Source organism: Glandiceps talaboti, chromosome 12, assembly GCF_964340395.1.
Source record: "Glandiceps talaboti chromosome 12, keGlaTala1.1, whole genome shotgun sequence".
In the NCBI taxonomy this organism is placed as follows: domain Eukaryota; kingdom Metazoa; phylum Hemichordata; class Enteropneusta; family Spengelidae; genus Glandiceps; species Glandiceps talaboti.
Window position 1 is genome coordinate 70,491 of NC_135560.1, and position 144,179 is coordinate 214,669.

General features: G+C 36.5%; 1 protein-coding gene across 2 annotated transcripts; it reads right to left on the reverse strand.

Moving 5' to 3' along the window:
• Nucleotides 1-4,253: 4,253 nt before the first annotated feature.
• Nucleotides 4,254-120,813, reverse strand: LOC144443360 (GPI ethanolamine phosphate transferase, stabilizing subunit-like). Of its 2 annotated transcripts, XM_078132825.1 has the most exons (7): nucleotides 120,551-120,813; nucleotides 87,922-88,052; nucleotides 78,933-79,049; nucleotides 44,594-44,702; nucleotides 15,527-18,332; nucleotides 5,166-5,218; nucleotides 4,254-4,446 (listed from the first exon to the last, which is right to left on the reverse strand). In XM_078132825.1, the coding sequence occupies exons 1-5, from the start codon at nucleotides 120,809-120,811 to the stop codon at nucleotides 18,207-18,209; spliced, it is 744 nt and encodes a 247-aa protein (XP_077988951.1). In that variant the 5' UTR covers nucleotides 120,812-120,813; the 3' UTR covers nucleotides 4,254-4,446; nucleotides 5,166-5,218; nucleotides 15,527-18,206. The 2 variants fall into 2 exon arrangements, with proteins under 2 accessions (XP_077988951.1, XP_077988950.1); XM_078132824.1 differs by lacking the exon at nucleotides 5,166-5,218.
• Nucleotides 120,814-144,179: the final 23,366 nt, after the last annotated feature.

Here is a 144,179-nt window from a genome sequence, read left to right on the forward strand (position 1 = left end):
CTTACGGACCAGCTCTGATGACACAGGTGAGAATTCGCTGAGTCTCTTGGTAATAGGTGCACGGGAGTTGACAGTGTTCACTGTTGGTACTACTAATTCATCAAGGTCCTCTCTAAGACTGTTGATTTTACTGTCGAAGTAGTTAGCAAATTTGTTTGCCAGTTTTTCAGGGCAATCGGAAGCTGGTAATGTATTGTCATCTTCTGGAGTCAGCATCTTGTCAATAATCTTGAAAAGTTTTTTCTGATCACAGTTAGCAATTCTGTCCGAGTGGTAAGTAGATTTAGCACTCTCAATCATATGATGGTATGCCTTACATTCTTCTTTGAAGATCTGTTTGTCAATCTCAAGTCCAGATGACATCCATTTCCTTTCAAGTTGTCTCTTCTTTTGTTTGGCGGCATGAATTACATCAGAGTACCAAGGTGCATGTGGTCTTAAAGTGATGGTGCGAGTCTTCTCTGGGGCATGGTGATTAATATATTGGTGCAAGGTTGTGTTGTATTGATTTATGATAATAGTCAGATCAGAAGTGTGGCTTGTGACAAGAGGTGATGCTTGGATGTCTTTGCGCATTTCTGCCATGTTGATGCTCTTGTAACAAATTTGGTGGGGGGTCTCTACCTCTTCTGTTCAGGTAACCCTCCTTCAATGTTACTCTCTCTCTCTCCACTCTGTACACGGGATCGACTTGGACTTTTAGGGAATTAGCTCAGACTACACACAATGTTCATGGTTAACCTGGATCATTTGGAAGTGGCCACGGAACAGATCGAAGCTCCTGACCTCAGACCGTCTCTTCCAAAGACTGAATCCATCATTTTATTATTCCATCAAATTCTTATAAACATAAAATATACAATACTCAAATGATTGGGTGATAAAGTAATCAGCACCATAAATGACTAAAACGGAAGTATTGCCGTCGCCTTAATTCAATGCAAATGATATTGGCAAATATGAAAACTAGCCAAACAATGTGATCACGTCATTGTTCTTTCAACTGTCTGTAATTAGTCATTATTTGACACTGTTGATCTTATAATAACTTAATGTTGTCATTTTCAGAAGAATACTATTCGCGAAATGCAAACATTTGTTCTAAGTATTAATTCATGACAGCTGAGAGTTCACGGTGACCTCGCAAAACATCAAAACTTAGCGAATATCAAAAAGTTTTATTCTGTCATCCGTAACACTATCACCTTTTCCCAAAGTGTGGCGTCCCCGCCACACATTAAAATATTAAAAATAATCGCCATTCATAAATGAAACACTTTCTATGGTTTTGTAAATCGACAGAAAAGGAGAAAAGTACAAGCAATTAAAGAAATTAAACTTGGAATATTATGGATGTGTGCTCATTTCTTGAACAGCAGTGTGATTTCGAGACAGGCAGTTTTCTTTCAAAGATTGGAATTGCAGCGATTATCTTTTTCAACATTGACGATAATGCGAGAGGTTATTCAAGAAGTACCTTTAGAGTCCTCTGTCATACTATACAGCGTCTGGCCAGACTATACAATCACTCACACAGCCGTTCCTATCTTTTACCCAGATAAAAAAGAAACCCTTTTGAATTTTGACTTGTAAAATCTATCATACAGGTACTCTTCAATGACAACTCAAAAATCGTGAAATAGATTATATTTTCATTAAACAAGTGATGTCATTCTTTTTTGTGAAAAAACAACAACTTTACGTCGTGTACGATTGAAAAAAAGTTGGACTAGCAGTTATCATACGGGTTTTTAGCATGTGAGGCATTTCAGAAATTCTTGTGGAATTTGAAAGGAATTTTTGCATAGACAATAATACAGCTCATTTCGGTCGGATCTCTGTTTTGCACTCAAATTTGAAAATCAAATATTTATCTTGTACTGCAGATTCAATAAAATACTATATTAACATGGCTCCTTCCTTTACTGTAGGACCTTTAAATCACACAGTCCGACTCAACGTGTGAGCAACGCATTTCTGTAGCGTTTTCGGCTCACAATAACTCAGAGTCAATAAGACTTCGGAGTTTCCAATACTCCATACTTCAAGAAATATTCTTATTAAAACTAAAATTTCTCCAAAAAATCATCATTAGTATTCTTTCTGCTTGTGCGCGACTGTTGAGGTGTAAAACAGCATCACTGAAATGGTTGTGATAAGAAAATAGATTTCAAGAAAATTCTCATCGTCAAGCTAAATCGAGCATACAATTATTATTTCTTACACATTTCTCTGTACACACAGTAAAAAAAATGCTGATCATGAATAGAAATGAATTCGAGGAATAAAATAATGTCAATCTTTAGCAAAAATCTACTACCGTATGATTAATGAGTTGTTTGTCCTTCAAAAGTCTTAAATATGTATTTCACATGCGAACTGCTTCGGTCTGCATCAGCGTCCGATACGCGATATCTCCAATCGCATGGCAGCTGTTCGGTCCCCGTTGAAGGTTTCACTGCTACGTTTGTCAAAGTCTCTATCGCTGTCTGTTTATTCACAATTCCACGTTTTGAAACACAATCTCTCCTTCTGAGATGTCTTTAGTCCATCACTGCAATATTTTACGAGTTCTAGTTCGAGTTGAATTCCAACCATTGCAACATAATCATTAAAGTTTCCTTTCGAAAAGTTATCGAGTCATCGATTTCTCACTCACCCAGCGGCGTTGTTTTTTCTTCTTCTCAAAGGTTGTCAATTATTTTTTATAAGTTATAACTTTAAATTTGTCTCATTACACGCACAATGGTCCTTCTAGTCCAAGGCCGGCTTTTCCACCAATCTAACAAATTTGGGGGTGACCTCTTCTGTTAAGGTAACCCCCCTCCATGTTACTCTCTCTCTCCACTCTGTACACGGGATCGACTTGGACTTTTAGGGAATTAGCTCAGACTACACACAATGTTCATGGTTAACCTGGATCATTTGGAAGTGGCCACGGAACAGATCGAAGCTCCTGACCTCAGACCGTCTCTTCCAAAGACTGAATCCATCATTTTATTATTCCATCAAATTCTTATAAACATAAAATATACAATACTCAAATGATTGGGTGATAAAGTAATCAGCACCATAAATGACTAAAACGGAAGTATTGCCGTCGCCTTAATTCAATGCAAATGATATTGGCAAATATGAAAACTAGCCAAACAATGTGATCACGTCATTGTTCTTTCAACTGTCTGTAATTAGTCATTATTTGACACTGTTGATCTTATAATAACTTAATGTTGTCATTTTCAGAAGAATACTATTCGCGAAATGCAAACATTTGTTCTAAGTATTAATTCATGACAGCTGAGAGTTCACGGTGACCTCGCAAAACATCAAAACTTAGCGAATATCAAAAAGTTGTATTCTGTCATCCGTAACACTCTTGAAATTACGATAACAAACTTTGCGCCTTGTTGACTTTACACGAGGTACAGCAAGATTACAACTCACAGCATCGTGATCAGATGGAAGACCTCTGTGAATAGTGGTACTTGAGACGAGGTTATCTGTTTGGCGTGAGATGATCAAATCAAGAGTGTACCCACAACGATGTGTGGTTTCCGGAGTATGTTGTTGAAGGTTGGAGGATTCAAGTAGCTCAAGGAAGTGTGATGCCTCACGATTTTTTACATCATCTATGTGAAAGTTAAAGTCACCCGCAATAAGTAGGTAGCCAGGAGCAGTTGTTAATGTTTCAATCAGGGAGGAGAATTGGCTAAGGAACATTGATGTTGTCAACTTGTTCTTCATTGATGGGGGTGGGCGGTATAGTGTGATCAGGCGTACTGTGGTAGACTTTGAGCTAATTGTAAGATCAGTATGTTCAAATGAGTTATACTGAGTTGACGATTTATTAACTTTGACACTGAATCGCTTTCGTAATAGGACACCAACTCCACCACCTTTACTTTTGCGAGGTACGTGATATAAATTATGATCAGGTAGAGTACTTCTGAGTTCAGAGATGGCGTGATTATCGCCAGAGTTACCAGTTAGCCAGGTCTCTCCAAGAAACAGCTCTGAACGGACGGATGGACGGACGTCTGCATGGACAGACGGAACCCAATCCATAAGTCCCCGTCCTGGACTTCATCCGGAGGGGACTAATGAGCTAGTATAGATGAAATGTTGATGAAAAGTAGGGTGTAGATGAATGTAGACGAAATGTAGATGAAATGCATTTCTCAAACAAGGCCTGAAGGGCATACGCAGACAAACAAACACACAAAAACACTATACATACATTTACTTGCATCAAAGTTTATTCATGTTTTAATTTGGCCAGGTTGAATGATTGTACATCAGAATGTAAGTACTTTGATTTCCTGAGAAGGATGAAACTTTGAATAAGATAAAAGACTTTTCTTATGCTGTTGATGACAGTCCTCTTGGTCTATATGGCACTAAGGGCATGGTTGATCTGTTCGATCATTTTCCCTTTTCATTGCAAACCTGAAAGAGAGAAAAATAAAAGTGGCTTGTCAGACTACAAAATACACAATCATTGATAGGTGACCATATTGACACGTAGTTCAATATTTTACAGCTCTGTACATACTTTCCAACCAGTATTAAACATGACAAACCGACTACTAATGACATGTCAGGATTAATTGCAAAGTTTGTTTAACTCATCAACCATTTCGTGAAATCCTAGTAAGACCAATGTCACAGCAGGGCTGCCACTTCCAGGTATAACGTGGTCTTCATAGTTGAGCTCATTTTGATCTCAAGTCTGATGATGAACATTTGAAACACACTGGCATAAACATAAATGTTATACATATCAATGATATCTTGACTTGAGAAATGTGGCAATTGATAGATAAGAGAATGTATAACTCTATGATCTTGCCCCATATCTCATATTGTATAGAGATATGGGGCAATACATACAATACATTTCTCAAGCCTATCTTAAACCTTCAAAAGAAAGTTATTCGCTTTATAACTTTTTCAAATATTGATGCTCCCCCCTCCCCTCTTTTTCAGCAACTAGGAATTCTAAATGTCCACCAGCAATACAAATTTAATACTTCTTTATTTATTTTTTATTTGAGGGCCGGTCACTTCCCGCAAACAGTTAACGACTATTTCAACACACCACCAAATACGTATCACACTCGGAATACAACGAGAGATAACTTTTACATTCCAAAAGTAAATCTTACTTTGACGCAACACAATTTCCAGTATGCAGCTGCAAAACATTGGAACTCCTTACCTGAAGAATTGAAAAAAATACAATCCAGGACTACTTTTAAATCTCAGTTAAAACAGTATTTGTTACAAAATTAATTCAGCTTTTTCTACCTTACATTGCATTTAATGCCATTTGTTATATTTTTTTTTTGATGAGAACGCGTTTTGTTTTGTTTGTTTTTTGTTTGTTTTTGTTTTAATTTCAAATTTGTTTTTGTTTTTGCTTTGATTATTTTGTTTAATCAATTGTAGTATGGGCCACAAACTTGACTAGTTTGTTTCAAACTATTTTTGTGGTCCAGCCATAAACTCTGTATTCATCCATCAGTTTATGTGTAATATTTATTCCACTGTCTTTTTTACTTTCTCTCTTGTTATGTTGATATGATTTTGAGTTTGTGGCAAATAAAATACTATACAATACAATGATTTAATTACAGAATCATGCTGTACATATCAATGATAGATTGACTTGAAATGTGGCAATAGATACGAGATGATTTAAGGTAGGGGTCAAATTCAAACTTTTGGCACAGACTGAAACTCGTGCTCTTGTCAACATTCGAATGCAAAACAAACCTGTAAGTGTTTTGAAGTGACATGAAGTGCTAGATGGCTTTCGAGCACTGTACGCACTCTTGGAGATTTAGGGTGAAGGTAATCTCGCATATATGAGTTTCAGAAGTCCTTGCGAAGCTTTGCTACCATGCATAACTTTAAGAGGAACTGTTTTATAAATTTTCGTCTTGATGAAATGTGTCATCAACCACACTCCCTAGGCTATATTCCCTTTCTGGAAACATGGCCCACAAATCATTCACACCTTTCATCTCTACAGAGGAAGTTATACTGTCACGAATATAATCTTAATATCGGTGAAAGGTTTTGTCAGTGTGGGTTTTAGATGCGAGAAGGTGACATATACTGACCACTATAAAATCATCTTTGGCATTTGATAATTTTCCACACTGTACATGTAGTCTAGACACTACAATGGCAAAAAAATTGCAACAAAAACATTATTCAATGTACTTCAACAATCAACTCTCAGGTACCATAGAAGCAAAACATAAATTTATAAGACTATGCAAAGTGTTTCAAAAACTTTCCTAGCACACTGAAGATATTTTGTGAAGCTAATTTGCCATTTTATTAGTTGAAACATCATTTAGCATTTTATATGTTTTCCGTTGCTACTTTCTTAGTAATCAGTGGCCACATCATGTCGGTGGAGAAACTTCAGTCCCTGAACTCCAGTAAGGGAGCAGTCAGTTTCTTCGGCCTGGGAGGGGGGGGGGACGACCGGTGGATTGGGAGTCACCCTGTTTTTTGAAATTGGCAGGGGGGGGGGGGTCATGCTGTTTTCAAAATTGTGGAAAGGGGGGGGGGTCATTGTGTTTTGGATTGTGATAGAAGAAAAAAATCCTTTTTCTACAATGGCATATAGCAAGTTGTCTGAAATGTGGTACATGTAAATATTTGTTTTTCTCCCTATTTCTTACATGAATTCTTACTTATTAGTTCAAGCATAACTATAAATATACATATACATGTATTACCTAGCTACCACACTAGTTACAGAACATGTCATGTAAATGAGTGGCTGTTTCACAATCAGTGCTTCACTTATATTGCACTTTGGGGCAAAAGTGAACTTGAAGGTTTCGTAATGGTAATCTTCAAAGATGGTTTATAAAAGAATTTAATCTAAAAAGTTCCCTACTCGTCACTATGAACTTGTCAGAAGGGATTAATACACTTTCTATTTGGACACTACATGTTATTGACACTACAAATCACCACATCTCATCAGATTCCAGTTTCTATTATACACTAGGTATGACCACCTAAAGTTCTCTAACATACCGGTGACTTTACTTACTATACATGCAATATTAATGCCACTATACCAATGTTACGGGGCCATTTTTATGTGACATGGGAAACTCATTTAAAACTTACATTTACGTTAGCTATTCAAAGCTTGGAAATATTACCTCAAAGGCTATGAATAACCTAAACATTGCCTTAATAGAAGCAACAAACTGCAGATCTGCCAGGGGAAAACGCCCAAGGACTCCCTCACCCGCAGAGGTCACTCAAGCATTCAACCAACACTCATGCACCACCAACCTTTTTACAGTGATAATGGTATTAAACTTTTCTTAAATATTTTCACCCAATTCTAATTTGAGATGATAGTCTTTTAAAGATGTGAAATGTTTGCCAAGGTAGTCTAAAATTGCCTTAAACTCCAAATCTCCCCTACCAATGATACTACCAGTAGATGTGCTGACCTTTACTACATGTAAATAATGATGCCATTTAACTTTTTAAGAACATATTTCAACCCAGTGTGAGTTATAAAGAATAGTTTCTGATACTTGATGTGCTGTCTTGTAAAGCATGGATTAAGTTATTGCTTGAAAGGGTCTGAATAGCCTAAAATTTGGCTTTAAGAGTAAAAATCCTCCAGGGCTTCTAGAGGGAGACCCCTTTGGATCCCCCACATGAGGTGGACATATCCCAGTTTCAAGCCCTTCCCGTCTAACTGTCAAGATGCTATCAAAGTATATTTCAAAAATATTTCAACCCTGTGTAGTTGCTTTTTACATGTTGGTGCTGTCTTTCTTGTAAAGCTTGGAAATCATTGTCTGAAAGGGTCTGAATAGTCTCAAAATTGACTTTTCAGGATAAAAAACCTCCAGGACTTCTAGGGGGAGACCCCCTAGGAACCCCCCCCCCCCACTACATGAGGTGTACACATCCTAGTCTCAAGCTCTTCCCCCTACCTCTTACTCAAGTTACTGTCAAGATGCTATCAAACTTAATATTTCAAATATATTTTTTTCTTTTTACATGTTGGTGCTGTCTTGTATAAAGCTTGGAAATTATTGTCTGAAAGGGCCTGAATAGTCTCAAAATTGACTTTTCAGAGTAAAAAACCTACAGGGAGACCCCCAAGGACCCCCCATAAGAGATATACATATTCCCTGCTCAAGCTTTCCAATATCTTTCACTGTCAAGATGATATTAAACTCCTTTTGGAATATATTTACCTTGTGCAGTCAATAATTACAATTATGATAGTGCTAACCCAGGATCTTATAAAGTAGATGCAAGACAGTCAAGCAGTCCACACTGAGCCATGATAAAAAAATACCTGTCATGTGAATATTATATATATATATATAGTCAGTGACTTTTTGTCGGCCCAATTTAAGAATCCACCCCCCCCCCCCAGCTGAAGAAACTGACCGGTCCCTAAAATTGATCATGCAACCCCAATAACATCGTCATTTACCGGCCTTAAAAAAACACCAGAACAAACTGATAGCAGTACTGTTTTGTGAAAGGCGTCCAAAACACCTGTTCTCGGCATTCTGCTCTCCCACGATGGTGTTTGGTTTGGCTAGGGGTATGGCCCTACTTGCATACGGCAGGACTATGAGTTTCCGACATATGTATTCATTCCCAATAGAACCCCTGGACATTATACATCCCTGTATCAGTATAGTAACGTTCTGCCAATTTAAAATTAATGAATTTATAGTTTGTTTTTCAGTAGATCTATTCAACCAAAAATAGAATTATTTTTCATCTGTCTCGCCGACTATACTAGTACTCTGCTAGTACTTTAGTCACACTGACTGGATTGAGATGAATGTTTACATATATACTATAGTAAAGCATACAGTTCAAATTGCAACAAATTATACAAGTTGTATAAAAACTATTTACATTGTCTCGCCATAAAAGAAGTATCCATGGTAACATTATAGTCCATGGGCCAGAGGGGGTACCGTGCACCCCCCCACAAATCTCCAATATAGGTATTTTTTTGTTCATTGGAGTCTACTAAATGAGAAACAAAATGTTAACAGTGAAAATTTTGGGATGCACTACCTGTTTGGCCTCGATTTCAAATTACATGTGCGTCACAGAATGGCGTCGAAAGGTTGAGGGTAGGGGTAACACATTGTCTTCCATACGACATATGCAAGCACGGACTGTATTATCCAATATATATTTGGAAAGCTTAGAAAATTTCCTTTCTAATGATATAATGTTTGCCATACATATGCCAAGAAATAAAAATTTTGGAGGCTTTAAGTTGCCGATTTTTGAAAAATCGAAATTTTTTCTGCAAAATTACATAAAAACTTTCCATTCTTTTTTTTAAATAACATGATCTGATACCCATAAAGGGTGTTTGTTTATTCAGTTGAATGAGCTGAACAAGAAAAAGTAGGTTAACATTGAATATTTTTGGGTTATTAATGATTTTCTCCCATTGAAACCAATATAAGCTATTATTTTGAAATACCGACGGTAGGGGTAGGGGTAAATTATCTTCTTCTGTGCTTTTTATTCAGCATCTTAGGAGCATACTAAGACATTTTTCTGGTTGCTAGAGCATATATCTTTACAGAAAATATACTTTCTCTTAATAAATAGCTTGTAATGTTGATTTTCAGTCTAAAAATATCAGATTTCAGGAAAATATCCAAAAATTGTAGAAAGTGAACAGGTTAGCGGTAAGTATGTGCTTAGTACACAACACCTACATATGTAATCAATACAGTAGTATGATTTTGCAGTTGCTAGAATATGTTTAATAAAAAATTAAATGTGTTTAATTTGAATATCTAGCACATTATGCAAAAATTAATGCCAAAAATATATGGAGACTTTAAATCACCGATTTAAAAAATCAATAATTTTTCCGAAAAATGACATATAAACTTTCCATTCTTTTTTTTACATAACATGATCTGATACACATAAGGGGTGGGTTTTTTATTCAGTTGAATGAGCTGAATAAGAAAAAGTAGGTTAATATTATATATTTTGATGGTTATTAATGATTTCCCCCATTAAAACCAATACTATACACTATTATTTTGAAATACCGACAGTAGGGGGTAGGGGTAAACTATCGTCTTCTGTGCATTTTATTCAGCATCTTAGGAGCATACTAATACATTTTACTGATTGCCAGAACATATGTCTTTACAGGAAATATACTTTATTTGAATAAGTAACTTCTAATGTTGACATACATACCAAAGATATCATATATAAGGAAAATATCCTAAGATTGCTGAAGGTAAATGGGGAAGGGGTAAGATGTCTTGCTACGTGCTTAGTACACAACACCTACATATGTAATCAATACAATAACATAGTTTTGGGATTGTTAGAATATATTTCTTAACAAAAAAAATGAGTTTACCTTGAATATCTAGCAAATTATGTGAAAATAAATGTCAAAAAATATCTTGAAGCTTTAAATTCACAATTTTTGAAAATCGACAATTTACCGGAAAATGACATACATTTCCATTCCTTGTTAAATGACATGATCTGATACATATAAAGGATTTGTTTATTAATTTGAATAAGCTTAACAAAAAAAAGGTTAAAATTGAAAATTGTAAGGGTTATTAATGATTTCCCCTCATTACAACTAAGACTATATGCTATTATTTTGAAATACTGACAGTAGGGGTAGGGGTAAACTATTTTCTTCTGTGCTTTTTATTCAGCATCTTAGGAGCATACTAATATATTTTTTCTGATTGCCAGAACATATGTCTTTACAGGAATTATACTTTCTTTGAATAAACACAAAGGGAGATGGCAAAGGTTAAAGATTGCGTATAACACCTGATCTATTTCGAGTTTTTAGTTTTATTTTCAAATGTGATAAATTTTACATTATAATTATTTAGTTTTCGCTATCCCTTTTGAAAACATACACTTTACATGTGAAAAACTGCAGAACAATAATTGCTATCCAAGCTTTTAAAGAAATATATTTAACAAAAGTTCAAATTTTCTGCCCATCATTCAGATGTTACTTATTTTAATGATAAGTCCTAAAACTATTAAAGTGCAAGCAACATTCAGACTCGTTACTTGAAAAAATACAGGAATTACATGTATGATGTTTAACTTGTTAGTCATAAAATGCACGTACAGTGTAAAGCTGACATACCTTTGTGAGCCTAGGGTTTTCTCTCTTTTTTTAACCTTGGTATGGTAACTATATTTGATGGTCTAAAATTGATGCAATGACAAGCAAGGATGGTGTACTTTTGTGCATTTGGTGAGAAATTTGAAAGCAGCCAGGTACAGATGCCATTTTAAGCGATAACTGTCTTTTATGGTAACAACAAATAACACGTTTAAAGCAAAAATAAGTCAATTAAGTGGCATATTCCTCTGACTACTATAGTCTACCGCAATGTACCCTTGTTATGTTATACAATGCTAGTTATTTCACATATCATCTATGGACTGGAAGTACGGGAAGCACATACCAAACTTATTTGAATGAACTTTTTACAAAATAAAAGTGTTAAGTGCATAATTATATTAAGTGACTGTTAGGTGTTTTCATTCTTGATGTACCTAACAAGAACACATCTCACATATTTTATGATTTGTTTTCATCCTAGAGAACTAAATTAGTATCAGGAATGATCTATGTATTCCAATAGGACAGGACAATTAACATTATATTTGCAGGATCAAAACTTTAGAATATTCAATTCAACTCAGTTCAATCCAATTCAATTCAATATAACTTAATGTATGTTAATTTCCCATTTTGGGGGTAAATAAAGTGGAAACAGACATAGCTATATAAAGAAAGTAAGTAAAATCAGAATGTAAAATCTATAAAACATCACACACCACAAACAGTATCTTAAAACATCATTTAAAAGCCGCACTGTGGTTGGAATAAAGGAATGTTTGCATTGATACTGATACACTTGTCCAGTTAGTTTCATTACCAGTAGACAACCCATCACATTCTTTCTTTCCTTTCATATATGAAAATTAGGTACTCATGATGTTTTGAAAGCCCACATATCATATACTAGTATTTGATATGTTTACAAGGGTTGAACTTGATTGCTTGATAGTGAACTACCTCGAATCCCCTTTTCATAGTATCATGTACTCATTTATCATTAGTACACTGTATCTTGTATATATTAATACAAGTAACACTGAAGTAAAGCACTTTGTCTATGTGCTACACTCGTTTATAGCATTCACATCAAGTGTAAAAGTATACTGTTTCAATTGGTTTATTTACAAGCCTTATAGCATGTGGCCTTTGTAATGTGATCAATTAGCAAATGGAACAGTATACTTTTACACTTGATATAAACGATTGTGGTACGTACAGAAAATGCTTTATTTTGGGGTTATGGGTTATATATAAACGTTGAGATAAACGAATAATATAACAGATTTTATGATGAAGATCTGTAACATGTTATCAAATGGAGATGACCAAGCAGACGTTATCTTCTGTGGTCAAGTTATGTATATTTTTGGGACTTTCAAAGCCATGTTTAAACAACTGGACGATAGCTAAAACAACAAAACAATTCTCTGTTACTGTCAGTGATAACCAGCAGTTTTTCTTAAATAGGACATATTTGGTATGTATGTCAACATTACAAGCTACTTATTTAAGGAAAGTATATTTCATGTAAAAACATGTGTTCTAGCAATCAGAAAAATGTATTAGTATGCTCCTAAGATGCTGAATAAAAAGCATAGAAGAAGATAATTTACCCCTACCCCCTACCGTCGGTATTTCAAAATAATAGCTTATATTGGTTTCAATGGGAGAAAATCATTAATAACCCACAAATATTCAATGTTAACCTACTTTTTCTTGTTCAGCTCATTCAACTGAATAAGCAAACACCCTTTATGGGTATCAGATCATGTTATTTAAAAAAGAATGGAAAGTTTTTATGTAATTTTGCGGAAAAAATTTCGATTTTTCAAAAATCGGCAACTTAAAGCCTCCAAAATTTTTATTTCTTGGCATATGTATGGCAAACATTATATCATTAGAAAGGAAATTTTCTAAGCTTTCCAAATATATATTGGATAATACAGCCCGTGCTTGCATGTGTCGTATGGAAGACAATGTGTTACCCCTACCCTCAACCTTTCGACGCCATTCTGTGACGCACATGTAATTTGAAATCGAGGCCAAACAGGTAGTGCATCCCAAAATTTTCACTGTTAACATTTTGTTTCTCATTTAGTAGACTCCAATGAACAAAAAAATACTTATGTTGGAGATTTGTGGGGGGGGGGGGGGGTGCACGGTAACCCCCTCTGGCCCATGGACTATTACTATAAAGGTTTCAATGAGGGATTCTACATGTATTTTTGTACCCAAAATCAATAAATACATCTTGTAGCATACATTGTAGCTTTTGGTTCATCACAGTGCAGCACCACATACGCAGAGCTAGAGTACCTTGTTAGGGTCAACAGCTAATGATAGTATTATTTATAGTTCAATTTGATGAGTTATTTCCTATTTTTCAGTGACCACTCCACAATAAACACTAGCAATTTCCTTACATGAAATCAACATTTAACTGTTTCAACAAGGGAGAGATAAGGTGCAAGATCAATATATATTTCAATGTTGGATGAAAATCTAAATTCATAAGCTGTCTTGCTCTCATCCTACAGAAACGATTTTACTTTAAAATGAGTATGGTTGTATCCCCAAACATGCAATTATTGCTTTTAAAACATTTCCCCAAATTGAGAAATGGAAGAATTTTCACTATAGCATATCACTAAAATAGTGTCAACAAAAGAAGTGTTTTTCCTCACTCCATACCGGCTTTGTATTCATAGCATTACTACATACTGATTTGACATTGGATGGACATTTTCAATTTTGACCAATTAAGTTAGAGGGAGATGGTGGGTGGTGGTTCACTAAAAGTTTTTAGCTGTTTATCCTACATTGAACTATTGACCTAGCCCCTAATGTGTTGATTCATCACACATAATTGTGTACTCACAACCATCCCTTGGTGCCTATGTGTCCCAATATTATGGATTTTAACATGATTTTTGTTCAAAAAATGTTGAAATTTGGATGGGGTGGGGGTCATAATTTTAAATATTATGACCACTTTGGCTTTTGGAGAAGTAAATAAACTCTGCACATCAATAGTTTGGTTGATTTAACATATATGTGTACTGATAGAAATATACCTCAAAGTGGTGTCTGTGTGTCACAATATTGTATAATTTCATGTGATTTTTAGCCAAAATTTTGAAATTTTTGATGGGGTGGGGGTCACAATTGTGAATATTATGAGCACTTTGGCATTTAGAGAAAGAAATAAACTCCATATATATGATTAGTTCAGTTGATTTAGCATACATATGTACTGATAGATACATGTATATCCCTTGGTGCCTGTGTGTTCCAATATTGTACAATTTCATGCGATTTTTGTTCCAAAATGTTGAAATTTTGATGGGGTTGGAGGTCACATTTTTTACTGGCATTTTCAAGTTAGCATAACACAGAATGATTTTTGTTCTGTAATTATGAAGGGGCAATGGTGCATTATACATAGGTGCAAAGATAAACAAGCTCATTTTATTTTTTGTCAAACTTCAACAAAATTTCATAAGATATTTCTGTCGAAAATGTCAAAATTTAGATGGGGTGTGGGTTGACAGTTTCAGTTTTAGAATATAAATAGACATGGTGACCCCATATATTTTTGTCATTGATAAGTAGCTGGAATAATACAATGTAGACATACAGCGTATAAAAAATCTATCACAGACTTTGATCCTTTTTTGCAATTTTCTTATGTTTTTCTTAAAAAATAGTAAAGCAGCTGGAGATAAAATAACATAATATTTTATGAAATAATGAATATAAATTCAAAAAAATATGTCTGGACCTACTTACTATACATTGCACTTTAAATACATAAGTTCGTTTGGTGTTCTTGGGATAATCTTTTAACTGTCAAAAATCAAGTTGTAGTTAATTGTTGTAAATCTACTTATTTTAACCCCAAAATACATAATTATGTACATACAAGAAATGGTCATTAACCTGAAAACAAAGGTGGTGACATAGTATTTTCTCTTCTTATTTTTACATATTCAGATATCAATGTGTAAGTATGCAAAGTATAAAAAAAATCTATCGATTTTTTTTTAATTTGACACCTTAACACATTATTTTATTTCTGCTGTGAAATCTGAAAGACGACAATAATAATGTCTCTTTACTGATTTTATCCGAACCTTTTGGTCCATCGAACTTCATTGGAAAGTGTGGCAAAGCAATTATTCGTTAAATTCATTTGGGCAGGGCATTTATCTATTCAAGCTTTATATCAATTGGTATATTTGGTGCCCTCTGTAGATAGAAGTGGTAGAGGGATATCTGTACATATGAAACATTGTTGACTGTGCAGTTTATCAACATTAAATGTTCAAACGGGGACATACTCACTCGCTCTGCTGTTCCAATCATCAGTCTGTTCCATTTAAGACTATAACATTGAATTAGCCAGCCAACTAGTTTCTTCTCAAATCGTCTCTTCTACAGGGTACCGTGCCGACTGGGACTGTTGAGTAGAACTCACAACAAAACGTTCATATCCGGTACAGCGAAAGCCAAGCTAATCACTTGGTTGATTTTATTACAAGACCAATCTCCATCTTGGTTCCTTTCTTAGATGGGCTAAAAACACAACTTACATACATTTCAAAGTTTACACAAATCTCTATTCTTAGAGTATGACATATTCTTAAGTTTTATGAAAGACATAATCTGAGATTCAATATCCAATCACCTTATCTAGATTAGTAATAAATATTCATATCTGAAAGACCATTAAATAGTTGTGTAATATTATAATTATACTTTTTCAAAACAATGAAGTCATCTGATGAAGTTCTAAAATTAACACATCATGTCATCTTAAAACTTGTTGACAATTCAACCGTATCTTAGGTATTCCGAAATAGCGATGTTGAGATGTCGAAGACCTATGTTGTTACAGGTCTCTTTCCTTCATTGTAGCAAGGTTGACAAGTACGTAGAACAACTTTGTAAGGATGTGAATACTCATCATCCTAATGGATGTCTATCTATAGCCATGAACTATTGTATGATTTTATCAGGAGTACTAAAACATTCGTCCTATTAAACAAAGTAACAAACATCCTGAGCCTATGGTATGTGAAGCTGTGATAATTTCATTTATTGTACATGCGCAATGAATAAAGAATGTTTTCCAAGGTCATGCATGTCATGGGTCATGAAACGCATTACCATTACGGAGTCGGCCATTTCCCCAATGATACAACTGATTTAAAGCTAAAAACTGGTCAAAAAATAGTTCTTTTGAGAAATGGAATATGCCTTTTACCAATTTTAAGCATAATTTTGAAAATGATAGAAATATTCTGAGCTATTACATTGCAGCAAAATGTACGGACCAGCCTGAAGAATTGGCGGCCCGGGCATTAATTTCGAGCCCAGTACCCTCCAACTTCAACGACTTCAGCCATGAAAGGCACATGCTACTCCGACGTGACTAGGGTTGGGGGGTAGACGCCATGAGAAACGTTTGATGTTTGTTTGAACCTTACAATCGTGCTGTAATATGTTGCTAAGATGAACTAAGGGGTCGGTCGGAAATAAAAAAAAAATTTCTGCAAATTAGGGTTGGTCGGGAGATGAGAAACAGAAAAATAAATAGGGCTGCCCTTAGCCATAAAACGACCTTAGACTAATGATTTTATGACATAAAATAAAACAATAACATTCCGCATAAGCTACGTTTACAAAAATACCGCCAATGGCGTTGTAGCACAACTGTACAGTTTTCAAAAATGTTTATCCATATGCTAGTCGGACGTCCATGCTAACAATAGGTGTTCATTTGCTGAATGACTATCCATCCAGTTGCCTATCCAACCATGTTGCTATCTTTGCAATATACGTGATCATTTGGCTGTTGCTATGGGTATGGTCACGTTGTCAGATACATTTGTATACATTTGTGTATGTTTACTCAATTGTCTATTAATCCCTGTTGTTATCTTCGCAATATATGTGATCATTTGGGCTGTTGCTGTGGGCGTGGTCTTGTTGCTAGGCATATTTACATACATTTTTTGACTGTTTATTCAATTGTCTATTAATCCCTGTTATCTTTGTAAAATATGCGACCGTTTGGCTGTTGCTATGGGCGTGGTCATGTTGCTAGGGTATTTGCATACATATTTTGAAAGTTTACTCACTTGCCTACCAGATGGTGTTGTTATTTGACCAAAATATACTGCCATTTCGGTTGTTGGTAAGGGCGTGGTCATGGTTGCTAGGGCCAATTTTGTCAAAATGTTTTGAAGAAAATCTGCAGAATAACACTTTCGGAAACATCTCACCAAGTTTCGGACTCATTGACCAAGTATTTTTTGAGATAAGTTTTTGACCAAAAATGAACATTTTTACACCTAATTTGCATATCACTCATGGAATCATTGTATGCTTAATATTTCTTTGTCCATACATCCCTAGATGCATTCCCATTACATTTCAGCCCAATCTGCTCAGTAGTTTTGGAATTATAGATTTGTAACCAAAAAGACACATTTTTAGCCCTAATTTGCATATTACTGATGGAATCATCATGTCATGAACAAATCTTACTTTACACCCCTTAAGAATGTTCCCACCAAATTTTGCACCAATCTGCCCAGTAGTTTCTGAGTTTAAGTTTTTTGACCAAAAATCACATTTTTTGACCCAAATCACACACCTGTGATGCGATCATTTTGATTTGAACAATTTTCCAACTAGACACCCACGGTAATGGACCCACCAAATATCATGACAATCGGTTCAGTGGTTTTTGACTTTGACACACACACACACACACACAGACAGACAGATGCTGGGCGATCCCTATAGCACTACTGAACCTCAGTTCAGTTGTGCTAAAAATTATTTGACCCAAAAAGCACATAATCTGCTGATAATTTCCTGGATCACAATTTACCCCTTTTTGGATAATAGGTGTAACCTTTGAGATATTTGAGTGTTTATGCAATATTGTCAAAATAGAATACATTACATAAAGTATTTAAAGATAGTATTTAATTAATTAAGTAGAAACATGAAATTAAATCTGTTTTGTTTTCCTTCCTCTTCTCATTTCACTCCTGTTGCAAAGTAGATACACAGATGAAAGGAAAAGTAGTGTACAATATCCAACAGTCGCTCCAATCACACATGAAATAGGCCACTCCTGTTGAAAGATATAGGAAATATAGGTTAATTAGAGGTTCCTCTAATTCAAAGCCTTAGCACGGAGTGAAATTATCCCACAATATGCAAATGAGATCATGAATATTAATATAAACAGGTATATCAACAGGCGAGTCTAACTGCCCGGTGTCATCCTTTTGGTCACACCGAGGAAAGTAGAACTATGCAGGCAACAGTAAGCACGGCAGCTACTTCAGGCAGGACAACGCCAGTGGCAACTACGACCGATACCTTCGTAAGAGGGCATGGTGGACCAACGGCTACTACTCAGCCAACTGCAAGTACCAGTGGTATGAATATTCCTCTAGGGGATGGCCAGGGGTCTGACTCTGCACATGGACAGGTATGTTTTGGTCCATTTTTCCGGTTACAAGTAATTTGTATAGTGGTCGGTGTGTGCCCATTTAAAGTGTTTTTGTGCTTCTGTGTGGTTCGTTTGCATTTGTGTGGAAATATGACAGTGTTGCGCAGTGTGTGAACTTAAGGGAAAATGACTACTGGTCATAAGGACCGACATGTAGCAAATGCTGCTGGTCCTTAAGGAAAACTGCTGGTCCATACTCAATGCAGTTCACGTTCACGACCTGAATCTACATCAACCCCCCCACCCCCCACTTAGAGATCAAATAATTTTGAACTTGAATATGATACAACATATCTTTAGATATACTAAAGTAAAAGAGTACAACGAATTGTTTACTATCCACTATTATTTCACCAATCTGTTCTTACAATTGAAAATTTCCACTCACAGAGTCAAAAAATACAACTTGGAAGTAAACTTGGAAGTAAATTTTGGATTCACAACCAAATACTTTTTTACTCTGTGAGTAGAGATTTTCATTTGTAACTATGAACCCAGAGACTATAAATATTCATTCTCGCATAATCTGTTCCTATAGACTATAGTGGCCTGAGACTGAATGTATTCATTCCACCATAGAAATACAGATCCATAGATTGTAGATAATATGGGTGAATGAATCAATAAATCTACATTATCTGCAATCTCTAAGAGCTCACAGTCCTCTCCTTCCTCTCTGTGCTATTCACTAAATTCTGAATCACACAATCCAAAGTCAGATTCATCGTCTGTGTCAACAGCTAATGTAGCTTCCCCATCCTTAGCGAACTTAGACCACAAATTCATCATAGCAGAAAGTTTTATCGCATAACTATCCCTCTTGAAAACTGTGTATTCCCTTTATTTCAATTTCCATCCACACAGTGACACAGGGCGGCTGCGTCTTCCTTCAGTCTTTACAAATACGCACTGAAGCCCACCCCGGCCCATGAAGCAATACCCGCATACCCTACCCGTGCATTGAGTATCGTCTCTGACTGTTTGTGTAAGAAATCTGACCATGATGAAAAGAACTATGGCTAATCGTGTCTTACAGTGCGAGTTTTTTTGACGTTGGAAAGTGATATGGTAACTGTACTGTAATGTGTCATCCACTATGTACCCGTGTTTGGCATGATGCAGTATTTTTCCAGATACAACAAAGGCAACAAAAATGCAACATTTCTAAGTTTATACGTTGATTACAACATACAGGACATACATTATCATATGCATCAAATTGAAAGCAATCAGACTACGCATTTTGTTTTTTACATTTTTATCTTACTGAAGATATCGTACGAAGTGTACCTGCCTTCTTTATTAGTTAAACCGCCATAGAGTAGTTTATATGTTTTTCGTCAGTTTGTTTGGTCATGGCCACACACATGGGGAACTCCGGTAAATCGATCGGGAAACCCGCTAACATTTACCGGCTTCAATACCAGCCTTTAAAAAACAGTGTCTGTTTCATCTTCTTCTTCGGAAGCTCATTGCCGCCTTCTAAATATCGCCACATACTTCATAAATACAACGTGGAACTGTCTCAAACACGTTAAAAGTTTCATACACTTCGAACAGTAAACTTTACAACAGTGATTACTATATGGCGGAAAATAGACGCATGCACTGAATGTGTAAAATGAGTCTGAATGTCTAAGACGTTCGGATTAGTCAAGACACGAATAATTAGAGAAATTCAGCCAATCATGTGTTTGCTAACATAATTTCATAAAGTAAATGCTGTATGCTACGTCATATCTAGACATGATATCAACATTGACAACACATAGCGAGCTAGCTCTGTGTCGCTTGACTTGAACGAGATGTCGAGAGTAAAATAGGTAACACAAGATCAGATTCATGGAGGTGAAATTGGATCTATCTTTGAATAAATGTTATTATTTACTCCAAATTTCAATCGGTCATAAGGACCGATAAGTTGTTATAATTATGAAAAACTGTCGGTCCGAACGGAAATCTGTTGGTCTCGGGCCGAAGGACCGGCGTTAATTTCGCACGCTGGTGTTGCGCATTTCAAGCAATTGATATCAAGCACGCCTGTTGTCGGGTGGTTAGTTTCTGGTATTTACATGTTGTACTCTGAAACCACCTGGTGTGGTATGTTTAGAATATCTATTATGTGCATACTATGGGACACATGTAGAAGCGTGCATGATAGAGATTCTCGCATGTTTGTGCATTATAGTGGGTTTGCAGTCAAATTGTAGAAATTCCCCTGTTCCGGAGAAGAAAAAAGCTAGAATGTGTGGCTATATCTGAAAGCCAAAAAGTTTGACGTTTGCAGTGCTGGCGAGCACACAGTTTATGAAGACAGCGGTAAAATGTGAGGGCACCTGTGTAGAAAAAGGTGATTGGAGTACTGGAGTAAAGCATATGTTTGGTGATACACTGGTAAGAGTGCCAATAGAAGAGTAACAATCACAGAGTGTCAATCTGGAACACCGGGTTTATGAATGTGCATTTAGGAAATGCGAAATAAGGGCACCTGAGACAAGTTAGAGTGCCAAAAAGGGTATTGTTGGAAGCATTTATAGACCGCTAATGCAAGTGCATATGTACGACAAGAGGTACAAGATATGTACAAGTGAACATTATGCGATATTTGGATATGGAGGGTTAGCTGAGTATGTCGTTGGCAATCAAGTTGTGCCACCTGGTAGTTGTTGAGAGGTGTTAATAAGAACTCATTGTTAATTCCTGATTTGTTTCAGGTGACACAAACGTTGGACGAATTACTCAAAAAAGTAGAGAAGATAGAGAAGACTGCGGGTGCAGCTGGAGTAGAAGATGCACTCCAAAAACTTATGGAAATGGCGCACAGCCCCGCCTCGACATCTCGGTCGCAATTGGTCAACGCTCTTAGAAATTTGGTGGACACAGGGCAACCATGGTAGCCCACCCGAAGTTGCAACGTTTTCGTGCAGTTTTGTCTCAATTTGAGGCCAATGATTTTGGGTCGGATGCAAAAGGAAGAGGAGGAAATTGCCTCCAAAGTGTCAAAAGTCCTTAAGAATAGTAATAGTGATAGTAGCCTACTGGAAATAGATACGCGCCATATTCATTTGGCAATTCCGCCAGTGGCCGCCGTTCTAGAAAGTACTTAAAGTGTTACCAGTGTGGAAAACAGGGACATTTTGCCAGAGAATGTGCTGACAAAAATGAGGACTGATAATGAATTGAGAAATTGTGAGCATTTCAGATATGTATTGGTACGTGATACTAAGAGAATGAAATATGCACGATGTGATGTATTTTCAGTACAGTGGTCTGTTTAAAATGAAAATAAAAGCGCGGTTAAAATTATACAGCTTGAGAGTTTTATATGACGATCTCCCCACCCTATTGACAGGGGTGCCTAACATAGGCCCTTTGCTCAGACCTGCCATTGCAGGATCCTGTCTTGGGGTGTCCCCTAATTTTGGAACATGGAAGTTAAATTTAGCCTCTCATTTTTCCCCCACTTTCAGTTTGAACCACTTGCATGGGAGTTGGAATTCCGAGCAAATTGTAGTATAGCCCAATGTAAGAGTTATGGATGGACAACATTAGGGGGACGCCCCGAGGCAGGATGGCCTGCGTAGTATCCCTGACATCACTTCAATCGTGAAAGGAGATACGTTTGCAATGCCAGATGATTTGATATATAGAAATCCGAAAGAATTTATTGCGGGAGAAGTTCACAAGCACGTATCTTACTGGAACAAGTTGACTGAATGTATTCATGATAGATCTGATATTGTAGACTGGATAAACAATAAAATTAAGATTTCAAAATATTTTGTCCCCTTTGAAGGAGAGTTCAAGGGTATCAAATATGCTCATGAAAAGCCTCCCCCAAGAGTTTTCCAGAACAACCCCACGTGCCAACAACATGGCTCATTTATTGCTGTGACTATTGCTGGTAGAATAAAATCGGGGGCTGTGTCGGTATGGGGTATAGTAGGACATGATCCACCCCCTTACATAGTAATGCCCATTACAGTGGAACCAACGAAACCGAGAATGTGTATTGACATGAGATATTTGAATCTTTGGACACGTAGCATACAGTTTAAGTTAGACAAATTAGTGGAGGTCACTAGGTATTTAGGTAAGGATGACTACCATTTCAAGTGTGATGACAAAAGTGGATATGACCACGTTTTGCTGGATCAAGAGGAACGTACATATGTAGGATTTCAATGGGCAAGGATGTGGTTTGTAAACAACACACTACCATTTGGTTGGAAGTTGTCAGCATATGTATATCATACCATGGGGTACTGTGTAACGAATTACACTAGATCCCTAGGGGTACCTTGTATACAGTATATTGATGACAGGCAAGGAGGGGCTTTAAAGACAACCGAGGATAGTAAAGCTATAAAATGGGATAGCCGACAGAGGGCGCAAGTGGCAGCATACCTGGTATGTAGAATACCAATTCTGTATAGTTACGGTGTAGGTCCTGGGTAAGGAATAACACACCGGGGGAGAATATTTAGTCAGAATGGTTTTTGACAGTAACTGCCATTTTAAAGGCGTCACAAGATTTAGCGCTCACAGTACTATTGTCCAGATGGTTCCAGTCTACTAGTTTTTTTTACAAAGAATGACTGTTTGTATTGAGCAGTTTTACAATTGTCAATTTCAAAGCACTTTGAGTTGTTAGTAACTCTTTGTTCAACAATGTTAGATGAGATACAGTCCGCAAATTTCCTAGCTTTTATAGATCTTTTGGGTCTTACGGCTTTAAGATAGTCCGCTGGTTGAATTGCTGGTACTAGGCCCTCAACCACCCTGTATAGAAAAATTAGCCTGTTTGCTGTGCGTCTATCCTGGAGTGATGTAAGTTCGAGGCTTTCTACCATTTTGGTGACACACCCTTCGTTCCTACTCCTGTAGTTCCCTGTGATGAAACGTGCTGCTCTGCGCTGTACCTGTTCGAGTCGGTCAATGTTTTTATGTAAGTAAGGGTCCCAAACCACTGAACCATATTCTAGCATGGATCTTACTAGTGAGATGTAAGCTGTTTTCTTACATGACTGCGTACAATGACGAAGGTTTCTTCTCAGAAACCCCAATGTCGAGTTTGCTTTGTTTGTGATATTTGCAATATGTGGAGTCCATTTCATGTCCTCTGACAAAGTGAGACCAAGATAAGGATTTTGTGTGACCTGCTGCAATATGTAGTTACTCAGTGTATAGAAATGAGAAGATTTATTTCGAAGAGACATGATGTAGCACTTTTTGGCATTAAAACGCATCCCCCAAGTGGTGGCCCATATTTCCAGTTGATCTAAGTCTCTTTGCAGAGTGAAGTGATCCTGATAGGTCTTGATCTGTCTATACAATAGGCAGTTGTCAGCAAAGAGTCTAACATTTGATTTGACACACTCAGGTAAGTCATTTATGTGGCACAAGAATAGTAACGGCCCAAGTACAGTGCCCTGGGGGACTCCGGAATCAATGGTAACTAGGTCTGAGTATTCCCCTTCCACTACTGCTCTCATGTAACGTTTTGTAAGGAAAGATGTAATCCACGAGTGGATAGATCCATGGATGCCATAGTTGTTTAACTTATAGAGAAGCTTTGTGTGAGGGACCGTGTCGAATGCCTTGGAAAAATCCAATATAGCAATGTCTGTTTGGATGTTCTGGTCGAAAGATTTCATGAAATCATGGAGAGTTACAACTAATTGGGTTTCACAAGAAAAGCCTGACCTAAAACCATGATTTAGTGATGACAGTATGTGGTTTCTTTCCAAGTGTTGAAGAATATGTCGGCAAATTATGTGTTCAAGGAGTTTACTTGTAACGGATGTTAATGAAATCGGCCTGTAGTTTTCTGGTAAGTGTTTATCCCCTTTTTTAAACACTGGGGCAATGTTTGCTGTAAGCCAGTCGTCTGGTAAGGATCCTGAGTCAACTGAAATTTGGAATATTTTTGTTAGTCCTGGTGCGAGTTGTTCATCGCAGTTCGGTAACACGAGATTTGGTATTAAATCTTGACCCGATGCCTTTGATGGATTTATTGTTTTTAATAATTTTTCCACTCCTTTGTTATCAATTGTTAACTGTTCCAATGGTTTTAGTTTCTTTACTTTTCTAATTGTCGACATGGCGTCTGTTGATGAGGACTTTGTAAACACAGATTTGAATTGTTCAATCAGGATATCTGCCTTTCCTTTGCTATCATTTATTAGCTGACCTTTTTGTTTGAGGGGTGCTATTCCAATATTATCCTGGAGTTTGGATTTAACGTACTTCCAAAATGGTTTGGTGTTGTTTTGGTCTAAGCCCTGTTTTATGATACTATTTACATGATCTTTTTCAGCCTTTCTGAATTCTTGTTTACATTGTTTTTGGTAAAATTTGAAGTTTGACCACTTGTTTGTTGTCTTTGCCTGCTTATAAAGCCTGGCCTTTTTCCTTACCATATGTTTCAGTGACTTGTTAAACCAGGGAACCGAATATCTTGGTTTGTGCATTGTTGAGGGGATATGCTGATCTACTGCTGTTGCAATACCAGATTTAAATATATCCCACAATGACTGTACCACAACAGGTGTTGCGTTCTGGTTTATGGCACTGGCAGATGCTTTGTTTAATATCTTATGTGAGAGATCTAACATGTCCTTTTTGATGGCATCCCAGTTTGCTTTGGAATATTGATAACATTTTCTTGGTATAGGTTTGTTGTACATTGGTCTGATGTCAGTGTCTGTAATGATCATGTCGTGGTCAGATATTCCTGGGACATTAGTTGATGATTTGATGACGGAAGGATTGCTCGTAAATACCAGGTCGAGCATATTTGTCTCCCGGGTTGGTGACTCATGAATCTGTGTCAGGTGGTGTTCTGAAGCAATGTCAATTATTGATTTTTTGTAGAGAATTGTTTACTACTAGAGTTTCTTCTTCTAATAATAATAATAATAATATTTATTTCTTTAAAAACGCTTTACATGTAAAACAAAACATCTCAAAGCGCTTCACACAACTTTGTAAAAAGAATTAAAAAACCATCAATAAAATACATTCACTCAATAAAAAGGTGTGTCTTAAGATTTGATTTAAAAACATCAATATTTACGCTAAGACGGAGTGAAACTGGTAGCCGATTCCAGAAACGCGGAGCACACACCGAAAAAGCCCTGTCTCCATAAAAAACCGTGTTGGCAATTGGCTGGTGAAGTGTATGAGCACCTTCGGTAGAGGAACGAAGGGTACGACCAGAAGAACGGATTTCTAACAGTTCTCTGAGATAAACAGGGGACATGTTACTTAAAACCTTGTATGTTAAACATAGAATTTTGAACTTTATCCGTTTTTGTATGGGCAGCCAATGTAAATTATGAAGTACTGGTGTAATATGGTCTGTTCTGGGTGTTTTCATGACTAGGCATGCAGCAGCATTCTGAATTGACTGGAGCTTATGGATTTGATAATCTGGCAGGCCATAAAGTAGAGAATTACAGTAGTCAAGTCGAGATGTAATGAACGCATGCACTAATTTTTCTGTGGACCATTGATCTAAAAGATTACGGATTTTTCCTATTTTCCAAAGAGCAAAGGACGCTGACTTATACTAGCAATGTGAGATGTCATTGTCATTGATGCATCAAGTGTGACACCAAGGTCTCGAACAATCGAAGAAGAATGAACTATGGCACTCCCAACTTGTATGTCGCACTCCCATGGCCTGTCCCCATTTCCAAACTTCGAGGAGAATTTTATTACCTCTGTCTTGCCATCATTAAGTGCAAGCATGTTGTTATCCATCCACTGACGAATTTCGTAAATACATCCCTCAATTTGTTCACTTGGGACACAACCACCGGGGCACATGACAAACAGTTGGGAGTCATCACTGTCTTTATCAGTAGGATTGTCAACATGAATGTTAAAGTCACCAGCGGTAATAAGCTTCCCCTGTGAGCAAATTACATTCTCCAAGAGGGAGAAGAATTCGCGTAGAAAGTCATTAATACTCCCCTTTGGTGGCCGATAGATGACGAGAAGACGAACAACAGATGATTGAATGTTAATGTCTCCATCAATGACTTCGAACGATTTAAACGACAGTGTCTTATTCGGTTTGAATTTTAAATTTGATTTGGTGATAACAGCAGTGCCTCCTCCCTTTTGTTTTGCGCGTGGAACTTGGTATATGTTGTAACCGCTTAAGGATGATGATAACCGCGCTGTAATGTTGTCGCTAGATTCTTTAAACCACGTTTCAGTTACCATAAATACATCAGTTTTATTCTGAATGATAGAATCGGACATAGACTGTAACTTCCCATTCATGGATCTAGCATTCCATAAGGTAAACTGAACATTACGAGCTTTTAATAATGCAGATTCTCTGTGGAGAGTTACTAGATTCGACGTTTTGAGTGGTGCTGACTTTGAAGGGAGAGGTTTTTAGCCTACTCCATGACTGGTTTGTTGGACTGCTAGTATGAAGTGGACTGAATGCTGACTGTGTGAAGACAGAATCCATAGATGAGTCAATATGTTTGATGTGTTTAATTCATAACTGCGAAAGGTGAAACTATCGACGTTGATACTGTCACATTTGCAGCATAGCCACTGAACGTTCGATCGATGTAGAAGTTCATAGTCATGGGAACATAGTTCTATACATGATCTATGATGCTATATGTTGCATTCGTCACAACAAGCTCCTTCGCAGGACCAGGTAACTGGACGGTCGCATAGACCACATGGGTAAATAGCAGGAGTTTTGCCCCTTGCGCCTGGGTTTGAATGAATGTCTCCGCTTAGTAGCAATATCAATGTTAAAAGTTTCATCTTACCGCGTCCATTTAACGATGGTTGGAATGGCTTATGGTATGGGGATTTGGACAGCTTGGTGGATATAAATGTTCCGGCAATGAATGAGACGTCATTTGGAACACAAGTGTTGTGTATGTAAACACATATCAACACTGCAAGACATGTCAGAAGTACAGGTGAACGGCCTTGGTTCAACATGGCTGCCCACATGCATGTACATGTAGATGACGACGAATCAGAACAGGGTAGGGTGACTGTTTCGGACTGTGTGCAGCAAAGTTTGGTTATAAGTTCATAGTTTTGTTAACATCTCCAGAGGGAGGTGATGGTTCAACTTTCTGGGGTGGTCAACAAGTGTAATACTCAATTTTTAACAGGAAATTCTGTAATTTACGCTCTTCCTCCTTCCGGGTGTTGAAAATACGTGTTGGCGGTTGCTCGTGCGCCCTCTCACCATCCAATTGAGGCAGGTTATTTTATATCTCTTGAGAAAAATGTGTTGTACCCAGTACAATCATTGGTTACGCTAGGGTTGTTAGTGGATTCAAAAACACAGTCCTTCGCTATACCAGAAAATAAGAAAATAAGATTTCTAGATTTGATAGAAAGTACATTATCAGAGAGGATGGTAGTTTTGCCGGTACTGCAGAAAATTATGGGCTAATGTATCTCTTTAATTTTGGCAATACCATGCGCGAGATTATATATTAGACAGATGGCAAATGCGTGTGGAATAGCCAAAAAATGACGGCAGATCGCTGATCCCGATTAGAGGGCAACTCCGACAAGAAATAGAGCAATGGAAGGCTATCATAGAACAAGCAGGAAAATTCAAGAGGCCAACAGAGAGCCACTTAACCCTTTACTTCCTGTACAGCTTAGAGGGTATAAGACCCCCTAGTGCCTGGATTTTTTTAGAAAAACAATGCCAATATGCATTGATAAATGTTAAATTGCTCTAATTTCGTTTCTATGGTAACTAGTTCACAGTGTAAGGTAAGTATGTTACAAATCATCAACATTTTATAACAATGTATCAACATTTGAAATTTGCTACTTTTATGCAAATTTTATGCAAATTATCAGCTATAGGCATACCTGCTTACCTCTGTCCCTACTATTCTTTACTGATTTACTCTAATTTACTCACCACTAGTATCTTTATTTCATTCCCCTTATATGACTTACTATTCTGACTAGGTTTTTTTTCTTTTTCTAGCTAGTTCCCTTCCAGCACAAGCAGGATCATCATAAGAATAGTCCTTCATGTAGTGATAACGATGAAAGCATGGGACAGGACACATCCTAACTTTGCACACTGAACAAATGTACTTCGTGTCTTTTCTCTGTTTGTGTACTTGGCACTTCGATGAAGTGTCTAAAATCCCTGGTGCATGTTGCAATTTATGATCAAATCTGGCATCCTCACTTTGAGTAATGCTCTTCCGACCTGGCCTTTTCACAAAAGAACGACCAGCAATAAGCTGTTCACATAGTTGCCCTCTGAACTGACGAAGGGTTGGTGGCTTATTGGGTTGGCTTTCTTGTTTAAAATGTAAGCATTGACAATGCATACTTCTAAGATGTACCAAAAGATCTGCAGGTACAAAGTCAGCCCCTTCATATGCCGTTTGTAGGTGGACAAGCGTTGGTCAGCTAGATCAACGCCCCCCATGTACTTGTTGTATCTTTCAACAACTACTGGGCATTGAACTAGCTGACATTCCCATGTGCCACGGACCTTGGCAGCTCTGATGATAGGTGTACTGTCATCACTTATAGGTAAGGTAGTTAGAGTATTCACTACCCTAGAATCTCTCCAAGCTGTTGCAGTTAGTCTGCCTTTCTGCCAGTGTACAAACTCTCCATGAGTAAGACGCTTAACTACTGTCCTAGTGGGTTTCATTTCTGTGGGTAGTCCCTGTCTGTTTGGCCTAACAGTTCCACAAGCTAGTATTTTTTTACCTTGAAGCTTGGTAAACAGTGCTGGACTTGTATAGTAATTATCACAGTACACTTTGTGTCCTTTGTTGTAATATGGATGGGTTAGATTCATGACTACACTTTCTGTTACAGAGCCCTCACTAACTTGTAGTTCTTTCCCTTGGTAAACTTTCAAGTTCAACACATACCCGGAAGTTGACTCTGCTAGGTTGAATACCTTTATTCCCCACTTAGTAGGTTTGTTTTTGATGTATTGTTTGAATCCCAGCCGACCTTTAAATTTAATCATACTTTCATCCAAGGCTAGCTGTCTCTCCGGAGAATACATAGTTCTAAATCTCAGCAATATTCTGTCAACTACAGGTCGTATTTTACCAAGCCGGTCATACATAGGGTCATTCCGGTCTGTCACTAAGGCCAAAAAAAAATCTGGTTCTGGTCAGGGTAAACTTTCTAAAGTGGTGCAACGACGCGCGTTTATTTTTTTCCTAATTTTTTTTTTTTTTTTTTTTTTTTTTGCAAATTAGTAAATACACATTTTTGACACTTTACATGCTCTCGGAAGATGTCATACAACTCTGGAAGTTGGCACTGTTGTATGGCAAGTTTTGTACGATGCGGATCAATCATCCATCAGGGCATCACTAGTCACATTTACAAATTTATCTTATCGCCCAGTGATTTGCAGTTATAATCCCATCCAAGATAACAAGCCATTGAGAATGACATAGTCCCTGCTATGATTGGGTTTTAAGGAATTAGCACTACTCTGATCACGCAACAACACTTGTGAACCTAAATCAAACAGACTTAGATATGTTGTGTCTGCTTGTCGGACATGGAACATGCCTACAACAATAAAGGATTGGTCGGGTATGGGGGATCATATCAATATGAAAATGGATATGCAAATGTATGTCATAGAACACTGTCCTAATACCAACTCTGAATGAGATCTGTTCAAGCATGTCTGAGTTATGGCTTTGGACATGGAAAATTTGCAAACAAAATGGCTGCCAGGCAGCCATATTGGATCGTATCACAATGAAAATGGATATGCACATGTATGTCATAGAACACTGTCCTAATACCAACTTTGAATGAGATCTGTTCAAGCATGTCTGAGTTATGGCTTTGGACATGGAAAATTTGCAAACAAAATGGCTGCCAGGCAGCCATATTGGATCGTATCACAATGAAAATGGATATGCACATGTATGTCATAGAACACTGTCCTAATACCAACTTTGAATGAGATCTGTTCAAGCATGTCTAAGTTATGGCTTTGGACATGAAAATTCACAAACAAAATGGCTGCCAGGCGGCCATATTGGATCGTATCATGACAACAATGAATATGCACATATATGCCATAGAACACTGTCCTAATACCAACTCTGAATGAGATTTGTTCAAGCATGTCTGAGTTATGGCTTTAGACAGGGAAAATTCACAAACAAAATGGCTGCTAGGTGGCCATATTGGATCGTATCATAAAACAAATTGACGTGCATATGTATGCCATAGCATGTTGCCCCTGTACCAAGTTTGAAAAAAAATCGGTACAGGCATCTCCAAGAAACGGCTGCGGACGGACGGACGGACGGACGGACGGACGGACGGACGCACGGACGGACAGACGGAACCCAATCCATAAGTCCCCGTTCCGGACTTCGTCCGCGGGGACTAATAATGAGTCTTGCCTTGCAACCACTGTATAATGTCATTGTGCAACTTGTAACGTTAAATAACGAGAAATAGGTCTGTCCAACGGACGTAGAGGAGGCAGTGTTTTCTTTCGTGCACCGTCCATCATCAGTCTGATACGCAGTCTGTATACGCTACGATGTTCGACACGTCTTTCCATCTCATCGCAGATGGAAAGACGTGTCGAACATCGTAGCGCATACATCCAGAGCTAACTGGTTATGCTACAGGAAAATCTTTGTATTCAGAAGGCAGAACGAAACGATCACCAGAACTAAGAACACCTCGAAAGTCAGCTGAATTGATATCAACATTTCGGTATGCAACAGTACTAGAAGAAAAGGGTACCCGTTACCAAATAGAAGTGCGCCATCACACGAGTTAAATTTTTCCGCTAGCCTTGCATACAGTGTTGATCGACGGGGAATTGTAAATAAGGAACGGGATCGGGAAAGCAAAAATTATCGAAAAAAAAGGATCGACGTGGGGGTATTCAGGGCACGCGCGCGCTGACCAGAACCAGACATATTTTTTTTTTTGGCCTAATGTTTCGTTGTTGACAAAATGCAAATAACGAATTATCTGGCAATACAGTAGACGGGGCATGTGTCTTCCGAAAGCTGGAGTTTGTCAGTTAACCAGTTTTGAGACCAATATTCCCGAAATGACCCTTTCTTATCAACTAACCCCATCGAGAGAGTAAGCCCAAGAAATACTTCGAACTGATCGGTAGTTATATCAACCCATTCAGACCTTCTGTTTTCAAGGTCACTACGTTTCTGACTAGCGTAACGGTTGGTTTCGGTTACGATGTCGCTAATCAACTCTGGGGTGAATAAACATTCGAACACTTCTCTAGCTGATTTACCTGACAAATCTTCCTTTATTTCGGGAGTTTCAGTGAAATCAAAGTTACCCTGTTCATCAAATTCATGAGATCATTCAACGTCGCTGTCATTTCCGCTACTAGAACTGTCGAGGTCAGAGTTCGTGTCACTATCTTGACTGTTTATATTTCCGAGTTCTAAGTCCGATCCTATTTTGTTGTCGCTATCCCTATGTAATCATAGCCTGGCTAAAGGAATATCATCCTCTATATCTGACTCTGTAAAACCTTCAAAATCTGACTCTGAATCTGATGGTGAGAGAAAAATGTCTGCTACTCTATTCCATGATCTAAGTTCGTCGTCGTCAGCTGACGCCATTTTAAAAGTTCCGGGGTGAAAATTTACATCAAAGTTCAAAACACCCGCTCAAGCTTCCATGTTTGGCGGTAGATCACCGATAAATTACATATCATTATAAAGCTGACGTCAATCCCTAGCTAATTGAATTGATTATACCCCCCCCCCCCCTATAAGAGAAAACGACGCCAATTCACGTGTCAAAGGTTATGTAGGGTTAGGGACCTTATAAATACTACGTATACATATACGGTCTCTGTGGGAAGTGATCGAGCGTACGGATAAAGACGCCCTCGGGCGGCAAAGGGTTAAGGTGATTCAAAATGCTCACATTCACTATTGCTATTTTGCTAGACGACATGTTTGTGAAATGTATACTGGTTTTAAAACTTTATAAAAGCATCTGCAAACGCCTTAAAATGACCATTTTTCAGTCAGTTCCCTTCGGATTTACTTTGAGAGTTTTCGGGTATTTCCGGTCCCACCTAGGCCACAGGATTTTGTGACATCATAGAGAGACATCGTAGCACGTAGCCTATGATGAGCGTAGTCAACAGGTGAATAAAACTCAACAGCATTGTGAAAAAATACATTGCCGGTGGTTGTAATAGACATCAGTAAACAAAAACTACAGTCTCCATGTCTTATTAACCAACATTTACTGATATTTACTCACACTTTCTGACTAATTGTCAGTGTCTGTGAGCATTTTGAATCACCTTTAAATTTGATGATGTACACTGACTCCAGTAATTATAGATGGGGAGCAGTGGCGCACATTGATGGTGAAAAAGTTGTTATCGGGGCGATGTGGGAGGAAGGTGTGAAAGATGTACCAATAGTCAGAAAGGAGGCAGAAGCAGTATATAGGGCACTTATTGCCATTAAAGACCACATCGATAATAAGCATATCGATGTGTTTGTAGATGCACTGCCTGTAATACAAGCATGGCGAAAGGGTTCCCCCGGGGCAAGAGCTTATGGCCTTAACGATATTCTGAAGAAAGTGTTCAATTTCGATTTTGAGCATAATGTACGGCTTACAATGACTCATGTGGCTTCAGCTGACAATGAAGCCGACTCACCATCACAGGATACTTCACTCTCAAATGTGATGCTGTCCAACAGTCCTAGGCATTGGGTGGAAAGTAAGTTTGGCCCACATCAGGTGGATGCAATGGCAGATTGTTCAAATAAAAAGCTGCCCTGATACATAGCTCAGTTTTATCTGAATAAATGTGAAGGCGTGAACTTCTTTCAACATGACTTTAGTAGGGCTGATAAAATATATGTGTATCCGCCATTCAGTTTAGTACTCTCGGTCTTGAAGCATGTCATTGATCAAAGCTTCAATGCAACAGTGATTGTGCCGAGAGACCGTTTTCTGACATCGTATTGACCACTAGTCAGTCGGAGAGCTGTGAACATAGTGAAGATAGCTAGTAAAGGGGAAGTTGGAATCATTCAAGCCCCTTCCAGTAAAGGCTACATAGACCACCCCTTACCGAGTGACTTATATGTCGTCACCTTTGACGGGAGATCATAGAAATAGCGCCACCTAGAGTTTATTATAGACGGAGTGCAAATAAAGTGAGTAAGCAGTAGCTATGTTTAACAATAGAAGCAGTAGCTATGTAAAGAAGCAAGAGAGAGGGCAACATACAACATAGTTGTATTTGGGATGATAATGTATATAGTAATAATTAAAATTCGTGAATAAATAAAGTGGAAAATATCATAGTTGTATTTTGTTGGCAGTGGTTTTATGAATGTTGAGAGGTTAAATTGATTTTTTATCTTTCGGGCAGATTTGTTGGATTTGTGGGGCAAAAAATGACGACCAAGCCAAATCATGTAAACTGTGCGCATCAAAGATGTTGACCTCAAGGGTGGAAGCCGACAGTCAAATCAATGTTGAAAGCATCGATCACAGAATACATGAGTTACTCGGGGAAAAATCAGCGTATGAGAAACAAAAGGATCAACTCATTCAGCAATTCGAGGATTTTCTAGGAAAATTACCGACACCTAAAGCAGTAGTTGCGGCAGCTCCGGAAGATGCAGTAAGGTTTTTGGTTTTCAAAGATAAAGATGCCAAGACACAGGTACACCATCATAATTGTGTATATCTAGGACGGGTCAGGCCAGATGCCCTGTGATTGTCCAAAATGACTGAGAGTTTGTACAGCCAAAAATATGGTATCAAAATTATCAGCTTATTTTCAAGCAATATGTTTAGGAACTCAGTTGCGTGTAGCAAACCCAGCCTGTTCGATCATGGTCCAGCGATACATCAAAAAGATATCTGAAGAGCAAGCTAAAGCATGTCACGGTTAAGCAGGCAAAGCCATTGTTCTTGCGTAAAATGATAGTTGTATTTGACCACATTCTGGCGTCAACCTCATCACCAAGCATATGTATACGCAAGAGATTTAGCTTTCTTAAAAATGCTATTCTTCTCAGGCGATCGGGCAGGGGATCTCGGGCAGGTAAAGTCATGGGAAATCCTCTATTTTCCTGATAATTCAGGGTTGATTTTTAAACACACATTTGGCAAGACCTTAAGAGGTGCAAACACAAATATGTTTGCCATTAAGAGGTGTTGAGACGTACGCCTATGCCCAGTCAATACTTTGGAACAGTATATCGAATGAGCTAGGAAGATAGGTGTAAATTTAAGCACAGGATATCTATTTCGACCAACAACACCAACGGGAAATGTCGAGAACAAGCCAATGTCTTCGCAAGTAATATATCAGCGATTAAAGGCATACCTTCAGGCTGTTAATCTGGACAATGGCGAGACGCCACACAGTTTAAGGAGTGCTTGCACAATTACTATGTCATTAGTAGGAGTTAACATTGAAGAAGTCATAAGACATGTAGGCTGGAAAGCAGAGAAAACAGCAAACCATTATACGAAGCTATCTGTAGTGTCATCCATTAGCCACCCCGAAAACAGGATTGAAGAAATGCTCAAGAGTATACAACAGAAAACTTCGTATGAGAATATGGAGAAACTCACAGGGTTCACGGTTGCTTTCCAGTAAAGCTATCAAACAGTAGAGAGAAATATTACATGTCCGACTATAAATAATGCCACTGATGTGATAGTACGAAAAGAATGTTTACTTATAAATGTTGAGTGTACAGCGGAAAATAGCATAATCAGTGGGTATGTGAAAAAGTTAGTGATTAGAATAAAGCTTGTAAATATAAAAATACCGCCAATGGCGTTGTAGCACAACTGTACAGTTTCTAAAAATGTTTATCCATATGCTAGTCCATGCTAACAATAAGTGGTCATTTGTTGAATGACTACCCAGTTGCCTATCCAACCATGTTGCTATCTTTACGATATATGCTATCATTTGGCTGTTGCTATGGGCATGGTCATGTTGTTAGATATATTTGCATACATTTTTGCATGTTTTTGTTCACTTGTGTATGAATTCCTGATATCATCTTTTCAATATACGTGATTATTTGGCTGTTGTTATGGGCATGGTCTTGTTGCTAGGCATATTTACATACATTTTTTGAATGTTTATTCAATTGTCTATTAATCCCCGTTGTTATCGTTGCAATATATGTGATCATTTGGCTGTTACTATGGGCATGGTCTTGTTGCTAGGTGCATTTGCATACATTTTTTGAATGTTTATTCATTTGTCTTTCTATTCCTGTTATCTTTGCAATATACATGATTATTTGGCTGTTACTATGGGCGTGGTGTTGTTGCTAGGCAAATTTACATACTTTTTATGAATGTTTATTCAATTGTCTATTAATCCCTGTTGTTATCTTTGTGAAATACACAACCACTTGGCTGTTGCTATGGGCGTGGTCATGGTTGCTAGGGTATTTACATACATTTTTTAAATGTTTACCCATTTGCCTACCAGATGATGTTTCCATTTGACCAAAAGATATACTGCCATTTGGTCGTTGCTAAGGGCGTGGTCATGGTCGCTAGGGCCAATTTTGTCAAAATGTTTTTAAGAAAATCTGCAGAATTACACTTTCAGAAACATCTCACCAAGTTTCATACTCGGTGACAAAATACTTTTTGAGATATAAGTTTTTGATCAAAAATGAACATTTTTACACCTAATTTGCATATCAATCATGGACTCATTGTATGCTTAATATTTCTTCATCCATACATCCTTAGATACATTCTCATTAAATTTCAGCCCCATTTGCTCAGTACTTTTGGAATTATAGATTTTTAACCAAAAAGACACATTTTTAGCCCTAATTTGCATATCACCGATGGAATCACCATGTCATGAACAAATCTTACTTTACACCCCCTTAAGAATGTTCCCACTAAATTTCGCACCAATCTGCCCAGTAGTTTCTGAGTGTAAGTTTTTTGACCAAAAATCACATTTTTTGACCCAAATCACACACCTGTGATGGATTATTCTGATTTGAACAATTTCCCAACTAGACACCCAAGGTAATGGACTCACCAAATATCATGGCAATTGGTTCAGCAGTTTTTGACTTTAAGTTGTTTACACACACACACACACACACACACACACACACACACACACAGACAGATAGACAGACGCCGGGTGATCCCTATAGCACTACTGAACAAGTTCAGTTGTGCTAAAAATAATGTGTCACATCTTGTTTTTAGGATGGACTGTGTGGATAAGGAAGGGGGTTTCAAAGATTTTTTAAATTAAGGATAGGGGTTAAAAAGAGAAGGGGATAGAGACATGAAAACATGAAGTAGAGGTGGACAATATTAATATCTCGAGCCCAATCCTTAATACAATAGGTAATATCCTTGAGCAGAGTGATAAGGCTTTAAATATGATATAATAAAATTCAAAGCCTTAGCATGGAGTGAAATTATTCCGCAATATGTAAATGAGATCATGAATATTAATATAAACAGGTATATAAACAGGTGAACCTAATTGCCCGGTGTCATCCTTTTGGTCACAAAGCAGGAAGAAGGAAAGGGCAGGCCATAACTGGGGGTAGATAACGGACAGGGGTAGTAAGTAGGTAATGTACGAATTTTTAAACAGTCCGAGCCCCACTCGCCCACCCAGTGTTGAATCATTTTCGCTCAGGGTTATACCAATATTAATATCTCGAGCCCAATCCTTAATACAATAGGTAATATCCTTGAGCGGAGTGATAAGGCTTTAAATATGATATTATTTGAAGCTTTAACTCCTACATGTACATTAGGTCTAACACCTTACCTAATTTGCATATTACTTATGGAATCATCATATCATGAATACTTAAAGTAAACCCAAACAAAGCTGTAGGCCCAGACCTAATTCCGCCCGTATATTGAAAGTATGTGCCGACCAGTTAGCAAATATTTATAGTGTGGTTTTTAATATGTGCTTTAAAAGTATGTCTGTTCCTTCCATCTGGAAGACGTCCTCCTGTATTGTCCCAGTCCCAAAGAAGAGCACTGTGACGCGCATGAATGACCTACGTCCTGTTGCTCTAACGTCAGCTCTTATAAAGGTGTGCGAACGCATTGTCCTTAAACAAATGAATTCCTTGGTGTCAAATTTCACAGACCCTCTACAGTTTGCATACAGACAAAACCACATCTGTTGGGTAGGAACATAATGCAAATGAATATACCAGCTTTGATGATTACATGGGTTATCGATTATCTCACGAATAGGGCCCAATATGTTAGCTTTCATTCACTGACATCAAATGATATTAATTCAAGTACAGGAGCCCCACAGGGTACAGTGTTAGCACCTTTTCTGTTCACATTATACACAGCCGATCATAGATCTTCAGTGCAAACATGCCCTCTAATAAAATTTGCTGATGACGCTGCCATGATTGGGTTACTAGATGATGATGATGATGATAATGATGATGATGATGACACCAACTACCTTCATCAAATAGATTGCTTTGTTGAATATTGTGACCAAAACCACCTAATATTAAATGTTGCTAAGGCCAAGGAAATGGTAATTGATTTTCGCAAAAGGCGGGGTGATCCCAGCTTAGTCTCGATCAAGGGTGTTGAGGTAGCCAGAGTTGACAATTTTCAGTACTTGGGGCTTGGCTTAGACCGTAAACTAAATTGGCAACACCATATTGATATTCTTTCCAAGAAGCTTAACTCTAGGTTGTACTGTTTAAGAAAGTTGTGGTCTTTTAATGTTAATCAGGATATACTTTCCATTGTTTTATGGAGCTGTCATAATTAGTGTTATAAGTTACTGCATTGTTTGCTGGGGTGGAAATATTACTCAACAAAATAAGAGGTTGGATAAATTGATCAGTAAAGCAGGAAATGTCATTGGAAAGAAACAACTTAAGGCGGATGAAGTCTTACATGAGCAAATGGCAGACAGAGTGTTGCACATAATGAAGCAGGGTTCGTACACTTAAAGCAAAACAAAATTCCAGGACTTTCCAGGGGTTTTTCGTCAGTTTTCCAGGGGTATTCATACTGATTTTGGCCATTTTCCAGGGGTGTTGACACTAAAGTATTGACTAATTAAAAAAAAATTTGCACTGCTACTCCATTTGAAAAAAAAATTGATGCAGGACTGACAGTAGAAAGAAAAAATTGCTGTCACTGACTGGGAAAAAAATTGCTCCCGTACCTACTTCCTCCATACCCCCCCCCCCCCCTCCCCCCGAAATCAAATGGTTCTCCCCTAAGTAGCCGTTTCGTCAAGCTGGTACACTGATCGTGTAAGATTGAGTCGCAGCATTCGTCAGTCTAATTCAGACATATACAGAAAAATAAATAATTTTTTTCTTCAAAATTTTGAATGAAAACGTCATTTACGTTACGAAATTTCGAGCTATGAATAACTGAATACATTCATCGCTTGCGTCTCGATGTTTATGTCCTGATGCCACAGTTGCGAAACATCGCGATTTCTCAACTCAACTTGACCACTGACGAATGTTACTGTACCGAAAACATAAAACAGTTACTGTAGTTTATTCTTTTAGAACATGTAACACAAATACCCATTTATCGACGACATAAAAGTCAAAACCGTACTTCCACAACCCGGAAATTCAACTGCACTTCCCTAGGCCGTAGTATTGCCATGCCATGCCTGAGTTTCTAGTAGTAGTATGTCGTGAGCCGAACTTGTAACAATTTCTAGTCGTGGTTGATGATGCTTTGATACTCGCTACAATGTTACGATAATCTTGTTAACAGACCCACTGTTACCCCTGGCCGGGACTGTTACAATATCATGTCCCTGAAATGGCGACTGGGAGATGGAGTAGCAATATGTAAGATCGAAACAAACACTGCGGTGCCCATTCAACTACGCATAGGCACGGTCTGTGGGGCAAAGTGTCTCGTGGAACGATCGTTTGACTGTCTGGGTCTAATCGGCGTGAATTTTGATTCACCACCGTGGCGAAAGACTTTGAAAATGTTTTCGACATTTTACATTTACGAGATTCAGAATCATATGAATGGGTGGCTCGAGTACAGACATGACGATCGTCAATATTAATTGATCGATTGGTCATGATCATTTTCCAGGGTTTTCCAGGGGTAGGGCACATTTTCCAGGGTTTTCCAGGGTTTTCCAGGGAGGATTTGAAATTCCAGGGTTTTCCAGGACCGTACGAACCCTGTGAAGGATGAAACAAACCCACTGAGAAAGGAAATCAATGTCAGGAGAATTGATAGGAGTGGCAGATTTAGACAGTTAGCTTCTCGTACTCCCCGTTATCATAACTCATTTATACCTCAAGCCATCACACTTCTTAACAAAGCTTTTAATAGAAACTAGTGAATCTATTTTAATGTGTTTTGGTCTGTATTGTTAATGTATTTAATATATTCCTTTTAATTTCTACACATATTGTATTAGATTATATTATTCATAACAACACTGTATGTACATTTTACTGTTTTTTAATAATCTTTTGTAGCATATAACTCAATTACCCTAAAAGGGACTCAATAAAGTTTTATCTTATCTTATCTTGTCTTATTATTAAACTACACACCCAAAGAACATTCCAGCCTAATTTCAGATCGATCTTCCCAGTAGTTTTTGACCAGAAATGACATTTTTTTGAACAAATCACACACCTATGATACAAAGAAGTTGCTTTGAACAATTTCCCAACTACACACCAAAAGTAATGTCCCAACCAAAGGCAATCACTCTGGCGATTTTTGAGTGTAAGTCGTAAACACACACACACACACACACACACGTACACACACACACAGACAGATACAGCACCATGCCTATAGCACCAATGAACCTTATCGGTTCAGTTGTGCTAATAAATTATTTTACCATATTAATAAATTATTGACAATATTGATATATCCTACTTGTACTCACACTGAAACATTCATTGATTTATTCGACTCTATGGGACTGACTCAGCATGTGATTGGTCCAACACATAATAAGGGCCACTCTCTGGAGCCAATCATTACTAGGGCAGCTGGCCCATGTGTTACCAACATTGAATCCAATTCTACTATCTGATCATGCTGCTCTTCCTTTCTCAACTGCATTTACATGAGCATGTCCACTGAAATTCACTTAGTCTTCCAGAAAACATGAGTGAACTTCAACAGACAATTACGTCATTGCTGCAACTGGTACTTTGTGAGCCTGACTGTGCCAGACTGGCCTTGTTGATGAAGTAGCACCAGTGATTGGGAAGTCAACACGCCCCGCACCATAGTCGCATTTAATTGAAAATTGGCACATTGAAATCGACTTCTTGGCACCCACAAAGGCGCATTGTGGCTAACAGTGAAATTTAGACTCTTCAGTGCTGGAGTGCCGATTCGGTAGAGGCGGAGTACGGAAGTACATTGTAAACCCAACTCACGTCAGCTGTTTGAAATGATGTCCCCACACGTCGTCTTTTGCAAAGCAAATCTGAATACTTATACTGTTTCATGTCCCTCTATCCATGTTTGACTATTTAAATACACGATACACGCGTGACCATTCCCCGGGTATAGTGAAACAGATCAAACCAATACGATTCAAGATATTCAAATTAGTATGCCCTTTGATGACCTCGCCTGACCGTCACTGCGTTCATCATGCATGAGAAAAGACGTCAACTCCTTGAATGAATGTTACGATCAGTGATTATGATCACCCATGTTTTAGAATAAATACTTGAAGCATAAATTTATCAACACAATTACTAATCTTGTAGGTAACAACTCAAATCGCTACCACAGAAAACTACCCTCGCGATGTCCACTTTTCCGTGTCAGGCTTACAACGGTTGCATGGCTTCATGCGGTACGGACTTACGGTTCGCGACTTGAACATGCTTCCCTACTGTACAAACAATAACAAGCAGAAATATTACTTTACTTATTTATGTATTTAATTTTCATTTGACTACATAAGAACACTTTTACTTTCGTACCACTCCACACAGCTGGGTGTGAGCGGGTATTCAGCCAACAGAATATAGTGGTATCCAAGCTGAGAAACAGGCTCTCACCACTACATTGTGAGAGACTATTACGAGTTCGACTTGAGGGTAAAGGTCTCAAAGACCACAACTTTGAGGAATCCTTAAGGAAATTTCATGACAAAAAGAGGCTAATAAAAACCTCTGTTAAATAGAGACTCATACATCCCTGTGCTCATCATTGTTTGGATTTTGTTATAATAGTTAACTGTTATGTAATGACCTGTGATTGAAAGATGCATCTTTCACATTTGAAAGCTCCCTATGTGTGAGCTCATATTTTGTCAATAAAAATGTAGAATTGATGGTTACTTCATTTTAACTATTTCGCTTTATTGTTGGATCATGAATGCTAACTTGGGCCCATTAGAATTTCTGAATGGCCCATTGAAATTGAAAATGGCCCATTCATTTTAGCTGGAATGGGGCCATTGTCACATTGGTGTTTTGAGACTTCCCAATCACTGTAGCACCAGTTGTTAATAAAGAGTTCTTGGATAAAGTTCACACTCCATGGTTCACAGAAGGATTAATTGAGACATGTCAAAATCTTCTCCAATTGGAGAGGCAATGGACAGAAACAGGTCCATGAACAAATCATTAAATTGGCATGAAGCATTATACAACCAAACTGCATCATGCCCATGCATCTTACCATTGTGACCGCTTTGGAGATGATACCAAAAGCCTTTTCCGCATCATTGATAATATTTCAGGAACAAAGGGTGCACTGGCTTCAGTCGCACTAGACATAGTTCCAGCTACTTTACCAGACATCCTTGCAAATTCATTCATATCAAGATTGCAAAGATTCGCAAGAACTTGACATTTGTCAGTCATTTAACAGTCAGACTGTCTTAGCTTCAAGTTTCAGTCGGAGCACGTTTAACTCACTCTCTATTGAACTTGTTGAAAATACCGCCAATGGCATTGCGTTGTAGCACAACTGTACAGTTTTTAAAAATTTTTATCCATATGCTAGTCCATTTTAACAATAGGTGTTCATTTGCTATTTGACTATCCAGTTGCCTATCCAACCATGTTGCTATTTTTACGATATATGCTATCATTTCGCTGTTGCTATGGGCGTGGTCATGTTGTTAGATATATTTGCATACATTTTTGTATGTTTTTGTTCACTTGTGTATGAATTCCTGATATCATCTTTGCAATCTAGGCAAATTTACATAGTCCAAAATACATTGACCATTTCAAATGGTCAATTTCATGGTCATTATATGCACAAAAAAGTGGAAATAGGCTATTTTTCTTCACCACTTTGTGCATAATATGGGTGATTTTTAAGGTCTGTGGCTGGAAATTCCAGCCAACCACAGAGACCTATGAACCATCTCTGGTTTGTGGCTTGAAATTCCAGCCAATCACAGAGACCTATGAACCAGCGATAGTTCATGGCTGGAAATTCCAGCCAACATCAGACACTTATGAAATTCCAGTTAACTTCATATGGTGAAAATGAGAACAAATTTGTCAAAAACCTAACTTTTAAGGTGGGTCATTATGCCTTGGAAAAGGTCAATGTATTTAGGACTCAGTTAATACATTTTTTGAATGTTTATTCAATTGTCTATTAATCCCTGTTGTTATCTTTGTGAAATACATGACGGTTGGGCTGTTGTTATGGGCGTGGTCATGGTTGCTAGGGTATTTGCATACATTTTTTGAATGTTTACTCACTTGCTTACCAGATGATGTTGTTATTTGACCAATATATACTGCTATTTGGTTGTTGCTAAGGGCGTGGTTATGGTTGCTAGGGCCAATTTCGTCAAAACGATTTGAAGAAATTCTGCAGAATAACACTTTCAGAAACATCTCACCAAGTTTCAGACTCATTCACCAAGTACTTTTTGAGATATAAGTTTTTGACCAAAAATGAACATTTGTACACCTAATTTGCATATCACTCATGGAATCATTGTATGCATAATATTTCTTCGTCCATACATCCCTAGATGCATTCCCATTAAATTTCAGCCCAATCCTGCTCAGTAGTTTTGGAATTATAGATTTTTAACCAAAAAGACACATTTTTAGCCCTAATTTGCATATTACTGATGGAATCATCATGTCATGAACAAATCTTACTTTACACCCCCTTAAGAATGCTCCCACCAAATTTCGTACCAATCTGCCCAGTAGTTTCTGAGTTTAAGTTTTTTGACCAAAAATCACATTTTTTGACTCAAATCACACACCTGTGATGCGATCATTTTGATTTGAACAATTTCCCAACTAGACACCCAAGGTAATGGACAAACCAAATATCATGGCAATCGGTCCTGCGGTTTTTAACTTTAAGTTGTTTACACACACACACACACACACACACATACACACACACACACAGACAGACGCTGGGCGATCCCTATAGCACTACTGAACCTCAGTTCAGTTGTGCTAAAAAACCTATTAGTAATTTAACTGTAAAATCCTCAAAGCAGGATCCCAAAGGGACGTATATATGTTTCACATAGCATGCTATGTCTACCTTTGTGCCAGGTTTGGTTGAAATCAGTTTGTGCATGCCAGAGATTTATAAGTGAACACATGCATGGATGGAACCCAATGTATAAGCCCTCTCTGGGTGATGCCCATCAGGGCTTACTAGTGGTACAATCACTTTCACACTACTTAATCTAATACAATACACTAACTACAAAGTCAAAATCCCCAAATATAATTGCATTATGATAAATGACCTAAATTAGTATTTAATATTACTATTTGACATTGGATAAATAAAAAACAATTAAGATGTATTTTTACCTGCCATGGTCTATCCCAATCTAAAGGGACAGGAAAGGCACCAAACCAAGCTCCTGCAAGAGTGGCTACTGTTGTTTGCCATAAGCAGGTTTCTGATTCTGATAGGGGTCTGGAGCATGCGTGAGAAGAATGAAAATAAAGTTCATTAATCGCCTTCATAAAAGTACTAGTGGTCGATACACATGTGATAATATTCTAGTGATGCATATAATTCTGATATACATTATGATACTACTAATATAAATGTATACATAATAGAATACATAGTACCATAATTCCTCGGGGTAGCGCCCTCACACAGAAAAGTTTAGAATAGTTGTGGTTGACTGCTCACCCCGCTATCGGTGTATACTGGTAATATACATACTGTTAATACACATACTGGTAACTAGTAATATACATACTGGCATTATACATACTGGTAACTGGTAATATATATACTGGTGATAATGCATGCTGGTAATATACACTGATAATATACATACTGGTGATATACATACTGGTGATATGCATACTGGTAATATACATACTGGTGATATGCATATTGGTAATATACATACTGGTAATATACATACTGGCGATATACATACTGGTGATATGCATACTGGTAATATACACTGATAATATACATACTGGTGATATACATTCTGGTATATATAGTATAGTATATAGTGTTTATTTACCCAAAAGCACAAATGAACATTACAGATACACATACAAAAATACTATTTCGTGGGTAAATAGGGGAATCGGGATTTAGCTTACAGCTATTCAAGCCTGTCCCCTACCATAGTTATATACAATGTTTGACAGCAAAGTGATATAGCAAAAGGAAATACATATATAGTACCTCGGAGTTCATAGTACTTATGAAGAACATACGGTAACAATAAATTGTACAGTGGTTTAATTTACTCTTCTAGAAGAAATTGTTTATAAGATCGCTTAAATTCGTTTAGCGTATTGATACATCTTATGTTGACAGGGATGCTATTCCAGATTTTTGCCCCTGAGAAGGAGAAAGAAAACTGACCTGAGTTTGTTCTGGCATAATATGGGTAAATATTTTGATATGAACAGAGTCTTGTATTGTAGTTGTGGTGTGAAGGTTCAAAATAATCATACAAAGTGTGTGGTGATAGTTGATGGATCAAGCCATAAATAAAGGAACCTATCAAATATCTATGCAGTTTAAAAACATCTAGAATATTCAACTGAGCAAACAAAGGAGATGAGTGATCCGTTGGAGATTTAAACAAAACTGTTCGAACAATCATTTTCTGTGACATTAATATACGATTTAGATGTGATGAATAAGTGTTACCCCAAACCTCAAGGCCATAGTTGATATGGGGGAGTATGAATGTGTTGTACAAGAGTAGTAAAATGTGTAATGGTAATATATGTCTAAGTCTATACAAAATCCCACACTTTATTCTGATTAGCTTGTTTACCTTTTCGATGTGGTCGGACCAAGAGAAATGTTTGTCTAAAGTAATTCCCACAAAGGTGACAACATACTCCTCCTTGATGCTTTTGCCTTGTAATGTGATATCACCAATCAAATTTACTTTCTTGTTGCGCCCTCTAAATACTATAAAATTTGATTTTTCACTATTTATTGTCAATTTGTTTGTATTGCACCAACGTTGAACCTCGTGTAATTGACCCGAAACATGATCCAAATTAATTTCCCCAACCTGTGAATAGGTATGAAAGAGATTGGTATCGTCTGCGAACAAACGGAAATCAAAGAAAGAGGACGAGTATATATACATGATATACATACTGGTAATATGCATACTGGTGATATACAGTGATAATATACATACTGATAATATACATACTGGTATATATACATACTGGTGGTATGCATACTAGTGGTATACATACCGGTGACATACATACTGGTGATATGCATACTGGTTGTATGTATACTGGTAATATGCATACTGGTGGTATGTATACTGGTAATATGCATACTGCTCATATCCATACTGGTCATGTACATACTGGTAATATATTTATTTATTTATTAAGCCGTGTACACAAGAAGTGACATTGGCAAGGAAATATACCAAGAGAAACACTGATGTTTACAATGTCTTGAAAATATTAAGTATATCACTGAGATATCTAGCTGTGACACTTGCTAGAGTATCATCTACAAATGAACAAGTCATTGAGAATGACATATCCCCGCTATAATTGGGTTTTAAGGAATTATCACTACTCTGATCACGCAACAACATTTGTGAACCTAAAACAAACAGACTTAGATATGTTGTGTGTGCTTGTTGGACATGGAACATGCCTCCAACAATAAAGGATTGGTTGGGTATGGGGGATCATATCACGATGAAAATGGAGTCTGAGTTATGGCTTTGGACATGGAAAATTCACAAACAAAATGGCTGCCAGGCAGCCATATTGGATCGTATCATGACGAAAATGGATATGCACATGTATGTCATAGAACACTGTCCAAATACCAACTTTGAATGAGATCTGTTCAAGCATGTCTGAGTTATATGGCTTTGGACATGAAAATTCACAAACAAAATGGCTGCCAGGCAGCCATATTGGATCGTATCACAACGAAAATGGATATGCACATGTATGTCATAGAACACTGTCCTAATACCAACTTTGAATGAGATCTGTTTAAGCATGTCTGAGTTATGGCTTTGGACATGGAAAATTCACAAACAAAATGGCTGCCAGGCAGCCATATTGGATCGTATCACAGCGAAAATGGATATACACATGTATGTCATAGAACACTGTCCTAATACCAACTTTGAATGAGATCTGTTCAAGCATGTCTGAGTTATGGCTTTGGTCATGAAAATTCACAAACAAAATGGCTGCTAGGCGGCCATATTGGATCGTATCATGACAACAATGAATATGCACATGTATGTCATAGAACACTGTCCTAATACCAACTTTGAATGAGATCTGTTAAAGCATGTCTGAATTATGGATCTAGACAGGGAAAATTCGCAAACAAAATGGCTGCTAGGCGGCCATATTGGATCGTATCATAAAATCAAATTGACGTGCATATGTATGCCATAGTATGTTGCCCCTGTACCAAGTTTGAAAAATATCGGTCCAGGCATCTCCAAGAAACAGCGGCAGACGGACGGACGCACAGACGGACGCACGGACAGACGGAACCCAATCCATAAGTCCCCGTTCCGGACTTTGTCCGCGGGATCTAAAAAATGTATTTAAATAGAGAATGATTATCAAATTTAAGTAACTGCGAAAATACTGAATAAACTAAATAAAATATCCAAGTATTCATCTCTTATCCTCTTAATTTTTTCATTTTTACACAGTAATAGAGTGAAATTCATCTCCAATACTCGAACTACACAAGGTGCATAATCTCTGTTTCTTTTCAATGTTCTTGTAACGGCCAGTTTCAATTGGCAATATATGGTTTGAAATCCTTAATTTTGTAACAGCTATTCTATCAAAAGTGTTTCTAACAACAGATAAATATTTTTCACTTTGAAAAGTTAACTTAATTTTCGAATAAACATGAAGTTTGTTGTTACTTGCCACAGATTGCTTCCACATGTCAATAAATTTTGATTTCAAAGAATCTTTAACTTTCTTTAATATAGTAGACAATTTATAATTCTCACCAACTATAAAATGGGAAGTTACAAAATGAAAATACTGAATGAACAAAATCAAGATATATGGACTGGTGTTTTTCATGCAACCTCATTTTTAATTTGTATGCATTATCAAGTAAAGATGCCTCTTTAACTTTTTTTTAACTGAAACCAATATTTGCAACATTTTCAATAACAGTAATTAATAATGGAAAACGACCCAATTCATCTAAACATGCATGAATACATGATGTTTTGTTAACTCCAAGCATATATCTGCATGCTTTTATGTGCGTTGATTCAATATCATTCATCACAGGCTTTAATAAGAAAGTATTAATTGAATTTGCCAACATCAACTCTATGGAATATGTAGGCACCCCAAACTTCAGATCCATATAATAATATTGGTTTGACCAAGAGTCAAAGAGATGCAATTGAACACCAACTGAAGCTCCATTATGTGTATTCAGTGTGTTAGTGTAAGCAAACAGAGCTCCAAAGCTTTATTCTTCAAAGCCACTCTACTATTTTTGAAATTTCCTGAAGGGGTTAAAGAAATACCTAAATAAGTGTATGATGCAACAATATCTACTCTTTCATTATAAATAAAGAAACTATATTTAAGTGGTTTAAAATAAGCATTGAACGCCATAACTTTTGTCTTTTTAAGACTCACTGTTAGTTGCCATTTGTTGCAAAAGGATTCAAGTAATCTGAGTGAATGTTGTAAACCATGACTAGAAGTTGACAACAGTACAATATCATCAGCGAACATCAGGATCGGTAATTTCTTATCTAGCAAAAAGGGAGGATCAATACATTTTCTGTGAAGTAACTTTGGCAAATCATTAATGAATAGGTTGAACAGTGTGGGACTTAGATTACAACCTTGTCTTGTACCAATACAAGAAGAAAAGAAATCAGTATATCCAGTTGATACATGTACAATACTGAATATTATCATAAATACACTTGATGATATTCAAATATTTACCACTGAAACCTTGTTTTGATAATTTGTAGAACAATCCTAAATGGTAAACACTATCAAAAGCTTTCATAAAGGTGATTCAAAATGCTCACATTCACTATTGGTATTTTGCTTTATTCACCTAGTGACTACGCTCGTCATAGACTATGTGCTAACGAGTACCCTTTATGACATCACAAAATCCTGTGGTCTAGGTGGGACCCGAAATACCCGAAAACTCTCGAAGTAAATCCGAAGGGAACTGACTGAAAAAAGGTCATTTTAAGGTGTTTGCAGACGCTTTTTAAAAATTTTAAAACCAGAATGCGTTTCACAAACATGTCGTCTAGCAAATTAGCTATAGTGAATATGAGCATTTTGAATCACCTTTAAGATCTACAAAACAAGCAAACACATGTTTTGATCTACTTTTTGGTTTGTAGAAGTTAATCAATGTCTTTAAAACAAATACATGATCTGATGTGCGACAACCTTTCTGAAAACCTATTTGCTCACAATTCAACAAGTTATTCTTCTGAATGAAAATCTGATTTCGATTATTTAAAATAACAGTAAAAAGTTTACCAACACAACTACTTACAGTAATCCCTCTATAATTTGAAGGGTTATCTTCTGGACCAGATTTAGGAATAGGGACAATGAAACCTTTACTCCAAACAGATTGAAATATTTCACTTTTCATAATTGTATTAAAAAGTTTTAAGTAAAGCAGGCATTAGTATGGCTGAACCACATTTCAATATTTCATTTAATATCCCATCATCCCCACAAGCTTTACCTGATTTAAGTGTTTTTATTGCAGCAGAAACTTTGGTATCACTAATAGAAGAATCAAGTATCTCATTAAAGGAAAAATCAAAACCATTACTGAGCTTACTCTTGACTTTTGCTTCAAAATTATCATCAAAATATTTAGAGCATAATCCTTTTTGAGGAAAGTGATTTAAAATGCTCCAACCATACATCAGAAGTGATGTTATTATCATTTGAATCTTTCTTATTTTTCAGTAAGTTAACCAAGTTCCAAAATTTTTTAGGATCATTTTTCTCAGCATCGGCAATAACAGACAGTGTATATTTTCTTATATTGAAAGAACATTCCCCTTAAAACTGGATCATTTGGAGATTTGTGCAGTAATTTTCCAATCCTAATGATATCTTTCTTCAAAAGATAGCAGGAACTGTTATACCAAGGCTTACTAGTTTTCTGCTTGTTATTCCATAATTTCTTTCTGAGACGTTTACAAGCAGAGTGAACAGTATCAGTAAAGTCGCTAACTAATGAATTAATACCAGTCATATCAGTTTCATAATTCTTACTGACTAAGTTATTGAAATTACATTTGACTACTGGATTTGTCAAACTCTTGACAAAATTGTTAGGAGAAGATTGGTGTGAATCATTAAGATTAGAACTACAAGTATTCACTATATCTATCTGAGTACATGTATGTATGGTAGCCTAAACCCAACAGAAATCATACAATGATCAGAAAAATGAGTTGGATAATCAACATGAAAATAAGTGCAAACATACAAAGCATCATGACTAACAAGGCCATAGTCAATTGACTAAAACCATTAAAATGATGACAAGTTGGCGTTCCTAAAAAATCACCATTCATACATCCATTTAAAATACCTAGTTTACTCGCTATACATAAAGAATAAAGTTTTCTGCCAAAACTGTTGATAAATTATCCTTATTATTCCTCTTAACAATATCATCACAGCCATTTTGATCATTTATGGGGAGGCAGTCAGTTATACAATCTTCTAACAAGCCAATTCTTGCATTAAAATCACCAAGAATCAAAATTTTCTCAGCAGAAACACAGGAGTGAAGATCATTCTCTAAAAATTCAAAAGGGTCAATATCAGGAGCTACTCTCTTCATTCTCTTCATATAACTAGCATTCTCTGGTGGAAAGTATAAGACACACCTAAATTGATCATGATTTAAATTGAAAGAAGTTTTCTCCAATTTTAACCAACCAGCACAATCATGTTTTCTCGACAGTATTCAGAGTTCAGAGATATCATTTTAGCATTTTCCTGGGGTATTTGTAGTGAACTGTATATTCACATTCTGTAGGCGAAGTGTATCATGGAGTGATTGCTTTGTCTGGGTAAGCTGGAATTTTGATTCACCAGTGTGGCAAAGGACTTTGAAAACAGTTTTGTCATTCTACATTTAAAAGTAAATAAAGTAGTCATGGCTATATATCCCTTATTGCAAAAGTTCATCAAATATGCAAATACGCAATTAATTGGCTCGATACCATTTCATTTTTACCAAGCTTTATCAAATTTGGTGCAAACTTTCTTGCTATAGGCCCAATTGCCAAAGTTTGTTTCTTATGCAAATGAACAACTACTAAGACTCGGCACTAAATTTCATATCTATGTATGATCAATATCTGTGGCAAGTTTCATCACAATTGATAAAGCCCTTCTGGATGAATTAATTGACACCACTAAATATCATTGTATGCCTTTCCCATATATTTGAAAATGAAACATCAATGTTTAGGATGTAAAAAACCCTGTAAGAGTAATGTAATAAAACCTGATGTAAACTGAATTCCTCCCGTAAGGATACACTAGTATTCGTTTTTGAGTTTTCGATGTTTATTGTGAACCAAACGACACAATTCCAGTACAATTATGTTTCATCTAACAAATGTACATAATTAATAGTAATGCCATCAACTAGCAGCTATGCAATAATTATTGCGTTTGTTGTAATTTTGAGTGTTTTTTCTTCTATTTTTGAGCCTTTTGAGTTTTCGATGTTTATTCTGAACCAAATAACACAATTCCAGTAACATAGATGTAAATAGATGAGATTACGCTGAAAACTAGTCATGCTGGCAAGTCTCTATTACTGACACGACCCTCAACCGCAGGAAGGGACGACTTGCTCTGTATCAATGCAAGCACAACTAGAATTAGAGTTTGTTCGATTTTATGCCAAGTAAGGCATAATTAAGCAGAAAACCCACTCAACTTTGCAATTCAGATCTGAATCGCTTCATTTTGCGTTTACATTGTAGGAATTGTAGGATTTGGTTCTATTTCTATTACTATTCTTATCTCTGTAATATACATGATTATTTGGCTGTTGCTATGGGCGTGGTCTTGTTGTTAGGCAAATTTACATACATTTTTTGAATGTTTATTCAATTGTCTATTAATCCCTGTTATCTTTGTGAAATACATGACCATTTGGCTGTTGCTATGGGAGTGGTCATGGTTGCTAGGGTATTTGCATACATATTTTGAATGTTTACTCACTTGCCTACCAGATGATGTTATTTTACCAAAATATACTGCCATTTGGTTGTTGCTGAGGGCGTGGTCATGGTTGCTAGGGCCAATGTTTTGAAGAAAATCTGCAGAATAACACTTTTAGAAACATCTCACAAAGTTTCAGACACATTGACCAAGTACTTTTTGAGATGTAAGTTTTTTACCAAAAACGAACATTTTTACACTTAATTTGCATATCACTCATGGAATCATTGTATGCATAATATTTCTTCATCCATAGATCCCTAGATGCATTCTCACTAAATTTCAGGCAAATCTGCTCAGTAGTTTTGGAATTATAGATTTTTAACCAAAAGGACACATTTTTAGCCCTAATTTGCATATTACTGTTGAAACCATCGTGTCATGAATAAATCTTACTTTACACCCCCTTAAGAGAGAGAGAGAGAGAGAGAGAGAGAGATATATATATATATATATATATATATATATATATATATATATATATATATAATATATATATATATATATATATATATATATATATATATATATATATATATATATATATATATATATATATATATATATATATGTTGAGGGTAGAAGAAAATCAAGTCGGGTTTTTCGTCTCTACAAGCCTGTTTCGTGAGTAAATCACTCGTCAGGAGATGTTGATGTACATCAACATCTCCTGACGAGTGATTTACTCACGAAACAGGCTTGTAGAGACGAAAAACCCGACTTGATTTTCTTCTACCCTCAACATATACTCCGCTCTGCGTGCAGACGTATCGAGCACTGTACTACGGACAAATCTTATCACTGACTTCCTATATATATATATATATATATATATATATATATATATATATATATATATATATATATATATGCCGGGCGATGCCTATAGCACTACTGAACCTCAGTTCAGTTGTGCTAAAAAACAAACATATTTGATTGTATACAGACAACAGTTTACTCAATCAGATCATTATCACCAACTAGTTCCCCAGTGGCTGTTTCTCTTATCAAACAAGAGTTCAATAATGCCTTCAATAAATACAAGAATTACATCCTGAAAGAAGTCTTTCACGTGTAAAATAAAAATAAATAAAAAAGACTGAAAAATACTAGATGTTTCATTCATAATCCTAATTAGGCACAGACAGAAATTAGGAATACAAATTACAAAGTGCAGCTTCACATTTCCAATGTGTTAATGGCCAACAAAAATGCATGCAATACTATTAGCAGTAATGTTATGATCGATTGTTTATGACCTTTAATACTCAAAACTTGCCCATATATTTTTTGAACATATTGACAGCCTGACACCATAGCTTTTAGCTTACCTTCAGTCCTTGGCTCTTGGCAACTTAGGAGACGCTGAGTCATGGGTGTGGTTTGTGTGATCTGAGGGACGACCACATAGAATACAGTTAGGGGGAACCCCTGCAGTACTAGCATGACTAGTATTACTTGGAGTCGAACACAGCAGGTACACACGCTGGTGGCTTTGAGAGTTAGTTTGAATGGTATTCGCTTTTAACTTCATGGGTTACTTGTTGCCCACTTCCCTGGTGAACAGTCACTAATCACGAGTGATCAACAAGATTTATCAAAATTAATGCTGTCCACATAATGATTGGATTCACCATAGATCGTAGAAGGTTTATGGATTCACTGAGCCACGTCAGATTTCCGGGTTATGTAAAATGTGTGTTTTTTACTTGTCAGGGGGGGGTTGGGGGGTTGGACCGTTTTGAAAAAAGTGTCTGCCTGAATTTCATCATATACGATCACATATTCCGGCAGAAATTATATCATCGTGTTTGGACTCTCATCTGGTCGCAATGTGGCAGCGAGTTTGGAAAAATCTGCCGGCGGAGGTGAAGAATTGTCAACAGAAACAGCGAGAGATCAGGGTGCTGTATGTTATTTATCTGAAACCAGCTGAGACCTTACTTAATTTCTTTACTAATATCCTGCATTTTTTGAAATCTGATGTTATCTCAAACCGAGAAAAACTCATCAAAAAAGTATCAACAGCAACAAATTTCTCACAAAAACACTCGTCTGAGAAGACAGAAGAGCTAGAGGGCTTACCGTAAGAAACGTGGAAATGATTAAATCGTGGTCAGATTGGAGTAGTAAGAAACAAGTCATTGAAAATGACATAGTCCCCACTATGATTGGATTTTAAGGAACTGGCAGTTTATGTTGTCATTTTCTCGATATCATTACTCTGATCACACAACAACACTTGTGAAACTAAATCAAACAGACTTAGATATGTTGTATCTGCTTGTTGGACATGGAACATGCCTACTCATGTTGTGTCTCCTAGTTGGACATGGGATATGCCTACTCTTCAAGATGAATTGTCCTAATACCAACTTTGAATGAGACCTGTTCAAGCATGTCTGAGTTATGGCTTTGGACATGGAAAATTCGCAAACAAAATGGCTGCCAGGCAGCCATATCGGATAGTATGAAGATGAAAATGGATATGCACATGTATGTCATAGAACACTGTCCTGATACCAACTTTGAATGAGATCTGTTCAAGTATGTCTGAGTTATGGCTTTCGACATGGAAAATTCGCAAACAAATGGCTACCAGGCAGCCATATTGGATCGTATCACGATGAAAATGGATATGCACATGTATGTCATTGAACACTGTCCTAATACCAACTTTGAATGAGATCTGTTCAAGCATGTCTGAGTTATGGCTTTGGACATGGAAAATTTGAGAACAAAATGGCTGCTAGGCAGCCATATTGGATCGTATCACGACAACAATGAATATGCATATGGCTTTAGACATGGAAAATTTGCAAACAAAATGGCTGCTAGGCGGCCATATTGGATTGTATCATGAAACAAATTGACATGCATATGTATACCATTGTATGTTGCCCCTGTACCAAGTTTGAAAAAAATCGGTCCTGGTATCTCAAAGAAATGGATCTGGATGGACGGACGGACGGACTGACAGACAGAACCCAATCCATTAGTCCCTGTCCCAGACTTTGTCCGGCGGGGACTAAAAATAATGTTGTCTAAGAATAGTAGCTGATTGTGGTGTTAGCGTTGAGCAGCTGCCAAAAGTACTAGCATATTCGAGTGAATTTTTTACATTAATGTTATTTTTACATAATTAGTATTAGTGTGAGGGAATGAGACAACTTCTCAGATAAAATAGTGAAAAGACAAATGTTTTTCATTTTATTGACAAAGTTGAATGAATTAATATCATATTACCTCATTCCTCTGTTAGGTAAACATTTTTTTTTATTTATCTATTTCGGTTTTTCCGCCAAAAACGAACAATTTTACAACATAAATTTTAGTTGTTGGTATATTGCTTGTTGAACTCAACAAGTAGCATGATCTATAGCGTAGAATGCCTGCCAATATTCGAAAATACAATACTGCAATGACTATATTGCAGTATTGAAAATTTGAGTTGTTATCAGAATTTGACAGAGCAGTTACTTGGTAAAATTGCAATTCCCAACCATTCACTTACATGCCGTGATCCTCACTGTACTAATAGTGATCACCTGTCTGATTTGCATATGTTTTACTCGGGTATAGTTACAAATTTGAAGCAGGCTGCTGGCATGAGTACTCCGGCCACTAAGGCGAGAAACTTGAATGAAGTACCTGGTTGGAATGACCAAGTATATGTACAATATTGCTCGGGATGCTGTCAAATTGTGGATAGTTCATAGCAAACCGCGTTACGGTACCATATTTGATTTGATGCGTACATCTCGAGCCAAATTCAAATTAGTATTAAAGGTCTTGTAAAAGAAATCAGGACAAAGCTAGGGCAGAGGCGATGGCTTATAATCTTACACATGGAGACACTCGTAAATTTTGGAACTCCGTTCGCACCTGCACAGGTGGTGCTTGTCCACCGCCTACTACTGTAGGAGGTTACAATGGCCATACAAATATAGCCGAAATGTGGAAAACGCACTACGAGTCTTTACTTAATTCCGTTATAAGTATTCAAAATAAGGAATTTGTACAGTCTGCTCTACTGGAAGTCAATTTTCATGATGAAATGATTGTCACTCCTAAAGAAATTAGAGACGCGATTTTTAAGTTAGAAAAGGGTAAGGCAATGGGAAAAGACGGTATAACTGCAGAACATTTTATCTATGCAAATGCAATCCTTTATGTTTTATTTAGTTTGTGCTTCACTGCTTTTTTCGTTCATGGGTACCTTCCAGATAGCTTTATGCACGCAAAAATTGTACCTATTGTGAAAGACAAATCTAAAGATATTACGTCAGTTGATAATTACAGACCTGTTGCTATAGTTACAGCGGCGTCAAAGTTGCTCAAAATTTGTATTTTATCTCGCATTGGGCAGAGTATTGAGACAAGTGACTTTCAATTTGGGTTCAAAAGTAACCACTCCACTGATATGTGTATCTTTGTGTTAAAAGAGATAATTGACTTTTATAAGAGACATAATTCGCCAGTATTTTCCTGTTTTATGGATGCAACGAAAGCATTTGATAGGGTGAACCACTGGACCATGTTTAGAAAACTGATCAATAGAAATATTCCTTTATTTATAGTTAGAATATTGCTATTTTGGTATCGTAACCAATTATTCTCTGTTCGCTGGGCTTCAGCGAAATCAAAACCTTTTAGTGTTATTAATGGGGTTCGTCAAGGAAGCATCATTTCGCCAAACTAATTTGCTGTTTATGTCGACGGACTGAGTAAAGCGCTCCAGTTAGCAGGAGTAGGGTGTCATATGGCTGGCAAAATAGCTAACCACGGATGACCTAGTCCTGATTTGTCCTTCAGTCAAGTCTTTAAGGAAATTGATTAAGATTTGTGAACAGTATGGCGAGCAGCATAACATTCTTTTTCAAACAATTAAAACTGAGTGTATTGTATATTTACCCTAAACTTTGGAAACCGGTTCGGATCCCCAATGTTTATTTGTACGGAAAGCAATTGAAGTTTGTTACTTCTAAAAAGTACCTCGGGTACATAATGTCTTCGACAGGGGATGACGAATTAGATATGCGGAGGCAGCTCAAGTCGTTTTATGCTAGGGCAAATTTTAATGTTCGTAAATTTAGTCATTGCTCCAAGAAGGTGAAATGCACACTTTTTAGAAGTTTTTTATACAATGTATATTGTTTAAATGTTTGGTGTAACTATAGTACTAGGATGATGCATACTTTAAAAGTGGCATATAACAACACAATGAGATTAGTATTTGACCTAAGAGGTGCAGTCAGCATTAATAATATCTGTGTATCCAGTGATATTTTGAATGTTTCATCACTCCACCGAAAGTTGCTGTATACATTTAACAGACGTATTGTTGAGAGCCACAATACTTTAATTCGAATCTGCATAGACTCTGATGCATACTTTCGTTCAAACTTTTGGAAAAAGTATAGGATTGTCATGTATACTACAAGATAGTTGCTAGTTTAACATTATTTTATCTGCCTCTTTCTTTGTGTCTGTATGTTTTTTTAATATTTTTATGGGACATCTTGGTGGCACGAATTAAAGAAATAATAATAATACTAATAATATATGCAATACTGCAATGACTATATGCAATACTGCAATGACTATATGCAATACTGCAATGACTATATGCAATACTGCAATGACTATATGCGATATGACTACATGAGATGACTACATGCGATATGACTACATGAGATGACTATATGCGATATGACTACATGAGATGACTACATGCGATATGACTACATGAGGTGACTACATGCAATATGACTACATGAGGTGACTACATGCGATATGACTACATGAGGTGACTACATGCAATATGACTACATGAGGTTACTACATGCGATATGACTACATGAGGTGACTACATGCGATATGATTACATGAGATGACTACATGCGATATGACTACATGAGATGACTACATGCAATACTGCGATGCGAGATGATGACATGATATGCGGCGATTTTGTAATGACGTTATGCCATTCGTAGATTATTCAATCTGCATAATATGAGTATTAATATGAAACAGGGGTAAGGGGTGGACCATTTGATATCGGGGGGGGGGGGGGGTTGGAAGATTTTGGGGAAAAAAGATGCCAAATGGATTTGCTTGATAAAAAAATCCGGATATGAGAGGGTGATGGAAAAAAAAGATGGACCACTGCTGCTAAAAAAAAAATGTCTTGGCAGGGAAATGATGCACAGGTTCGAGTATACTGTTCAACTTGCTTGTACCTCTCCAACCAGGACACTTGTCAAATCATGACAAACAGTTTCAAACACATGTCAGGGACCAGTCAGTTTCGTTAGCCTGTGGTACATATGTATATTTGTTCTTGTCTCTGTTTCTTTCATAAATGATTTAAATATTACTTCATGTAAGGGTTCAAACATAACTATACATCATGAAATTATACATATAATACATGTATTACCTAGCTACAACACTAGTTACAGAACATGCCATGTACTAAGTGTTTGGCTGTTTCACAATCAGTGTTTCACTTATCTTACACTTTGGGGCAAAAGTGAACTTGAAGGTTTTGTAATGGTAACCTTCATACTATTGGATAGTTTATAAAAGAACTTAATCTAAATTGTTCTAGTCTCTTCAGTATGAATTTGTCAAAAGGGATGATATACTTCCTATTTCAGACACTACATGTATCGACACCACAACTCAAATTCAAGTTTCTATTGTACACTAGGTATGACCTCCTAAAGTGCTCTCAGACTAGCACATCAGTAACTTTACTATACATGCAATATTGATGCCCCTATACCAATGTTACAGGCCCACTTTTATAACATGGAAAACTTATTTAAAAAGTTATATTTACTTTAGCTTTTCGATGCTTGGCAATATATATCTCAGAGGCTATGAATAACCTAAAAATTGCCTAAATAGAAACAAAAAACTGCAGATCGGGGGGGGGGGGGGGGAACCCCTTGGACTCCATCACCCTAGAGGCCACTCATTTGTTAAACCAACAATAAGATTCACCAAAATTGGTAAAAAACTTGAAAAGCTTCTAGGGGAGACCCTCTAGGACCCCCCATAAGAGGTAGACATGTCCAAGCCTCAAATCAAAGTTCTTCCCTCGACCTCTTACTGTCAAGATGCTATGAAATCTTATTTCAAAAATGTTTCAACCATGTGTAGTTGCTTTTTACAATTGTTAGAGCTGTCTTGTAAAGCTTGCAAATTATTGTCTGAAAGTGTCTGTTAATAGCCTGAAAATTGGCTTTAAGAGTAAAAATCCTCCAGGGCTTCTAGGGGATACCCCCGAGAACCCCCCTCCCCCCATAAGAGATAGACATGTTCCAGTTTTAAATCAAAGTTCTTGCCTCCACCTCTTACTGTCAAGATGCTATGAAACTTTATTTCAAAAATGTTTCAACCTTATGTAGTTGCTTTTTACATGTTAGAGCTGTCTTGTAAAGCTTGCAAATTATTGTCTGAAAGTGTCTGTGAATAGCCTAAACATTGCCTTTAGTAAGTAAAAATCCTCCAGGGCTTTTAGGGGAGACCCCCTGGAACCCCCCCCCCCCCCCCCCAAAACCATTCACACACACTCACACGAGGTGGACATATCCCAGTCTCAAAGCTCTTCCCTCTACAGCTTACTGTCAGATGCTATGAAACTTTGTTCAGGGGGGTCAGTGACTTTTTGTCAGTCCAATGGAAAAAAACACTGACACCCCCCCCCCCCCCCCCAAGCTGGAGAAATTGACCGGTTTATCTGAATGTTTGAGCTCACCAATCAAGTTTCCGATTTGTATTTTCAGTGTGTCACCATACCATGGCATAAAAACTGTCAACGATGTTTATTTAATTGAAAATCAAACATGTATGAAATGTGTAGTTTTCTAAAAATATAATCTGTGTGTGATAGGTTACAGCATCTTTTTACTCTCTGTATTACCGTGTGCCAAAACCAAACAGAAAATTGTGGCAACAAATGTAGGTGTTCAACATTGACATAAAAAAAAATCTGGATATCTCGAAGAAGCAAAGAAAAAAAAAAGTTGCCAAAAAAATTCTCAGGCAAGCAGGTGGGAAAAAAATAATGCCTCTCCACCAATCTTCCAAGCCCCCCCCCCCCCCCAAGATATCGAATGATCTACTCCTTATGCATATTGAATAATCTATGAATGGCATAACGTCATTACAAAATCGCCGCACATCATGTCATCATCTTGCATCGCAGTATTGCATGTAGTCATCTCATGTAGTCATATCGCATGTAGTCATCTCATGTAGTCATATCGCATGTAGTCATATCGCATGTAGTCATCTCATGTAGTCATATCGCATATAGTCAATGCAGTATTGCATATAGTCATTGCAGTATTGTATTTTCGAATATTGGCAGGCATTCTACGCCATACATGATCTGCGATGGTAGTAAGTAATATATGTATGACAAACAATGTATTTTATTTTCTCTAGGCGAAAGATAACACCTCCCTCCAAGAAGAAAAGACAAATTGTAAAAATGGGAACATCATAATTATAAACATATATTCTGGCTGTTAGTAAATTTATAGAGTAATCTACTAACCACTTGCCCTTCAAATTCTTTACTACATAATTTCCCATCGTGTATCAATTTGAAACGTCCATATTTTCATATATATTTATTTATTTATTTATCAGTATTTCTGAAATCCATGCCTTTGTGTCCTGATGTACAAATTTTATTTATATATAGTGTCACTGTGTTTGTTACAACAGTTTTTTGGATTTCTTTTACAATTTAGGTTTCTAGTAAGGCCATCCCATCGAGAGAATCCATTAGACGACCATGTGAGTCACTTTCTTTTGTTGACAAAGGTTCCCTGTCTGAACTTTTGCAAACTCAGCCTCATAATTCATGTTGGATTAGATGGGTCAAACGGTGTTCATTCTGTTGAGGTAAGTGTTGAAGTTTTGGCACTGGCCATTGCTGTTTTAGTTGCCATAGTAAGTTAACCCTTTCTGTATGGCACCCTTCTTCAGGTCAAGTGCTGTTAAAATATTATGGCTATGACAGGATTACTAGGGTGTGTTGAAGTTTGCAATAACAATACTTCTGTATATTTTACTATCAATCTGTATAAAACCATCCATAGTACATGTGTTACCACCCCCTGTATTTTGTACATAGGTACATGTATTACCACCCCCCTGTATTTTATACATAGTGACATGTATTACAGGTATCACTCCCTTTATTTTGTTTCAGCTCTATTGTAAATGGTAAACAAGACACTGATTAGCAAATGTGACATATACAATACTAAGATACATATCAAGTGATAGTTTGCCTTCCTCATCACAAATATTTCATGTTAATGTAACTGTCTGCAGTACATTGTATTTGAAAGTTTATCATATTCTTACTGTGAATTTTTTTTTTTTTTTTGTGACTGCCAAGATGTAATAATAACAGTTTCATACTGGAATAAGGAAGATGATCTTTCAGAATGCCATATTGCAACATATGAAGGTATTGGAGGGGAAAGTGGTAAGAATCTAGCTGATAGGGTGGAGAGTGTTTTGTCAGACCACAGTGTGTCATTACAACAGTTATCCTCCTTGTCATCTGATAATGCCACAAATCTGTTTGGAGAAGAGACTGGTACTCATACCATTCTTCAAAGGTAGAGATGTTCAAAATTTGTAGAATATTGTGTGCATACTATTAGCTAGTGACAATGGTGTTATATGAGATAAAGTTCAATAAATATTCATACCTACTAAGCATAATCCTGGCAAACTTAGGGACCGGACAGAATTTACGGCAGGGGGGGGGGCATGAAAAAAAATGGGAGGCTTGAAGGGGGGGGGGGGCGCAGCCATGAAAATTCTCATGGTTTGAAAGGGGGGGCCGCGAAATATTTTGTCATTGAAAAAAATTAATATGTTAGAAAATTTAGCATTGCATGAGATAGCACTTGATATCGCCTTTAATATTGAATGTCTACACTTTCATTTATGTATTAAAATGGAAGTGTGTACGTTTGTATGTACATATTTAGTGAAGCATAAAAACACTACTCAAAATTAATTTGATACACCCTGAATTACTCTTATATACTCCAAGTTGTTCACACACACACACACACACATTTACACACACACATATGTATACATACATACATACATACATTTTAGCACTGTGGAAACAGGTTCAGTGTGTAATTACCATCAAGGTGGAAGAATTTTCAAAATTATTTTATGTTGATTGCAAACATATTGAAGCATATGTTCAAAACCTGCAAAACCTAAAGAATGTTCAAGAAATGAGAATGCGTACAAGGTTAAGTCAGAAAAAGGAGAGGAAAATCAAGCCGTACCAGGACTATAATTGGTTTGACTTAGTTGTGCATGGAAAGTTAAGCTCTCTTCAGGTTGCTGAATTAGACAAGTACTTGAAATATCAGCAACTAAACATACATGGTAGGAAGGATGACAAGTTGAAAGCTGTTACATGTGATGTGTTAAGAAGAACTTTAAGAGAGCAACAGAAGTCAGTGATTGAAAAGAACACAGGTGATGAAAGTGAAGAGGAACTGTGTGACAGTGAAGAAGGAGATATCGTTTTAGAAGAAATTCGTAGTGATACTGATAGTGACACCGATACATCAAGTACTAGTGACAGTGACAGTGAGAGTGACAGCGAATCAAATGAGTCTAGCCATCAAAAAGACCAGGATGGCTCCCTTATTGTTCAAACTAGATCAGGTAGACTGGCTGGATCATGGAAACTTGCCTTTATATAAATTCAAGATTATGAATAAAGGGATTGTATTGCAAAGGCTATTCATCATTGACACTGCACTTCAAGCTTTATAATGTGAATGGTTTAGAAAACTGTGAGTAATACTCATCTGATCACTGTACAGTGTATTGAATACAATTCTGAATTTGCTGTCCCCATCATGAAGTCACAAATGCCTGACACTATAGGTTTAAATATGTATGGTTTTGGAACTGAAAGCATATTGATTACATCTAAATATCCCACAACATTCTGAATTTCTTTGCACTTTCATGATGTCACAAATGTCTTACATTTACATGTGTATTGGTAATGCATTTGGTGTAGGAAAGTGAAAGCTATATTTGTCAGACCTCAGTGTGCATAAAATCCTTAGTTTGCTAGCACTTCATGACATCACAAATGTCTGACATTAGATAGTTATTGTGTTATGAGTATAAATAGATATTTGAATACACTATGTAGGTGATGTGATGTCCTTAGATACTCCCCACAAATGTCCCCACTACAGTTTTTCACAAATCACGCATGTGAATGTGTGTTTACTCTGTGTCTGTGTTTCTGTGTATGTATCAGTGAATGACAGTTAAAACCACCACATCAAATGCCTTGGTATTAAGTGATGACTACTTATGGTGTCTAGTTGGGAAATAAACAAGATTATACCACATGTGTATGATTACATGTATGGTCAAAATGTTTTATTTTGTTTTGATTCTAAAAAAACTTCCTCTACAACTACTAAGTTGTTTGGGCTGAAATAGTAACATAATAGTAGTACCAAAAGAAATATTACAGTTGTGCTACAGTAACAAAAAAATTTGTACTCTTTTTAGTTATTGTAGGGGGCAGGATATTGTGCACTTTTTTTCTTTTCTTTTTTTTTTTTTTGGGGGGGGGGGCATGAAATTTTTATACTTTTGAAAGGGGGGGGGGGGCTGTGAAATTTTGGTCACAGTGGATGGGGGGGCCAAGAAAAAAACCAAGACTGAAATAATTTCTCCCCAGGCCCCCCCCCCCTGCCGTAAATTCTGTCCGGTCCCTTATAAAATAAGCTGGCTGGGGATTTTACCTTTGTTTAAATTTAAATGTCTCTTTTGAAAAAAATTGGAACCTGTCAGGTCAGGAAATGAACATATAATGCTTCATGAGTTTTTCAAACATTATTTTTTTCAGGAAAGCTGATAAACTTGTTACTCAGGCAGGGTGTGACCTCAATGTTCTGAACCGAGTGCTGGTCAATTTAATGAACTGTGCATTTGGGAAACCCCCAACGGACAGAAATGCTCCACATGTATGGCATCTTGCTTACAAGGTAAATAATTATATTTAAAGGACCACTGCAATTCTATTTTTCACTTTTCATCAGATCAATAAAAAATAGCCACTTAACACATTTCTATAGCGTTGAGGAGAAAAAAGTGACCACGAATAGTGAAAATCTCGAATGAAATTATGCTGCTTCCACATTCATGACACCCTCTGCTGAGCGAGTATTTATATTTGCATATGAAAGCATTCCTGTTATGTCGTCATAGTAGGAACACATAACCTTGAACTTCACCTTCCTAACATGCATTGCTATTGCTATGGAGGTTCAGTCACAACAACAAGTTCTAGAAACTGTATCTTTCGAACGGGACAGCGAATGTTCGTCAGATTTTTCAAGTGAAGAGGATCACAGCCTAGCTTTCATCTTTGACAGTGTTATTGATCCCTATTCCTTTGAACTGGACGGTACAAGTGAAAGTTCGACGGGTGGTTCCGGCGATGATGATCTTAACAGGCCACCTACACAAGATCAAGACAGACTTTTAAACAAGAATTGGCATTAAAGTTGCCTTCTATAGTGTCCTGTCCTGTCTGGTACTAGTATATTGACATTCAGGTTTGGGACTTTTCTGAATTAAGTCTGGGTTAATAGTGTAATTTCTTGCGTTTTGCGTATTTATATTGAATAAATGTTAAATTTGCAAGTCAAATTATGGTCGATGCTAATGATTGTAGATGTGTTGTGTCTGTGTCGAACTTTGTCCTGCCGGCAAGGTGCGTTGCGATGCTTGAAACAACACAAGATTTTCAGGACTAAAATTTTAGTTTATATTCATTATCTGTGCCAAATTTGGTGTCTCTACCTTATGTGGTCTATATTTCGTACAGATTTCAATCTGACCTGTGTTGAATTTACTGTGGCTAACAAAATAGGTTCATAATGCTCGAAACAACACAAAACTTTGAAGACTAAAATTATAAGTTTATATCCATCTTTGTGTTTCTGCAGCCTCCAAAAACACAACATCGAACCATTGTCGACTAACGCGATAACGGTACTGCCAAAGTGAACCGCTTGGCTAACAACACCAAGACCAGGTTGGCCTCAAGGATGACATAATATTACAAATGTAAACAACACTTTTGGCTTTGTTAACACATGAGTGCTCGGCATATTCCGGAAACACGAAAAAAGTCGAAGGAAGCAGGCTAGGAGGTACAGATTTTCCCCCTCCCATTTCTATATGACCCATGTAGTAAATCAACATTTAATCATACATTCCTTTTATTAGGGGGCAGTATGAACATACTAGCGGAAAGAAAGAAATAGAATTGCAGTGGCCCTTTAAACTCTTGGTATTTTGGAAAAGTGTGATGTCATTGAGAATAACTTGCAATTATCGGTCATCACTTTTGTTTCCAAATAAAAGGTTATTTATGTTTTACACTTCACTATCACTTGTGTGACTAATAACTGGAAGTCACTTGCAAAACTGCCATGGTATTGACAACTGTGACTTGAGAAACTTGTATTACATCATGATCAATAAAATCAGATTTCCAGGTAATGGACTGACTTCAGAGATATAAGGCTCTGAGTTTTATGTGTGTTTCAATTTGTTAGCTCCGCTGTCAATGAAAGCTGAAAGCGTAGCTTTAGGTATAGGTTGGTATAGAGTATAGAGTATAAGTGAATCATAGGTGTCCGTCAACTTTTTTTATTTTCATCATCTTCTCCAAAAGTAAGTCAGAATACTTCGATATTTGGTGTGCATGTTCCCTGGGGGGAGGCTATTCAGATTTGTTCATGCCAAGTTGATCAATTTCAGATAACATGTAACTTGTGATTAATTCTATATTGTTGTGCAATTTGGAGTGACGGTGAACCAGAATGAAGACAACTCGCGTAAGGAAGGCATGCCAAGGCATGCGGTTGAAGTTATGCAAGAGCAGTCTCACTGCGGACTGTGTGAATCGACCAAACTTTGTTTATATTGGCCGACAGTTTACATGTAAACGACATGAACGTGTCTTACCATTTCCAAAATGCAATTATTTGGCAAGTAAAAATAGTTAAAATAATTACAACTTTAATTTGGCTTCAGACTTTGCATTATGTTTTTCATATCTTTCCTCCTTTGACATGTAAATCCGAAAAGGTTCTCTCTGGTTATGTCAGTGATCATACCGGGACTTCTTTGAGTATGAGCGAGAGGAGGCATGTTGAGGTATTTTGTTGAGAATTATAAATATTGCGAAATGTCAAGTACAAGGTTTAAATACAATGGAATGATGAAAAAAAAATTGACCGAGTCTGCTGACAGTCGATGTTATGTCTACTACAAGTTGAATGTTCAAGTTGTTGACTTGGTAAATTTGTTAGAAATTGAAATTCGAATTGCCTCAACATTATTTTAGATCCCTAGTTTATTTCATTCATCATTAAAATTTTCCAGGGTTAAAGTTGTAAGACACTGGAATTATTTATAGCCAACCTCAAAAATCCTTTATTTCTTTTTCTTGTGTGCATTTCCCAGTCATTATTTTTCTGAGATTTTGTGTAATTTTTCATAACAGTAGATTTTTTTTATAAAATGGTGACTATGGTATAAAAGTACAATATCTTACCAACTTTCTGTGTAAAATGTGTTTTATAGTGAGACATCATATGAAACCACTAACCACTTTATTACATCACTAAAACAAAACTGCATAGTGAAGGGCTGAACAACTGAACCACTTCTATATGTTACCAAAATAAAAAATACCGCCAATGGCGTTGTAGCACAACTGTAGTTTTTAAAAATGTTTATCCATATGCTAGTCAATGCTAACAATAGGTGTTTATTTGCTGAATAACTATCCAGTTGCCTATCCAACCACGTTGCTATCTTTACGATAAATGCTATCATTTGGCTGTTGCTATGGGCGTGGTCATGTTGTTAGATATATTTGCATACATTTGTGTATGTTTTTGTTCACTTGTGTATGAATTCCTGATATTGTCTTTGCAATATACGTGATCATTTGGCTGTTGCTATGGACGTGGTCTTGTTGCTAGGAAAATTTACATACATTTTTTGAATGTTTATTCAATTGTCTATTAAACCCTGTTGTTATCTTTGTGAAATACACCACCGTTTGGCTGTTGCTATGGGCGTGGTCATGGTTACTAGGGTATTTGCATACATTTTTTGAATGTTTATTCATCTGTCTTTCTATTCCTGTTGTTATCTTTGCAATATACATGATTATTTGGCTGTTGTTATGGGCGTGGTCTTGTTGCTATGCAAATTTACATACGTTTTTTGGATGTTTATTCAATTATCTATTAAACCCTGTTGTTATCTTTGTGAAATACACCACCGTTTGGCTGTTGCTATGGGCGTGGTCATGGTTGCTAGGGTATTTGCATACATTTTTTGAATGTTTACTCACTTGCTTACCAGATGATGTTGTTATTTGACCAAAATATACTGCCATTTGGTTGTTGCTAAAGGGCGTGGTCATGGTCGCTAGGGCCAATTTTGTCAAAATGTTTTTAAGAAAATCTGCAGAATAACAGTTTCAGAAACATCTCGCCAAGTTTCAGACTAATTGACCAAGTACTTTTTGAGATATAAGTTTTTGACCAAAAATGAACATTTTTACACCTAATTTGCATATCACTCATGGAATCATGGTATGCTTAATATTTCTTCGTCCATACATCCCTAGATACATTCCCATTAAATTGCAGCCCAATCTGCTCAGTAGTTTTAGAATTATAGATTTTTAACCAAAAAGACACATTTTTAGCCCTAATTTGCATATCACTGATGGAATCATCCCGTCATGAACAAATCTTACTTTACACCCCCTTAAGAATGTTCCCACCAAATTTCGCACCAATCTGCCCAGTAGTTTCTGAGTTTAAGTTTTTTGACCAAAAATCACATTTTTTGACCCAAATCACACACCTGTGATGCGATCATTTTGATTTGAACAATTTCCCAACTAGACACCCAAAGTAATGGACCCACCAAATATCGTGGCAATCGGTTCAGTGGTTTTTGACTTTAAGTTGTTTACACACACACACACACACAGACAGACAGACGCCGGGCGATCCCTATAGCACTACTGAACAAGTTCAGTTGTGCTAAAAATAAAAAGAACAGCGGAGCTATTCTGACCGATAGGTCGCTTGTTATATTAGTTGACATATTTTATGTATTCAGTGGTTAAATATGTGGTGTGTGTGTTCACTGTATTTCTATATATTCTATACATTTTCTTTTTCAGGTTGTCTGAGAAATAGATGACCTGAAAGACATCATTGGGAAGTATCATCTATGGTAATAACCTACCCCCTCCTATGGAACTCGAGGAGCTTCATTCAGAGACAGAAGTCATAGATTGTGTTTTCTCTAACAAAACAAACAGAATGTAATGAATTTTCTTATTGTCAAGGTGAATTAGTTATTCCAGATGCTGATGACATTGGTGACATTATCCCTAACAGTATCTACAATTAAAGTGAATGAACAGATGTTTTCTTCTCCTGTCTTTGATGGTATGGGTAAACTAGAAATACAGAATATTTTGCAAAAAGTGTCAACTGATGGAAACATTTCAAATGATCCTGAAGTAAGTGAATTACTGATTAAAGATCGAGTGTACTGCATTCCCTCTAATAAATTACAATTATTATAATAACTACATGTAAGCTTGTAAAAGCACAAAAAGCCCTTATGTGCACAATACTGTCACCATTCCGCTATGTGTCCTTTCAAACTGAAAATTAGCTCATAAATACAAATTATGTGACATTTAATGTGATCTCATTCGAAGTAGGCCCATGTTCCAAGTGGAGGGCTCATAAATACACTGTGTACATAACCACCTAAAAGTTTAGAGGGGGGGGGGGGGCATTAATATTCTTATAAACTTCAAGGAGGTCCCTTGAATACAGCTCAAAGAACACTGTTAATACATCTAAAGTAATAACTCATGGCTACTTATAAAACTAACTGCTATACTCTATGATATCACCATTATTTATATTTTGTTTTTATTTATTATGCCTCATCACTGGGTATACACAAAAAATTGACAAGTACAATACAGAGTAAATTGAAACAGATCAATGAGGCTGACATTATTTTGTTAGGATAACCAGGTATCAGGTACCAGACGAGTATCCCACAACAGCAAAACTTGATTGAAATTAAAATTAAAATGTGAAATAAAACTAAAATAGATTACAAATTTATTTAGAAAACATGCATAAATACTTGCTAAGATCATAATTATTATAAATTCTTACATTCGACAATGACGGAATGCTAAATCATTGTCTGTCTATTTGATGTTGAAATGTAGCTGATTCCATAAACGCACAAACCGATTGAAATAGGAGTGAGTGACTGACTGTGTGGAAAAATTATGGTGTCAAAGTTAGATGAGAATCAAGACCTGGTATTGGGATAGCCTAGTTGAGATGTATTGAAATGAATGAACATTTTCTAAGACTGTCCCCAGCCTTGAGATACTTATAATATGATATTAGACTATTACATTAACATTTTCTGAGACCGTCCCCAGCCTGGAGCTACTTACAATACGATATTACACTAGTCTAGCACAATATCATTTTCCGAGACTGTCGCCAGCCTGGAGCTACTTACACTACCATATTAGACTAACACAATAACATTTACCGAGACCGACCCCAGCCTGGACTTACTTAGAATATGATATTAGACTATTATAAAACCATGTTCTGGGACCATCCCCAGCCTGGCGCTACATGTACTTACAATACCATATTACACCAGCACAATAACATTTCCCGAGACCGTCCCCAGCCTTGGGCTACTTACACTACCATATTACACTAGCACAATAACATTTCCCGAGACCGTCCCCAGCCTAGGGCTACTTACACTACCATATTACACTAGCACAATAACATCTACCGAGACCGTCCCCAAGCTGGAGCTACTTACACTATCATATTACACTAGTGACTAGCACAATAACATTTCCCGAGACAGTCCCCAGCCTTGGGCTACTTACACTACCATATTACACCAGCACAATAACATTTCCCGAGACAGTCCCCAGCCTTGGGCTACTTACACTACCATATTACACTAGCACAATAACATTTCCCGAGACCGTCCCCAGCCTAGGGCTACTTACACTACCATATTACACTAGCACAATAACATCTATCGAGACCGTCCCCAAGCTGGAGCTACTTACAATACCATATTACATTAGCACAATAACATACACTGCACCAACATCTATCTTCAATGATCAGACTGATCTTGTAGTGGTGTACTTCCCTTCGCACATGGAGAATACCATCTACGTTTACCTGTCACTGCACATGCACAAACAATATGTGTATGCGGCCTGAGCTAGGAGGTGCCCAGCCTGGAGGAGTGTCCTGAGCCTAGAGGTATGCTGTTGGACCCTACTCATTGCATGGCCGACCACAACAATGTCACGTGACTTTGTTCTACTTGTGACGTACATTTGTAATTTCTGAAAATAGCCAAAGTGTATCAGCCTGGCGTAGGCTGCATTCTATGGTAGAATAATCGTCGATTATTAATTATCTAAAAGTAATATGCATAAAGTAAATGCACATTTCCTATTACAAAAACACCTATCATTCTAAGAGAATTTCAAATTGTAAAATTGCATTTTGTAGGCTCTTTAAGACTGCATACATTAAATTCAATAAAATTCAGTACATACATTACGTTAACCATAACAAATCACTTATTTATGTCTTAAAGTTTGTTGATGTACTTTACAGTGTTAATGAATAATTTGGATAATTAATAACTTTCGGTAATTACTGATAGGCCATATCTTTAGACTACATACTTCAATTTCAATGCAAATTACTACATACATTAAACATAACAGAGTGCATATGTCTATCGAAGTGTTTGATTTTGCTTATGGTTCGAGTCCACGCAAAAACTAGAAAAAATTACAAAATTAACTTTTTGGGGAAATAACTTCCAACCATCTCAGCTATCATCGTATGCAACCCAAATGAATGTAGCACTTCTCAATTTTGAGGTACGGGAAGGAATAAAAAACAAAAACGAATGCACATGGCTTTACAACCATTTGCACACTTTATACTCGCCCTTGCGGTACAGTAGTAGTGATTATATTTCAGCGAGTGAAGTCAAAACCAACGATTTGGAAGTTATCTTTTCATGAACCACGTGCATAGCTATTTTGTAATAAAAAAAATAACTCACCATTCGTATCTCTCCTGTTATCTAGTACCGATCAACAGATCGTTTCCATGTCGTCCATGCCATATATCGTCTCGTGTTGTTCATTGACACTACTTCACTTAGGTGACACTAAATAAAATGTCACAGAAACGAACCATGTGGTACATTTTCATTCCCAATAATTGAATTCTGATCGAAACGAAAATAATCTGTTTTACGGATACATGTCCTCAAAAATCTGCGATTTTCAATGGCGCTATACAGATTTTCCATCGGTACGTCAGTATCGAATGCTAAGTAATTTTCCTGGTAGACACAACAATGGCAACAGAAATTGCAACAATAGTGGTGCGTCTTTTGACGTTGATTTCGACACAGATACATGTTATGTATCGAAATAAAAACAATCGACTCTGAGTACGATGCTTCAAAACAAAACATAGTACAATGTACTACATGTACAATCGCAACCGGACTATGCATTGTTACTCCAATAAAATACCATCATACTAAAGATGTTTTATGAAGCTAACTCTTTATTAGTTAAAACACCACTTTCAAAGAATTTGGTATATTTTCTGTCGTTTCATGTTCACACAAGCGGGGAACTCCTCTAAATTGAACGGGAACCCAGGGAACATTTACTCTCTCACCGGAAACCACTACGTAAAACCTCAGACCATTAAAATGTAGCTTGACACTCTGCTTTCCATAAAAGGAAGTAGGCTCCGCCCTCAATTTGTTCACAAACATATGCAAATGAGGAAGTTAATTTTTAACCCGAATAGCCAAAATCGCATGTCGAAAAGTTGGTGTTGGCTACATTTGAACTGAAAGATTTCATATTTTTTGGCCAATAGAATGGACATAACATGGAAAAAAAACAAATTTTCGAAAATGATAAAGTGATAAAGGAATGTGACACAACTTTTCTGTAAGGAATGTGTAAAACGTTTTTTGTTTGATTCAACTCACAACACATGTTTTTGTTTTTTCTCAAGTTTACATTTGTAAAGAATTGCGTTTCTCTGTGGAAATTAGCAACATCAAAGAGTACCCAGCAATATCAAACAAAGAAGGTTCTTGTTCACCACGTTGGTGGCTACAAAACTGTGTCTCAGATTTCTGATTGCGTCTTTTTCTCGAAAGTAAGACGGATTTAAATGAGACAAACATGGTTTATTTGGACACTATTTTTTATTATTTATATATCTTCGTAACAAAAACAGATAGGAAAAATCTGAGACACAGTTTTGTAGCCAATGACGTGGTGATAAACACTGTGCATTGTTTTCTATTGTTGGTCGAAATTTGAAGGAGCTAATTTTTGTTGAACCAAAAATGCAAATTATCACATATGTAGAGGTCACGTGACCGAAAGTACATAAAACCAAATTTTACTAATTTCATTGTAAAGAGTGGATCAAGAGCTTTCAGAAAATGTATAGTTATGGATGTGTATAATCATTACTTTCTTAACTGCAAACCAATATCAACAAGGGACATTGAACGTGGTCTATTTAGTGAGTAATTTTCATAATTAATTATTTTCGGTAATTAGGCTATATCTCAAGACTGCATACTTTACTTTCAATATAATTTACTTCATACATTAAACATAACAAAGCCTATACACCCTATATAAAGTTTGTTAATGTACCTCACAGTGTTAATGAATAATTTGCATAATTAATGATTTTCGGTAATTAGGATATATCTTAAGGGGGAGGTGTTAAATTCAACAAGCGACCTATCGGTCAGAATAGCTCCGCTGTTTTTTTTTCATTTTATTTTTTATTTTGGTGACACGTAGAAGTGGTTCAGTTCTTCAGCTCTTCACTATGCAGTTTTGTTTTAACGATGCAATAAAGTGGTTAGTGGTTCATATGATGTCTCATGTAAAACACATTTTACACAGAAGTTGGTAATGTATTGTACTTTTATACCATAGTCACCATTTTATAACAAAAATCTACTGTTATGAAAAATTGCACAAAATCTCAGAAAAAAAATGACTGGGAAATGCACACAAGAAAAAGAAAAAAAAGAGAAGATTTTGAGGTTGGCTATAAATAATTCCAGTGTCTTACAGCTTTAACCCTGGGAAATTTTAATGATGAATGAAATAAACTAGGGATCTAAAATAATGTTGAGGCAATTTGAATTTCAATTTTCTAACAAATTTACCAAGTCAACAACATTCAACTTGTACAAGTTGTAGTAGATATATATAGGGAAGAAATGTATTAATCGCCATCTTAGTTTCCGGACGGCGACAATCCCCGCCAAGTACCCGAAAGATAGTCATTCTGGCAGCCATACGTTACAGTGGTAACACTCGTTCATGTTCTATTACCTTTCATAAAGAAAACACAACGAAATGGTTGAAGTGATCTTTTTTTTTTAATTTCTTTTCATCACAACAACAAAATCTGCGTGATCAAAAGTGTTGTAAACTAAACCAGAAAGAATTATTGGACTGGCTAAACTTCCTGATGAACTGGAGTAAGGTCCAAGTCCAAGTAAGCCTCGATAGTACGTGAGAAAATCGTCTCAACCTAGCGATACAACTTTCAAAATATAACTTGACATTCATTTGTTAGATTTATACAATTCAAGACGCGTTTTCACTCGAAAACAACAATTCTGTGAATAATGACACTCTGAACGCAGCGATTTCTCGGACGATGTTACCACTGTAACGGATGGCTGACAACGACTTGCTTCCGGGTTAGTACCTCGTGCATCCGGGTACCTGGGGTTGTCGCCGTACGGAAACTAAGAAAGATGGAATTTACAGTGTTTCTTGTGACCGGCGCGGCGCCTGTCAGCAGACTCGGCCATTTTTTTTTCATCATTCCATTGTATTTAAACCTTGTACTTGACATTTCGCAATATTTATAATTCTCAACAAAATACCTCAACATGCCTCACTTCGCTCGTACTCAAAGCAGCCCCTCGCGGTATGATCACTGATGACATGACGAGAGAACCTTTTCGGATTTACATGTAAAACGGGGAAAGATACGCAAAACATAATGCAAAGTCTGAAGCCAAATTAAAGTTGTGATTATTTTAATTATTTTTACTTGCCAAATATTTGCATTTTGGAAATGGCAAGACACGTTCATGTCGTTTAACTTTGCATGTGAACTGTCGGCCAATAAACAAAATTTGGTTGATTCACAGTCCGCAGTTAGACTGCTCTTGCATAACTTCAACCGCATGCCTTCCTTACACAAGTTGTCTTAATTCTGGTTCACTGTCACTCCAAATTGCACGACAATATAGAATTAATCACAAGTTACATGTTATCTGAAAACATCACATTTTTATAGTGGGTCTGAAGTGAGATTTTAGTGAGTACCAAGAACGTCCTGTGTTAACTACAACATGATTTTTGACAGTTAAAGATTATCCCCAGAACACCAAACGAACTTATGTATTTAAGTGCAATGTAAAGTAGGTCTAGTGTAATTTATATTCATTATTTCATAAAATATCTCCAAGCTGCTTTACTATTTTTTAAGAAAAACATAACACAATTGCAAAAATGGATAAAAGTCTATGATAGATTTTTTCAATATGCTGTAAGTGTACATTGTATTATTCCAGCTATTTATCAATTACAAAAAATATGGGGTCACCACGTCTGTTTAAATTCTAGAATTGAAGTTGTCACTCCAAACCCCATGACAGAAATATCGTATGAAATTTTGTTGAATTTTGACAAAATTAAAATGAGCTTGTTTATCTTTGCACATATGTATAATGTTCATAATTATACAACAAAAATTATTGTGTGTATGCTAACTTGAAAATGCCAGTAAAAAATGTGCCTCGCCACCCCATCAAAATTTCAACATTTTGGAACAAAAATCACATGAAATTGTGCAATATTGGAACACACAGGCACCAAGGGATATATCTATCAGTACACATATGTATGCTAAATTTCTTTTCTCCAAATGCCAAAATGCTCATAATATTCACAACTGTGACTCTCCCACCCCATCAAAATTTCAATATTTTGGAACAAAAATACCGCCAATGGCGTTAGTTGTAGTTTTTAAAAATGTTTATCCATAATAGTCCATGCTAACAATAGGTGTTCATTGGCTGAATGACTGTCCAGTTGCCTATCCAACCATGTTGCTATCTTTGCAATATACGTGATCATTTGGCTGTTGCTACATGTATGGGCGTGGTCATGTTGCTAGATATATTTGCATACATTTTTGAATGTTTTTGTTCACTTGTGTATGAATTCCTGATAATATCATAAACTAGGCAAAGCCCATAATCTTGTGCAGGGTAGATTCATTTGGGACTGGCTGCCTAGGCCAGGGTTCGGACACTTGATTTGGGTCATTTTCCAGGGGTGTTGACCATCAAAATGTATTTTATTGAATGACAACTAATTCTCTGACATGGACGGCTCTCACAACTCGTCACAAAACATTTTAAAGAAAATCAACACTCGATGCAGTTGTTGGTTTCAAAACACATCATAGCCATTAGATTAATATTGTTCATTTTTAATCAGCTAACCTATCATAGACCCTCCACCAACATTGGTCTCTGGAGAAATGTTTTGTTGACATGTTGCCGAAAATCGCGATTTCTCAATTCAACTTAGAAATGTTACTGTACCAACAAACATATGAAAGTAGTTATTATTTGTTGAACATGTAAAAAAAAAATTCAATTATCGACAATATAAATGTCAAAACCGCATTTCCACAACGTGGAAATTCAACTGCGCTGTGTCATCAGTGTTCAGTATCGCATACCATTCATCAACCTTTCAAATAGTTGAATAAATTATAGGGGTACAATGTTACGATAATCATACCAACATTCCTACTGTTACAATATTGCAATGCATGATGTTATGTCGCCTATATGACAACCGGAGTACGGTAGTGCGTGGAGAATTCACATAGTATATGTAAGGCGCATGCGTAGTCACTGCACTGCAATGCATCCCTTGGAGAACCACCAGTTTTTTATCGCATAGTATATACGACGCACATGCGTCCTAGTCATTGAGCCGCTACGTGGTAGCTTTGCTGCCACTGCGCGAGCTTTTATCTTTCCAATATATGTGATCTTTTGGCTGTTGCTATGGGCATGGTCTTGTTGCTAGGCACATTTGCATACATTTATTGAATGTTTATTCATTTGTCTTTTAATTCCTGTTATCTTTGCAATATATACATGATTATTTGGCTGTTGCTATGGGTGTGGTCTTGTTGCTAGGCAAAGTTACATACATTTTTTGACTGTTTATTCAATTGTCTATTAATCCCTGTTGTTATCTTCGCAATATCTGTGATCATTTGGGTGTTGCTATGGGTGTGGTCTTGTTGCTATGCACACTTGCATAGATTTTTTGAATGTTTATTCATTTGTCTTTCAATTCCTGTTATCTTTGCAATATACATATACATGATTATTTGGTTGTTGCTATGGGTGTGGTCATATGATAATTTTATAGTGATCAATATGTCACCTTCCCACGTCAAAAAACCCAAACTGACAAAACCCGTCACTGGTATTAAAATTACATTCATGACAGTATAAATTCCTCTGTAGAGATAAAGGTGTGAATGGTTTGTGGGCCACATTTCCAGACCAGCAATAGCCTAAGGAGTGTGGTTGATGATACATTTCATCAAGTCTAAAATTTCTAAAAACTTCATTTTTAAGTCAACCATGGTAGTAGAGCTAATTTTCTTCACAAGGACTTCTGAAACTCCTTCTGTTCACCACCTAAATCTCAAAGAGTACGTACAGTGCTCAAAAAACATCTAAGACTTCACTTCACTTCAAAACACTTTTGGGTTTGTTTCGCGTTCGAATGTTGACAAGAGCGCAAGTTTCAGTCTGCGGCAAAAGTTGTGTCATTGACGTAATTCAAATTTGACACCTCCTACCCTAAGAATGCATACGTGAATTTCAATATCATTTAATACATACGTAACAACAATGAAGCAGGTATGTAATATAAAATTTGTTGTTGATATAGCTTACGGATTAATTAAAAAAATTGCACAATTAATGATTTTAGGTAACTAGGCTGTCTCTTAAAAATGCAAGCTTCAAATTTCATATAATATGGTAAATATATCAACCATAATAAATACATACCTGTCCTTGGACATTTCTTGATACAACTTTTACCTTTAATGAGTAATTTGAATAATGAACTATATTAAGAGTTTTATTAAGCAGTGTCAGGAACTCTCAAAATTCTGTATAATTTGGCATATACATTAACCTAAGAAAGAACACTTGTCCAAAAAAAAAGCCTGTTACCACATTTTTTTGAGTTTTAATGAGTAATTTGCATAATTAGTGATTCCCGTACAGGAGGCATTCACTTTGAATCTGGTGAATACCTAATGTGCATATCACTGATGAGATCATTACATGCTTAATATCACTTAATCTATACACCCCCAGATGCATACCCATTAAATTTCATCCCAATCTGCTCAGTAGTTTTGGATAAAAGATTTTTGACCAAAAAGACACACTTTTAGCCCAAATTTCCTAATTTGCATATCACTGATGGAATCATCATGACATGAACAATTGCAAATCTAAACACCCCTGAAAATGTTCCCACCAAATTTCAAACCAATCTGCCCAGTAGTTTTTGAGTTTTTTGACCAAAAATCATATTTTTGACCCAAACACACACTGGTGGTAGATTATTTTGATTTGAACAATTTTCTAACTAGACACCCATGGTAAGACACCCACCAAATATCATGGCAATCGGTCACACACACACACTTTGCCATGCCTATAGCACTACTGAACCTTATCCGTTCTGTTGTGCTAAAAAATGTCTTGTCCTATGAAAGAAAGTTTTATTCTTGTATTAAATATTTTCCTCTCAAAAATATAATATTATTTATCCCCAAATTTATAGTACCTTTGTCACCTATAGGCCACCATATATTTTTGCTATTCTGTCGGGAGAATATGTGGTTGTATATATTTCCCTTTCCCTAAAATATCCCCCTAGTACGGGGTTGCTATATAAAAATATCAACCTCTTAAACCAGTTTTCAAAACAGTATGAGTATGTCTTTGTACTTACCTGTTTGATAAAAAGAGATGGAACCATTCTTCTCCATTTAGATGAAGAATGCCTAGACATGGTAATACTGTTAAAGTAGCAAGTACAACTGACAACATGAAAGTTTCTTCAACAGATCTGAAAAGGGAGATGGTAAATTTCAAGTTAATACTTACCTTTTGTTAGGGAGTGTACAGATTTAAATGGGGGGGGGAGCGTGGCAACAAACAAATTCCACAGTATTTTTTTTTTTTTTTGGGGGGGGGGGTGCTATTTAAAACAAACACATTCTCTGTAACTTGTCCTGCCACTCTCAAAGTAACCTGCCCTTCTCTTGAGGATGTAGAGGAATTGTATCATTGTTATCAAATAAAGTGTAGTACTTTTGGCATTGTCAATTTCTCTATCACTTTCAATAATGCCTGTGTGTGATCCTGTGTGATGACACCCCCCTCCACCCCCCTTGAATTTTGAAAAATTCTTTATTATGGACATAGCACAAACGCACAGTGTAGTGAATACCTCACGCTCCCACGTCAAAAATCAAAACAAAATGAATATTAAATAAATGAAACAAAAAATTGCACTGTAAGACATGCCTAGCCATAGTTCTCTTCAGCATGTTCAAATTATATTTTATTTTAGGAGACAAAAACAGTGGTAGACGATATACGGCACCATGACACACTGTTTCGGGTAGTTTTTTGAAAGATTACTTGACTTGACCTCGTTTCCTTCCCCAATACGAATTAGCACTTACGATTTTATGTGCATTTCACCTGTTTCTATTTCAATCGTGCACAATGAACCAAAAAACACAACACTCTAAAAAAATACTAGTATACACACTATACTTGCCCATCACAATAATAACCTTTACTGAGCCAGTAAGCATGTAAATATAACTGAGTTCCCTGACCGATTTAGGAGTTCCCCGGTTGTGGCTCATGATCAAAGTGAAATCGAAAATTGTGTTTGAACTGATATAAAGAAGGCAAGTCAGCTTCATGATAATATTTTGTTTTGTTTTTGTTTTTGAACAATAATGCGTAGTTCGATTGTCTGTTTTGCTTTCAAACAGACTACGGAAAGTCGATTGCTTTTATTTTGATACATAGCATGAATCATTGTCGAAATCAACATAAAAAGACGCAACGCTGTACTGATGTTGCAATTCAGTGTTGCCATTGTTGTGTCTACCTGGATCATGGCAAACACAGTTTCATATAGACACAACACAGTACAGTTACGTCAAAACAAAAAAATAAATAAATAAAACAAAAATAAGACATGCCTGGCCAAAGTTCTGTTCAGCATGTTCAAATTTTATTTCATTTTACAACTAATAGTAATACAAGGCAAATATAGTCGTAGACTATACACCACGCCACACGTACAGTAAGTCTTCAGTACGAACGGGACGGGTACGTTTTTGAAAGACACTAGCCCCGTCTACACGGCACTAAAAATCCTACCTGAGGTAGGATTCAGGATAGTTTGAAGCCCTTGTAGACGCAAACGCGTCCTGAACCTGTCCTGAAAGTGTCCTGACTTAGGACACCTTTGAGAGGTTTCCTGAAACCCTCCTGACTTCGTCCTATGACTGTCAGGATGGAAGGTGCAACATCCACGCTGTAACCTTCCTACGTGTAGACACAAATCTATCCTACCTCAGGTAGGACTTGGGACTGCCTCAGGTAGGACGACCTATGTGTAGATGGAGCTAATGAAACTGCTTCGTGTCACTGTGTGGATGGCAATGAACCCAATCAAGAGAAAGTGAAATAAAGTGAGTACATAGTATTCAAGGTGGCTGGTTATCAGACAAAACTAAAAAGCCCAAAGTGTAAAATAAGAAATTTATTCATAATTATCTGGAAAATATTTGATGATTACGCGGCAAAACAAGACTAGCAATGTAGCGAAAGTGTTTGTTCTCGCTGAAATTTGACCCTTGACCTAGTTTCATAAAGACGTCGAAGGAAACGAGGTCAGTGTGACATATCATGCATGATCAACGACGTTTACATGAGAATACAACTAAATGTTGTCTAAACTTCAGTGGAAGAGAAATTCTGTTGATCAGACAACGATTATTTTCATTTTCTTAAAACATCTTGAAGATAAGAAGCAAAATGTCACACTGACAGTCCGTCCTGTACCATACACATGAGGCACAAATATATATAAAATGTGGCCCTTTGTCCTTTGCCAAATCGTAATTGCCATAAATTGCCCCAAAATGTTGCCTCCTAAGGAAAATGTATTTTGTATTTTATTGACAATATGACCAAAAGGCACCATTCCTCTAAATTGTCTCTCACACAATGCTTTATTATTATATACTATTTAAACCCCTTCACTTGTAATAATAATAATAATAATAATAATAATAATAATAATAATAATAATAATAATAAACTTTATTTAAACTCGATAGCCTCATAGGTAACAGCCTTTTTTCATGAGTGTCGAGAACAAAAAAGAACAATCAAAATACAATCACAGAAAATGGGACTACATACAAATTGCAAAAAATGCAATAACGACACAAAACGTCCAACAGACAAAATACAAACAGCAAGTGACAGAAAAAATACGACCATACTAAAAATTTTGAATAATTAATGAGGTCACATGACCAAAATTTGCATATTTTTAGGACCACTGTCTTTGTATGTATCCAAAAATACTTGGTTATGTATGGTAAAACATGGTAAATTTGGACTCTGGCACCCATGTAATATGACTATTTCACTTGTTGAATGGTATGCCGAACATATCAAATTACTGTATGTTTGCCTAGTACATAATGACTAAAACCAAAGATTGTTGGCCCAAATCTTTGCATCTGATGTCATATTTTCATATTATTCCACAGCCTTGCAACATTGAGGGCTAAAATTACAATAAAAATTGAAAATATTTTACTCTGACTTATACAAATTGAAAAATGGGCATAAAATTCCATAACTTGACTGTAATGGCAGCCATTTTGAATATTTAATAAGGTCACGTGACTGATATTTGCATATTTTTGGGACCGCTATCTTTTAGTAATTCTAAAAATACTTGGTTATGTATGGTCAAATATGGTCAGTTTAGACTCAAATGATCCTGTAATATGGCACTGTCCCTCTCAGAATCACTGTTCAAGAGTACCAAGTTACGATATAGGTGAAAATCAGAGTTTTGCTCCTAAATATTTACACATGATGTAATATTTCCATATTATTCCACAGCCTTGTAACTTTGAGGGCTAAAATGCAATAACAAATTGAAAATATTATACTCTTACCCATACAAATTGAAAAATGGGCAGAGAGTTCAATAATTTTATTGTAAAGGCAGCCATTTTGAATATATGAGGTCACATGATCAGTATTTGCATATTTGTGGGATGCTTTTTTTATAACCAGTTCAAAAATATATGGTTTCACCACATCATTATTGGTCAGTTTGGACTCAAACAATCCTGCAATATAATACTTCCACTCCTTGAATTGCATGCAAAAATAATGAGTTACCACATGTTTACTGGGGTGAAATTCAAAATTTCATACATAAATCTTTACATATAATGTAATTTTTCTATATTATTCCACAGGGTGGTAACATTGAGGGCTAAAATGCTATAAAAAACTGAGAATTTTGTACTTTCACCAATACAAATTATAAAAATGTGAAAAATATTTCATAACTTTACTGTATTGGGCGGCCATTTTGAATATTTAATGAGGTCACATGACCAAAATTTGCATATTTTTGGAAACTGTGATATTTATAGATTCCATAAATATATAGTTATCTTGGGTCATCCTTGGTCAGTTTGGACACCAGGAGTTATGTTACATGTACATGATACTTAAACCCAATTTATACCCTCTCCGGCTCAGGGTTCAGAGGGTTAATGAATCTGTAGTCAATGTAACCCTTGTGGGTTCAGTTATTAGTTGTGTAAGATCGTACTCGTTTTCCATGAAATCCAGCCAGCATGTTACCTGGTTGTCGTTACTCCTAAGGCCTATGTTAAAGTCACCTAGTATAACATGCTCTTTATTTTCTCTGGCAATCATAGTCAAACTTTCACTAAAGCTGGCTGCCCATGTATTCAAATCATCACTAGGTGGCCTGTAAATAAAAATAACTATGACAGGTTTCGACTTTGAAGAATCGATTTCAAATGCAATCATTTCAATATTGTTTTGCTCCAGATCTTTCCATCTATGGAAGGTTATATTCTCGCGAATATAAACAGCTATGTTATGTTCTTGAAACAAATGTCACAGTTAATCATCGTCCTAGTGTCCACAGGTACACTGACCGCTTCGCACAACGCGGACAACAGGTGATGCTGGTGATATCCAAAAGCAGTCTTGAAGGTGGAGGACCTGGCAGCAGAATCGAAAATAACCCGTCGCAGCTCCTACAATAAACATCCAAACTAAGAACAAGTCTTCATAAGATGTAAATATAAACCGTTGAAAGTATTGAAGAAAAGTATGTGTAGACTGGAATATTGACAGAAACAACTTGAAGGCTAAAAAGCATGAGAACTGGTAATACAATTTCCAGTTGAAACTATGTTTTGCAAAGACAGTAAAACGTTTTACAATTTGAATTGCAATTTGAGTTTGTTGTGTTTATCGATGATCATGGTATATGATACCTTGGAGTAATTATATAGACAGTATAATTACTCCAAGATGATACATACATGTAGGACAGGTCGTGGTCATTTCCACCGATACTGAATGTAGACGCTCTGAGCGAAAACTCACGCTATACTGTGACACAAGTTACACAATGGTTTCCTTTCAGCATTTACCCCCAAGCGGAAACTCTCGCATTTTGCGAGATCTCGGCCACCATTTAAGAATATGGTTTATGGTTGGAATGCAACAGAACATATGCAATAAGTTAGTTCTTCTCATTGATTGCTATTCGCCCATTGCTGTTAGTGATCTCCTGGCCAACCACAAAATGTAATGTAAAGCTTTATAAAATGTTGTAGCATAGCACTCACCATAGAAAAAGTTTTAAAGGCCAAAAAAAAGAAAATCATTGGGTTTTAAGGAACTGGCAGTTTATGTTGTCATTTTCTTGATATCACTACTCTGATCATGCAACAACACTTGTGAACCTAAATCAAACAGACTTGCATGTACATGTAGATATGTTGTGTCTGCTTGTTGGACATGGAACATGCCTACTCATGTTGTGTCTCCTCGTTGGACATGGATCATGCCTACTCTTCAAAATGACGTGATGGAATAATCCATTCAACAATGAAGGATGGATTGGGTATGGTTCAAGTATGTCTGAGTTACGGCTTTGGACATGGAAATATCGCAAACACCAGATTTAAACTAAAAGCCTTCAGTAAGGATTTATGTAAGAAATTTAGCTCTTTATCTGTGAATCGTCAAGTCCCAATGAAAGTTAGTTGTCAAAAATGTTGTTCAAATGCCCGCCACGCCTCCTATTCTCAGCACAGGAAAGCTTGCCATCCTCGACTTCACTCGGCTTTCGTGATCCCCTACATACCCGGGATATGGTACATGTATGTGCGTGTTGAACTTCCTTCTGTCCCACCACGAGTTTACACATTCTCAAGATTTTGTTGAGTGGCGCGCCTTCACTGTACACCAATTATATAGAGGTCAATGTATAGGTCACCATTATTGATACAATGTCACAACATTTTCTTCGTAAGCTAGACGAGGCTTGGTCTATTTTCCATATTTTGACCACACACATTTGGGTATAAATTATAGATTATTACACTTGATAAATATGTGAGAGTGTATTTATATCCTGAGATACAGAACTAGATAAATGATTATGTACAAGCCGTGCAACAAATAGTGGTAGTTTGTTATCGAGAGAAATCGGAAAAGAACACGGTAAAAAGGAGACGGTTCGAGGTGAATATAATACTTCCTAAACTTCTAATCGAAAATCTAAAAGACACAATTTCTCTTTATTCATCTGCGCATCAGTGTGTGAAATTTGAAGTCCATATTTGACGAAATTGAAACGATAAAAAATATTTCACCTGTTTGTGAACTCCACGCTCATTGTAAACCTATTTTAAGGCCAAGAAAAAAAAATTTTCTGGTGAGTTTGAATCACTTAAATACCCTGCCTCAGTCTTCTTTTTTCTTGTGTTTGTGCAGCCAATGCAGAGTGCAGATCCAAGGGAAACACAAAATAAGGTTGGCACGAAACCCCTAAAAACAGAGTCTTTCTCAGTAGTGTAGACCACGAGTATAAAGTTGGCGTTCATAAGATAACGCTACCTGAATCTGAATCTGAGTCTGATGCCAACTTTATACTCGTTCGATCGATTAATTACTCAAATTGGTCATTAATATTTATCGGATTATTACCAAATCCTAATCAGTTCTGGCCATTACCCTACGGAACATGTCTAAGGTAAAAATGGCTGCCAGGCGGCCATATTGGATTGTATCACGACAACAATGAATATGCACATGTATGTCATAGAACACTGTCCTAATACCGACTCTGAATGAGATCTGTTCAAGCATGTCTGAGTTTTGGCTTTGGACATGGAAAATTCTCAAACAAAATGGCTGCCAGGCAGCCATATTGGATTGTATCATGAAACAAATTGATGTGCATATGTATGCTATTGTGTGTTGCCCCTGTACCAAGTTTGAAAAAATCGGTCCAGACATCTCCAAGAAACGGCTCTGGATGGATGGATGGATGGATGGATGGATGGATGGATGGACGGACGGAACCCAATCCATAAGTCCCCGTCCTGGGCTTTGTCCAGAGGGGACTAAAAAGCTGGTGATTTCACCCGGATGTTGAAGCTGACCTGGTCTGATTGATGATCTTCTCATGCATGCTTTCAGCAAACAGAAACATGTAGGAGTATCGAATGAAGTAAACAAGATTTTCATTTTGAAATAGTGAATATTGAATCTACGAATTTATGTCAATGGATTCTCCAGCATGATTGCCTGCAGATGCAATCTTGTTGTCAACCATAACATGCAATGTGAAGCTTTATTTATAGAACATTGTAGGATAGGTCTCACTGTAGGAGTTGTAAAGGCCAAGAAAAAAGAAAGAATATTTTGTGGTCAGTGCTCATCACTTAAATACCCTGCAGTTGTGCAGTAGTGCAGTTTAAAAAAATGGCAACGTTACAATGATTTAAAATGATTTAAAGAGGTTTCGACTAAATCTAAATAAATGATTGGTAAGAGTAATTCAGTTTAGATTACACACTGTAAATCTGGGTGAAAAGCTGAGTTTTCAACTTGCGTTTGAAAGTGTCAATTTCTGTGCATTGTATGATGTGACATGGGAGATTGTTCCAAAGCTTCGGTGCAGCGTAGTAGAAGGCGCGATTTCCAAACAACTTTGATGCAACTCTCGGTACAACTAGTTGTTGTTGATTACTAGAACGAAGGCAGCGGGCTGGTTTATACACAGTGAGAAGATCACACAGATATGATGGGGCGGTACCGTTGAGGACACGATAGGTCAGGAGTAGGATCTTGAATTTGATTTGTTCGGTTATTGGAAGCCAATGGAGTTTACGTAATACGTCGGTGATGTGGTCATGTTTCTTTGTTCTGGTAATAAGACAGTTGTACACAATGTTTTGATAGTGATCATTTTACACCAAAACAGGTGGGATATGGTCTCATCTACAAGTATATCAATAATTATGAAATATTGAATTTTAATTTACATGAATGTATGGTCAGTAACTTGACCAAGAAATTGGGGAAAATTGTATAAAACACACGCTTTTTGGTCAAAAAAGCATGTGAAATTTAGTTTTTTGATAAATACAAGGATTACAATTGGAAATTAGCTGTAAAAATTAATAGACAGATAGTATGGGTGTTGGGTAAAATATTTATCATAAAATCAACAAGTACTGTCTGTTGATGTTTACAGTAAATACAAACAAATTTGCATATATCATATATACAAGTAATGCATACTGTACATGTAAGTCTACATATAGCAGCATAATGATATGTCTCACGGGTGATTATATCCAACACTTCGTTTGTTAACAAAAATCTGACAAAAGACAATGATGTACAATGTAGATCCTGCCACATGATCCTCCTATAACGTCTTTATCAGTTCATGTAAACCATTGTAGCATAGGAGTAATCGTACGGTATTGGCATCTGTTGTTTGCCATTGGCAGGATCGCGCGATCACGGGACCAGCCATTGACAATGTCAGTCCAAAAGTTGAAGTTATAGGAGGGTTTTCGATACGTTCTAGGAAGACAAAATTTACCTCAAAAGCGTAAAATCCTTCTTCATCGCTACCACTGTCTAGAAATTGTCAAGCGAAAAACTCTCTGTCTTCTGGATTTACTTTGTTCAATATATTATTAGCATAATGTCGAAAGTCAACATACATATCCATAGTGGCCACCATATTAGGCATTACTAAGTAGGCGCTATTTACATTCAGCGGCAAAAAGTGAGAAAAATCGAACATGTGACTGTTTCCCGCCTGAATAATTTATATTTAATAAGATAACATTGTGTACATCATTACTTATTGTGGGTATAAGGGCGGGACAGCAATAAACCCATTACGTCACTTTATTGACAGCATATGCAAATTACCCCGTTGCCGTTGATGACATCGCCTACAGTACTACGCAGCGGATATCAACTACGTGGCGTCACAAGGGTTAATTGCTCATTAACATTTCACAGGATATTCACCAAAATGTAATCAGTTCTTGCCATTACCCTATGGAACACATCTACCAAAAGTTCATTTGAATTGAGCCAGTCGTTTTTTAGAAAATGTTGATACAGACACACACACAGAGACATAGACTTTTCAACCCTAATATACAACCTCCCTTACGTAATGGATTCATTTGTGCACAGTGCCCTTGGTGCTATTTTGTGTTAACTACATGTACATGTAGTTGTTAATATTATTATATTTTTACAATGGAGACCAAATTGATGGGATAACTTACTCAACAGCTGCTGCTCCATATAGTACAGCAATGATGTGGAAACCAATGACAGAGACACCATAAATGAAAATATACTTCATGGTGTATTTCAGTTTTTTGCAGAAATTTTGCCAATCACTTCTCCTGGTTATCTACAATATCAAAATAAAATCATCAAATTTAAAATTTGCCTAAACCTACCTTGAAGTGCAAATTATAAGTCTTTGAATTGAGCATAGTGTATCTACTTAACAATGCCTTTCCAATTTCCATCGATACATGTAGTTGTCACTCTTTCCAAGTACTGCATTATAATTAGATTCACTCGCTGTCAGCCATCTTCATTCCACTTCAGTTGGCAAGTTAGATTGTAAATTGTATACATCACAGACAACTAAATCTAGTTAGTTGTCTGTGTATACATGTAGTAATGCTATACAGCAATTTTTAAAGCACAGAGGCAGATGATGCAATTTACATGTAGTCTGGAAGGGTAGGAGGGAGGAGTGTAGTAGATACACTACACTCCATTCGAAGACTATAATAATTTGCACTTCAACTACAAGGTTGGGAACTTTTGCTGCAAAGGATGCTGGGAAAAACCATGCTTGTGACGTCACATCATCCTAAACAACCATTGGCATCTAGATCTAGGCATGTGTAACTACAGATCATCACTGACAAACATGCCAAGGTATAAATATAGCAGATATAATAATCATTTTTAGCACAATGATATATCATTTTCACCATAACTGATCCACAGAGACACCCAGTATTGTGTAAATTCTGGCTGTAAACTGATTTATCTAAAGAAAAAGTGGTTAATGTACCATTGGAGTTTATTTGGCACCACTTTAAACCATATATTTATATAATTATAGGTTCATGTTTAAAACCAAGTGATTTCCAAGGAAATTTGGACATGTTGTGTAAAAATCACTTTGTTACATATTGCCCACTTTTATAGAACTTTCCAATGTCTGTGTGCTACGTAAACATGATCTCATAAGTTTTGATCAAATTGTAAGACTGTACTGTGACATGATCTGGAACTTTAATATTGAAGTTACTATTAGTATACTTAGTACCTGGTCAGATCAGGATTTGTACCACCTTCATGTATTATATATTTTAAATATATGTATATCACTTCGAATTCACCCGCCTGACGTGTGTGACCAGCTATACAATGTACTGGCCATACGAAACAAATCTGTAGTTGAGAATCAAATGTAACGAGTAACCACATCACCTTTATTCACTCAATTCAAATTCAAAGTGGCACAGAATATGTGGAGTAATTAAATTTATTGAGTTCATGTGTGGTCAGTACATGTAACTACTAGACAATTGTTTATTTATAGTTACATACATGTAATAGGAACTTCATCATGTGTCTGCAGTAAGATACTCATTCATTTCTTCCATTCAGTGTGCATAGTTTGGGTGATATACATGTATAATCAAAAACTTCTCATGCAGGCACACTAGGTTGCATCATTTAGTGACATTAGAATATGGCTTACAGATCTTCATAATTCTCCATTCGATTGAGTAATGAATATTAGAGTCCTTAAAAGTCCAGGTGTATTTGGTGAGTTCAGTACTGTTTCTGTGCTTTGCATTTCTGAATAAGCTTGTGTGGTTCCTATACTTTGCTTTGAACTGGTTTTCAGTGAGGCCTATATATGTTTCTTGTTTGTTGTTATCAGTTCGTGTGACAGTGGCCTGGTAGACTAATCCATCTGCTAGGCATTTGCCCGATAGTGGGCACTCATCTTTTTCGAGACAGTTACATCTACATTACAGTTACATATATATTATACAGGGCTTTACATGACGCAACATATTGCGTCTTTTACGCATAATTATTGACTTGGGACCCTGATAAAAATTACCACTGCATCCTCTGGGACGCAGGAATTTTGTCATAGTTAATACCCCCCCCCCCCCCCCCCCATTTTATCGTGGTTACATTTCATTACTAACTACATCGGAAGCCCCTGATTTGAAATGGAACACTTCGGAATCTCATTATTTATTCATAAGGATGTGACCATTTAATTCAACTCAAAACTTTATTGTTTGCATATAAAAGCAGAAATAGTACATTTGCATAATGACATAAACATTCTCTTGAAGCTGTCACATTGTGTTCAAAATGGCCACTGCTGATGGTAAGAATGATTTTTTAAACAAGTTCTTTTTTGCAAATGGAACCCTGTAATGACGTCCAGAGGGAAGATGCAAGTGACAAAGAGAAGATTGCTTGCTACCAATGACTTTTTCAGCTATGTTGACAATACAAGAAAGCTTATTTCTGTTCTTTACTGTCAAATTGCGATACCAAAGTGCAATATTAAAGGACAACACACTCTCAATGAGAGACCTATACACCAATTGAAGGACATGTTGACTTACGCCAAAGGATCTGAGTTTCCTCAGGAGATACATTCTCTGTTGGGCTTTTTTGGGGGATATGATCTGTGTTCATATTGAAGTATACTTTTTCATCCATAAAAGACACTAAATATTTAAAGCCTGTTACTATGTCAACAGGATTGTCATTGATTAAAACAGGTGAAAATTCATCACATTTACAGCCAACAACCAGTTCTTTTGTTTTACTGACATTCATTTCTAAGAAACTTTCTTTACACCAGTTTGTTAAAATTCCAATCTTACAAAAATAACCAGCTAAGGAATCTTCATCTTTAAGTAAGCCAACAAGAGCCATGTCAGCAAATTTAAAAAGACAAATAATTGCAGTATTACACCTCATGTGATCAGTGTAGATTGAGAAAAGGGTTGGAGATAGCACACAACCCTGTGGGGCACCAACATTTAAAACAATCTCATCTGATGTGACCACTTACATTAACGCATTGTGGACGATCCCTTAAAGATACCGCCAATGGCATTGTAGCACAACTGTACAGTTTTTAAAAATGTTTAATCCATATGCTAATCCATGTGTTTCACATTAGCGGGATTTGGGACCACTAATTTTTTCAGCAGGACCACTGGCTTTTTTAAGCACTGGTCCGGGGACCACCAGTTCACAAAATGATTTGTTCACCCCTGGATAAACTTGACATTAGTCTTGTGCCCACAGTGTGTCGCATTGACAGTGACGTCTGCAGTTCTCCATGAGTCATCTGCCAGCTTGTTGATCAATCTCAGCACAAAGGTGTATGTACCTACCTTCACAATCACATTCTTCTCGTGGAAAAAACATCCATTTTTTATTAGCATGCTAAGTTTATGGGTTTTTTCAACAGAACATTCAAACTAAATAAAAACTAATGTTACCAATATAGCAAGGCAAAATTCTTGCCATAGTGAATCTGAAAAACCCATTAGACACCCACCCGCCAAATGATCGCCCGTGGGCAACTTTACGGATAGGCTTGTTTTTGGAAAACTCCGGTATGTTAGATCTCCAAAGGCCTTCGATATGGTATATCATGATATTTTATTAACTAAACTTAAATATTTAGGTCTTAATGAAATATCAGTAGAGTGGTTTATATTGTATCTAACTGGTAGGTTGCAAGTCGTTGATGTTCATGGTGTTTAATCTGGATTACATGTGGGGTCCCCCAAGGCTCCATTCTTGGGCCTCTTCTGTTTCTGATATATGTGAATGATATGAAGGCTGCAGTTCAGTGTAAACTTATGCTGTATGCTGACGACTCAGCATTGTTGGTATCAGGGAAGGATATGTTAGAGATATGGAGTTGACATCCATTAGTGAATGGTTAACAGAAAATAAGCTATCTTTACATCTGGGTAAAACTGAGTCTATTTTATTTGCCTCCAAGAAACGTTTGCATACAACTAATAAAATCAATGTGAGTTGTAATGGGAATGATATTGAATCTAAGTGAGTGTGTCATACTTAGGGGTTTCATTGGATCAATCTTTATCTGGTATCTTCTAGAGAGCTATCATATACATCATGGCATGGAATGGCATCTTCCAGTGAAGATCATGAATATTCTGGTGTCTTCAACGACAATTATGATTTTTGTCAGTTATGTATACACAAGGAAGGACTCGATAGTTGGACAAGCGGATAACGGCATTCATACTGTCGCATGCCATGTTTATAGGCAATGCAAAGTACTTTCCTCCATGCTAAACGGTTTCCCATGCCACAATTGCATCGTTCGAAGATATGTTATATCATGAAGCCATGCAAAATCATGTAACATACAATTATGATGAAAATATGTAATTTTCCAATACATAGTAAACAGGCCGATAGTGGCCAAACTTAAGCGACAAGCGTGAGAAAGACCGGAAGTTTAGATACAAATCTACAATTCAGTTGTTTTTGCCCCGACTATTGCGTGAGACATTTTTAACATTTTTAAATCAATACTTGCCTCTAGAATTTGAAGAATGAATTTACAGTTTTGTGAAACACATAACCGATTGAACTGGTATGTCTATGAATTTTGTACATTTCTACAATGCCATGTATTTTTATGCCATTTTAATAGCCCTACATAACACATTGGCACATGTACTATGCTCAAGAACATAAAAGATATGTACTTTTCAACTCAAAGAAGTCAAAAATGGGTTACAATTCATTCAAATATTAAAGTTGAGCCACAACTTGAAAGGTACAATGTAATCTGCGTAAATACAATCTCTCAAATCAAAGTTGGAGTACTTCTCATTTTCTCAGTTAGTTCGGTCATGGTTTGGCTAAGAACAATGTAAAGTTTCAAATTCCACAAAGACAATCGCCTAGCAACCAGAAATTTGAAGTCTAGTACTCTAGTAATTGCTTTGGAGAAGTGTTTTTGATTTTCATTTTCTGTGAATATATCAACCGCGACAATAGAGGTAAAATGGCAACCACGCATTGGATGTTTACGTTCTATTCCGATGTACATGTAGTTACGATAACATGCCTCATCCTGATCAATGAAAACAGCCTACAATATTAAAACGTGATAAAAAGCATCAATAACTGGACTCAAAATTTCAAGAATCATTTCTGACAGAGAAATTGGGTGACAACCATGAGGAATGAAACACTGTACTCAAAGCTTACTGCAACAATCGCAAACAATGGACAGCTTATGCAATCAGTTCTTCTTTTCATGCCGGCCATAGAACAACAAAATACATGACAAGACTATGCATTTACCTAAAATATGTCTTGTTAGGGTCTTCAACCACTTGTAAACTTCAAAATGGTTGGAAAATTTAGTCAAAAACATGTCGGATACCTAGCAACTCTCACTGAGTCACAGGGAGTGTAAACAACTCGGAAACGGACAGGAAATGCTTATTTAGCTTAATGTATGCAAACAAACATCGTACAATAAACATTTAGAGATCCTTTGATGTTTACCACAGTTGCGTATCATGTTGGTGGAGGGTCTATGATTAAACACAGTACTGCCCTATATAAAGAGGATTACGGCTTATCCATGCAAATGTGGGAAATTCAAACTGCTGTACAGAGCACTAGCTTCTGGGTCTTGTTTGCAGCATTTTTGCTGTGCTCCGAGAAACACACAGGTCATGTATCATGTGCAAATTGTTTGTGAATGTCGTAGGATGGTAACTTGATACACAAATTAGTTGAAAATCAATCTGTTTGTTTCATAGAATTAAAACAACTTTTCAAAATGAGACAAATTCATCTGCAAACAGCTGTTTAGATTGTGTGTCACTCAGGATTATTCCCATATGCGGCATTTGCATGTGAACAACCCAGGTAGGGAATGTTTATATTTTGGTGATTACATGCCAGTGAGTCATCACAAGTTCTCCACTTCCAAACATACAGTCAGTCATATGCAAAACAGGGGTAGGTAACAAATATTAGTCTAGAGCACGATCGATATAGTAACAAGTACAAATATAAAAGTTGCGGGAAAATTCTACATAGTACCTGGTACAAATCGTTTAGTTACGAGCAAAGTCTATATTGCGACGAGCACAAAGTCCTGTTTTTCCCACCGTCCATTGCGTATTCAACATGGCGGCAAGTAAGATCAACAATCCTGATGGTAAGAATCAGTCGATTTCTACTACTAAAAATCGAAAATACGTATTCCTATAGCGTGCGTTCTGGGAAGAATTGGTTGGAGGAACAACAGGGAAAATTTCATTGATCGATTCCACCGATTGTGGGAGGAGTTAGCGAAAAACTTTTTCTACCGACGGATGTCCTATTCTAAACACACGTACCTATACCGTATACGAATGCATGTACATACGTATTTTGAACCACTGATCTTCTATCAGAGTACTGTGGGGTTTGTTAACTGGTTGGTTGTAAATATTGTATGCTTTACTTTTTACATAGAATTTGCAGGCAACATATGGGTTTGTTATTCTGTCTACATAAAATATAGTACTACTGTCAATATTGTACATGCATTAGCATAGCATAGGGACGTGTGTTTAGAATAGGATATCCGTCGGTAGAAAAAGTTTTTCGCTAACTCCTCCAACAAACGGTGGAATCGATCAATGAAATTTTCCCTGTTGTTCCTCCAACCAATTCTTCCCAGAACGCACGCTATAGGAATACGTATTTTCGATTTTTAGTAGTAGAAATCGACAGATTCTTACCATCAGGATTGTCGATCTTACTTGCCGCCATGTTGAATACGCAATGGACGGTGGGAAAAACAGGACTTTGTGCTCGTCGCAATATAGACTTTGTTCGTAACTAAACGATTTGTACCAGGTACTATGTAGAATTTTCCCGCAACTTTTATATTTGTACTTGTTACTATATCGATCGTGCTCTAGACTAATATTTGTTACCTACCCCTGCAAAATAGGGTGCAAGGAACAGGCAGTCGTGCCTTTAAAACTAAATCATATGTTTAACATCATAAATCGTTGTGCTCCTGAGTACTTAAATTGTAATATAGAATTTGTTTGTAATTGGCAGTTATAAAACAAAAGTGAGTGAACTGTCATGTGTAGTGGTACATGTATGGATGGGTAAGAGTTCATTCGCCTACACAGGCATTGGTCTTTGGCTGTTGCTATGGGCATGATCTTGTTGCTAGGCACATTTGCATACATTTTTTGAATGTTTATTCATTTGTCATTCAATTCCTGTTATCTTAGCAATATACATGATTATTTGGTTCTTGCTATGGGCATCGTCATGGATGCTAGGGATATTTGCATACATTTTTTGAATGTTTACTCACTTTCCTACCAGATGTTATTTGAGCAAAATACATGTATACTGCCATTCGGTTGTTGCTATGGGAGTGGTCATGGTTGCTAGGGCCAATTGTGTCAAAATGTTTTGAAGAAAATCTGCAGAATAACACTTCTAGAAACATCTCACCAAGTTTCAGTCTCACTGACCAAGTACTTTTTGAGATATGTTTGACCAAAATGAACATTTTTATACCTAATTTGCACACTACTGATGAGATCATTATGTGCTTAATATTTCTTCATCTATACACCCACAGATGCATCCCTCTTAACTTTCAGCCCAATCTGCTCAGTCACTTTGGAATTATAGCTTTTTGACCAAAAAGACACATTTTTAGCCCTAATTTGCATACCACTGATGGGACCATTATATAGTGAACAATTCTTCGTAAAAACACCATGAAGAATGTTTCACCCAAATTTCAGCCTAATCTGTCCAGTACATGTAGTTTTTGACCAAAAAATTACATTTTTTTTACCCAAATCACAAACCGCATGGTAAGATCATTTTGATTTGTACAATTTCCCAACTAGACACCCAGTAATGGACCCATCAAATATCATGGCAATCGGTTTAGCATTTTTTAGTTGTTTACACACACACATCCAGACATCCAGACACAGACAGACGCCGGGCGATGCCTATAGCACTACTGATAAGGTTCAGTAGTGCTAAAAATGAACAAAATCACTGTGAAATGTGCCCTCATGAGCATTCATTACTATTCCTTCCTTTATGTAAACAAATAAACACATGTCATTTGGCAATAAATATGAAGACTTGGTGTACATGTAGGAAATATAAACTTTATGAGTCATAATTATCCTATAATATATAAAATATACGTCACACTTACATGGCTGTTAAATGTCAACTTTCTATTAGAATCTGCTGGCAAACGTTGTGTTTACATGTTCATGCATGTGACTTCAGAAAAGTGTTCAACTTTAATCGTGTCAAATATTACGGCTGTGGACTTTGAAGTGAACGAATCGGGTTGCTTAACATAATGCCAATTTATAGTTATCATGTTTAGTCTAACAGGCAGGGGGATTCTTGTCATATACACAGTGAAGCCTTTAGTAGGCACCCAGCCAGGCAGTAATCGCTCTTTATATCATCATATTTGACCTTGAGGCAGACTTAGGACTTGAAGGGAATAACACCATGTGTGTATGAGTGTACAATGTAGATCCGCGTGTGTAGATCCAGCAAGCAAGTCAACTACTTATTTCATTACATTACTCTTACAGGTTTTTTTAGGGGCCATGTCATTTTAAAACTGACACCCGACAAATGTAATTCTTTCGTTATGGGGAGGAGGGGGAGGGGGTAAGAGTTCATATCATTTTGTGTGCGTCAAAATCACATTGGCAAATCAAACTCGAACTCATGGCAAAAATATTTTTTACATCATCAGCCACAGTGGCACAAGAAAAATGGGCACTCGTACACAACAAAAATTATTGTATCCACACGTAAAATTAAATCTGTGTAAAAGACCTTCGAATGATGGCATAATAAAAATTAACTATTTGAAAGGCATTTCCAAACACCACTGTAAAACAATTTGCAAGTGAAACTAACATCGGACATGAAAAAAACTTTGTCACTCATAACACTATGGTCTGAAAGGGGGGGGGGGGGGTTGAAATATTTCGGGAATATACCTATATACCTGACAGAATATCGCGATTCATGTCTATTATGATTTAGTGAAACATGGCTGACAGATAATATATCAAACAATGCTCTACAGGTGGACGGGTTTTATGGACCATTCAGGACAGATCGGGATCATGACGTAACAGGGAAAGCCATCGGTGGTGGAGTAGTGTATGCATCTATGTTAATGCGAAATGGTGTAAAGAAATACAAGTGAGAGAAAGCATTTGCACAAAGGATATTGAACTACTGTGTGTGTCATTCAGACCATACTATCTTCTGAGGGAGTTTGACCTGATATTTGCCGTAGTTGTGTACATCCCACCATCAGCGGATACCGCAAGTGCAATTATTCATGAAGTAATTGATGGACAGGAAACCCTGTCACCAGATTCGCCTAAACTAGTGCTAGGAGACTTCAACTCTTGTTCACTATCCAATCAGCTCCCTAATTATCACCAGTATGTCACCTGTTATACTCGTAAAGAAAATATCCTGGATCTTTGTTATTCAAATATCATCAACGCCTATAAAGCCATCAGGAAGTCACCGCTGAGCACTGCTGATCATAATGCAGTGCACCTGATACCTTCCTACTTATGAAAACTTAAACAAAACAAACCACAGACTAGCAAAGTCAATTCAGATATGGTCTCAACAATCAAACGAGGCTCTTCAAGGATGTCTAGCAAATATACTTGGGAAATGGTCGTTTATTTGAGAGGTACCCTAGTGTGGACACTGACGTCGTATGTTTACAGATAGTAACAGATAAGATATCGTGGGAAATGCCTTGGCGCATACCATTTCTGTCTAGGGTTGGTCTTAGCACATTATTTTTAGTTACACCTAAATTACATGCAAGGAGAAAATGAAACAGGTGCTGTATATTTTTGATCGTGTAATGTTTTATCTATTACAAAGTAAACGATAATAAGCAGCATAAATGCTCAGATTTGGAGTGCATTTGTGTTATGTGTCTAACAAGCAACCTACACACCCGAAATGGAACAAGCCATTGAGAATGACATAGTCCCCGCTATGATTGGGTTTTAAGGAATTAGCACTACTCTGATCACGCAACAACACTTGTGAACCTAAATCAAACAGACTTAGATAAGTTGTGTCTGCTTGTCGGACATGGAACATGCCTACAACAATAAAGGATTGGTCGGGTATGGGGGATCATATCAATATGAAAATGGATATGCACATGTATGTCATAGAACACTGTCCTAATACCAACTTTGAATGAGATCTGTTCAAGCATGTCTGAGTTATGGCTTTGGACATGGAAAATTTGCAAACAAAATGGCTGCCAGGCAGCCATATTGGATCGTATCACAATGAAAATGGATATGCACATGTATGTCATAGAACACCGTCCTAATGCCAACTTTGAATGAGATCTGTTCAAGCATGTCTGAGTTATGGGTTTGGACATGGAAAATTTGCAAACAAAGTGGCTGCCAGGCAGCCATATTGGATCGTATCACAATGAAAATGAATATGCACATGTATGTCATAGAACACTGTCCTAATACCAACTTTGAATGAGATCTGTTCAAGCATGTCTAAGTTATGGCTTTGGACATGAAAATTCACAAACAAAATGGCTGCCAGGCGGCCATATTGGATCGTATCATGACAACAATGAATATGCACATATATGCCATAGAACACTGTCCTAATGCCAACTCTGAATGAGATCTGTGTGAGCATGTCTGAGTTATGGCTTTAGACAGGGAAAATTCGCAAACAAAATGGCTGCTAGGCGGCCATATTGGATCGTATCATAAAACAAATTGACGTGCATATGTATGCCATAGCATGTTGCCCCTGTACCAAGTTTGAAAAAAATCGGTACAGGCATCTCCAAGAAACGGCTGCGGACGGACGGACGGACGGACGGACAGACGGAACCCAATCCATAAGTCCCCGTTCCGGACTTCGTCCGCGAGGACTAATGAGCAACACGTGTACACACATCTGAGGTTCGAAGTCAACTTTACATGTCGAGACCAGCATATTGCAGAAAGCAATGCAGGAGGACTGGTATGGTATCGTCAACCCTTGTAAGTCATTGGAAAAACCAAGATGACAGTCAGTGATTGCTATCATGGAAGTATTACTGTAACTGAGGTTGGCAAAATGACGAAACCTTTGTTATTCACTTGCCAAGTGGACAAACTTGGTAACTTTTGTCCCGGACTTTTGAGGGATAACATGAAGTTTGTGTGTCATTTGGATGACTTCATTTCATGAAAGGGGTTCTACTATAAATCATTTCAAGCTCCTTTATGAATAAAAACAATAATACAATCAATGCTGACAGAATGATAGCAAATAAAATGTTTCATTTGACACATTTTAATTATTATACAATGGAATTATTACTCTTGTCTTCCTAATTCTTGTGTCCCTAAACCAGTATGTCCCTACTAGTAATGATATGAGCCACATGTTGTTGATTCAGTGAAATAAACTATGATATAAGGCCGCTACTATGACGTATTGACGCACCACCAGTCATTCTGAGTACGACCCCAGCTACATGTATTTCAAAACAAACGCTAAAATGCATAATCTTGACTCTTGATTGGTCTCCGCTCTGTCTCCGTGCGTGTGTTTGACTACGATGTCAGTCGATGTCATTTACGTGACGAGGATTATTGCTGGATAGTGCCAAAACATATGGAAACGATTTTTGAGAAATATGGAAAGAATTTAATACAATTTCCCAACTTTCAAATTTTAATGAAACAAATATTTATGATGCCTCCATGATTGTACTTGTTGTCTTGTTCGTTCGGGTTACGTTCATCTCCACAACATACACAGAGCTAGAGATCGTAAAGAACAGTCGACAGGTATAGGAACTAGACAAGGCCGTAATGTACATGTACGATCTATGTGTACAACATAGCAGTTTTCCTTGAAACTTGAGGATCATTACAGAAATAAAAAAGTTGCCAACGTTAGATTTGTTTATGAATTATATCACTCGTTTATCAGTATCAAATGTCACACTACAGTAATGTTTCAAAAATGTCTTGCTCCGGGGTCATCAGAAAATTTAACTGAAAGTATGGGAATTCTTGATCGAAACATATTCAGTCATAAAATCCTAAGGTTTCTGACAATTTCCAATACTTGTTACAAGAAAGGCTGCATTCCAAGAATATTTGGTTAGCTACATGTATTACATCTGATGCCTTATATGTGACACGCACGATCTTTGTCCAGTTTGCATCACATGGTGTGCCTCACCTCCTGTACATGTTCTGTACGTTACTAGCTTGTCTGTCACTGCTACATTTTGCTTCCTCTCTTCATTTTTACCTCCCGTAAAGGGTACGAGAGGTATTAAAATACAAATGTCTGTCTGTGTGTCTGTCTGTCTGTCTGTCTGTGTCATCATTTTCTAAAATTCGGCTGGCTCAGTTGTAATGAAATTTGGAATATATAATCTTTAGGGCAATAGCTAGACCTGATTAGGTTTTCAGCCAGATCGGTTAATGTTTAATTAGAGAAATTTGCATATTAATGAAATCAAATAATTAAGCAATATCTTAAGACTGCATACTTCAATTTCAATATAATTTAGTATATTCGTTATAACAACATACATTTGTCCTATAAAATTTGATGATGTACCTTATAGTGTTAACGAATAATTTGCATAATTAATTATTTTTGGTAATTAGGCTATATCTTAAGAATGCATACTTCATATTCAACATAATTTAGTACATACATTAACCATAAGAAAACACATATGTCCTATAAAGTTAGTTGATGTACCTTACAGTGTTAATGAATAATTTGCATAATTAATGATTTTCGGTAATTAGGCTATATCATAAGAATACATACTTCAATTTCAATATAATTCAGTATACATGTTAACAATAACAATCGCACATGTCCTGTAAAGCTTGTTGATGTACCTTTCAGTGTTAATGAATAATTTGCATAATTAATTATTCTTTGTAATTAGGCTATATCAATTTCAATACAATTCAGTACATACATTAACCATAACAAATTGTGTACGTCCTATAAAGTTAGTTGATGTACCTTACAGTGTTAATGAATAATTTGCATAATTAATGATTTTCAGTAATTCGGCTATATCTTAAGACTGCATGCTTCAATTTCAATACAAATTAGTACATAATTTAACCACAACAAAGCAGGTATGTCCTATGAAATTTGGTGCTATAGCGTACAGTTTTAATGAAAAATGTGCATAATTAATGATTTTACGTAAACTACGTTGTATCTTAAAATAGGGAGTTCAGAATCCAATATGACGGCCATACGAACTCGCCGCCACTGTAAATTTTTGGTAATTTTAAAGTCGCCGTTTTTCATATTTTTTAGCGTTGTACACTAATGATTGTAGGCTACGTTATGAAGTAAAGTTATTCTCTGTCGATAGAATGTGTATAAACTTTGGTACGGCCAATACTTCATTTGTACTCCCCCCAGAAAACATCGCTGTTATCCGCTGTGCGCAGTCACATATACACACGGCCCTGAAAAAGTTCGGGGTGTCTGATTCAGGGTTTCATCAAGTATTTTCTGACTTAAATATGGTACGTAAAATTATTAAACGCAAATATCCGGGTTATTTATCATTTAACGTTGCTTTAAAAATTATTGAAAAGATATTTTGCTGATGAGCTCATAGTTTTTTAACGCTGATAAATTTCTGTGTGAGCGAGGTTGAGGAATTACCCGCCGAAACTAGGTCAAAATGAAGGAATCGCGATGTCAACATAAACTTTGACGTAGTCTTTGTGTGCTGTAAATGTAATGATTTCCGTAGAATACGAAAAACTTTTATAGAAACATACCTCTACAGGTCATAAAATGCAAAATTTGAAACCGCAATTGTATATTTAAATGAATTTTACGACGATGACAAAGTATCTGTTGTTATTGTTCATCATATCACAGTCGAACTGCGATGAACTGCCATTTACGGCATTGATGTTGACGCGATACTTTTTGTAATGACTACTGTGACGATACCAAATTTAGCTTGTTCTGAGCGAGAGAAATTCACTATTTTTTAAAATAATAATAAGAAATACATTTTTCAAAATTTTCAAGTAACATTTGTTGAGACAAAACTTCAAGTAGGTCAGCTGGTGAGTGAGCTTGGTGTTGTCATGTAGCATTTTTGTGTTCCTGTGTCAACAGTCAATGTTGGGTTTTCTCTTGGCATTTTGTTCATACATGTATTTCCCTTTTATTGTATTTTGCTATCTCCAATGATAATTCAATCATGAATAAATGTTTTTATTTTAATTTGAGGGTCAAATTTCCTTTTTTTTCAATCACAATATACAAAATGTAGGTTTTGGAGTCTTTCAATATAATTTCAAAGTTCGTCCTTGCCAGTGTCAACTTGTATTTTTTTTCTAATTAGAAACATGGAGACTATACTTCAGATTAAGGATAATCTTGGCAGCTTAGTGACAGGGCAGAAAACATTAGCTGATATTAATTGTGAGGTTCCTTTGACCTATGACCTGTATTTAAGATTACATGATGGGCTGCAGGCAACCGGAATTACAAGTCATTGAGAATGACATAGTCCCCGCTATGATTGGGTTTTAAGGAATTATCACTACTCTGATCACGCAACAACATTTGTGAACCTAAAACAAACAGACTTAGATATGTTGTGTGTGCTTGTTGGACATGGAATATGCCTCCAACAATAAAGGATTGGTTGGGTATGGGGGATCATATCACGATGAAAATGGAGTCTGAGTTATGGCTTTGGACATGGAAAATTCACAAACAAAATGGCTGCCAGGCAGCCATATTGGATCGTATCACAAAGAAAATGGATATGCACATGTATGTCATAGAACACTGTCCTAATACCAACTTTGAATGAGATCTGTTCAAGCATGTCTGAGTTATGGCTTTGGACATGAAAATTCACAAACAAAATGGCTGCTAGGCGGCCATATTGGATCATATCATGACAACAATAAATATGCACATGTATGTCATAGAACACTGTCCTAATACCAACTTTGAATGAGATCTGTTAAAGCATGTCTGAGTTATGGCTTTAGACAGTGAAAATTTGCAAACAAAATGGTAGTTAGGCGGCCATATTAGATCGTATCATAAAACAAATTGACGTGCATATGTATGCCATAGCATGTTGCCCCTGTACCAAGTTTGAAAAAAATTGGTCCAGGCATCTCCAAGAAACGGCTGCGGACGGACGCACGCACGCACGCACGCACGAACAGACGGAACCCAATCCATAAGTCCCCGTTCCGGACTTCGTCCGCGGGGACTAAATATTCAACAGGATTTACCTAGTGTCGTTCAACTATTTGACCCTAACATCGTTTTACCAGCAAAAATAAGCAATTTAACAAGACAGGTTAGGAAGAGAGTTGAGAAAGGTAGAAGAGAAGAAAATGAAGATAAAGCACTAAACACTATTATTACTAGCCAGGCAGAGAGAAAGTTGTCAGATGTTTTCAGTGAGAATAATATCGCCAAGCAGGTTTTGCTCACTTGCAGCTTCCCAGATAGCCAGGATAACACAATTAACCTTCAAATCAAACATGTATTAGAATTGAGAAATGTTCTTGTCACACACCATCTTCCTTGGGATCATGCCTTGAAATGGCTGAGACAGTTTATGTCAAAGAACACAGAAACAGAACTTAGCATAACTGCAGTTACTCGACAGTGGACAAGGTTGCATGATAAATATTTGAAACTGAAAATGAACCATGAAAGTTATCAACTGGAGAGTTTTGTGAACCAAGTATATAAACTGCCACAGCATAAAGTGTTTTCCAATGCACCACACACACATACAATCCATGTATGAGTAACATTAACGAACACAACATAGATATGGAAAATATGCTGGGAAATTTGACAAACAGTCTGATAGAAAGTTACCAAGAAATAAGTATGTTAGGTGAAGCTATGGAAGAATTAGCTCAGGGGAAGTTGGAAGTGTTAGAGAAGGGGAAAGAACTAGATAAGCTGAAGCTTAACTATAATAAGAAGATCAATGATAACACACAACTCAAAGAAAAACTTGCCTCATTAGCACCGGAGATGTAACTAAGAAACTTAAAAGACGAGACAAGAAAATTTCAAAGATGGAACACCAAATTAGAGAACAGTGATTGATGGTCAAGTACTTCAGATAAACCTAATGAAAAAGGAAGCAGAGAAATTACAAGTGAAATTGGATCAGATATTAAAAGAAAAATCTAATCTACAAAAAAATAAAAGTTACTGGAAAATGAAAACCAAGTCTACAGATAAACAAGAATCCATAATATTAAGAGATGCCAAAGATCAAATCAGTCAGTTGGAAAATGAAAATCAGGAGCTGCATGAAAAGATAACACAGATGATGAGTGACAATCAGATACAAACATTTGAAAATGTAAAGTACACAGACACAATAAGAGAGATTTATTATGATCTTCTATCACACAATGTTTCAGTGGACAATTGCACATCAGTTGTAAAATCGGTAATTAAAAATCTCCTGAACATTGATGTCGAACGATTGCCTAGCAAATCACTGACATCAAACTGCAAACTGCAAACTTGCCTGGCTGATAATTCATCAGATGCAACACATCTACTTAATGAAACAGTCTATTTATCAGACACAACCATCACTAAAGATGAATTATATTCAAGTCTGTTTCCAACAGAGCCAGACATACAGTTTGATTTGCTAACACTTGATGCATTGCAATCCTTTTGCAATGCTATGCTACCTGTAGTTGAAAGGCAGCTTGGTAACCAACTCCCAGGTGGGCTAGAGAACCAACCATCTGATTTACTGTATGAGCTGGTTCAAAGTGCACCACTGACAAATGTTCGTTATGAAAGCAATTTCTCTGACCTTGACAGACAGATTAGACATGCACCACAAAAAAGTACAAATGTACATGTAGAGTAGCCAAGGCTGGTGTCGTATGTTATGGCAGAAATAAAACTTCTGCATATCTTCATAAGCTGCCAAAACACATCAAAATGAAATATTTACAGATAGCTAGAAAGCAAGCACCAAATAGAAAAAAGAGAGCCACAGTAAAGATCTCAGTAAGAAAAGAGTTGAATTACAGAAATCAAGAATGGGAAAAAATCAAAAACAACATCACAGAAAACAGCAGAAAAGACAAAAGTTGGAGCAGAACATTAAAAATAAGTGGGGTGTTTGGGAAGAAGAGTCTGTGGTAGATAGAAAGCTGCAGGAAATAACAAGGATTAGTATTGCCCTAATATTGATATGCAAAAAAAATAAACTATTACAATATGGTAAATCCATACACTGGAACACATGAAAACAAGTCATTGACAATGACATACTCCCCGCTATGATTGGGTTTTAAGGAATTATCACTACTCTGATCACGCAACAACACTTGTGAACCTAAATCAAATAGACTTAGATATGTTGTGTCTGCTTGTTGGACATGGAACATGCCTCCAACAATAATAAAGGATGGGTCGGGTATGGGGGATCATATCAAGATGAAAATGGATATGCACATGTATGTCATAGAACACTGTCCTAATACCAACTTTGAATGAGATCTGTTCAAGCATGTCTGAGTTATGGCTTATTAAGCAACTGGCAGAGAACTTAAAAACTATCATACATGCAAACAGCAGTGAAATACCAGACTTTGTAAAAGAGATAAATGAGAACTTAAGAAACAAGAATGCAGACACTGAACAGACACATAACATGGAGAAGAAACGAAAGAGAATTAGAAAAAGAAAAGAACATAAATTTGGAGTAGAAAGAACACTGCAGGCTGGAATGTACATTGCTGTAGCTTATGAAAATTCTTGGTTTGCTGGTGAAATCAAAGACGTTCACTTTATAAATCCTGATGGAAATCTAAATGTCACAACAACCTTTCTGTCTCGAATGGGTACAAATTCATTTAAATGGCCCACACGAGCAGATGTTGCTAATATTGATTCAAGGTTTATCTTAAAGGAAATTCGTATTGAGCCAAAAGACTCTTTGCTTCGTGCGTGATCAGTCCAAGATATAACTGAGATAGAGCAACTATACAAAGTGTTTATTAAGCATCAGCATTTTTTAATCACTGATGCTAATACTGGTAGTTACCTTTTAGTGAAATTTGCTTACTGAATTATGAATACTTGTTTTAACTCATTTCAGAAGGAACCTTTGTATACTTAAGATTCTCTGCAAGGTATAACATATCACATGACTATGACATGAGAAATTTGTTGAATGTCAGTTGTCACTCATGTCACATGTAAAATCGTATACATATTCTGCTGTTTTAAGTACATACTATTTTGTCACTTTCAGAGTGTTGAAATTAAAATAATACATAATTACAATACATATAATAGTTTTATACAGGTATACTCTAGTCCTTGATGACAATACTGTTAGTCAAGTAGGCACTATGTCATGGTTGGTATACCCAATGCACTAATACTAAACTGGCGCGATGCTTTTCCTCCAGAGTACATTCCATATATCTTTGTCAATAGTATTAAGTCAATCATTCTCACCAAATTTACAGTGAAACTGATGTAAATATCACTTGTTATACTTCATTTGAATGTATACCAAATTTCAGCAATATCCGTCATAAAGATTTTGAATAACCATACCATAAATTTGACAAAACCTTGAGATATAACCAACACAGTTAACCCTTCGCTGCTGGCATATTTTGACAAATGAAAGTTCATTTCTGATGTTTAAGCTAGATAAAATATAATACCACATCTGTTGCTAGATCCATGACTTTGAGTACTTAGAATATAGATATGTGTTTGTTTTTACAGAAAATTTCATCACAACTGTGTGGATAGTTTTTAAGTTATGAGCTTTTGAAATTCATGAATTGTGCAATTTTTCCATGATGATGCGCACATTGTCATTAACATAATCTGACAAAAGTGATTTTTCTGATTTTCAAGTTAGATTAAATATAATACCACATCTGTTTCTAGATCCATCACTTTGAGTACTAAGACTTTTGGTAACTGTTGCTTTTCACTGAAAATTTCAAGAGGATTGTGTGCATAGTTTTTGAGTTATGACCTTTTGAAAGTGATGAATTACGTAAATTTCCCATGGTGCCATGCGTGAAAAAAGTCCCATGAAATATTTTAAAACTTTAAACTTGGTTTTTTAAATTTTGTAGTCAGAATTAAACATGTTAACTTTGCATAAGTTTGATAGAATGAACTTCTTAGTGGATATGATCAAAGAAGGATGCTTTAGGAAGTCTGTCAATGTTGATATCACTTAGATTTTTAAGAACTGGTTTTATGATATCGGACACATGTCTGGATGCAACACCATGTTTGAGAAGTTCATAACAGGTAAGTCTTACTTCGTCAGTGTATTTTCCATCTTGGAAAGCTGTTAACTTCCTTTCTTCTTCCAGTTCAGCAATAATATTTCTAAGTACATCACTATCCATTTCAAGTTGTTCATTCTTCTCCTTTAGTTCTTGAACTTCTACTCTATGTTGTTCTTCTTTTTTCTTCATGTTTATTTTCGGTCTTGAAAGTTCTTTTTGAGCTAGTCTTTTCTTTGCACTCTCAATCTGACATTTGTCTTGTATCATTCTAACTTGTTCTTCAGTCTGTATCTAGTAACTGTGCTATCTTATCTCTTCTTTTCATTTTTTTGTTAACATTTCTGATGTTAAATGTTGATATTTTAAGTCTTGCTTCTTCATGTTTTTGTGAAAGTTTTTCATGGTCTCTTGTCATCTTTGTTAAATCTTTCTTTGCTTTCTGAACTTCTTTTCTTGTTGAGTCCATGTCATGTGCATATTTCACTTCCAACTCCTCACATTGTTGTAACCCTGTCCTTGCATACATCCCAACATGTGCTTCCAGTTCATCTGTCAGACTGTCATCATCCTGTTCAGAGACAGTTCTGTGTCTATGTTCTGTATTAATCATTGTTGTTGTTGTTGTTGTTGTTTGTGTAATCAGATCACTGTTTACCAACTTTTCTTTTCTTTTTGGTACTTGGTATTCAGTGTATAAATATGATTCTTGTTGCTCTCATTTCCCTTTGTACCTCAGACTAGACTTCATCTTCATAACATGTAGGAACGATGTTCGAATAGTCCCGATACATAATCCAGATTCCAAACCAAGAATAAACTTCAGCCACACACATACGTCTGTCCACTCATAATTGTGTTTCTGCTTAAAATTGTAGAGTTCCACGATCATCTTATTAGTAAGCTTGAAATCTGGGGTAAAATCTAAACGAACCAATTTATCCACTGTTATTTTAAGAGCCTCCCATGTTTCACCAATCATCTCACATTTCGGTTGCACCACTGTGGCAGGCTGGTCCATCAACGTAAACTTCCAAGACTTCATTTATTTTTCTTTTAGACTTTTTATTTTTCTCATCAAACTGGAAATGTTCAGTGGTTGAATGATATCTGTACATATGGACTGTAGGATACCTGGTAATGTTGACTTTACTGGCAATCCATTAGCCTGAATACCATCAATGACATTGCTGATTATTCTATATGTCAAATTTGACAATGTCAAATTAGCTGCAAGAATACAGAAAAATACAATATAAGTGATGTCACAAAGTTTTCACAAAGGTGTGAGTAATAAAGTATGGATATTCAGTAACACAGCCAAACATACCATGTGCCATAATTTTAGCGAGGAATGCATTTTCACCTTGCTTGCACTTGCAGGTAAAAATTAATACACAGGGAATTCAGGTAGATTTTACCTACTTTTACTGCAAATACTACAATCACTGTGTAACTATACACATGTAAAATTTAGTAAAACATCACTCTGAACTTATATTTTTCAATGAAAGGGAAATTAGAAACAACTGTCCTCACAACAAACAACTTCAAAAGTGTATGAAAATCTATTGACAAATGATTTCAAATTTGTGTGTGAGGGCGCTGTTCACCAAAATAAACTATAGCATCGCAGATTTCGTCTCCAAAAAGGGACTAAATACACATCATCACATCTTAAAATCATTCACAAGAACCATACATGTTCAAAAGAGTACTTACATCGACTGCTGCTTGGGAGACTCGCTATAGCATCTTCAGGCGAAGGCATTTTGTCTCCGTCAATCCCACTCGCTGAATTACCAACCACTACCTCAGCCGCCATATTTACCGTCCGTAGTCAGTGCACTGAAAAGTATGTAAAGGTTTATGCTCAAGCAACACGTGTTCTTCTCATCAGAATTTCATTATATTTCTTGTAGACTAAGTTCGAATGTTAAAATTTATAAGAGTGGTAACTATTTTCTGAAAAAAAACGGAAAACACACAAAAAAATGAAATATTTTTGCAGCTTTACTTACCTTTCTCTCATGCAAAAACTGCAACCACGTTTCACAAATAGTTAACACCTACATCAAAGTGGTTTGGTCCATAAACTTTTTGCCAAATATGGTCATCCTATGTTAACAGGAACACATGTGGACAACGATACTATTGAAGGGTGCCAGCAGATTGCTCAAAGTGCGTGTCTCAGGGCGAATTTTAGTGTGAGTTAGTCGGGAAGGCGCGCTCGGCACCAGGTGTCATTTTTACTGCCAGCATAGTTATATTTGCAAGCGGATTTGTTTGGTGAAAATTGGCACAAATATAGAATTATTTATTCCCTGTCGAGTGATATAATTTGTTTTCAAATCAAGATACAAGCTCTCAAAGTTTTGAGAAATCTGTAGTGTGCAGCGCGTCGTGTCGATGTCGCAACATTTCACACAGCGTCTGGCCTCCCTATTAATAGATATTATTCAAATTGGACATATCAAAAAATGCAAATTTTGTGGTTTTCGCACTTTTTTTGGCAAAATTTCACGAAAAAGCCACTTTTCTTCGACATTCAAATTGCTGTAATTCTAAAAGTACTTGACGGATTTTGAAAAAAAAAAATTCTTTTTTTTTTCATACATAATATTTCAAAATCCATGTACTGCAATAAAGCTAAATTGATTTGACATTTTTGCTTTGAACTCCCTACTTAAAAATGCAAGCTTCAAATTTCGTATAATATGATACATATATCAACCATAATAATAGGCACCTGTCCTATGAAGATTGTTGCTACAACTTTTACCTTTTTATGAGTATTTTGAATAATGAACGATATTCAGTAATTAAGCAGTATGATGGACTCTTCAAATTCCGTATAATTTGGCACATACATTAAGAAAGCACACTTGTCCAAAAACAAAGCCTGTTACCATATTTTTTTTTAATTTTAATGAGTTATTTGCATAATTAGTGATTCCCTTACGGTAGGCATTCAGTTTAAATCTGGTTCTCAGATGTTTTAAGAATTTAGAAAACATTTAGTTCTATTCTACGTAAACGTCGTGTTGTTGCATCATACATCATGAGACGTCACACTGACCTCACACTTCGCTTTGTGCTTTCTTCAACTTCCAGTTCCTATGAAACTAGTTTGAAGGCTTTCACTAGCGATAGCTTGGCCAGTCTTGATTTACTGTGTAATCGTCAAATGTTTTCCAAATAATTATGAATTTATTTCTTTTTTTTACACTTTGGGTATTTTACTTGCTATTAGTACTTCTGGGCAACTCATATATAATTTTCCGACCTTAGAATTTTTTTCAATGATCGTCAAGTTTTAGTACTTTCCTAAGCCGGTCCCACAACTAAACTGTTGTGGTTATACTTATAAGTTATAGCTGGGCGTTGTGACCGGTAGGTAACCGACTATTATCTACATCACTGCCTACTAGGTATAGGTACGTCAACGACACCACTACTTGACAGAAAACACTTGTCGCGCACACAAAAAGTTGTATGAAATTGTGATTTTACTAAGGAGTGCAGCAACCCAGAATGTACATCGATCAAACATTTTGGTTTCATTTTATGTCATTCTATTTCAGTAACAATGTATCATTTTCACATACGTTCACACATGTGAGCTTGATTTTATGCAAATTATCAGGCTAATAGAATGCACACAGACTCTTTTGTTCGCTTGTATTGTTTGCATTCGGTATTTGGCATTTCACACGTTGTTTATTTGCACCATTCACAGTGTCTTATCATGCTTTGTGTAACTTGTAAGCCTAATTGACAACTGGCCAACCGTTAGTACTAGACAAATTTGAAACAAATTTTCCGTCAGTTTGATGGTAAACCTGCTATATTGGCTACTAAACTTAGTTAAAGTCAGTTATTTCTACTCATGCTGCATCACTATATATTTACAAACAGTATATATGAAATATATGAAATATGAAACAGTATATATGAAATGTGAAACTTTTTCAGTGCAAAATGGGATGAAGATATGAAGGCAAAGTCAGTGCTCCTTACAGCAGTTTGAATTTCCTGCATATGCATACATTACCCATTATCCTCTTTATATAGTGGACATCTGCCTTTAAATGCAGTGAATGTACACCTCAACATAATACTCTGGGTGTTAGATTTTCTAACTAACAGACGCGAATATGTAAGAGTAAATGGGACAGGGGTGAATAATCATAATCCGTCTGCAACAGTGTCTAGTATGCATAGTACGTCTACTGGTGCACCCCAGGACTCAGTAATCTCTCCTGTTCACTTTGTACACAAATGATCTTAAAATCACAAGTGAAAAGGGACAGATGGTCAAATATGCTGATGATACAGCATTTGGAGATTACTCAAATGATGAAAATCACTTTAGAAATCAAGTGCATCACTTAAAACAATGGTGTTAGGACAACTATCTAAAATTGAACACAAAGAAAGCAAAAGAAATTTAATTTCTTTTGCTTTCTTTGTGTTCAATTTTAGATAGCCCTCATGGTAATTGACTTTAATAGATCTAGAAGGGTTAAGTTAAATCACTTGAAATTAACTCTGAGGTTGTAGAACATGTTTCAATATACCGCTACCTAGGAACACTCATTGATGACAAACTTACATTCCAACAGAACACTGATGCTGTATATAAGAAATGCCAAAAGCGAATGTACTTACTGCGTAAACTAAGATCACTGAATATTAGACCAGATATATTGAAAGCATTCCACTCTAGCCACATTGAGAGTGTAGTTACCTTTTCGTTTCTAAGCTGGTTTGGAGGGTTGACTTTTTCAATGTCAACAAATTACAGACAGTTGTTAACACCTGGACTACTATGTGGAACTGAATGTAAAAGCATGAAATCATTATATGGAAAACGAGCACTTGTTAAAGCCACAAAAATTACCAATGACCCTTCCCATGCTTTAGTTCAGTATACTGAGATGCTTCCCTCGAGTCGCAGGTATCAAATTTTATCCTTGAGAACACGTCGTGCTCGGCTCAGTTACGTACATGTACCTGTGAATATTTTTTATGTAGTCTTTTACACAGTTTTTAATGTTTTTGTACTTCCATTGTTCTTAGTACTACTTTAACGTGTAAGTTTATCTGTATGTTTTTATGTGTTGTTGCAAGACAAATTTCCTCGTGAGGGATAATAAAGTAATAATATTAGTACAGACAAAGATTATATTTTAAGTGTTCAAATCCTCAGTGAGTAGTGCATATTCTGTATGTGCAGGGGTTGAAATAATGGCCTTTTACTTGCCCGGGCCTGGGCAAGTGATTTGAAGGCTTGGGCAAGTTGTATTGAAAAGTACTTGTCCCAAGGGGCAAGGAGAATTTCGTGTGATTATTGATCAGGGATGTTTTTGCCTGTGTTCATGCTGTACATGTACTTCACGAGCGTTGCCGGTGGCAATCTAATGGTTGGAGGAAATAAACAACAATAGTGTGGTTTGTAGTCTGCGCTTGCACACTTCGTACGACGCCATTGTGTTGCTTGTTTTGAAAACGTGATCGCCAAGTAGTTTTAGTCGTCCAAACTGAGTTTTGCCGACCGGGTCTTCCTGATCTTTCTAAAACTAGTGCAAAAAGCCATAGGAATAAAAGAATGACATAGGCTATTATATGCTATGTCAGTCACTCACTATCATGACAACACGCAACACAATGGCATCGTACGAAGAGTACAAACACGGATAATGAACCTCACTATTGTTGTTTATTTTCTCCAACTATTAGATTGCCACCAGCAACGTTCGTGATGTTACATGATATGTCAGTTACTCACTATGAGGTTATTGTTGGATGTTATTAAAGAAACATGTATAGGAATGAAACAATAAAAAATGTTGAATTGATCCAAGGTCTTGGTTATTGCTATCATGATCAATGTGATGTCATGTTATAGTGTGGTGTGGTGTAATGTTATTGTTGTGTTTTGTCATTGTTGTTTTCTATTTTTTTTGTTCAATCTATTTTTGTTTAGAAAATCGGTAATTTTGACGCTGTAATTTTGCCACCAAGATTGATCGTACAAAAACAAAACTCCATAAATGAACCACAAAGTACTTTCCCTTTCAAAATGTGATAATTTTAGAAAGAGTATTATCGTCTTTATTGACGACTGACTCTGTCAAAAATCATCCCATACACTTTGACTTCTCATAGAGCTCACTTGATCGTGAGGTGCGTATACTGGAATGAACCATTCTGTAGGAGGGTGGAGAATTTGGATTTGAAGTTAAAAACCCTGTTTCGAACAAATATTTGTCATTTGGGCGCACAATGCGTAGCATTAAGACTACAGCACATACTACATTGCTTGTTTGACGTCAATAGTGTCTTTTGAAAAGTTGCAGTTTACCTAAAGTCTCGCGGACTGATTTCCAATATGGCGGCGGTCATAATGCTCATTAACATATTCATTTTTTTTTTAAATTACAAAAAAAAATCATAAAAAATAGAAAAGAAGACGTGCTGACTTGAAATTAACAAATCTAAGTAAGCTACCCCCTGCGCATCAACACACCAGATATCAAAGCAATCTGACAAGAGGTTTTCAAGGAGATGATGAAAATGACATTTTATGAAAAAAAATCATAAAAAATTGAAAATGGCACAGATCAACTTGGCATTAACAAATCTGAATAGCCTCCCCTCAGGGAACATGCACACCAAATATCGAAGAATTCTGACTGTCACTTTCACAGTAGATAATGAAAATATAAAAGTTTGACGGACACCTATGATTCACTCTACTCTCTATACCTCAATACCCACCTACATGTATACCTAAAGCTACGCTTTCAGCTTTCGCTGACAGCGGAGCTAACAAAAGGAAAATTAAAATAATTATAGCAAAAAATACTGTCATGCCGTTTCAGAGCATAGAATTTAGAAATCACTAACTGTGACCAAAGGTACATTAAAATATAACACACTTAAATCAGAGACAATCTCTCTCTACTGTCTAACAGTCTATGCTTAAAACGTAACACACACAGCATGTATAGCCGGCCAAACAATAGGCACTCACGACACACCCACAACTTCAGTACCTTTTTTGCATTAGAAAGCTAACAAAACTTTCACTGTCAAGGTTTTCAGTTATAGCTGTCACATATAACCTACACAAATACGCAAGAAAACCTTTGTATATTGAACGATTTTTTAATCCGCGAAAAAAAATTCTTCTGACCGTGAAACAGAAGGCATGAATATTAATTAGCATCCTCGCTGTGTGCTGAATGGCACGGGGCGATCCTACAGCTAGTTCGATGCACAGTGCATAGTGAACCAGCATGTCGAGGTGTATTCTGGTGAAAAAAAACACTGAAACACCACCAAAACAAGCTTTTAAAATCAAGAAACGTTGTAAAAATCTGGTAATTTGAATGTCTCCTGAGAGTCAAGGACCCATAGTTACCATAAACAAACAATGTGAGTATGTATTTATTTCAGCTCAATCGGATCGAGTGTTTGCTAACACGGAAGTGACTTACGATTTTCATGTACCAACAATTACAAATCAACATCAAAAGTGGGAATATGATGAAATTTGTATATATATTGAAGGATTTAGCACGTTTTCCATGTAAAATATCATTGCGGCCGTTTTTGAGTCCGTTAAAATTTGAATATTTAATGAGCAAGTGGTAAATTGCGGAAATTATACTTTCACGGTCGTTTTAGATGAAAAGTTTATTGTGCAAGACTCTGTGAACTTTGGCCTTGCATCAAGAGCGTTGATTGGTTTATTTTAATGGATTAACTATTATATAGGGGTATAAAGGTACCAGAGACGAGGGGTGAGCTATCAAGCTAAGTTCAAATATAGTTGCCGTTGATGGCTTGTTTACATTATTTCCCATTAAGCATTGCGTGAAAAAAGGGTTCACAAAGGTCACAGGCGTTCGATTAGATTGTCAAGCGTCCAATGGCGGGGAACGCTCGTGACTTATCAGACATTACGCATGTCTGATAGGAATTTGGATACATTGTATAACCACTGTGCCAACAAGTCTGGAAAATGATAACATTGTAGCAATATTGAGACTTTCTTGACTGACCACTTTTCAAAACAATCTGGACCAGCTGTCCTTGACATACTTTGTTCACTCTATCAAGTAAAAAACCATGAATGACAGTGACTCATTGAATATTGTTCAACAATAGTAAATTACAGCATGATTTTTCAGGTTTTGGGTGTTTGAATCCACTGCAAATTTTGTGGGTGAAAAATAGTTGGTGTGGATGAGGAAGGAAAGAAAATATATTTACATGGTGCAAAAGGAAATACTTGGAAAGATTTTATATGTGTTGAAATAAATGTTCATTTTTTTATATTGATAGCTTATGAAAGTGCTGAAAAACTTGTGATTATTTTAACAACTACTTTCTACAGGTGAACAAAAAATTGTTTAATCCTATGTAGTATGAATATTGATTAGGCCATATTATCTAGGACTCCTGTTAAAAAAAAAACACTTTATTGTGGAGAGAACTTTTCAGTACCCACAGAAACTTTCAAAGAGACATTTTTTGATAATAAACAAAAGAAAGATCAATCAATCACGACAGTGCATTTGTAAGCCACACAAAAATATCCCACTATTTGGACTGGGCAAGCACTTTTTGTTTTCTACTTGCCAAGTGGATGAGCGAAATGTTTTTATTATTTCGACCCCTGATGTGCATTGTGCATGCTGACTATTAGATTTTAAGTTATAAGTTATGTATATTGCACACAACTAGTATTAAAATAAAACATATTTCAGAAGGGTTTTAGGAATACGACAAAATATAATCTGCATCTGAAAACAGACTAGCGTGCTACTTAATTTCCACTGGTTTTTATTTTATCCAACTTTTCATCAGACCTTGTTTTAATCTGGCATGTGCAATATTTCCGCAAGACTAAATATTCATTGAGTTTTTACATGTATGTTTTCCTTTTTAGTCTATAAGTTGTGTCTTTGTTTTTATCACTTATTGTATGTTTTTTATTGCAGGCTTTATAAGTATTGTCATAACTTATCTTATTTTATCACTTCAATTAAATTGCCTGCCATTCCCACTTCTGATCTTTGTCATTTAGCTGTTGCTAGGCATATTTGCATACACATTTTGAATCTGTATTCCCTTACCCACACATCCCTATTGTTAACTTTGTATTACATCATCATTTCAATGTTGCTAAGGGTATGGTGATGGTTGCTGTTTTCAACAATAACTGTTGAATAACAACCAGTGATTGGGAAGTCAACGCGCCCCGCGCCATAGTCGCATTTAATTGAAAATTGGCACATTGAAATTGACTTCTAGGCGCCCACAAAGGCGCATTGTGGCTAACAGTGAAATTTAGACACTTCAGTGCTGGAGTGCCGATTCGGTAGAGGCGAAGTATGGAAGTACATTGTAAACCCAACTCATGTCAGCTGTTTGAAATGATGCCCCCACACGTCGTCTTTTGCAAAGCAAATCTGAATACTTATACTGTTTCATGTCCCTCTATCCATGTTTGACTATTTGAATACACGATACACGCGTGACCATTCCCCGGGTATAGTGAAACAGATCAAACCAATACGATTCAAGATATTCAAATTAGTATGCCCTTTGATGACCTCGCCTGGCCGTCACTGCGTTCATCATGCATGAGAAAAGACGTCAACTCCTTGAATGAATGTTACGATCAGTGATTATGATCACCGATGTTTTAGAATAAATACTTGAAGCATAAATTTATCAACACAATTACTAATCTTGTAGGTAACAACTCAAATCGCTACCACAGAAAACTACCGTCGCGATGTCCACTTTTCCGATGATATGTGTATAATACGGGTAAGGCTGGCCTGTACACTGTAACAAGTAAATTAGTGAGATTGAAATCTTTGTCGAATGATTTCGTATTTATGTACGGATGCGTAGTCTTTCTAAACAGTAATTTTTAGATCAGTTAGTATTTAAACTACGTTTCTGAGTTAATTATTCGGTATGTTATTGACGAGCTCCCTTTGTAAAAACGCTGTACAAATTGAATGTCGGCGTTCGCCCGGCCGCGTTCAATGAAGCTCAATCATAACAATGGTGGCTGTCAAAATCGAAGATGCAATTTGACCATGTTGTTATTTCAGTGAGTTTATTCAGCAAGAAAACAACGTGTTCTATGTTTTTGTACTTCCTACATGATGTGATGATCATATTTTTTACCGGTACAACTTACAGTCTACAAATTATACAATGAAACCATGGTATTCATAGTAACTTAGCTAGTAACACTGACACGATTCCGTGTTCCGTGTTCGTGTTTTGGGGGACATTTCTGAATACACAAAACCAGTTATTGAATGTGTATTGGATATTGATATTCAGTTTGAAAAATTAAAATCCTGAACTTTATTTTGCGAAAGGTTTTGTCATTTCTTAGTAATTATAGGGCCGACTGTATCACGTTTAACGGTTATGTCAACCCGGAAGTACATAGACACGAAAATAGACGAAGTGTACACTTGTACATGTAATATTAGTAACGAAATATTACTGCTGGTAACCTTCAAATTTATTTATTTTTATGTTGTAAATACATTCTAATATGCACTGAGGACAACACTATAAAGACTTGCTCTATGGGAAGGTAATGTTTTGTCTTTTAAAAATACAATAGTTAGATCAATGTGTACCAGAAATGTTATGTAGTATTTAAGCTAGAAATAAGACCACATCATATCTTATTATCCCCCCCCCCAATTAAGACAAACTACTCACAGAAAGCAAAAAAAAAAAAAAGCTCCAAAACATAAAAAAGAGAACAAAATTACAGTAAGGAGTTGATGATGCACAAACAACTACAAAGAAATAGACAGTTCAATTACAACACAGGGTTTCAAATAAATATGGGGTTTGGAAAAGTAAATTAGAAGTAGAGCAAATACTAAGAGAGATGAAGAGCCCAAGTGAACAAGTGAAAGCACTTAAAGACAGGACCACCAAATTTTTTGCAGGACTACTACGTTATCAATTTTACTAGTCCTGTGGGATAGTGACTTTTTTACTCCAGTGTCGAACCCTGCCATGTCAGGCTTACAACGGTTGCATGGCTTCATACGGTAACGGACTTACGGTTCGCGACTTGAACATGCTTCCCTACTGTACAAACAATAACAAGCAGAAATATTACTTTACTTATTATGGTTACTTCATTTTAACTATTTCGCTTTATTGTTGGATCATGAATGCTAACTTGGGCCCATTAGAAAATCTGAATGGCCCATTGAAATTGAAAATGGCCCATTCATTTTTGCTGGAATGGGGCCATTGTCACATTGGTGTTTTGAGACTTCCCAATCACTGAACAACCCCAGAACATCCCCACCAAGTTGCAACCATATTCATCGTGCAGTTTCATGACCAAAATTGACATTTTTTAGACCTAATTTTCATTTTGCTGATGGGATCATCACGTTGTGATTACAGCCTCATTTCACATTTACACATGCCCAGATGCATCCCCATTACATTACAGTCCAATGTGCTAATAGTAGTTTTTGAATTATAGCTTTTTGACCAAAGAGACACATTTTTAGACCTAATTTGAATATCACTGATGGGATCATCATGTTACGTATGCTATCAACAGTAATGTAAACAATCAAAATACATAATAAAATACGGGGGGGGGGGGGGGGGGGGGGGGGGTTAGTTACACTGACATGTTCTGTGCCTGACTCCTGCACTGGTAAGTGTGGCTTGGAAGACCCCAAGGTCATCAAAGACATTCAAGAAGGTGTGTATGAACTACATGTAAATGTACAATGTAGCTCATCAGAAAGTGCTTTGTCGGTCTAGTCATAAAGTTGTATGTAAGCATGCATTCGATAATAGTAATACACAAGTCTATTCACGTACATGTAGCTGAGGCATTGACATTAGAATTAACTTATGCCAGTAATTTTGCCAGTCAATTTTTCTTATAATGAAACAACTCTGCTGTTTTTCTACTTGAAATAAAAGTGAAACAACCACCTTGTGTTTTGATTTTTGAGTAGTAAAAAGACATAGGTATTACTAGTAGTTACTTGAACAGATTTTTCACTAATTATTGAGTTGGGCCAACCACCCATGTACATGTAGCACCAGTGATGCACTTGTTATCTGTCACTAGTATATGTATGGTATAGGGATAGTTCCATGTGTTTTGAGATGGCCTGATTTTAAAGGTCATATGCTGACATAAAATCACTATTTTGACCGTACATCTAAACACCCAGTAATACAAACATAGACTGCCATACATGGATAGGACAGTAACCATACACACACACACACACACACTCACTCACTCACTCACTCACTCACACACTCTCTCTCTCTCTCTCTCTCTCTCTCTCTCTCTCTCTCTCTCTCTCTCTCTCTCTCTCTCTCTCTCTCTCTCTCTCTCTCTCTCTCTCTCTCTCATTGTATGTATGTGATAAATGCATGATGGGGAGGACACTAACAACGTTATAGTATCTCTATATATGTAAATATAATACATACACCACATTTTTTTAAAAAATTTGTGTGCACACGACTACACCACATTATGCAGACCATGGATGACCAACATGACGAGCTGAGAGGCAGGCATAAGGTCATTTATAAATATGTATTACGTCGTTCATTGACATACATGTAACTCATGTATAACACAGTTTATAGCCTCAATAAAGAATGTTCAGTTCACTTCTGGGATAACGTTAGGTCTATCCGTTGATAGTAAAAAAGTCACTTCACATGTATGCACGTCAACAGCTGTTACTAGGCTAGCTGTCCACCATGATTAAATCAATTTAATGATAATCATGAATCAAACGTCTTTAACTTGGATGCATGGTTAACCATGAGGGGGGCGTTTCGGGGGAGATAGTGGAGAAGCTCGGTTTTATTTTATGTGTTCGAATCCTCAGTGAGTAGCGCATTCTGTATGTGCATTTTTATTTATATATTTACTAATCTAGACTCCACTTCAGTGCATTTAGCACTGTTCTCCCAATGGAACCTGTTGTGCATATTGACTGTTCGATTGTATCTTATAGATTATGTATTTGCACACAACTAGCATTTAAATAAAACATATTTCAGAAGGTTTTTTAGGAATACAACAAAATATAATCTGTATCTGAATGCAAACAATATAAAAGGATTAACTCTCTGTACACTATCCTTCTCAATAATAGATCCGTGGCAGGAGGGACACTAGGAACTACCACACTAGCCCTCCTCCCCCTTTTAATTTGGCCAGTCACTAAAAACGCAACAGCAGATACAAATACGAAAGGAGGATACATAAAATAGAACATTATGAACAAATCTATTTTGATCGCTGTCTTACCTTAAATGTCTTCATCTGATGGTAGATTGTCTTTGATAACAACCTGTAATATAATAGCTGTACCATTCCAAACAATATACTAAATAATTTTAGTGTCCACATTGGTGAAGAGATGAGATGCGTTTTGTAGCCAAAAACAATTGGGACGAAATGAAACAATACCACAAACAAAGACAGGCTACAATTGAATGAAAATAACTGTATAGTTGGAATGTCTGACCGATAAACTTCTTCGCTACTCAACCCTATGGACGCCGCCATGTTTAGAACACTGACAATTTCGCCGGTTGGGGGCGCTGAGACCAGCAGAAGTCCAGACGCGTGACAAATCCACTGCGCAAAGTTATGCGCATAGATAGGGGTGGACAAAAGTAAGCTCTTCGGATGTATATGACTAAAACGATCGTCAAAAGTTAGTGTACAACAATAGAGCAAGAAAATATAAACACTCTCACCATAATAACACATAGATATACTTCATTTTCATCAATTAAAATACGTGTTCTGCTCTTTTCCAAAACGAAAGTTATTTTCGTCCCTCTAAAATCAAGCTGTCATTTATTGGCAAAAACACCTTCAGTTTTATTAAAAGTCTGGCCGCAATTTTGAGAGTCTGGCATTTATACTTTTCTCAAGGAAGGATAAGATGCTAACTCGGCGATGGTGTTGTTCACCAAGAAATCTGTGCATGCACTCGTACTTTCCATGGCCACTGAACTGACCCCCTGCAAGATTACCACTGTAAGCGACTTAGGGAGCCGTCATTATTTATGGCCTGGGGGGTCTCTTAAAAATTGGAGATGGCCAGGGGGGGGGGGGCTACTCAAAAATGAGAGAGAAAGGTAGGGGGGGGGGGGCTACTCAAAAATTTGTTCACAAAACTTCTGCACACGAAAATGGTGAGTAAACTGTAACACCAAATACAATTTTATTGTCAAAATTTCTGATAAATGAAAAATATGGTATAGAAAATACACAAATTGTCAAAAATTTTGATTATTGAAAATTATATTCCAGTGAATTTTGTGACGTCATCCCTCAACATTATTTCTGATAATGTACACTTTTATTGCAGATGACATACATCGGCACCAAAACCCTGTGTAAATTTAATTCAATTTTACTTTTCACCATCTGCAAATTCACTGGTATTGGCAAAACTGTAAAATAATAACAATAATGCACGCCCTGCCAATCCATAATGGACTCAAGCAAACTTTGCACTCCATAATGTACTTGGCTGTCGCCTCGCACAATTATGTCATGCAAAGGTTGCTTTTGCCCAGTATCAGCTGGCAGGGTGTGCATTATTGTCTAAATATATAGAAAATGCAATCCCTGAATCACAGTTTTGTAGGATGTCATCTGGCCTGATAGAATTGTTGCAGTACATGTACTGGCATAAGATCTCACAGAAATGAGAAAACACTGCTATTGCGGATTCCCTTAACCCTTTCTGTACTGGAGAAGAATGAAACAATACGGATAATCGATTTGTAAATGTATAATACTACATCATCAGGAAGTAATATTTCTCAATCTAAAATCAAGTTGATATATGGAAAAAACTTGCAGACTAACAAGAAATTTTGCCTTAAAAAAATGGTGGGAGAGTTTTTAGTACTGAAAGGGTTAATAGCCGACAGATTAAATTAAGTACCAAGTGATAGACAACTTTGTTTGCTGTGTATAAGAGTCTAGTTGCTAATATTAGTATTATGACAAGACCATGGTAACTGTGGTATACATGTACAGGGTACATGGTTTCAAATTGTTATAAGGCTCAAAAACAAAGCACACGACAGTGTCAGTGTTTTACAAGGAGTAAAATAAAAGGAGACATGTCTGAAACTCGTGTGTAAGATACAATAATGAGAAATGGCATGAAATAGCATGAGACAGCTATAGGAAATTTAACCATATGTTTATAGCTGTTACCATACTGGGAAGCAGTTGATATTGAATCAGTTTCTGAAAGATTTGCCTTTTTAAATACCTTGAAAAAATGGATGAGGCAATATAGCACACTTATGCCAAACAAGTGTTTGTCTACACTGTTTAGGTGAAACTAGTTAACTGCATCAAAACATATGCAGTTGACTGAATTGGAGTACCAAGATTGCCAGCTCAAATACTATAGTGTATCTAAAATGTTAATCCCTGTCTGTTTTTGAAATCTTCTGAGTGTACTGTAAAAACAATACATCCCAGCTTTCCATTTTTTTAAATCATTCACTTTAAACTTCTGTAAATACCTCTTTACCATATTTCTTTTTATATATGAACACAACATCTGAATATAAATTATGAGAAATACATAAATGTAACTTTTATAAATAACAAGTGATAAATATATGAAACATTTTAAGCATATATTTCCCTGAATGGAAAACTTTCACAACTGAGAGTCAAAGAGTTAGAAAAATAGATCATCATCATCTAAGTAAAAAAGGAAAGAAAGATGATAAAACCAAAGCAATCATGGCAGACTGTCTCAGGAAATCAAATGTGGATACCTCAATGTTAGAAAAAGCTACTTTATCAACTGAAAGTGAAACAGATGACAATAGTGATGATGATGATGATGTTGTGATCCATGAACTTGATGGTACATGTAGTGACAGTGAACATGAACAAGGTAACATTATGTGTCAAATCTCAACAGAGTCAGTGGTTGTAACAAGAGGTGGTAGGAGGGCTGGTTCCTGGTTGAATGCTTTCAATAAGTACACATGACACTTTAAAATTAATGGCCACCATGTCACCATTTTGTAAGTAACTCAGTATCTCAATACATATTTTGCAGTAACTAACCAAGTGCACATCTCCTCAATATCTTGTTATCACCACATGTATAGTACAAGTGATGAATGCCTGTAGTTCATATACCACACATGTATACAATATGATTACCTTCATGAGGTGATTTAGTATCATTTGAATTTACTTTTAACATATATATGAATCTTGACCTTGATCTCTCTTTTTTATTTTTTATCAGTTCATCAGTTCAGATCACTAAAATTTAGAACCTTTGATAAATTCACATTTTCTGGTAATGGTATGCAATGATATACAAGTGTATATATACTTCATGTGTAAATGATATGGGGGGGGGTCATCCAAATTTCTGATGTCAGGGAGGGGGGTCATTGATTTTTTTGAGGAAGGTTGGGGGGGGCACTCGAATTTCCATATTTTACAGAACAATTCCTCCGACCCCCCCCCCCCCCAGGCCATAAATAATGACGGCTCCCTTATAACTAACAACACAAGCGGGGAGGACACGTTTCTAAGCTATGTAAAATATGAGAAAGAACGATATTTTCTACACGACAGAAACTCCATATTCAATAGAGGACAGTACTTTCCCTATGTATACTTTTCATTCACAAATTTGATTGTTTAGCGTACATTTTGCTCACTTCTGCATTCAAGTACTACTCATCAGATAGAACTCATTAATATGCTACCACAAGTACCTGTTCATCCACTGAACCTTCCAGCACCTCTAGCTAGAATAGTTAGCTCTGCTTAGAGGCATTTTGGTACAGCAGCAATCACTGCACGTACGAACCCGGCCCAAAGCTAGACAATGTTGATTTGGGGTACAAAAATAGAAATAGAAGTAGTATAGAAAATGAGAATTCAGGCCCAGTTTAACGACATCCCTCATTTTTCACTTGTTATAAGGTAAATTAAGTCTTATATCTGTATTAAATCAATTTTTTAATATATATAATTTAACCTGTTATAAGGTAAATTAAACCTTATAAGTAAAAATTGACTAAAAATTGACATATTCTGTTTTAAACTCATTATAAGTAAATTAAGTCTTATATCTATAGTAAAATTGACAATGTCTGTTTAAACTTATTATAAGTAAATTAAACCTTAGTAGCCTTAGTAATCGATCAAAGCCTCACTACTATGCTGCTACGCTTGACTTCCCCCGTCATGCTGCCATGTCCCATATAATGGTGTTATTGTATCTGTCTAATTGAACATTGTCAATGACTCAATGACTCAGTGGCGCATGACTACCCTCAGGCAGCCTCAGGAATGTCTAGGTTACAAGGTCACTAAGGTTACCAAGGTTACCAAGGTCAGCTGGCAGTGACAAGAAAGAAAACTTGTAAGTTAAGAAAATTTCAATTTCAGAATCTCGAATATTTTTTTTATAAAACCCACGTAAGCACTAATTCAACCTAAAGCAGTTATCATGTTGAACCATAATATTAAACCACCACCAAAGTTTCGCTGACTATACTACTATACTGTACTAGGTATATTTGGATATATATATATTTGTTGTCTGTACAAAGACATTAATTGTTGTGTTTCTTTAAAGTCCCTATTCAATGATCTATTTTGTAAGAACACACCATGTCGTTGGAAAATGTGTCAGTCTGTTCACATCACATCATTTGGAACACGACAGTAGCCAATGTCATTTTACAATGATTGTCAAGAATCGTCCAACTGTACATCACAGTATCGCCGATTGTCAAATCACCGCGTGTTTGACAACCGTGAATAGGAAATGTAGTTCAGATAACAACATGACTTAACAAAACCACTAATCACAATGATTTGGTAAATGAGTAGATACTAGATAGATAGATAGATAGATAGATAGATAGATAGATAGATAGATAGATAGATAGATAGATAGATAGATAGATAGATAGATAGATAGATAGATAGATAGATAGATAGATAGATAGATAGATAGATAGATAGATAGATAGATAGATAGATAGATAGATAGATAGATAGATAGATAGATAGATAGATAGATAGATAGATAGATAGATAGATAGATGGATGGATGGATGGATGGATGGATAGATGTCGATATATATAATCGATATATCGTTAGGATAGTTTTGTTTTCAGAACCTATCAAAACATATCTCGTTTGGAGACAGTCATTTGTTCTGTTTTACCCTGTATAATACCATAAAGTTGTCTTTGTGGGCAATGTCTTTGAATTGCATCATTTGGAACACGACAATAGAAGCCAATGTCATTTTACAATGATTGTCAAGAATCGTCCGACCGTACATCACAGTATCGCCGATTGTCAAATCACCGGGTCTTTGACAACCGTGAATAGGAAATGTAGTTCAGATAACAACATGACTTAACAAAACCACTAATCACAATGATTTGGTAAATGAGTAGATAGATAGATAGATAGATAGATAGATAGATAGATAGATAGATAGATAGATAGATAGATAGATAGATAGATAGATAGATAGATAGATAGATAGATAGATAGATAGATAGATAGATGGATGGATGGATGGATGGATGGATGGATGGATGGATGGATGGATGGATGGATAGATGTCGATATATATAATCGATATATCGTTAGGATAGTTTTGTTTTCAGAACCTATCAAAACATATCTCGTTTGGAGACAGTCATTTGTTCTGTTTTACCCTGTATAATACCATAAAGTTGTCTTTGTGGGCAATGTCTTTGAATTGTGACCCCTGCAATACCTGCAGTAGAAACATTTACCCGAAGTATAATACACATCCACCAATCAGTGCTCACTCTTCCAATCGTGAAAGAGAAAATGTTCAATCTTAATACTCTTACGGTTAATCAGGTTATAATTATGCAAATTAGTTCAGTGAAGTGAGGTTTTCACTTGGTATAAAACAACATAGTTATGTGTATACACGTCCAGAGACTTAGAGATATGGTGGTCCATACAGAACAACATGGATTGGAAGTTAATGCTAGTTCATTTCAATGCGATCGTACTCGATGTGGTACATGTCCTTTCATTATTAATACTAATCATGTTTTAGCCCGAAGAACAGTGTGGCTGTTTCGACTAGATATATTTGTATTAGTACTAACGTAGTTGATTGCATTAAATGCCAGAAATGTGGTGTGTTTTTTAAAATTATATATATATATATATATATATATATATATATATATATATATATATATATATATATATATATATATATATATATATATATATGATTGTGCGATCATCAGACAACTGCAGTACTGCCAAAACTATTGCGCTCTGCCACTGCGGTATAGAGCAATGTCTTAGCAGATTGATACTCACCGAGTTATATATATATATATATATATATATATACTAGTATATATATATATATATATATATATATATATATATATATATATATATATATATATATATATATTCGACTGTACGTCGTCTTGGTGATCGTTTCGTGGAACATCCCCGTCCTACCAGACAAAAGAATCGTAACTATCCCTTATCTATACACTGTATTATCAACGATCATAGTGTATCAGATATGTCTATTTCAGGAATATGTAGGGTTTCTGGAGATAAGAATCAATTGAGGCTGAAGGAAGACGAAATCATTTTCTGTCTCAGAACGCGGGAATCCCTTGGAATTGATATATCATTTACATCATTTCCTGTCTAACTACGCGTATTCTATATTTCAGACGTGTTCTATTGTGTTCTTTTGGTACATGGTGCGTGTGAAATTTAGAACTTTTTACACGTATAACCATTAACCTCGCGCGGTTGTCTTTCTATGCCATAACATTCAGATATAGTCAGGTATTTACCATAATTTATGTCTTGCTTTATACATTGCAAACGAATTTTTATTCAAACGTCGGATTACATCTATTTATTCGGCCCGGACTGTCTCATTCGTTCCTTATGCATTTCACGTCCAGAGACTACTAGATGCATTTAACTATATCTCAACAAGAACTGTATGTTTACCTCCGATCCCATAATAAGGGGAGGTTATATTATATTATTGAGGACACGAGGGAGGTTTATAGAGTGATATGCCATTTGGAAGTTTTATTTCGATACTACTAGTTGAATTCTCGTTATCTGCAATTTATATTATAGCATTACCAATTCCAGTGAATTTTGTGACGTCATCGCTGTACATTATTACTGATAATGTACTCCGTTATTGGGCATTGCGACCCCGGAACGAGCATAACAATACAAGCTTATTTGTTCTGTTTCTTCATACGACTAGGCCCGTATTTTTTCGAAATGTATGTCGTTACTTATGATTGTCATTTCCACTGTTTAAAAATACAACGCATTCATGAAACAAATTTGTGTTCACAGCAGTTCATTGGAGTGTATATGTGTGTGTACGTGTACGTACGTGTGTCGCTGTGATTAGTATTCAGCTTCCGGGCCGAACATGGCAGACGACGTTCAGCGCTGTGTATATTATACGTTGTTTTGCGTTTCTCGGTCTACAAATTCACTGGAATTGGCAAAACTATAAAATAATAACAATAATGTACGTCCTCCCAGTCCATAATGGACTCAAGCAAACTTTGCACTCCATAATGGGCTCGGCTGTCGCCTCGCCCATTATGTCGTTCAAAGTTTGCTTTCGTCCATTATGGGCTGGGAGGGCGTACATTATTGTTTAAACAATTCTATGCATCGCTAAGGAGTCAAATGGAACGCAGTCTCGCGACCGCGCTTGCATTTGTCGACACCTACACCTGTTGCCTCTCCAGAGGGCGCCGTGATCACTGCGTCATAGAACTACGTCCATCACGTCTCTCCAAATCCACTTTGACATGCAATCTGATTGGTTACCCTGTACGTTCGTTCCGTATGACACGCGCGGTACTTTTAAAAACACGGAAGTGTTGCGAGTTGTCGCGAGATCTGGATAGGACGATAGCAAGTGTACAAAACATATCTTCAATCTGTCAAAAATGTTTTCTTTTCGCCAAAATTGTTTTGCCTGTGGGTCAGTTTTGGACGAGAAGCATTACTTTACATTAAGTGGGCGTCGGAATGACAACATCAATGTGTTACGCTGCCTGGAAGAATGGGGACGTCTCCCACTCAGTGAAACAGCTAAAGACAAGGCCATTTGTCCCAAATGTAATAGGAAAATTGTACACATTTCAGAGAAAATCGCCGAGTTCCGTGCAATATGTCATTCACATGGTAAGTTTCCTTCTGTTTTATTTTATCGATCTATTATTGTGATTACTTTATATTTTACTTCATAACAGCCAAAGTGAAAATTGTGAGCCCACGTAGCTCCTTTTATAAATCAAATTCAGTTATCATATTATTTGTGAATTGAAAATACTTATTTATTTGACTTTGTGAATTGAAAGTACTTGTTTATTTGACTTTTAATGACAGATGTTTATATATCTCTAAAGTTTATGTTCATGGTTGATAACCATGTTTTCTTTTACTTCGAATTCATTGTTCTACGTGAATACTTATACTAGTAGTTCCTATCCCTTGTCTACTTCTAACCAAAACAGGGATTCACAATGATTGTTCACAATCAAGTCGTCCATCAGTGGTTTCGAGTTGTGTCCGACCAATAGTATCTAGGCCACTGTTATATTCAGGTTTGCACAACAACAACAACAGCAGCAACAACAACAGCAGTACTATCAGCGCCAACAATTCAATATTACAAACATCGGGTCTGAGAAATCCCCAACTATCTGAAGTCAATCTTTCTTTGCCACTTCAACAGGTAATCATTCCATACATATAGATCTCAACTGAAAATACTTAAGCTTAATTTTTATTGTTTTGAGTAGTTATAACAATTATTTCACAAAATATGTATATGCCTTTTGTTATGAATTTTTTTCTTACTAAATTATTTGTGGAGTTATATCAAATGGTTTAAAGTGGTTGACTTATAATCTACTGGCTGCACATTAGAGTTTCGCTGTTTCAATTTACTACTTTCTGAATGGCTAAATTGTTTTCCAATATGTACCATGTTGTGTACAGCCTTACACAATTTTTTTCCTATAGATGACATCACCCTCCTCATGATGTACACTATTGAGAAGTAAGTAGTTATATCTAACCAAAGTTTCAAAAAATCATCCACTTTCATCTAGTGTAGTTTTAAAGAAATAGTTTCGTTTTCCCTTCTAGGCTGAAGTATCTTCAATACAGAGGGTTGCTGCAGCTGGTGTCCCACAGCTGATTGCAGCCGAGATATTAAAGATAACTTCCATGAAGAAGGCAATACAACAAAATATACTCCAAGAACTAAATCAAGAATGTGAAGAAATGTCAAAGAAAAGCCATGGCAAGTCCTCAGTTTTAAGGTATGCACACCAAAGCTATATCTTCCATTCCATGGATTTCAAATAGAATCGGTATCAAAACAGTTGTACCTGATTTGTACTAATTTTTTGTACATTTAGACAAGTAGAGACTACATTCTTTGGATCCAGCATTAACATTTTTACACGTACATAGATCATGGTTGGAGGCATTGTCTATATTTGTACTCTACAAATAAATGGATTGCTACATTATTCGTCATCTTTTACTTCTATATGCTATGGCTATGTATCAATATTTTGTTACTAACAAATTCTATGAAACTTTTTTGTTACCTGTAATTTCTTTATTTGCATGAAAACAATGAAATGTTTTAAAAGCATGTATCACCTGACTAAAAACAATTTTGAAACATCATAAATAAGCAACATCTTACACTTGAAATAGGATATTTAAAAAAGGTTTAAAACTAAAGGTTTACTTGTTTTAGCTTTACAGTTGTTGTCTTTCCCAATAATGACCCTGAGAACTTCATATAGAACACAATGAGAACTTCATATAGAACACAAAAGTAAGAACAAAAACTGTGATTCAATCTTGATTAAATTTGTGCAAAAGTGACAATTTATGTCTTCATCATCAAATTTACAAAATCTACCTGTTTCACTCTATGAGTAATTATGAAATGTACTGTATTGGCACCTTCCCTGTATTGAATACTTTGATATAATTCCCTATGTCATTGTGAGTTGCTAGATGAGTAGTGACAAAGAATTAAATCATAAGAAAATTCTGGCTGAATGATGAAAAATATTCGAGAATAACATAATTATACCAGCGCCAGTAATATCAAACCAAAGAAAAATCTGGGAAAGTAGTGACAATTTTGAAATATTTTGACTCATATTTTCAACACAACAGAACCAATGACATAGTCATGCATTGTCGTGATGTAGTACAAGTAGGTTATAAATTCCATATTTTTTTTTGTTTAACTTGACTAGTGCATGATGTAATCAATATTAAGTCTCTCTCAATATCAAGTATGCAAGTCTATATGATGATACTTTTCTTCTTTCATTGATAACTAGGAGTAAGACGCCATCACACTTGAGGGAGTTTGATTGTCAACCAATCCTGGAAGAAATAAAGAATAGAGTACCATTTCTTTTAGACATATTGTCTACAGTAGCTATACCAGAGAGTGAGTCAAAGAATACATATCGCTGTGGGGATATGAGAATGTACCCATTGATTATGGTGTATGCAATATTAATACAAAAGAGGAACCGTGAATTGAGCTTGGTGCAACGGTTAAATACTATGATTCTTAGTGCCGGAAAAGCTGACTCAAAGGTATATTGCTCTATTTATTGCAGTGTATTTATGAACTGTGTTAAATTATAGGGGAAAAAATGTTGTTTTGTTTACTTCATCAGTTTTTTAACACTCAGCTGAACACTAAGGTAGTTCAGTATTGCTATAGGCATGGAGTATATTTGTAATTGGCATGGAGTATATTGCAAATATAACAACATGTTTTGTTAGGGATGCTCCTTAAAGGGGCACAGGTTGAGTTTAGGCTGTTTTTGGACCCAAGTTTTTTTTGTGTACGGTGTTACATCTTGTAGTCTACCTACTCATTCCTTACTTGAAACTGGTATAACCCAATCCTGATATTTAGATATAATATATTTAAGCAATAAACCACCCCTGGGGATGGTATACCAAGAGGTTTTGACCAGTGAACGAAATATATGCACGAGCGATAGCGAGTGCATATATTGAGTTCACTGGTCAAAACCGAGTGGTATACCATACCCAGGGGTGGTTTATTGCTATTATATTATACCAGTATATTGAAAATGTCGGAAGCAAGATAAGACGCAACATTTTCTGGATTCATTTGCGCCCCATCCCTTCACAGACTACAACGTTCGTAGATGAACAGTGAGTGAACATCAAAATTTGGATGCGTGCCAAATGTGCATTATCGCTCATTTTAGACGCGCTAGTTCGATGTCTAGACCAATCAGATCTCTCGAAGTTAACCATCAATATACTGGTATAATATAATTAAGATTTTATGACATAATTTTTGGTAAGCATCCTTGTTATGTTTTTTATCGAAACATACAAGTTACAACACTGCCATTTTGTTAAAATGCTTAGATGGATGTCACATGACCTTGTATACCTACCATAGCAATTCACTGGGAATTCACACCAACTCTATCTTATCTTGTCCTTTTCAGATGTATGACAGGTTCAATAGGCTAGGTGTATGTCTCAGCCACCAGCAACAACTCAACATCTTGGATGAAATTGGAGCAGGCTATAAGAGAGAAATCATTGATAATGTTCAAAGAGGCCTGAAGTTTCAAATAACCGGTGACAACCTTGATCTGAGAGAAAATGTGCGTCAAATGCTTCTTAGCAATAGAAATAGAGATCATCACTGGTTTACTTTGATTCTTTATTTTGATCGCATTGATTTCTCAGAGTTAAATAATACCAAGCCTCAAGGAAATTTACATGACGTGCCACCATCTCTCTTCATTCCAAATCAGGCTGAAAGGAGTAAATTAAGATCTGATTTCATCATTCTAGTGTCCCGTATTATTACAAAACATCTGCAGCAGTTTGAACACTTGTCATCCGTAGTCCCCTCCCACATTGTTCATCGATTCTCAGAGGAAATGAAGAAAAAATCTAAAGTCTACAACCTACCCATTCAATTCAAGGATGAAAAGAAATATAGTGACATGATTGATATTCAGTCATTCATTGAAGAATCTGTGGCCACTGTCTCCAATGAGGCTGATCAACAGTGTAGTGAGATACCCTTTGGTGGTGATGAATTGACCAGGATAAGAGCACAGAAGGCCAAGTACATCCGTTGTGGAGGTCACACTAATGCTGATCGATTAGAACATGTGAATCCAATCCTGGCATACCAAGAGGGCATATCTTGCTGTATTGTGGCAACAGTTGTACAAACAAGAATCGTCAAGAGACAAAGGTACTCTGAAATACTACAGGGAACTCTTACAACGTAATAACATACCTGCTGATGTAAACAAGAACTTTGATGCAGTAAAACAATTCTTGACACTGGTTGTCAAATGTTTCGTCATTGAGGGTGCACTGGAATTCTTTGAAATGGAATCAACCACCAGCAACCCAAAGCATCACATCCCACCATCTGCATCAACAAGGCTATCTGTAAAGAAAGAATACGTAAACACAGTCATTGGCAAATTCGTTGACGAATTCATAATACCTAACACAGCAACAGAAAGAGTAACTTCTGGTAATGGGTCTACTGAAATATATCAGAGTACCATCAATCAAGACCATGGATACTGTGTTTCTAGTCACAGTACAATCCAAGGACACACATCGGCTCAGAGTTCATCTATACGAGAAGTTATGGAGCACAACTATGTAACCCAACATCCCACAGGAACACTTGAAGTTAGTGAAGATGTAGATCGAGTGAGACTTTATAGCCGTCAACTACTTGAACTTGGACTGATGTTCATGCAACTTGATGACACTCACAAGGAAGGGGATGGAGAAAGAGATCTTATCAACTGGAAATATCTGCTGATGTATTTTAAAGCTAAAACTACACATCATTCAAATTATGCCATCGAAGCAGTAAACAAGATAATGTAACAAATAGTGGGGGGGGTTACCTCTTCTGTTTAGGTAACCCTCCTCCAATGTTACTCTCTCTCTCTCTCCACTCTCCACTCTGTACACGGGATCGACTTGGACTTTTAAGGAATTAGCTCAGACTACACACAATGTTCATGGTTAACCTGGATCATTTAGAAGTGGACCAGTCAGGGAGCAGATCGAAGCTCCTGACCTCAGACCGTTTCTTCCAAAGACTGAATCCATTATTTTATTATTCCATTAAATTCTTATAAACATAAAATATACAATACTCAAATGATTGGGTGATAAAGTAATCAGCACCATAAATGACTAAAACGGAAGTATTGCCGTCGCCTTAATTCAATGCAAATGATATTGGCAAATATGAAAACTAGCCAAACAATGTGATCACGTCATTGTTCTTTCAACTGTCTGTAATTAGTCATTATTTGACACTGTTGATCTTATAATAACTTAATGTTGTCATCTTCAGAAGAATACTATTCGCGAAATGCAAACATTTGTTCTAAGTATTGATTCATGACAGCTGAGAGTTCACGGTGACCTCGCAAAACATCAAAACTTAGCGAATATTAAAAAGTTGTATTCTGTCATCCGTAACACTATCACCTTTTCCCAAAGTGTGGCGTCCCCGCCACACATTACAATATTCAAAATAATTGCCCTTCATAAATGAAACACTTTCTATGGTTTTGTAAATCGATAGAAAAGGAGAAAAGTACAAACAATTAAAGAAATTAAACTTGGAATAGTATGGGTGTGTGCTCATTTCTTGAACAGCAGTCTGATTTCGAGACTGGCAGTTTACTTTCAAAGATTGGAATTGCAGCGATTATCTTTTTCAACATTGACGGTAATGCGAGTGGTTATTCAAGAAGTACCTTTAGAGTCCTCGTCATACAGCGTCTGGCCAGACTATACAATCACTTACACAGCCGTGCCTATCTCTTACCCAGATAAAAATGAAACCCTTTTTAATTTTGACTTGTAAAATCTATCATACAGGTACTCTTCAATGACAACTCTAATTTCATTAAACAGGTGATGTCACTCTTTTTTGTGAAAACACAACAACTTTACGTAGTGTACGATTGAAAAAATGTTGGACTAGCAGTTATCATACGGGTTTTTAGCATTTGAGGCATTTCAGAAATTCTTGCGGAATTTGAAAGGAATTTTTGCATAGACAATAATACAGCTCATTTCGGTCGGATCTCTGTTTTGCACTCAAATTTGAAAATCAAATATTTATCTTGTACTGCAGATTCAATAAAATACTATATCAATATGGTTCCTTTCTTTACTGTGTAGGAACTTTACATCACAAAATCAGACTCAACTTGTGAGCAACGCATTTCTGTAGCGTTTCGGCTCACTACAACTCAGAGTCAACAAAACTTCGAGGAGTTTCCAATACTCCATACTTCAAGAAATATTCTTATTAAAACTAAAATTTTCTCTAAAAAATCATCATTAGTATTCTTTCTGCTTGTACGCGACTGTTGAGGTGTAAAACAGCATCACTGAAATGGTTCTGATAAAAGAAATAGATTTCAAAAGTGTTCATCGTCAAACTAAATCGAGCATACAATTATTATTTCTTACACATTTATCTGTACACACAGTACAAAAATTGCTGACCATGAATAGAAATGAATTCGAGGAATAAAAATAATGCCAATCTTTAGCAAATCTCTACTACCGTATGATTAATGAGTTGTTTGTCCTTCAAAAGTCTTGAACATGTAATGTAGTTCACATGCGAACTGCTTCGGTCAGCATCAGCGTCCGATACGCGATATCTCCAATCACCTGTCAGCTGTTCGGTCCCCGTTGAAGATTTCACTGCTGCAACGTTTGTCAAAGTCTCTCTCGCTGTCTGTTTATTCACAATTCCACGTTTTGAAACACAATCTCTCCTTCTGAGATGTCTTTAGTCCATCACTGCAATATTTTACGAGTTCTAGTTCGAGTTGAATTCCAACCATTGTAACATAATCATTAAAAGTTTCCCTTCGAAAAGTTCTCGAGTCATCGATTTGTCACTCACCCAGTGGCGTTGTGTTTTCTTCTTCTCAAAGGTTGTCAATTATTCTTCATAAAGTTTATTCTTCATAAAGTTTAAACTTGTCTCATTACGCGCACAATGGTCCTTCTAGTCCAAGGCCGGTTCTTCCACCAATGTAACAAATAGTAGGGGGGTAACCTCTTCTGTTAAGGTAACCCTCCTTCATGTTACTCTCTCTCTCTCCACTCTCCTTCCGTACACGGGATCGACTTGGACTTTTAAGGAATTAGCTCAGACTACACACAATGTTCATGGTTAACCTGGATCATTTAGAAGTGGACCAGTCAGGGAGCAGATCGAAGCTCCTGACCTCAGACCGTTTCTTCCAAAGACTGAATCCATTATTTTATTATTCCATTAAATTCTTATAAACATAAAATATACAATACTCAAATGATTGGGTGATAAAGTAATCAGCACCATAAATGACTAAAACGGAAGTATTGCCGTCGCCTTAATTCAATGCAAATGATATTGGCAAATATGAAAACTAACCAAACAATGTGATCACGTCATTGTTCTTTCAACTGTCTGTAATTAGTCATTATTTGACACTGTTGATCTTATAATAACTTAATGTTGTCATCTTCAGAAGAATACTATTCGCGAAATGCAAACATTTGTTCTAAGTATTGATTCATGACAGCTGAGAGTTCACGGTGACCTCGCAAAACATCAAATTAGGGAGTGTACATTTTTAATTTCCAGGGGGAGGCCGGAGGATTTCTAATGAAGCAATGGATTTTTATTGGTGGCCCCCCCTACAAAAACTGGTATAAATTATCTGGCCCCCCCTAAGACTTCTTGTTTTTATTTCATGCCCCCCCCCTGAAACCACTAACAAAAATACGCATAGATGAAACACAGATACAGCAACACATAGATTTGCCAGCAGTTGCTACATGTATTAACTTATTCCATATTTATACTTACTTCAGAATTGAACCAGTGCACAAAGTTGTTGAATCATGGACACTCATACAATCACAAATAAAGACTATTATTAGTTAAATTGGCTGACAGGATGTCTACTTATAACTGAGGGGTGACAGAATAGACTACTGGTCTGGCTACACTTTTTCTTGGATTTTTAGCCCATCGCTGACATAAATAAATTAGCAAATAAATGAACAAGTAAATATATATATATTACTTATTTATCACAGGTTTGGAAAAAATAGTGCAAAATTGCACCATGAGGAATCTTTTTTCCATGTGAACATATTCAAATTTTAGGATTAATTTGCAGTGGTTGGTCACACAATCATTTATTATTAATTTAAACACTTCATAAATTACACATTTTAGAAACATTTTTAATTGCAGTGCAAATGGAAAACATGTTATTTAAGATTGAAATACATATTAAGACCCTTCCTATATTATAGTATTCATATTATCTCTACGCAAAATATAAAACACTTCTGGACTATATTTCAAGAGACTTTAGTAAACTGATGCGCTGGGGGGGGGGGGGCAGTACATGTATCACTTCAAAGGGTTGAATAATAGTTTTATGAATGCATGGCTTGTTATGAATACATTCCTCGCCCAGCACCTGTGAATAATTTTGTGTTTAATTCAAACTCACAAAAGCTATCATATAATACTTGAACCCTACCATGGTGATAGAATGAAAATTTATTGAAACCCATTACAATATTGGTGAGCTCTATATGGAATTTATTAGGGATTCATGTATACAAAATGGCTCAAAGTGCAGTTACTGTTCCACTACAGATTGGGTATCGCCATCTATGAACAGAATACCACATCCTATGCCAGATATGCACAACCCAGGTCATTATATGGATGTGTTTGAAACACCAAACACAAATCGAACTGTTGATGACTACCAACCACGTGCTAACTTAAAAAAGTTCTATGTTTCAAAACAATTAAATGATGAAGCTGCTATTTCTCGTTTTGCTGAGAAATATATTGTCAGTGTGAACAGTGTTAAAAACTGCATTGAACATTTGAGAAATTTGGAGAGGATGAAAAACATTAGATCCAGACATCGGTTAGAGGTACAGAAGAAAAGAGAAAACAAGAATCATAATGACTATGACTGGTTGCAGTTATTCATAAGTGGAATTCTAGAAAAACTGAACGTAAAAGAGCTAGATAAATATCTAGACAAGCATAAATTGCCAAAATATAGAAAATTAAAAGGAGAAAAAGTAGACATAATATCAACGCACATACTTGGAACACCTGAATTTAGGTCAAGAAAAGTGACTGCAAATGAACTTCAAACTACAACTACAGACATCTGATCAGTGATACAAACAGTAGTGACTCTGAAAGTGAAAATGCTATAATAGGTGTTATAGACAGTGATGATTGTTTTGCTGATAACTCTGAAACTTCAAGCACGGCTGATATCTCAGACAGTGATTGTGATGAAACAAGTCCTACACAATTTCGTGGGAAAGTTACCTTGAGAAGTGGCAGAGTCGCCGGTCAATTTTTGTTTCACTGAATACAAATATTGTGATTTAATAGGTTTGTGCACTGTTTTATCATCAATCCATGTTAAATGCTACTTCTGTAGGACATTGTGCACAGTCAAGTGTTGGGTTTTGCCTATATTTTATTTTATATACATATCTGGCACTTGTCCATCCTGACATTCAGGTTTAGGTTGTTTTTTATGTGGCCCCCCCTAACAGATAGTGAAATTTTTGTTTAGCCCCCCCCCCCCCCTAATTTTTCTTGAGAAAAATTGGTGGCCCCCCCTGAAAATCCTCCGCCCCCCCCCCCCCTGGAAGTTAAAACTGTACACTCCCTTAGCGAATATTAAAAAGTTGTATTCTGTCATCCGTAACAATAGCACAAGCAGAAGTAATCCTGACTAAACAGATGTCTCAACGTGTTCTTTGGGGTCGATCTGTCAATCAGAAGGGAGGTGCTGGTAACAACTTTCCAGTTGATCTACGTAATGAGCTACATAACAACTTCTTTAATCAGTTGTTAAGGCAATCGGTGCTAAGAAGACTGAGAAAGCCACCCTGAGAGCTTCTAAAGCTGCAAGTGGGCTACAGGACATTGTCATAAACTTTGATGATGTAACCAACATCAAACCTGAGAAGACGGACCACACATCAATGAGTGAAACTGGAGATATGAATGCTGTGTTGGATGACCTTAGGCAACTACGCCCATTCAGAGTAACAACTGGTCGAAAACATGAACATTTCCCAGATATTACTCTCAGTCCTCTTGAACGGCTACAGATGCCACAGTTGTATTTCTGGATCAGACAAAAGATCAATGAAATCAACAAAGAAATAGATGTTCCAGAAATTGAAGATGACTCTGATTAAAACAGTGATGGAGAACATTGGAACATTCTTCCATTCTTAAAACTGAAAAAAAAGAAATGTTATTCTATATATGGATGATCACTATATGCTGAGATTACACTATGGTGATAGGAACAAAGAGGTGATATCAGGTGCTAACCTCATAGTACCAGTATTTTTATATTTCCTTGTAAGTTGAAATGTGGATTTGAGGAAGATAAACAATGACCCATTTTAAATTAAAAGATGCTTAGTAAATAATAAAGGTAACTATCTAGAACTACATATTTTCAGAAATGTAATTATGTTATTTTTTATATACTGTTGCTTTTTCACATTAGCCCAAAATGAGTGGTTTTTTGGGTGAAAACAAAATGTTTCGTTAATTCTATTAATTATTCTAGGAAAAAATTTAAATTGACACCGGTCACCAAACTACTGGGTCATTATGTTTCTGGGTGTTTTACATTGTTCAGAATTCAAACATAAATTCAACAAAATGTTATGCTTCTATCATGTCTTGTTCCTACGAAAGCCGTAGAGGGACTTCTGACTTCCGACTTCTGACTTCTGACTTCGGACTTCTGACTTCTGACTTCTGACTTCTGACTTCGGACTTCTGACTTCTGACTTCGGACTTCGGACTTCGGACTTCTGACTTCGGACTTCTGACTTCTGACTTCTGACTTCTGACTTCCGACTTCGGACTTCGGACTTCTGACTTCTGACTTCTGACTTTCTGAGCCCAAATGCATACTGGGATGGAAGTCGCCATTGCATTACAGCAGTACGACTCTTTCCAATTGTAGTTTGTCTAAGTCTACTCTTATTTCAACTTGTGATATCTCACACCTGGACATAAAGCTTACACATTTTCTGTTTATATGATAAGTGGTAAGAAATTTTTTTTTGTATTTAATATAGATGTATAGATGTAGTATTATGTCGCCATTTTACAGTTTACATTTAAAGTGCCTGGCTTTTCTACTAACTATAGTAAGTATAGGAAATACGAGGCATGTTAGCACCGAGTTGCATTACCTACTAATACCATAGTTCCCTTTGGGTAGTAATTTGTTGATATTTATTAATATACGAATACATTCTCATCTCTAGATTTTGCATGTACACCCGTATTCTTAACCAAACCAGGTCAAAATGTTCGTACCATGGTATTATGCAGATAAGTCTTCTCCGTAAAGACAAGACAAAAACAATCAATCAACGTGTATACGCCAGCAGATTATATATTTAAAACCCAACTGTTAGGGCGGGGGGGGGGGGGGGCTTCTGCTGCCACATATGTGATACCGTTCATGTACCTATATTATGCTGCCAGAGTTAACGTTACTGGTGATAGAAATCAGATTTCGAGGTAAATACCATGGTACAAACAATGTGACATGGTTTTAGTGAGAATGCAAGTGTTTATTTGAAACTACGACTATGAGGATGCAATTGTATGATTAATATCATCAAGACATCACCGCAAAGGGAGCAAAAATGGTATTACTAGGAAATGCAACACTGCACTGATGCGCCGTATTTTCCCCCCCAATATTTAGTTGTAAAATAGACCATACATGATACTTAAAGCTGTGCTGATATGTATAGATTTTGTAAAAAAAGCCAAACAGTTTCAGTCAGGAGAAGATCAATATCATGGGGAAGTTTTTTAAGAGTGTGATCAGAACTTCAGGTGGTACCACATGAAAGTTTTACTTTAAAGCAAGCACAGCTCTCCTCAATGTGTAACCAAAGTTGATAATATATTGTCGTCAGGTCAGACTTGTCCAATGTTATGTTTTGAAATTACATTTAATTGTTACACTGTACTTATAAAGTGGGCAACATGTTTGTTCTATAATGAATTAGTGTAGGAAACATGAAGAGAGCTATCATAAGATAAGAACACCTAACGGTAATGTATCTTTCATGTCCCGTACTTAATGAAGGCACAACTTAAATCCTAATCCTTCTCTAGAAAAGAAGGCTTTTTTGAGTAATGTTATTTGATCAGCAATCAACATTTAGAATTAAATAGAATTTTAGCCACAGTCCTTTTAATATAAAATAGTATTAATGGTGAAAATTTCATAAGAAGAATAGCACATTAATAGAATTTTTTCCGACTTCTGACTTCCGACTTCCGACTTCCGACTTCGGACTTCGGACTTCCGACTTCCGACTTCGGACTTCGGACTTCGGACTTCGGACTTCTGACTTCCGACTTCCGACTTCGGACTTCCGACTTCCGACTTCGGACTTCGGACTTCGGACTTCCGACTTCCGACTTCCGACTTCCGACTTCGGACTTCGGACTTCGGACTTCCGACTTCCGACTTCGGACTTCGGACTTCGGACTTCTGACTTCCGACTTCGGACTTCGGACTTCGGACTTCCGACTTCGGACTTCGGACTTCGGACTTCGGACTTCGGACTTCTGACTTCTGACTTCGGACTTCGGACTTCGGACTTCGGACTTCTGACTTCCGACTTCGGACTTCTGACTTCTGACTTCTGACTTCTGACTTCCGACTTCGGACTTCTGACTTCTGACTTCGGACTTCGGACTTCGGACTTCCGACTTCCGACTTCGGACTTCGGACTTCGGACTTCTGACTTCTGACTTCCGACTTCCGACTTCCGACTTCGGACTTCTGACTTCTGACTTCTGACTTCGGACTTCGGACTTCGGACTTCTGACTTCTGAGCCCAAATGCATACTGGGATGGAAGTCGCCATTGCATTACAGCAGTACGACTCTTTCCAATTGTAGTTTGTCTAAGTCTACTCTTATTTCAACTTGTGATATCTCACACCTGGACATAAAGCTTACACATTTTCTGTTTATATGATAAGTGGTAATTTTTTTTTTTGTATTTAATATAGATGTATAGATGTAGTATTATGTCACCATTTTACAGTTTACATTTAAAGTGCCTGGCTTTTCTACCAAGTATAGTAAGTATAGGAAATACAACGAGGCATGTTAGCACCGAGTTGCATTATCTACTAATACCATAGTTCCCTTTGGGTAGTAATTTGTTGATATTTATTAATATACGAATACATTCTCATCTCTAGATTTTGCATGTACACCCGTATTCTTAACCAAACCAGGTCAAAATGTTCGTACCATGGTATTATGCAGATAAGTTTTCTCCGTAAAGACAAGACAAAAACAATCAATCAACGTGTATACGCCAGCAGATTATATATTTAAAACCCAACTGTTAGGGCGGGGGGGGGGCTTCTGCTGCCACATATGTGATACCGTTCATGTACCTATATTATGCTGCCAGAGTTAACGTTACTGGTGATAGAAATCAGATTTCGAGGTAAATACCATGGTACAAACAATGTGACATGGTTTTAGTGAGAATGCAAGTGTTTATTTGAAACTACGACTATGAGGATGCAATTGTATGATTAATATCATCAAGACATCACCGCAAAGGGAGCAAAAATGGTATTACTAGGAAATGCAACACTGCACTGATGCGCCGTATTTTTCCCCCAATATTTAGTTGTAAAATAGACCATACATGATACTTAAAGCTGTGCTGATATGTATAGATTTTGTAAAAAATTATGTATAGATTTTGTAAAAAAAGCCAAAGAGTTTCAGTCAGGAGAAGATCAATATCATGGGGAAGTTTTTAAGAGTGTGATCAGAACTTCAGGTGGTACCACATGAAAGTTTTACTTTAAAGCAAGCACAGCTCTCCTCAATGTGTAACCAAAGTTGATATATTGTCGTCAGGTCAGACTTGTCCAATGTTATGTTTTGAAATTACATTTAATTGTTACACTGTACTTATAAAGTGGGCAACATGCATATGTTTGTTCTATAATGAATTAGTGTGGGAAACATGAAGAGAGCTATCATAAGATAAGAACACCTAACTTTCATGTCCCGTACTTAATGAAGGCACAACTTAAATCCTAATCCTTCTCTAGAAAAGAAGGCTTTTTTGAGTAATGTTATTTGATCAGCAATCAACATTTAGAATTAAATAGAATTTTAGCCACAGTCCTTTTAATATAAAATAGTATCAATGGTAAAAATTTCATAAGAAGCATAGCACATTAATAGAATTTTTTCCGATTTCTGACTTCTGACTTCCGACTTCTGACTTCTGACTTCGGACTTCTGACTTCTGACTTCTGACTTCTGACTTCCGACTTCGGACTTCGGACTTCTGACTTCTGACTTCTGACTTCGGACTTCGGACTTCTGACTTCTGACTTCTGACTTCCGACTTCCGACTTCGGACTTCGGACTTCTGACTTCTGACTTCGGACTTCGGACTTCCGACTTCCGACTTCCGACTTCGGACTTCGGACTTCCGACTTCCGACTTCGGTCTTCTGACTTCTGACTTCTGACTTCCGACTTCGGACTTCTGACTTCTGACTTCTGACTTCCGACTTCCGACTTCCGACTTCGGACTTCGGACTTCTGACTTCTGACTTCGGACTTCGGACTTCTGACTTCTGACTTCCAACTTCCGACTTCCGACTTCGGACTTCTGACTTCTGACTTCTGACTTCCGACTTCGGACTTCGGACTTCTGACTTCTGACTTCGGACTTCGGACTTACTTCTGACTTCCGACTTCCGACTTCCGACTTCGGACTTCGGACTTCTGACTTCTGACTTCTGACTTCCGACTTCGGACTTCGGACTTCGGACTTCTGACTTCTGACTTCCGACTTCCGACTTCCGACTTCTGACTTCCGACTTCCGACTTCTGACTTCCGACTTCCGACTTCTGACTTCTGACTTCCGACTTCTGACTTCCGACTTCCAACTTAGTGATTATTTAAAAAAATTTTTTAGCTTCTTTAAAAGTGGATATTGAGATGTTAAAGGGGGAATATGGAAGTCTTTCCTAACATTTTCACAGCAACCACGACTAACTTTTGCCCAATCCATTTATAAAGTTTAATTTGCAGTGATGATGGAAGCATTGCATATAGCCCAACATTTTAAAAACTAAAGAATATTGTCAGAAATGTCAAGGCTGGAAGAAGCTGGTTCTCTGAACTACAACTTGCAGTCTCAAATTTATTTTTGTCATTATGGTATTAGTTATTCTTTAGCTTCATTTCCTACTATATTTCTTTTTAAATAGAGTTTTCATAAGTCACCACAAGAACTGAGCTACTTCCCTGTGTACCATCATTTGGACTGCATCTGATGTCAATCAACACATCAAAATATTGTAAGTATTTTGACCATATCACTTATTTTACATATATGTTGTACGCACATTTAACTTATACATTTTCAATTGGTATATTACTTGTACCATTCAAAGATTACCAACATTCATTTTGAAGCCATTATGGAGTACTGGGGTAAATCGCTATAACAATAATTGCAATAATTAAGGATTATTTTTTTTCTGCTCTTTTGTATTCTCAGATGTTTCCTGACTACACACCAGTAAAACATGGACAATGTGGAGGTG

Excerpts from the sequence above, each read along its gene's own strand:
- LOC144443360 (XM_078132824.1), bottom strand. The coding sequence starts at position 120,811 with ATGGCGGCGTCCATAGGGTTGAGTAGCGAAGAAGTTTATCGGTCAGAC. Across the intron at positions 44,703-78,932 it reads CATCTCTTTTTATCAAACAG|ACCCCTATCAGAATCAGAAA; the intron begins GTAAGTACAAAG and ends CGCATGCTCCAG. Across the intron at positions 18,333-44,593 it reads ATTGGGATAGACCATGGCAG|GAGTGGCCTATTTCATGTGT; the intron begins GTAAAAATACAT and ends ATCTTTCAACAG.